The sequence below is a fragment of the Propithecus coquereli genome, unplaced genomic scaffold, assembly GCF_000956105.1.
Source record: "Propithecus coquereli isolate 6110/MARCELLA unplaced genomic scaffold, Pcoq_1.0 Scaffold1, whole genome shotgun sequence".
NCBI classification, from domain to species: Eukaryota; Metazoa; Chordata; class Mammalia; order Primates; family Indriidae; genus Propithecus; species Propithecus coquereli.
In genome coordinates, this window is record NW_012133857.1 from 5,883,954 (window position 1) to 6,027,477 (window position 143,524).

Consider the following 143,524-nt stretch of genomic DNA (forward strand, 5'->3'; position numbering starts at 1 on the left):
ATGAGATATTATCGTCTAAGCTCTCTTGTTGGAGGAGGTACTAGGGTGATGATTAAACATGAAAAACCTTATTCAGAGTATTTCCCTCTGGAAGTTTTATTTTCAGCATGTTTTTGTGTATAATTGAATCATTCATGGCAACGTCCTAGTTACCTCTGCCTCCTATGGCTAGTAGTTGTCTCTGGCTTTTGTCTTTGCCTAAGTCCCTTTTCCTTAAATGTGGACATTTGTCAGTGTTCTGTCTTGGGATCGCCTCTCTCCCACACCTTCTCTGATTTAGCTGTTGCCTCTCTGCAGGTGACGTCTACATTTCTCTCCCCCACCTGGATGTGCTGCCAGAATCTCACATAAACCAAACACATGCTTGTCATCCTCACACCGGCTTTTCTTACTGCCTGCCCGGCTTCTATACGGGCCACATGTGGACCTGCAGCAGGTGCTCAGCAGCAGCCCCTTCCATTCTCAAAGGCGTCTTCCCCCAGCTCCTAAATCCATGGGCACTAAATTTGCACCTCGTCCCTGGCTCTGAAACCTCTTATTGCTGTCACCATGAAGAAGTCATGAAACTTCTATGTACCTCAGTTTCCTTTTTTGTGGGTTTAAAGAAAAGTCTGTGACTTTGTTGGTGATGGCATGGCATTGAGAGGTAGGGTCTGTTTCTGACTTCCAGGTGAGAGAGCAGGCACACTTGTCACTATTTTATAGAATCATGGCACCTACCCCATTCCTCAGCTCTTGATGCCTGGCCTTTTAGTGAACACAAATGGTCTTTAAAGGAAGGTAGACTTTAAAAATAGCAGTTCTTTCTGGTCACAAAGGTATGCTCATTTTACGTAATTTGGAAAATGAAAACAAAAAGATGACTGACCTAGCAACCGCCACTCACTTTTTGTGAGATTTTTCTAGTTGTTTTTTTTCTGCAACGAATGTACTACATATTTAACAACATAATGCTTTTTTTTTTTTTTTTTTTAAGACAGAGTCTCATTCTGTTGCCCTGGGTAGAGTGCGGTGGCGTCATCATAGCTCACGGCAACCTCAAACTCCTGGGCTCAAGCCATCCTCTTGCCTCAGCCTCCCGAGTAGCTGGGACTATAGGCGCATGCCATGACACTTGGCTAATTTTTCAGGCTGGTTTCGAACTCCTGAGATTAAGCAATCCTCCCGCCTTGGCCTTGCAGAGTGCTAGGATTTATAGGCATGAGCCACCACACCCAGACCAACATAATGCTTTTTAAATTAATATTATATGTTGACCATTTCCCCTGACATTAAAATTCTTGAAAAACACCATTTTCACGATTGCTTAATATTCTATCATTTATATTTGACTGTTCATCTATTATTAGGAACCTAGGCTATTTCTGCTTCTTCCCCAAATACTGCATGGGTGAACATCCTCCTACATAAGTATTTATCCACCCAATTCATGGTTTCCTTAAGGTGTATTTCTAGACACTGATTTACTGGGCTTGAAGATGTGACTATTTTTAAGCCTCTTTGAACTGCATTATTACTAACTATTAGGTTAAATAATTCTTTAACTGGCTTACTTTTGGTTAGCTTGTATTGAGTCATGGAGTTAGTAGGAAAACTGGATGAATGAAAGTTGAGTGAGTGAGCACGGCATCATTCTGTGAGGTGGTGAGATTTAATCAACGCCCTGGTATTTTCCTCCCCTGAGAATGTTCAGTGGAGATTTGGATATTGTTGGATGCCTCACTCTTTGGATTCATAATTCTCCTTTTCAGGTTTTATCTCTAATTTCTGCTGGATGGTTTGGTTAGTGATGAGTGAAAGTGGCATCCGTTGAGTGTTTATTATGTTCCAGGTACTTTTAGTCCTTCCAGTAACCCTCAGAGGTGAAGACTGTTCTTATCCCCATTTTAAGAATGAAGCAGCCTGCTTTCAGAGGGATCCTTCGTTGTCTGCCCAGGGTCACACAGGAAGGGTGAGAAACAGGGTTTGAACCCAGTGGGACCAAGCTCATTCTCTTCCACAATATGATATCTCCAAGTGCAGCTCATACCTTTTCTTTCTTATTATCTTGGGGTTTGAAAAGGTCTTACGTGCTTTTGAGTTGCTTAAAATGGACAGAATTTAAACTCCTCTTAGTTTTTGTAGGTTGTTATTACTGAATGTTTGGAAATACCTGTAACTCCAGCACTTTGGGAGGCCAAGACAGGAGGATCACTTGAGGCTAGGAGTTCGAGACCAGCCTGAGCAACATAGTGAGACCCCATCTCTACCAAAAAAAAAAAAAAAAAAAAAGAAAAAAATTAGCCCACTTTGGTGTTGTGTGGTACAGTACCAGCTACTCAGGAGGCTGAGGCAGGAGGATTGCTTGCTTGAGCCCAGGAGTTCAACGTTACAGTGAACTATGCTCGTGCCACTGCACTCCAGCCTGGGGGACAGAGCAAGACTCTATCTCTAAAATAAAATAAAGGTTATGTGAGTGTGGCAAATCATTTCAAGAAATATGTTTTTTGTTTTTTTTTTTTAATTTAAAGTGTCATCAAGGGATCAACTTCTCAAACTTTTTACCAGTGGCAGCTTCATGGGAGAGAACAGTAATGCATGTTATCTGTAGAAGTTTGACTAGAATTGAGAGATGTAGCTAGTCTGTGTAGGGTAGGTGATGTCTCTTTGAGGTTTGGGTAAGTTTTGTTTATAGCGAAGGTTTTCTTCTTCTGAATGGTCCTTAGGGGATAAAAGTGGTTGGAGACCCACCAGTCCTGTGTCCATCAAGAAGGATCTTGTCTCCATCATCTACCAACTAACTGTGTGACCTTGGGCAAATCATTTATAACTGTTTTGGGACTCGGTTTTACTATCTGGAAATTAATCAGCATTAGACATTCTGTGATTCTCTAAAATGTGTGTTTGAGACTTTTTCACTCTCTGGTCAAAAGTATTCCTTTGATAAAACTTTTAAAATTGTTTTTTTGTTTTATGGAAGTTTTTTAATTTGAGTTTTTCTGTATTGTATAATAGGAATTAAGAGAGTTGGGACTTTTCATTTTTGTTTTTTAAAAATTTTTCAAATGAAAGTGCTATTATATTGCTTTCAACTTGTATAATTCCAGGGAAAATCTTAGAGAATTCTCAAACTGAACACCATTGAAATATTTACGTAACTCTCTAAGCATGTTTTAAATTACATAGAACTTTTCTTGTTAAGATTTAGATATGTGCAAGGCTTAAATTCTAAAAGATTGCAAGTTCTTGAAAATAATTATCATATTCAGGGAATAAATTCATGGAGCAGAGCCCATGTCTGCTTGAATGGGCCAACATCCTTAGCCCAGGGCATTGCATTAAATAAGTGCTTAATAAATGCCTCTTAAATAAGAGAAAATGCAAAGACACATGTTTTTAAATTAAAAAAAAAGATTTTCTCCTTCCTCATCTTTTTTTATAAAAACAAAACAAAATTTAAAACCCATACATATGAAATAACAAGATCATTTTGTTTGTTGCCACCTTCTAAAGATTGCCTTCATCTTAATTAAAATGCTGAGTGAAACAAAAATAGACATCACAATATGCACTAAGCCTGTGCAAATTAAATGAGTAAATACCATACAGTGCTGACCTTCTGAAGAGGAAGGCAATAGTTTTATGAGGTGGTGATTTAAGAGGAAGCATAGAGGGGGGATGTGTGTGTGTGTATTTGGGCGAGGGGTGCCTGGTGGGACAATGAGGAGTCTGTTCTCATCCAGGCTCCTGGGTGTGTGTGGGGCAGGGTTGAATGAAAGAAGGGAAGATAAATTACAGGGGTGGGGTGGAGGTTGTGTTGGGGTGGTAAGGGGATCTAAAACTTTATTATCATTTGCTAACAAAAATGATACCAAAATGTATACATTATAATGTATTTATAAATAGTTGCCATACCTGTAATCCCAACACTTTGGGAGGCCAGGAGTTCCGTACCAACCTGGGCAACATAGCAAGACCCTGTCTCTAAAAAAAAAAAAAAATATTTTAAAAATTAGCTAGGCATGGCGATGCATTCCTTCTCTCCTCTCTTGCTCTCTCCTCACACAAGCAGACTCTTCCTTGGGCCATTCTTCCACTTTTAGCTGACACAGATGTCTGCAGGGTCAAAGGTACAAGCAGAGAAACCCTGGCTACACAGTTACTTTTGACATGTTAGCCAAACAAGGGCATGACGCCTCTACCCAGGTGTGGGACTGAGCACCAGGTACTGGGGGGAATTGGGGGCACCCTTCTTGGGCAGAGAATGAAAAGCGGCCCATGCCAGGGCACATGGCACAATGTCTGGTGAGCAGTGCAGCCAGGTACTCATACCGGTGGGCAGTCCTGCCCTCGTGGTCCCTGGGCTTCCCTTGTCACCTGCCACCTGCCAGCTTCCATTCTTTCTTATCAGACCAGATTCCAACATTGAATGTCTTTTTTGTTTTTTTACTTTTTAAGAAGAAAAATTCTCAGCAAGCAATTCTGTGCAGATTGACCATTTTTTCCTTTTCTTGTTAATTCAGCATGTCTAAGACAAAGCTGGAATGGACTCAGGTGGGAAATTGACATGACAGCTCAGCTCACACCCCATCCGCTCTTTCCCAGTGATGGGCTTGGGCTATGGTGGTTCAGCTGAGTTCTGGCAGGAGTGAAACTGGGGCTGTTTGAGCTTCTGGTTTATTTGTGTTTTGAAGCCCGTGGCATCTGTTACATGACCTTCTTGTCATAGGAGTGAGATATCTCTCCCAGGCTGGCGGGAGGCAAACTCAGAACTGTGTGGGTTGTATACTGATGCCCCAACACATCTGAGCTCTTTCTCTTCTCTCTGTCCTCAGATGTAGGGTCGATTTTAATGAGAATTGCATTGAGGCCAGGGTGCACTTCGGCTTGGTGGTGCTCTGCCGAACGCCACCTTCCTGCTTTTGGATGTGTTCTGCAAGAGTCAGGCTTTGTTCCCCCCTTCCTTGGAGGTGGGATGGGAGCCTGCTTCTCCTGTGCCTGAAATGAGGAGGAGATGGTTTGGGAGGGGGTAGTTGACAGCAAGCTGTTCATTAGCAGCCTGCCTTCTGCCGTGGGTGCTCAGTGACTGGCAGTGGCAATGTTTAAAAAAATAAAGATCAGAAAGAGAACTCCGCAGAAGCATCCTGTTCAGTTAATTTTCTGAAGCAAATGAAGGGAAGGCCTGCTTGTGAGGCTGCATTTCACACAAGCCCTGTCGCCCGCTCAAGAGGAAGATTAGGAAGCCCCTTTCGGATGTTGCTCCCTTCTGTGTCAGGCTTCCCAGCTGCCCTGCCATGCAGGTAGAAGGCCAACAGGGAGGAAAGAGCTGGGGACTGGGAGCATGTTCCAGATGGGGGCTGGGTGGCCGGGTTGTCCGCTGGCTAGCAGCAGGGAGGAGCACAGAGGGCGCATTGCAGTATGACCTGCTTGTTCCTTCCAACGGCCACAGAGAGCCTGTGGGGCCTGGAGGAAGGTAGCATGTGGCGAGATTTGTGAGGTCTGAGACACCCCGGGGCAAACTCATAACTGTATCATTGGGATACTTTAATCCTCAGTCGTTAGTGTTCATGCATCTTTTCAATGTATTAAATAAATTTAAATTTTCATATATTTGTACAGCTAATAGACTCTTAGAAATTTCATTAAATTCTTTTAAACACTTACTTTTGATTACACATATTTAATTAATTCTCTTTAACATCACAGACCAACTCTTAGATTCTCTTAAATGTTCGCAAAAGGGAACATGTAGGTCTCACAGCAGTGACAACAAAATTCCTGATGCCCCTATTTAACTTAAGCATTGATACTATAGGTTTAATTAATTTCTCTGTGACTTCTGAACCTATTTTTTATTTTTCCAGGGATCTGGAAAGAAAATACTATCTCAGAGTAGCTGTGTTATTTTCCTAGGCCTGCCATAACAAACTACCACAAACTTGGTGGCTTAAAGCAATAGAAATTTATTCTCTCACAGTTGTGGAGTCCAGAAATCCAAAATCAAGCAGTCAGCCTGGTTGGCTCCTTCTGGACACTCGGAGGGACAATCCATTCCGCACCTCTCTCGAAGTTTCTGGTGGCTGCGGTGACAGTTCTCGGCATCCCTTGGCTTATAGCTACATCACTCCAGTCTCTGCTTCTGTCTTCTCATTGCCTTCTCTGCGTGTCTTCTCCCCTCTGTTCTCTTCTAAGGACCCTTGTCATTGGATTTAGGGCCCGCCTGAATCCAGGATGACGTCATCTCCATACTTTTAACTTAATTATACCTGCAAAGACCCTTTGCCCACATTCACAGCTTCCAGGTGGATATATCTTTGGAGGGACCACCTTCAGTGTGGTGCCATTCCCTGAAACGACAAATTCTTTACATTTGGCTACAGTGACATAACCCATTGTCCCACCCTAACTAACCACACATTCGCCTGGAATGTGTTTGGAAGCACATACAAGGTTTGTTTGTCTTACTATTATAATTAGCAGGGTCATATCGAGCTTTTACCTCCCAGGAATTGGGGGTTCTGGTGTGGGCAGTCAGCTCTCCTCCGGAGCCTCCTGGCTAATCCATCATCTTGCAGCCTAGGTCTGATCCTCCTCCTACCCGGGTGTAGTTTGTGCCCACAGCATCAGGCCTTTCTGTTCTTGGTACCTGCCTCCTCATTCCAGATCCGGTTGGCTTATTCATAGCCATCCTACTTAGAGACATATTTGTACGATGTTTTATAAAAGGTATTAGTGGCAGAAACAGAGCAGCCATACACGCCCACCTCGCCTGCTTTCTGAAATGGATTAAGAATAACTTCCTAATACATTCTTCTTTCCTTTGTATGTCAGTTGCCTTGTTCACTTGGTTAGGTTACTCCTTTCATTTTGATATTCATTGTGGATTCATGGCCTTTACAGACTCAACATGTCCCTTCTAACCATTCATTATTAACTGTATTCTCTTTTTGATGTTCAAATTGTGACACTTGGCCCCTGGCTCCCGTATCTAATCACTTCCACCCCAGACCTTTTGGAGTGGCCTTAGCTTTCTCAAAACCTGGTGTTGCAGGCCCATCTTGTTTTTTCCCTGCCCCAAGACATGGAATCAGCAGCTCTCCAAGGAGCCCTGTTAAGGCCTAACCCAAATCTGGGCACCAGAGTGTTGATGTACTGCTGATGGGTCGGAGGGGAGTCCTTGTTGGGCCACTTGTGTGACAGAGCTGGAAATGGTATTTTTTTTTAATATCATAAAATTACATTGATATTTTAAATTTAACTCTTACTTTGCTGATCATTTTTAAAAAACTTTTTAGGCCAAGCGCGGTGGCTCACGCCTGTAATCCTAGCACTCTGGGATGCTGAGGCGGGTGGATCGCTTGGAGTTTGAGACCAGCCTGAGCAAGAGTGGGACCCCATCTCTACTAAAAATAGAAAGAAATTAATTGGACAACTAAAAATATATAGAAAAAATTAGCCGGGCATGGTGGTGCATGCCTGTAGTCCCAGCTACTCGGGAGGCTGAGGCAGAAGGATCGCTTGAAGCCCAGGAGTCTGAGGTTGCTGTGAGCTAGGCTGACGCCACGGCACTCTAGCCCGGGCAACAGAGCCAGACTCTGTCTTAAAAAAAACCAAAGAAATTTTCAGTTTTTCTCTGAGATGCTAACTCAAGTTTTTATCTTAATTGTTGTTGTTCTTCTTCTCCCTCTTCCTCTGCTTCCCTTCCTCCTCCTCCCTTCTTCTTCAGATTTCATTTGCAAATAATCCTTGGATATTTTCTCAGTTACTTACTGAGAAGTGGAAAAGGCTTAGGATATGGACCATTCTGGTTTATATCCACATGCCCTTGTATTTGCTGTGTGAGCCCAGGCAAATGACTCAAACCAGTGAGCCCCTTTTCCAGGTCTGCACAGAGGGAGCGTCATTAGGTTGCAGGGACTTGAGGATGAAGTGGGATGTGTAGTACCGGATGCCTGGTGTGCAGCCAGTACTTCCTAAATGGTGTAGTTGAAGATGCATGTGACTGAGAGATGGCTGACCAGGTGGCAGTGAGGCTTATTTGAGGCTGCTCCTGATACCTGTCTCTGTTCCTCTCCTGACTTTCTCAGGTGGGCAGTGATGGGAGAGTGTAGGATTGGTTAGGAGGAGGTTGCTTTTTCAGCTGCAATAAGCCTGGGCCGAGGGGGTGCTGGAACTATTAATGTGAAGGAAAGTGGATTTGAAGCCAGATAGACCCGGATTTTGATCTTGGAACTATCTTTGCAGAGCTGTGGACATATTACTTCATCCTTCTGAGCCCACGCTGTAGTTTTCAAGTACATGTTCACTTTGAAACTGCTCGAGGCTCATAAAATTCATCCATAATGACGATATTTTCTTTGTGCTTATTTACACACTGTTTTGTTTCTTTCCCAGTTTCTTAAAAAGTGAATTGGATATGTGCAGTCGTTGGACTTGATGCACATTGTGCTCAGTGATGCATTATCACTGTTTAGAAAGGTCCCTTCCCCTTTCCCCCACCCTGCCTGTCACTTCTGCTCATTACTGTGAACCCAGTGCCTTTGAATTAATTACACTGGGAAAAACTTATAAATGGTGTTTCTACCTCATTTCTCTAATTATAGCTTGTACTCTCTTTTTAATTGCTCATTTCCTGGCTTATTTCATTTGGTAAAGAATTAGAGTGATGAAGGTGCTCACAACTAACATTTGTTGCAAACTCACTTTGTCCCAGGCACCGTGCTAGGCGCTCAGCCATGCATTAATTAATGAAAGCTTTATCCCGTCTTTGGGGCATGTATTGCAGTCACCCCCATTTAGCAAACGAGACTGATGTGTCTAACAAGGTCACCAAGATGGCAAACAAGGAGCCTGAACCAGACTTCAGACCATTTGATTCCAAAAGCCTATGCTCTCAGCTATGAAATTACATTGCCGTCTGTCCATCCGTCCGCCTGTCTGTCCGTCCACGTCCATCTATTATTTTTCATTTGTTCTTATGGGTGACGGGGCATGAATAAAATATTAAACAAATGCATAGCGCTGTAGGGTAAATGTGCCAAGCCTTTGTTTAAGAGGTTGCTGTCCTCATCTGACTTTCATATCATGCTTTGAGGCGTTTGCATTTCCTGTTCCTTTTTTAAATCTTCATTTTGCAAATTCATATTGGACCTCCTCCCCAGACATATTGGATTGAACCTGTTGAAGGGTTGCTGATTTCTGAGGAGTCTGTTAACTGTTGATTTGTGTATTTATGAGATTTATCATTATCTTTTTAGAAATACCTTAAGGAACTTTAACAAAAATTAAACTTCAGAAAACCTGGGGATGCCAGCCTCTGCTCCCTGCTTTGAAGAATGATGTCTGAGAGGGCTGTTTGGTGGTTTGCTGTGGGGCTGTTGTCAGAGAAAGGGATGATAAAGGACCAGAAGGAAAGATGAGATGTGTCAGATAACAGAGGCGGTTACAGGAGGAATTAGAATCATCGTCTGACAACTTTCAATACTCACATGTCCTAGAAAACGTACAATGTGCATTCAAGTCGTGCTTGGGGAGAGGGATTAAAGTAAGTGAGGGAGGCCCAGGGATTTGATCTCTACTTTGACCAGGAAAAATTTGGAGTCAGGTTGGAGATGCCTTGGAGGAAAAGGAAATGACAGAGGGGCACAGGTCCTCCAGAGTACAGGTGACAGCCGGCAGACAGCATGGCCAGGGATGGTGTCATTCCTTTGTCCTCTTCATTTTCTGAAAACCTTGTTAGTAACTTTTAGCCAAGATTCCTCGCCAATGTCTGTGGTTCCTCTGCCCCATGCAGGGATGGTTTCCCTGCCTGCTTGTGGTTGGGTCCCCTGCCTTTAACTTCTCTTTTCCCTTCTGGGATTTGAGGCTCTGCTATTTGATAGTGCTAAAGGGTGGGGACCGCACAGCCCACAAGGGAACAGGCTGGGCTGAATGGGCTCAGCAAGCCACCTGGCGGGTGGGAAGGTCCCGCAGGCTTGGCCCTGCAGTGAGGAGAGGGTGCCCCCAAGCAGGGAGAGGCTTCTGGAACAGAGGCGGGGGATAAGAAGCCAGCTTTGGGGACCTCACAACACAGCAATACAGGCTCTCAGCTCCCAATGGTTTAGGAAGAGTGAGATGAATTTATGTTAATACAAAGTATAGATTCTGCCCAAGATTCTGTATATAAGATGTGTGTGTGTACATAGTTTTCCTCTTAATTTTCTGTTACACACACACAGGCAGGCAGACATACGCATATATACATATATAGATATACACACACAATTATATATATATATGCTGTTGACACCAGCAAATACCTATAATACCCGGCCAGTAGGCCAGTGAAGTAAGTAGTTTTGGTTTAGGGCAGGGTTCTCAACTAGGTGATTTTGTATCCAGGGGACATTTGGTAATGCATGGAGACATGTTGTCATATCTGCGGAGTAGAGGGTGGAGCTACTGGCATTTAGTGGGTGGGGGCCAGGATTGCTGCTAAACATCCTCCAATGCCCAGGACAATCTTTTACAACAAAGAATTATCTAACCCCAGATGTCAGTAGTGCTGAGGTTGACAAACCCTGTTTTAGGAGATGAACTTTAACCTATAGTACGTCTAAAATCTGTCTAATTCTCCACTACCTTATTTTTGTGAAGTATGTCAAACATGTCAAATTCTTAGGACTAATAAATGTTAACTCTGTTTTTTGAAGGAAATAAAACATTATAGGTGCATTTATAAGGAGAGTTAAAGCCCCATTCCCTCACTCCCTCCCCAGAGGCAAGCACCTTCCTGCAGGTGGGCCGAGTCCTTCTGGCGTGTGTTTTGTACTCTGATTGCACATGTGAGCGTTCATGAAACGGTATGTCGCGCTGCCTGAGCCCTTTGTGACGGTCTCTCTCTCCTCTGTTTGTGTGTGGCAGGCTGCTTTCCCAGAAGTTTGAGAAAAGGCATGAGAAGAGAATGGTACTGTATCTAAATGGAAATGTTGCCATTTTCTAAGTAATTTACATTTCCTTTAGGTGGCAGTCAAAAATTTTAAAAGATGTTTAATGTTTTAAATCAGGTTGGGGAAAGAAAACCGTACGGTTTGCAGATTTTAAAAGATGGTGTTTTCCAAATTTAGAATCTTTCTGTGGTGACCCAGAATAGAGCAAATAAGCTTGTCCTCACATTTGTCAGAGGTGGTGATGGTGCCAAGCCGTCCCCCGCCCGCCCGCACCCTCCCTGTGTGGCATCTCGCAGCCTCTGCTCCCAGCATCCTTGGAAGACATTTCCTCCATCTCCACATCATTTTTTAGAGCCGGCCAGTTTCTATGGCAACAGTTAGATTGAAAGATGAGCAGTGAGCAGGAGACGTGGCTCGAGTGAGACGGCCGGTGGTGGTGTGTGTCCCTGACGTCACCCTCCGGGCGTCTGGATAGGACGATCCTGGCTACTCCCATTCAGGGCTGCCGTCCAGTGCCGCTTTATTAGCAGGGCTGCCAGGGTCTTCGATAGCTCTGCAAATTGCCTCCCTTTCTGCTCCTCCTACTCTCCCTCTCCCCCGTAGGATTTTTCTTTTTACTGCCCCCTTTCCTGTTCTGGCTCCAGACTGTCATTAAGAATGCACAGCCTAATTCTGGTGTGTTTCGGGATGCTCTTCTGCCCAGTGTCCTGGAAGGGCAGGGAGGCATGGCAGCGTTTTACTTGACGTTGATGGTGCTGTGAAGTCTGTTCTTTCCTCTGCAAGAGAATACTGACTATGCAGAAATTTATCGAAGCGGATTATTATGAACTAGACTGGTATTATGAAGAATGCTCAGATGGTAATTATGACCCCTACAAAACAGAGTGGGAATATATAGGGGCATTGTCTCGCACTGGGTGGGGAGTTTCCTGAAACCTTCTCGGGAGACGGGCGGGGGCGGGGGGCCCAGAACTAGCACCATCGGCAGACATGCATGGCTCTGACAATTCCAAAGGCATGGTGGAGGAGATGGCAGGTGGGCAGGGCTCTTTACCATGGGGGACTCCTCTGGGGTATGTGTGGTCATTTGCTCAGAAGGGGGAGATGGGTTTTGGTGTGCTAGGCTCGCAGGCATTATACTTCTGTTGGACTGAATTCTCTCTGGTGTGAGACGTGAGTGTGGTGTTGATGCATACGTGTGTGCAGGTGGAAATGTGTTCACTGTGCTCTTGCTGTCGGAGGGGTTAGGAACCTGGAGGCTGGAATAATGTATTCAGGAGGTGGCTTCTTAGACTGTCGGCAGCAGGCCTGGAGATTTCTGCCTTTCCTGAGCCCAGACCCGGAGGCCATGGGGAGGCTGGAGAAAAAGTAGGAGCAGCTTCCCATTGAGCGGGTGATTCAAATAAATTTTGCTTGTTGGATCCAGCAGAGATGGGGGTGGGGAGGTGTTGGGAGGAGCAGGGAGAGAATGTATCCTCCTGTCACTATCCTGGTTTATGCAGGGAGGGTGTGGCACATTCCAGAGGAGAACCGGGTGGAGGCCAGTGTACCGCAGGACAGGTCCCGGAGGTTTCAGGCACACAGAAAGTAGTGCTCTGGTGTGTTCTCAGAGATCACACTGGGAGGGGTCTCAGGTTCCTGTGTCATTGGACGTCAAAATTGTGTATTACATAGTTAATCTGTCTTTTTAAATTTCTTCTTGAAAATGGTCCTTAAATCACATGCCTTTACAAAAAAAAAATAAAAGGACATAGTTAATATATATACTTTGAGGGTCTGTTCCCCACTGATATGTTCCCAGCCCCACATGAGCCATTAATAGGTAAAGTAACTGCTTCTTAATTGAATCGGGAGTTTCAGACTGCTCTAACAGTGACCACACTTGATTAGCCTGAATGATGTAACAGGCTGGGACCTGGCCTAGTTAGTAAGCTGAAGAACTACATAATTGTCTCTTATCTGCTGATTTTTGCCATGACTGTGCACTACGGAAGAGGGACCAAGAGGCTTTCTCAGGGCCTGGTATTTAAATATGCTGGAAAACTTCGCTGGCTGAGCCCCCCTGTCCCCAAGCATTAGGTGAAGACCTTGTCATGTTGGGTCTGTGTGTGTCTTTAAGTATCTGGAGTAACAAGGATTGGAGGCAGCTCCCAGGGTCATGAGGGAAAGGATGAGTGAATTCTTTTTTCCTCTGGATATGTTCACTCTTGAAACGAGTCCCCATCCATTACCTAACCCCAAGAGGCAATTAAAGAGATACTTCTTTTTGTAAACCGTTGTTGACCTCTTCTCATTCCCTTGGCGATTTGTGACTCCATAACTTAAGTAGTTGGTTAAGTACATCCTCAGTGTACCATTGGGTTACGGAGGGTTGGTCACAGCAGAGTGCCTGTCACGAGGCCTGTGGAAGAGTCAGGTGTGGCCATGTCCCCAATGGATGGTATCCTGGAGGTGGGGGAGGGAGATGTCTTAATGTCTTGACCCAGTTGCTACACCATCCAGTTCTCTTTACACCCTGAAATAAAGCCAGTCAGTGGCCCTGGTCAATCTGGAGGGTGAGAGGAGGCCTGTTCTTATCTGGGTGTCCATCAGAAGGATTTTCTTACCCGGCAGTTCCTCAGTTGAGTCTTTTGGCCCTGAGACACCCTGATCTCTCTTCCTCCAAGAGCAAAGGAAAATGGAAGAGGAGACGGCTCATCTGTCGAAGGGTAAATAAATATTGACTGATGTTACTGTCTAAATGTATGTTGAGCAAAATACTTGCCCTGTAACCTCTTGTGCCATTATGGATGAAGGGAAGAAGGTTGTTGGGACAGAATTTACTGGGACAGCTGGCATTTTTGTAGTCCCATCTAAAGAGTCAGCAAAAAAGAGAATAAAAGGAACTGAAGCCCAAAAATGATCTGGTTTAGGAAACGTACAAAAAAGGGGATTTCGGGTATATGCTAATTGTATGGTGACTTGTTTACACGTTTCTAACTAATTGGGTTTGTTCCTGTGTCAGGCAGTTTAGTCTGGAAATGAAATCTTCCCCTGATTATTTGCATCTTTTTGATTGCAAATCAGCAGACGCACAGCATTGCTTTGTCTCTCTTATCATTTGGCACCTGAATCATTAATGAAGGAAACTTCTAGGGAACTTTTGATACCAATAAAAGGTGAGTCAAGTGTTTTGAAAAAGATGCAAAATCATCGTTTATGTCAGAGTTATTGACTCACACTTAAATTGCAGTGTTAGCACTGAAAAATAAATATATGAATGGGAATATAGATTGCAAGCCAACTGGGACCCCTCTCTAACAGTTAGAATTAAGAGATGGCTGCCGTTCCCTCATCTCTGAGGTTTAGGAGAGCTTTATTCAGCGTCGAATAACTGTATCTGTTCCCTTTATCAATTTTAGTTGTGGTGGTCCTAAACCCATCTTATCTCTGCCCCCTCTCTCTTCCCCATACAGTAAGAGGCACGGGGCAGGGGCTTATAATAATAAGAAATTGGTGGTGGTGGTGGGGATTGGTTGTCCAATACCTTATGTTTTAGAGATTTGAAATAGCGAGTGATCAACATAATACAACAGTAATTGCCGTAGAATTTGCATATGTGTACTCAGTGTTTACAGTTTAAACTCTGGTGTCAAATAGAGTCTTAATTACCTCGATTGGATAGGTCTGATCTCTGGTACAGAACTTTTAAATTTGGGAAATCACTGAAAATCATGCTTATTAAAAAAGATGATTCTCAGACTCACTTTAGAGTAGGAGAAGCCCCGAGAAATCTAAATTTTTAGCACATGTTTTGGGGGATTCCTTATATCAGGTGTGTTTGGGAAACTGCTAATGTCAGTGGAGAGCAGCCCCAGGAATGGGGGTCTGAAAAATAATTCTTAGGTCAGTCTCGGAATCTTAGATAGTTTCCTGGCTACACTGGTCACTTTTTGAAAAGTGTCCTTATGAAAGGTTGGGTTCATTATATATCCTTGAGTTAAAGAAACTGCCTTTTTGTAGTTATTCTAAAAAGAGGTAGAATAGCAGAAAGAGTGCAGGCCTGGAGTCTGTGCTTGAGGCCTGTTTCACACTTTGTGTGGCCACGTGGTGTGGACGCGTCCTGGGACTTCTGAGAGCCTCTGGAAACCCGGATTCCCCATCTGGAACGTGGGAGTAACCACAGTGGTTGGAGCTGTGTGAAGAGTGTAAATAAAGGGATAGTTCTTAGTAAGTGGTGAAGAGCCAGGTCAGTGCTTAATTTTATTTTCTCAGAAACAGTACTAGTTATGAAGTTCTTTCAAAATATATCTCTTTGAAAGGCGAATGGTATTTTGAACAAGGTGCAGTGTTGCGACCACCTGTTTCCTGCCGCAGAGTCTTTTGTGATCAGACTTGCTCTCCATCCCGCCCCGCCCACCTTTTACAAATTTGAGCGTCCAGACAGGAGGTGGTCTAGTTCCTACTGATTTGCAAATGAGGAAACTCAGGTAGATTGTTGCAGAAGTTGTTTTTATGACTTCCATAAGGAAAATCCCTGGCAATACACAGGGCCATCACGTGTGTTCTGTTATTCACTTGATTTCAGTGACCTCCAAAATGTCACCCCAGGATGGGGGTGGCTGGCTCCTGAGCAAAGTTCTCTTAGGGTTATTTTAAGCATTAATTGATGAGCTAGGTTTTTGAGATAATTTTTCTAATTCTCCTGCTTTTGGTTTCCCTAAGCGTCAGTGCAAACAGACCCCTGTTTGTTTGTCTGGAGTTTATCATGTGACGCTTCCTTGAAGGTAGAGGTTGACTTTTCTCTTTCCAGGCACAGCATGCTCCTAAAACGTTGTTGAGGTGATTTAAAAAAAAGGAATGAAATGTAAATAATTTTATGATATTAGTGGCATAAGCAAGGTCCTTGGAGCCATGACCTTAATATCGGGCTAGCCCTGCTCTCTGGGGGCAGAGGAGTGAAATGCAAGGGCGGCACATAGAGCATGGATGGGACAGGTGAAGAAGAGACCAGGATGCCTGTGCCCCCTTGAAGGAAAGGGGAGCCACGCTGAACCAGACTTTGGAAGATGGAGGATTTAGGCTTAGAGAGGCGGGGAGGGTTGCAGGTGTAGGGGAGGAAAAACTTTATCCCACTACCCTGCTAGGTTCACTGGCCAGGGCCGCTGCAAATTAAACTGATAAAAGACAGATTAACAAGAGAAAAAATGGATGTGATTATATACATAAACAGGGACAATCACAGAGAGGCAATTAGAATTTGGAGGTATATATACCATCCCTAGGGGTGACAAAGTGTGGAGAAGAGGTGAGACAAAGGAAAAGGGGTTGGGGGCTCTTTTGGGGGAGTAGGTTAAGGGGGGCAGTGACTAGGAAATGTGTGATAAGCAAAGATGGTTTAGTAAGGTGTGTGCAGATTCAAGTGGGTGCCTTATCCATTGATGAGAGATGGTACAGGAGAGGGAGACACCTTTACAAATGTAAATTTCCTATTTTTAGAGCTTTTCTTGCATCTGCGTTTCCTCAATTGCCTTCTGCTCAAAATAATCCTTATGCCAAAGTGGCATATTTTGGGGTGGTAGTCTGGTCCCCTTCACAGGTGAGCTAAGGCAGAGGCATTATGTGGGCAGAAATTAGCAGCTCATTTTGTGTGAATGAGGTGTGGTGGGAGGTCAGGCTGGGAGCAGAGGCCCAGGGGAGATGGAGGGTGTGGGGCCAAGAAAGTCTAAAGCTCACATCTTGAAAATAAGGGGCACCCTTTAGCTCAGTGCTATCCAGTGAAACCTTTTGTGATGGTGCAAATGTTCTAGTCCGTGCTGTCAAATAAATATGCTAGCCATTAGCCACATGTGGCTGTGGAGCACTAGAAATATGGCTAGTGTGATTGCATTTTGAATTTTATTTGAAGCCATTTAAATGTAAATGTAAATAGCCCCAATGGCTTGCGGGCACCCTTTGGACAATGTTGGGTAGATCTTTGGGAAGATGATGTCTATGGTGGTATATCAAGTAGATGTGGAGCAGGGGACACTTACAGAAAGATGTCCCTCTGCCCTACAGGAGGTGGTTGGCACCCTTGCTCCTCTGGCCTCCCTGTCCAGTGTTCCCAGAGATGGGTCAGGAACCCACTCCCTGCTCTAGGTCCCAGTGTCTGGTCTGTGCCTCTGGTACAGCACACACGTCTCTGCTGCCTGTCTCTCACACCCCCGGCTGCAGGCTCCACGCCCAGCCTGGTCTAGCTCTCTCCATCCCTCACGTGGCATAGGGATTCCCAGGCTTTATTGCTGCCCTCTGGGGGTCATGTTTTGCTTTGACTTTTGGAGAAACTGCTGTATATCAGAGAAGATGCTCTTTGGCCCCTCTTTGCTGTTAACCTTGAAGTGAATGCTGATGTGCATGAGTTTTGAGAATCCCTCACATCCCCCATAGTGGGAGGAAAGAAGACATCGGGCGAGGCGGGATCCTGAAGCATGTCTAAACCCTGAGAAATGGAGTAACATAAAGAGTCCACGGTGGTCCTGTGTTCAAAGTGTCATGTCCTACACAGCCCGAAGGGCGGTTTCAACTGGCCTAATGTGGGACCATTTGAAGATCCAAATAAATGGTAATGGCAAAGGATTATAGCTTATGGAATAAAGTAAGACGGCACAAGTCCACACTGATATAAATAAATGGATGATGAAATGGGAGAGAAGAAAAAGTTGTTACTAACAGTAGAAAGTCAATTAATAAGTGCAGGAATGATGGAATTAGAAATTCACCATTTTTTATATATCCTAATAACTGATTAAGGCAAGACTCATCAAAACCTAGTGGTCTCAGAGTACGTCAGTTTTGAATAACAAAGGGGAAAATGGTAACTTTATAGTGAAGAAACCTGGCAGGTATCACCTGAGCCAGATGAACAAAGTTCGCACGGGCAGTAATGATCCACAGCAGGTGCCTCCCGGTAAGCCCACTGACGAGAAGGCAGCACCACTTCTGTGCTGTTCTTGCCTAAAGTTCGTAAACTGAATCTAACCGTAAGAAAACGTCGGCATACCCAAAGTAAGGGACAGCCTACAAAATAATTGGCCTGTGTTGTTCAAAAATATCAACATCTTGAAATACAAAAACTCAGAAACTTGCAGATTAAAGGAGACTAAAGAGATCTGTCATTTGAATGCAGCACACAATTTTGGATTTCTTTTGCCATAAAGGATGTTATTGGAACAACTGAGGAAAAATCTCAGTAAGGTCTGTGGATTAAATAATAGTATTGTCTCGATGTTGAAAGCGAAAATAAATGTAGTAAAATATTAACATTTAAAGAATCTGGATGAAAGATATCCAGGAATTTTTTTGTACTGTTCTTGTAACTTTTCTGTTAATCTCAACGATGTCCCTCCTAAAAAGCAAAATATTCATTGATCAGTTCTGGTGGAGGCATACAGGTGTTCACTGTAGCATTATTATTATTATCTTGAGACAGGGTCTTGCTATGTTGCCCAGGCTGGCCTTGAACTTCTAGGCTTAGCCTCAGCCTCCCAAGTAGTTAGTACTACAGGCATGCACTATCACACCCCACTGTAGTGGTCTTTAAACTATTCAGTGTATTTAAATATTTTCATAATTAAAAGTGGGGGGAAAATTTATAAAAAATATCATGTTCTAAATGTTTATTTAATATATAGAGGCTTGGATATCATTTGTTAAGGGTAGCCTAGATTGAGTTAAAAGATGAGTATAAATGACTTGGTTATGAGTGAAATCACTTGAGAGTGTTTTCAAATCTGTGAAATTAACTTTTGTTTTCATTTATGTACAGTATGGCCCAGCACAGTATCCTGCCCTTATAGTCATTCTGATACTTGCTGAATGAATCAAGCACAAGGTGGAAGTTCTGCCTCCCTTCCCCCCTCCTTCCCAGGGGCTCAGAATACCTGTCTCATTAAGAAGATCTTAAAGATGTGCCCACTGTCATCTGAGTTGAATTAACAAGTCCAATCTGATGTTTATTGAGATTCAAGATTTTTTCTGAGCATGTTTATGTAATATTTAAAGCTTATGCAGTTTTCAAAATGCAATTTTAAACTCCCTGCCTCTGAATTTCTATACCCCCTTTTTACAAAGAATACATCTTTAACATGGTAGAAGGTGGCACTCATTTTCAGGTTCTAAAAAATTAACCAAAGAATACATACATTCCTAGGTTTTATAATAATTTTTTAATAAAATCTTTATTCTGCTTTTGTATTCAGAGGCACTTGTATATGATCTTCTATTAGTCTTTATGGAGGTAGCAGTTAACTTTGGCAGACATTTTTAGCTACCTAAGCAGAATCCTCAGCACTGAAGATTCAAAGATGAATGATACGTATTCCCTGAACTTGTGCAGAGTATCTTTTATGATGACCTTGCCTCTGCTAAAATCTTTTCCCTTGGTTTCTTGGGGGAGGCAACTTGCCAGAGAGGTTGAATAGGTGTCCTGGTGTAGCCTTTAGGAGCAGGGAGATCTGCCACGGCATATCTGGGAGATGGCGGAAGCACCGAGATTGCAGAATGAGCTGCAACTCTCTGAGATGCCAGCACCAGAGGCCACTGTTCACTGGGTTTGATGGAGGAACCTGCCATTCTCAATTTACAGGCAAAATCAAACAGTGCAGAGGAATTGGTATCAAGATGTGCAATTACACTGTGGATTCTTTATTTTCAGGCAGCACTGCAAAGCTATTAGGCTTTAGATTTTTTCTTGCCTTGTTCTAGCAAGTGGAAGAGATCTTTATAAATTTGGCTGTGAAAACACAGATTTAGAGTAACAGTAGGATTTATAAAATGCAGATTCATGAAGAGAAAAGGCAGTGTATTATTACCAAAGAAGGACTAGGATGAATTAAGCTTAACACAGTATTGGTTACTGCAGTTTTTTTCCTTTTGCTAGAATTCAGAATGATCACTCCCTTCCCCTGCTTAGCACTGTCGTCAGGCTGATGTCACAGTTAGATTCGTCTCTGCTTCTCAAGCACGCCACAGGAAATCTGTCATCTGAAGGCGTTGGGCATTGCTTTACCAGGGCACCTCCTCTGCTAGCACCCTACCTTTAGACAGGTGTACCTGCCTAAGGCTTGGTTGGTATCGCCCTGTGCAGTTGCTATGAAACTTCCAGGAAGCTACCATTCCTCATTGCTCCTTGGGGGAGAAAAAGTGGCGAGAATCTGGAGGCGAGAGCTTGCTGAGGTCCTGTACTTGCCTGCCGGGCTCCCCTCCAAATCGACTGCACCTGTCAGACATTCCTGCTCCACCAGGTACTTCTCCCCGCCCCATCCCTCCTCCAGGTTTGTGGGAGCCGCCCCCTTCCGGGTCCTCCCTGTGTGATGCTGGGCTGTGGCTTTATGCACACCCCTGCACTGCAGCTGAGCCAGGGCATGCCTGTGGCCCAGGCCAGGGCCCAGCGTGTGCCCCGTGGGCCCGGGCCCCCATGGCTCCTCCAGGCATGCAGGCCAGAGCTCCCTCGAGGATGGCCCCTTAGGGTGGTGTTTCAGTTTGGGGGTGACTTCAGCAATGTCCCTGAGAGACGTGGAAGGGGAAGAAGAATGTTTTGAATATGACTGCCAGGATGAAGAGAGGAAACCCACCCACGAGCAGTATGACACCTTGGACCTCTTGGAAGAGGGTAAATTCTGTACTTTGCTCAGATTTTATCCTTTTGTCGTTAGCGTCTAAGTAGGCTTTACTATTTTACTGATTTCATAGCATTCTTATTTTTTGATTGAGGTATGATTTAAAATACACAGATCGCATGTGAATGGCCTAAAGCCACCCTTGTAAGATGCCCAGCCAGAAAAGCAGCATTTCTAGCCCCACTGGAAGTACCCGGCCCCTTTCTAGTTTACCTAGGTCCCCAGAAGCCATTGTTCTGACTTCTGTCACCTTAGGTTTGTTTTGTCATTTCCTGATCTTTGTGCACAGAATCAAACAGTGTGTATTATTTTGTGTCTGGCTTCTGTTGCTTAAATAAGGTCTTTGAAATTCATCCATGTTGCTGCAAATATCAGTAATTGTTTTTTTTGTCTTTTTCCTTTGTGGCACTCCAGCATTCTGTTTTAAGAATTTCAGCTGTTTTCTTGAAACTGAATGGGTTTCGGTAAGTTAATGGACAAGAGACTGAGTCGTTATTAAGAAAAGCATGTTTTTGTGCTGGCAGTGTTTATTTTTTAAAAAATGATTAATCACTGATCTGAAATAAGGATTGTTTTTTAAACTTAGAAATATTTCAACGAGAAAAGCCCAAGGGCCGACATTGAAATCACCTGGGAGCCCACTGTTGGGCTCTCTCAGAGGGACGCCCCTTTGTGGGGGGGAAGGAGGATGTTAAGTAAAGATAGGCCCAGATGCCGGTGTGAGTTCCTAGAGGGGCTTCTGGGGCCTTCACCCACAGCCCAGAGAAAGGGACTTTTGAGGGTGATCAGGATGTTTGAACAGTGACTACATGGACGTTCCTTAGTTCTCTTGAGTAAAAGCAATCAGAATACGTTTTCCAAAGTCTGCTTCAGGATGGTCTGTTTTTACATCTTAGAATAACTTTTATTTTCAAAATTATTTATAATCTGAGAAAGAAATTACTTGGACAGCTAAAAATATATAGAAAAAATTAGCCGGGCATAGTGGCACATGCCTATAGTCCCAGCTACTTGGGAGGCTGAGGCAGGAGGATCGCTTGAGCCCAGGAGTTTGAGATTGCTGTGAGCTAGGCTGACGCCACGGCGCTCTAGCCCAGGTAACAGAGTGAGACCCTGTCTCAAAAAAAAAAAAAAAAAAGAAGTTATTTATGATCTGTTATATATTGAAAGTGTTTCTCTTTTGAAGTTACTGTCCTGAAAATGTTAATACTTCACCTCCAGGACAGCTAAAAATATTTTATTGGAGAAAGGGAAGAAACAGTGGGACAAGCTGGAGAGCAAGGGGCCCAGTGCTGAGGCCTGGAGCCTGGCTGGCGCCCTCCTGGCCCTCTCAGGAAGGAGACGGGAGGGAAGAGGAATGACAAGAGAAAGGCATCCATCTGCTCTTGTAGAACTAGGGCCAGCCCAGATTTAGCTGGATTAGCTTCCTGTCCCTTAAAGCAGAGCCGCTGCAAGTGCAGCCGGTGCCCGCATCACCTGGGAGCTTGCTGGAAATGCAGACTCTCAGGCCCCAGCCCAGACCCACTCAGTCAGATCTGCATGGTAGCAAGATCTCCAGATGACATGCGTGCATGTTAAAGTACGAGATGAGCCGCTGCCTTAAAGCATAACAAGATGATTTAAAAAACCAGTCATTGAAACTTATGATTCTAAATTAAAGGCATACAGTATTCGGGAGCAATATTATATATCCTAATCAAGAGAAGAAAAGCATCGTGCACTGTTCATATGTGAAATATATATATATATATATGAAGAGATGTGTGCATGTATACATACACACACACATATATATACTCTCCATATATTTTGTTGACCCAATGAAATAACAGGCACTAGAACTTAGAGAAATCAAGGTTAGATTTATTCTTTTTTTTTTTTTTTTAAGACAGAGTCTTGCTTTGTTGTCCGGGCTAGAGTGCCCTGGCATCAGCCTAGCTCACAGCAACCTCAAACTCCTGGGCTCAAGCGATCCTCCTGCCTCAGCCTCCCAAGTAGCTGGGACTACAGGCATGCACCACCATGCCCGGCTAATTTTTTCTATATATTTTTAGTTGTCCAGCTAATTTGTTTTTAATTTTTTTTTAGTAGAGACGAGGTCTCGCTCTTGCTCAGGCTGGCCTTGAACTCCTGAACTCAAACGATCCGCCCGCGTCGGCCTCCCAGAAGGTTACATTTATTCTGAGCCAAGTTTGAGGACTTAAGCCCGGGGACACAGACGCAGTACAGACTGAGAATATGTCCTAGAGTAGGTTGCATGAGGCACAGTATATATATATTTTCCAACAGGGGTGTGCGTGTGGCACAGAAGGTGGGAGAAGCAGGTAGTGAGGCAACAGCTACATTCTCGTGGTTCTGACTGGTGCTCAGTGGTGCTGAGTGTAAGATAAGGTAAATATGCAGTTGAGTGGGGAGGGAGAAAATTTTGGTGTCTTAGGTCTGGTGGAGGGTGACTGATTCCATCTGTCTTTGTTCTGCATCTGATACACAGGTTTATGACCAGTACCTGTCAGTGAGATATTTAGCAAACTCCAGTTACATAGGCAAGAGGTCAGCTTTGGGGCCCAGGTTTCATTCCCTGTGTGCCTGACAGCAGCCATCATGGGCTACTGTTAAAATTTTCTTGTGAATTTTCCTTTTTCTGATTTTTATGTGTATGTATGTATATATATATATATGAACTTTTTTAAAAACTGAGAGCCAGATGATGGTAGCAAATGTTTATTATGCACTAACTATGTGCCAGGCACCGTTTTATTATTATAATAAGTACTTTATGTGGATTCATGCCTTGAATCCTTATTAAAACACTCATATGAGTTAAAGTACTGTTGTAGTTTCCATTTGATAGGGTTATAGGAGGAAACGTAAGTAACTCATTTAAAGTCGCACAGCTAGTAAGCGGTCCCAACTATTCACAGTGGCTCTAGAGCACTCTGTTCTCACACTGTCAGGCTAGCAGCTCTCAAAGTGGAGTCCCTGACCAGCAGTGTCGCATCACCTGGGAGCTTGTTAGAAATGCACATTCTTCGCCCCACCCCAGACCTGCCGAATCACAAACTCTGGGTTTTAACACGTCTCTGGGTGATTCTGGTGCACATTGTCCCGTGCTGATCACATCTCATAGATAGCAGTGTCTCTGCCTGTGGTAGCACTCGGGAGGGGACCCTGCCCCGTCGTTGCCATCTTATGATAGACAATTACTGTACATTGTCTTCTTTTCTTGTTTGTTCCCATCCAGTTTGCCCCCTTCCTCCAGTAATATGTTTGGCGGCCTTGTAGGTGAAGCGTTAACAATATTTTCAGGACAGTAACCTCAAAACACTTTATTATCAACATGCTTCGTTTTCTTTGTAAAATAAAACCAACTCACTTTCAAGGTTTGCACCTGGCCTGAGCGAAGTTGGTGGTGCAGATCAGGAAGATAACAACTTGGAAGGTTTGGTTTTGTGGCCAGTTTTTCTGGAAACGTGTATCCCAGAGCAGGCTGGGCAGGACTCCGTGTTTCACTGTCACGGTCACACCACCTTGTCTTGAGTTCACAGGATGCAAGTGCCACATGTGGAAGACAAGTGCTCTTTGAGTAGGGGACATATGTGCGGGGACTTGGGTCTAACTGTGTTACCCGGATTCTGAGGTGGTTTTCTACATGGTCTAAAAGAGGTGTTTTTTTGTTGAAAACTGCAGGACACAACTATTATAGTATTTGAGTTGCTTTGATAGTTATGGATATAGGATACATCTGTTGTCCTTTCCTGGTCACCTTGTGGAGTGCTGGGCCCTTTCTAATGTTAGCCATTTAATCTTCAAAACAGCCTTTGAGATGAACATTATGCCCATGTGGCCATCAAAGCACCTGAGGCTCTGATAAGTTGGCTTTGTGCAGAGTCCCCCACCTGGAAGCACAGGGCATGCGTGGGGTCTGCCTTCCTTCCACCACACCCCAGGCCCAAGCTGATAGAGTTCTAGGCCCTTCCCAGGTGTTATCTCATTTAATTCTTTTAACCCCTGAGGTGGGTGCTCCTGGGAGACCAGGCAGCAGGAGAGGCAGCTTTGCTCTCACTGTCTTTCCAGGGAGAGGAAACGTTTGGGCTGTGTGTTTTCTGGCCACTGAAAACTTGCACAGTGCAGGCCGGACATGGTGGCTCACGAGACTAATCCTAGCACTCTGGGAGGCCGAGGCGGGAGGATCGCTTGAGGTCAGGAGTTTGAGAACAGCCTCAGCAAGAGCGAGACCCCATCTCTACTAAAAATAGAAAGAAATTAGCTGGACAACTAAAAATATATAGAAAAAATTAGCTGGGCATGGTGATACATGTCTGTAGTCCCAGCTACTTGGGAGGCTGAGGCAGGAGGATCGCTTGAGCCCAGGAGTTTGAGGTTGCTGTGAGCTAGGCTGACGCCACAGGACTCTAGCCCAGGCAACAGAGCAAGACTCTGTCTCAAAAAAAAAAAAAAAAAAAACTTGCACAGTGCAGAAAACAAAATTGATCTCAGGTGCTGAGTGGAGTTCTTGGAGGAGGGCTCTGTTTGCTTTCCTTTCCTCAAGCCTCTCTCCTCATGATAAGGTCAAGTAATGGGTCATTGTCCCTCTCTGTGCCTGAGCAGCTGCACCGGCATGAGGAAAATACTGGTGAAAAGGGAAGTTTCTGGTCATCAGTTCATTGTGGGTTGTTGCATGGCAGATTCCCATTGTTTTCACAAGGAAGTGCTTTAAGAAGCCTGACTTCCTAATTTCTTCTCACCTGGGCATTTCCAAGGCTATTACCCATTCGCAAGATGAGTCATTAAATTTCTGGCAAGTGTCACTCAGGATTGCTCAGGAGATGGCGGGATTTGGAAAGAGCATGTGGAATGGTCTGGAGTCTGAATGCTTTCATTAGCAGGTGTAGGTTCCCCGAGGTCACAGGCTTACAGGAAAGCGTGCATCCCTCTGTAGGGGTGGCTTTAAGAGTATGTGAGCAGACAGCATCAGTCTTTTGCACAAAGGCAGTTTTCAGGTGTTGAGCACTAACCAGAAATCTGGCAAAACAAAAATGAAAAAAATGCCAGTTGGTGGTAGGAACCCAGAGCCTCCCATGTGTCTGTCCAGTGGCTGCACCTGCTGGCCACCTAAGTTCTCCAGTTGGTTCCCAGGCAATCTGGAGAAGCAGCACAAATAGAGCACATTCCTCCATCTCAAGAGGGCATTCCTGGGCTGCAGGGGATGGGCTGGGCCCAGTGGGAAATGACTGGTCCTGGTGTGCTGAGTCCCCATTTGACTGATGAGCAGTAAAATGAAGCCAGAGCTGTCATGCTTCAGGCCTCTGCAGGCTGCAGAGTGGGAATGTCAGCCCCAGAGAAGGGTCCTGGGTCCTGGTGTCTGTGTTAATACAGTGTGACCAGTGGCACTCAAGGGCACTGTACATGACTGTTCCGCCAGGTCATGGATGAGGGAGGAGATGGCGGCGGCTTATCAGCACCCACTGCAGCACAGTTACAAAGGTCTCTTTGCTCATGGCTTTCCTTGTCCTGGTCTCCACTTGGGGTTTGGTTCTAAGTATGTGTGGCTGCCACACCTGAACCTCCTGTAATGTCATTTGCTGTGGGCGGTTCTCCTAATGGAGCTGGGGTACCAGCATCACCCCAAGGCTGGCCACAGGCAAAGCTCCCTCACATCTGTAACTCGGGCCCTTTTGCTGCTCTCCCCACGTCTGGCATCACCCCCCCTTCTTGTGTCTGAACTTGCCAGCAGCATCTCTCACCTGGCACTTTCTGCTTGCTCCTCTGTATTATGCTAATTTATGCATGCATCTTACCTTCTTAACTAGGTCAACAATTCCTTAAGGGTAGGATTCATTTACTTACCCAACAGAAATTAAGAGTCCAACTTGGGGGTCAAACAGTTGAGGCCCTCCTGTAATAGCTCTGTGACCTTGGGCAGTTTCTTCCTGCCTAATATGGGACAATAGTCATACTTTCCTCATGGATGTAAACATTAAAAGAGTTGATGTACACAAAGCACTTAGAGTGCCAGGCACCTGGTGAGTGCTCAAGAGTGAGCCATTGGTTATCACCTCATTAAATGTCTTGGTGATAAAAGATCGCTGTGGATAAACACTGGGTGTTCCATTCTGGGGTGGGGTGAACGATTACAGCACGCAGCAAACCTGGTTCAAGTCCACGGTTATGTCTCGCCTGACCTTGGCCTGGCCACTTGGCCTCTCCCTCTGGTTTGTTAAATGGGGATCATATTTGTGTTGCAGGGTTGTCCCAGGTTTTAACTGAAATAATATTTGTAAAATGCCATGGGAGAGGTTGGCATGTTTGAGTCTTAAATAACTTGCTTTGGCGCCCTGCTCTCAGCCTACTGAGACAAGGGAAAGGGAGCCAGTAAGAATAGTCACACGACAGCTTCAGTTAATAATGACACTGATGAGCGGCAAAGTGAAGCCGGAGCAGAGACCCTGGGAAGTGACACCTCACTCCCACCCCCCAGGGCAGAGATGGGCACCACGCAGACGTGGGTAATGGCCATATGGACTGCTGATCGTAGTGGGCCTGGCTCTGGGCTGGCCTCTGCCCCTGCTGCTGCCCCAGAGACCTTCATCTGAAAGCTGGGGTACCCAGCGCCTCCCCGGCAGGAGGAGCGGTAGCAGGCTGCCCATTTGCTTCCAGCCTAGGAGCACAGCCGCTTAGTTGATGCCTTCTTGTTAATGCATCTGTCTTAGCAGCTTCTTAGTCCTGTGAGGGCTTTTTTTTGCAGAGCCTTGGGGCCAGAGACAGGACTCACCAGAACACACGCTCACCTTGGGGTCATGAGATATACACCAGGGCTTTTATGTTTTCACCCCTCTCTGGGGTTTTGGTTAGAAATGAGCTGTTCTTTGCAAATAAAACAGATTTTTCCATTTTTTTAAGGATCAACTGTATGTGTGGCCCAAAATGAGTAAGACTCAGCTGCCGTCATGTGACTTAAACAGGCCTGGCAGGAAGAGAGACTTGTAAGCATTTGTTAGGTTTGTTCTGGCTGCCCTGCTGTAGCCATTTTTGACGTGAAGACATTTGGATGAGAATAAAATGAAACTGTGCTGCCTTTTTTGTTTTGTTTTAATTGTAGAGAAGTGAGCATTATTTTTTATTACCAGGTACGGTGGGCCCTCACCCTATCCCAGTGTCCACGTCGAGGTCTGCATCAACATAGTCATGTTTTGTTTTGCTTTGCTTTGTTTTTAAAACCAAGTATTGTGTGTCTTATAGGACTTAGTAGTTAATTCACTAGGACTAGTCAGTGAAGGCCAAGTTATGTTGAAGATAAATCTTGAGGGACAACAGCAAAGTGAGAGACTTGGCTGAGCCTCCAAGGAAGTGGCTGTAACTTGGGAGCACAGAAGAGGAGAGAGTTGGGGAGAGAGTTCAAAGTCAAGCTCTTCTTAAAAATTGGGCAGAGATGGCTCTCAGGTATAGATGTATCGTGAAGTGCTGTCTACCATCTGACTAAATTTTAATGACAATTCTCTAATTAAAAATAGTCTATATGGGACAGGATTAGCACCTTTATGTGCTCTCCATTGGTGCTGATTTCTCAGTGGGCGATTTGCCATTCCTAAACAATTTCGTTGGCTGACTACACCGTCGTAGCCCAAGGAGGCTCAGTCAGGGGTTGAGATAATAAAAGAATGGCTGGAATATGGTGTGCTTCAGGGATGCTTGTTTGCATGTTATTTGGTCACTTAAAATACTGGCATACAATTTACATACTGTAAAATTCACCCATTTGACTGGACAACTCAATGATTTTTAGTAAATTCACTGAGTTGTGCAACCATGACCATAAAAGAGTTCTGGAACTTTACATACCCCCAGGGAGCTCCCTCCTGCCTGTGTACAGTTAACCCCTGTTTACACTTCCACTCCTAGGCAACCCCTAATCTTTTTATCTCCATAGTTTGCCTTCTGTGATTACTTTGTAGGAATAAAAACAGGAAATATGTGGTATTTTTGTGTCTGGTTTTTACTGAGCATAAGGAATTTGAGGCCTATCTCCGCTGTAGCATGTATTAATATTAGTAAGTACTTCATTTTTATGGCTGAATAACATTCCACTGTATGAATATACCACATTTTGTTTATTCATTCACCAATTGATGGGCATTTGTTTCCATTTTTGGGCCATAATGAATAATGCTATAAACACGTATATACAAGTTTATGTGTGGACATACATTTTCATTTCTCTTGGGTAGATACTTGGGAGACTTTAAAAAGTCTTTGTGACCTTAGGCAATTCATCGGACTTCTCGAAGTCTCAGTTTCCCTGTCCTATAGTGTGGGGATAAATGCGTCTAACTCACCAGCGCTGTGTCTGGCAGAGAGGGGCAGGCGTTGCTGCTGTAAGCTGAGTCACAGCAGCCATGTAAAGATGTCCCCCCATCAGAAGCGCTTTGCCACATTGGCCTGGTCTAGGTGTCTGGGCAGACTGTAAAAACTACAGATTTTACAGAAGTGGGCAGAAGAGGCGAGACTTAGATAGGCTGTCAGCCACGTGGATATACCTTCATCTTGCTGGGCCGTGGGAAGAGCAGGAAATTCCCAGATGGAGAAGTGGGAGAAAGTCCCTACAGAAGGAAATAGCAGGCACACAGTGCCAGGCCTGACACCTGAGAGTGGCGTCACTGGGTGTGGGTGAGCTACGGCGAAGAACGGGCTTGGGTGGTAGGTGAGGAGGCGGGAGGGGTGCGCTGGGGCCAGGCAGGGATGGTCCCTGTATGTCCCATGTGTGGAGGCTGCTGCTTGTAGGAAGTGGCAGAGCTGGGAAGATTGTTAAGTAGAGCAGGGGCTGATTAATTCAAAAGCACGTAGACAAAGCTTTAAGGGACATCTGTTCTGTAATAGCTAGAAACTTGGCGTGAGTAGTGACTTATTTAGAATTTTACGGGAAGCTTTTCAGCTGTGGCTCCCAGGTTGCGAACCTCCACTCCCTGCCCCTGTGAACAGGGCAGACAGTAAGTATTTGTTAAGTTTACTTCCTGGAGGATCAGGGGCCAGATGTAGTGATGCTTTTTCTTCCTGGCAGCTGCTGCTGCTGGTCAGAAGTGGGAGAGGGGCAGTCCACTGGTTTGTGGACCATTCTTTTCTCCGACACCCAAGTACCAGCTCTGCGTCAACTGGAAGTATCAGAATTGCTAGGGGTATGTGTCTATTTTGGAAGTTTATTCAGTTTGCTTCTAGATTTTATAATAAAAATTATAGAAAATAAAATCTGACTTCTTAAAAAACTGATGCTAAGATACAGCAGATAGGAGGAAAAATTATTGGGGGGGAGATGGAGCTCAGGTTCTTAAAAAAAAAATTGAAAAACACTGTTTTAATTAAATGACCTATACGTAAGACAGAATGCAAACAGCCCAAAATACAAATGTAATAGGAAGTCCTGAATATCTTCTCTCTATTCGGGGATGTTGGCTACTTGTCTTTGAGTGATAAGGAAACAGTGTCTTCTTGAGGATTTGGGATATTTTTAGTTTTATATACACATACACACATGTATGCGTAAAATATTTATTCACCCTAGAGATATGTAAAGCTGACATTAATGGGGAGAAATGTAATCAGAATTAGATCAAGAAGTGATGAGAGCTGTTTGTTCTAACAACTTTATGGGAATCTTTCCACCAAAATACATGAATGAGAAGCGAGGTCTTGCAGCTGTAGTTCCTTAAAGAAGGATAAGGCCAAAATGTCAAGGAAGCTCTTCAAGCCTGTTAATGTGATATATAGCAAGGAGATACAGGGTTCCTTGTGGAGGACAGGTTGCCGTGATGGAACTGTGGAGGTCCCTGCCACCCACCCCACCAGCCAGGCCCCTGGGTCCTGCCTCCTGGATGGGTCTCAGACCTTACCTGCTCCAGCCCCACCTCAACCTGAACTTTGCGCCTACCCTCCTCTCCCACCCTCGCCACAGGGCTCATTCGCAAGGAAGCCCATGTCCAACCTGTCAAGATCAAAAAACCCCAGCGCCACACCACTGTTGTGTCTTCCTCTGTGGGGTCTCTCTCAGGGCCCTCTCAGTCACAGTCATTCCCAAGCCTCCCACTGGCCGCATCTCCTTGGCATCTCATATTTATGAACGGGAGCTGGAAAATGTATACCAACGTTTATTTTATTTATTTACTTATTTTTGGCTTATCAACAACAGACATTTATTTCTTACAATTCTGGAGGCTGGAAGTCCAAGATGGAGGCACCGGCATGGTTAGGTTCTGGTGAGGGCTGCAGGTGGCTGACTTCTCCTTGTATCCTCACGTGGTGAAAAGAGCAGCATTTATTCTTAAAATTGTTTTGGACATGGTTTAATTTGCATAAGAGTTGCATCACTGATCTCCAGATGCAGGCACCCTACCTCTGTCACCCCAGTTAGCTGTGACAGCCCAGTCACGTGTCTGCCTCTCTCTGGTCAGTTCATTCGAATTTGACTTCATGATTCCTTACTTTACCTACCATCCAAGAGTGAGAACTTGATTCTCCTCTCATCTCAAAGTGGATTCTCCCAAACCAAAATTTCACACCTACAGCTCCTGGGAGGGTGTTTCTGTCAGGTGGGTCTCCTGCCACCTCAGGTTGTGGGCAGACTCTGCCTGGCACGTTATTCCACAGTGATACCAGTGACTGTCCCGATGCCAGAGGTCTCACAGGGCAGCCCCATCTTGCTCCTGACCTTCCGCCTCACATGTCCATCTTGAAGGGGGACATCGCTCTTGTCCCCATTGTCCCAGTGAGAAGCCCAGATCCTATACTTTTTGATTTACCTCCCACTCAGTCTTATCTCTTAAATCTCCAGAAAAGGGTCCCCTTCTTGCCATCCTGCTGCCACCCAGGATCTCCCTGGACTCCAGCAGCCTCGATGCTGGGCACTCCGAGTTGCCTTGCACCCGCCCCCTCCACCGTTTCCCCAAACTCCCCCCTTGAAAGCCTCCAGTGGCTTTCCAGGCCTCAACCCCCTTGGGCACCTCCGCCAGGCTGCCCTGCTTTCTGTGCGCCCCGGGAGGGCAGGTGTCCTGTTTTGTTCAGTACAGAGCCTGGTGCGGGATAATGGTGGTGGTTTAGTGTTAGTTTGATAGTGCCAGAGGTACAGGGTGTGTACTATATTACTTTGCCATAGTAGGTAGACAGGTTACATTTAACGTCTTTTTCTAGGAGTTGGACCATAATTTTCTCATATTGAGTTATTGTAGAGGTTTATGGCTACTCCTTTACTTTTTATTTCCTGACACATTTTTGGGCGGAAGTGATTTATTTGGTAGTGCTCTCTGGGTTGGAAATGGAACTTCTATTTGAAATACTATTCCTGTGGGAGCGAAACTTGACCACAGTTTATTGTAGATTTAGTGTCTAGAAAGTCGGTAATACTTGGCCTTCCTTATCTTATTTTTAAAGGCGTGGTTTGTTACTTTCCCACCCACACTGGTCGCACTCCTGCCCCTCGTTCCTTGGAAGAGGAAAGCCGAGACGCCGCGGTTCATTGACGGCCGTGCGGGGCCTCCTGGCTTGATAGAGTCTCCTTTGAAAAGCTGGGCCTCAGAGCCTGAGGTCAGGGTTCGTGCTTTCCCCACACCACCAGTGCTTCTCGCTGTTTACACGCTTCCTAAACACCGACGGTTTGTGCCAGCCCTCGCCTTGGCCTCGTGTCCTTCGTGGCTGTTGTAGTCCAGGAGCCAGCCTGGCCTAGGTGCAGCCCCTGCGCGGCAGCCTCATTCTCTGAGACCTTAGTGGGGTCCTTAATGTCAGATTCTTAACATCTCAGGGCCTCAGTGTTCTCATCTGTGGAGCAGTCGTTGTAACAGCGCCTGCCCTGCACGGTTGTTGCGATTAAATGAGGAAGCTGATCCAACCTCTTGACAAGTGGGGGCACTGTAAATGCTGGCCGCTGCCTCTGCTGGGAGTCTGTTCTTATTTTGAAATTTGCTACTTGCTAGCTTTGTGACGTTGGGTGAGTTATTTAGCCTTTTTGGGCCTTGATAATGGGTGTTAATGTGAGTGCCTAGCCCCATAGTAGCACTCTGAGGATGACATGAAATAATCCATACAGAGGGCTTGATCGGTGCCTGCACCTGGCCATAGTAAATGTGCTCAGTAAAGGTCTTCTGCTGTTAGCAGTTTCTTTTTTTTTTTTTTTTTTTTTTTTGAGACAGAGTCTCACTTTGTTGCCTGGGCTAGAGTGAGTGCCGTGGCGTCAGCCTAGCTCACAGCAACCTCAAACTCCTGGGCTCAAGCGATCCTCCTGCCTCAGCCTCCCGAGTAGCTGGGACTACAGGCATGTGCCACCATGCCCGGCTAATTTTTTCTATATATTTTTAGCTGTCCAATTAATTTCTTTCTATTTTTGGTAGAGACAGGGTCTCGCTCTTGCCCAGGCTGGTCTTGAACTCCTGAGCTCAAACAATCCGCCCACCTCGGCCTCCCAGAGTGCTAGGATTACAGGCGTGAGCCACCGCGCCCGGCCAGCAGTTTCTTTTAAAGTAAGTCCTGGGAGGATCCCAGGACCCTATTTTGTAATCAACTGCAGATTTTCTGAAAAATATTTTAAGTAATTTTTTCCCCATCAGTGCACGGTCATTATAGAATTTTTTTTTTCAAAGAAGCACAAAAAGTTAAAATTTGTGATCCGATCCAATGTCAATACTTTTGTAGCTATCCTAGTGTTTTTCTGTGTGCTATAAATCTATACATTTCTTTCCCCTGCCCCCAAATTGGGATTATGTGTATTTTTAAAAACATAACTGGAATAATCACTTGCATAGCTTGAGGTAGACAATAGTTTTTCATTTATGCCTCCGACTTGTGTAGTTAGGTTTAGTCAAAGGCCCTGGGATTTATGGGAGGTTCTTGCACCCCTCTGTACCCTGAGCTGCAGCTGTCCTGTCTTGGGGACATGAAAGGGCACACCAGACCTCCTGTCTCTATGTGCATGGTGACGATGTCACTATGCTGGAAAGACCATTGGTCCAGGTGTGCGTTTTATTAGGTTCAATTGTTAAAGTATTTTAAAGCTTTTTAAAATTAGATTTACAAAAGGGCAACACTAGGGATCTTTGTGATGGTGGATACATGAACCTACGTAGGTGATAAAACTGACTAGTAGTTTTAGGAGAGCAGAGCAATGTTAGCAGGCCCTCAAGTCACATCACAGGTTTAAACACAGAGGCCATTTAGCTGAGGTGGTCTGTTTCCTGGTGTATTCAGGGGTATGGATGCTTTCTAGCCATGTACTAGCTGGAGGGCTTCAAGGTCTTTATCTGCACTCTTGCAGAACATCAGAGCTGTGCAGGGGGGAAACTCACTCCTGTCGGTGTCACAGGAATCTTCACTTAAAGACTTGTCATGACCTTGAGCTGATGAATGAACTAAGAGCAACTTGAGCTGGACTCCGTCTGCATCAAATTAGATTCCTGTTTAAACCCACCCTGATAAGTCTCCCTTGCCTTTGCCTCACTGGCAGTTCTGTCTGAGGCAGCACGTTTCCCTCCCTCCTATCGGATCCTGCAAGAAAGGCTGGGTGGAGGGTCTGTCTCCCGGCTCTGATGGCGCCGTGTTGCTAGGGTTTCAGATTTAGAACCAGATTTCAGGTCTCCTCCTTAAGCTAGAAAATCATTCCAGTAGATCCAATTTCTCTGAGCTCACTCACTAGGATGATCTCTACTTGCATTTAATAAAATATTTAAAGACCTATTGAATTCCAGTGCTGTTTGCTGTTAGTAATGCTACTGAGTTTGACTTAGTAATATACTTCAATTCCCAAATGCCTTGCATGGGCTCATCCTGAATGTGGGTCGAAAGCTTCTACTCTTAACAGAATTATTCTCTAGAGTCTTAGTTACAACGAAGTTATAATTTAGCCCCCAGAGTGACAGGTTTCAAACAACTTTATACTTTGGCTCTAAATCCATTTATATTCAGTCTTCTCCCCGTAGAATAAAACTCATGCTACTTTATTGGTGTTTATTGAACTGCAAATCAGTTCCTTGCCATTGATTTAAAATAACTCTGAAGTTTCTATGATTTTTTTTTTTTTTTAAAGCAGATTAAAGCCTTTTGTTGCACACCCCTTTTCTCCAGCGGAAGGAGAACAAAAATCTATAGTCCTAGAGTGGCTTGCATACAACCTCTTAGGACCATGGTAAATTGTACGGGTAATGAAACACCACTGTGCTTGTGTGTGTGTGTGTGTGTGTGTGTGTGTGTGTGTGTGTGTGTGTGTATAGCAGCATTAGTAGTAGTCTTTTTGGTGTAGATTAAAAAAATGTCACCCTAGTTTTCATGGCGTGGAAACTGGTTGCATAGCCTTAGAATTTAGGCCATTTGGAGAGGAGGGGGCTGTGCCGTTATGACATCATCAGCTTAACACTGTTGTTTAATAATTATACCAAAGTCTGCTTTCTGAAGAACCCTGCTCTGTCTATGGGGTTGAGTGTGCGTGGGGGGGGGGGGTCCAGTCTCACAGGCCTGTCTGAGGATTCACACACGGTGGCTGTGCTCCTGACCCCACCCCGTCGCCTCACCCTCAGCACCACGATTAAACACGCATGTGCGAGCACACGCAGACACTCAATGTCAAGGCTTCTCAGGGATTAGAAGTCACTACCCTCTGGAAACTCATCTGGTCACTGGGACTAGAAAATGAAATCTGGTGGTGGTGAGTTGAACCCAGCAAAACCAAGGACCCTGTGTGCGTAATGTGCAGGCACAGCTTTAGCGCCGCTTTTTCAGATGGGTCATTTGTTTGGCAAGTTTGTGGCATCGGTGGTCTCATTGTCCTTTTTATTTCTTACAGTTCTATGTGCTGAAAGAGTTGGCCAGATGACTAAGACATATAATGACATAGATGCTGTTACTCGGCTTCTCGAGGAGGTAAGTGTCTCGGGGGAAGGCAAAAGGATTGTTCATAATTGATTTTAATCTATTTCGATCAAAGCATGCCTTACTGTCTGTTTCAGTGAAGAATCTCAGCAGTTGGGCCCTCTCAGGGTATAATTTAATGGTTTTATTTTTTGGACTACTAGCTGTGTAAGCCTTTGTCACTGTAAATTTTGTGCTGCAGGTATTTTAGGTTTTTAAAGGAATGTGTTAATGACACAAAATATAGTGGTATTTAAATACTTGCTAGAACACACAGTTTAAGATTTTAAAAACACTAAAATACATTTTAACAATATATTTTAAATGTCTCTAAAAAATGTCAGAAAAGTGTATCCTCCATTTCTTCTTCCTCATGTATTTTCAGTTTTTACTTACATCAAGTTGGCGGAATATTATGCAGTATCAGCATGGAAATAAGCAAAATAAGCAAGGCAAGAAAAATTTAGGAAAGTTGCTTAGGATTAGGTGAGCTGATTGCATTTTAGAGACTATGGTTTTCTCAACTTGTCAGCATTCTCTTGGGAGTTGAGAATTAAGGTGCTTTGAAGGCCTCTAGACACATGCGTGTGATGTGTGTATCTACATGCCTAGAGCAGGCCAGAGCACGGCAGGTTCTCAGTTTGTTGAATAAGTGCCCATCCTTGTACACCACCCTCACGACCAAACTGGGCTTTGAATAGACAGGTGCCGACTTCTCGACCCATGTTTCTTCTGCCCTAGAGTCTAGATGAGTTTGGGTCATATGACTGTTCATTACCGTCTTCCCCAGGAAGAGAGTAGAACAGCATGGGAGACACAGAAAACGTTTTTGCTACTGTTTTCGGCCAGTGGGAGGACAAGGTTGAAATACAGGACCTAGGCAGGAGCAGTGGGACCCAGGCTTTTTTGGGGGGCATTTTTTCACCATATTCATGTCTCCCCCTTCCTGTGTTTCTCCTTCTGCACACCCAGCATTCTCACACCTGCCTTGCAGCCCACTCCTGTCCGATCCCCAGAAGGGGAAATCGGGGATTTTGGGTGTGTGACAGGGTGTCAGGGAGGCATTTGGGAGCACAGGCCTTCTGCCTTTGGGTGGTGCTGCAGGCGCAGCCATGTTGATGGCGTCAGCCGCGGGGCAGGCTCGCTTGGCTGGCACCTCTGACTTTTGAAAATGGTTTATTGATGACTCCTTCCTGCTGTGTTCACTTCCCCCAACACTGCCACTGCTCTGCAGATCTTACAGAGTGTGTCCGGCATCCGCTCCTCACCCCACGTCCTCATCATGTCTTCCAAGAGAGGTCCTACATCCACACCTTTATTTTTATTCTGAGACCTCCACTCAAACTCCTGGAGCCTCAGCAGTGGGATTTTAGCTTCTCGCTGCTCTAATCTTCTTTGCAGCTGCCACCATCCCCAGCCCGCTGTGATCACTGTGCTGTCTCCCTGACGCTTGGCTCCTCTGTGTGGCATTTGAGGCCACCCTCTTGTACATGGCCCTGAATCCCCCTCCTACTCCCCACTGTCACCAGGACCTGCCTCCTGCTCTCCCACCCTTGGCCTTGTGTGCTGTTTGAGCACCTCGGTCCTTTCCTGCTGCTGAGTCTTGTCCTTCAGGATCCACCCAGGCAGGACCTTTGAAGCCAGCCTGGCCCGGCCGCAGGTGGTCTGTACCCTCACTGGGTGCAGGAGTCATCCTGAAGTCCTGTTTGTTTTGTTCATCCTGCTGGATTGATTAGAAGCTTTTCCAAAGCAGGGACCCTGTTGGATGTTTTGTTTTGTTTTGTTTTGGAGTCAGGGTCTTGCTCTGTTGCTGGGGCTAGAGTGCAGTGGTGGCATCATAGCTCACTACAGCCTCCAACTCCTAGGCTCAAGCAATCCTCCTGCCTCAGCCTCCCTAGTAGCTAGGACTATAGGCATGTGCCACCATGCTGAGCTAATTTTTTAAATTTTGGTACAGATAGGGTCTTGCTATGTTGCTCAGGCTAGTCTTGAAATCCTGGTCTCAAGCGATCCTCCTCCCTCAGCCTCCCAAAGTGCTGGGATTTCAGGCATGAGCCACCACACTCTGCTGCTGTTGGATGATTTCTTTCTCTTTTTTAACCTTGGAAATAATAGGCCTTTGATAAAATGTCTGCCTTTGTTGTCATGCTTATTATTAGAGGTAAAATTTTACTGAGAGCTGAGTGTTGTCCATGAGTCATCTCATTAATTCTACAGTAGCTCTCAGAAGTAGATACCACTGTTGCCCCTGTTTTACAATGAAGGACGAAAGATGCCCAAGATTACTTGGCAGCTTTCCAACCCAGGCCCTTAAACACAGACTCTGTTGCATTTGGCTGTTGTGTTTACTACTCTGGTTGGTCTTTGTTAATGTGGTTAGTTGCTTGTCAGTGGGACATTTTTACCTTGAAAACATGAACTGGGTAATGTTTTCTGTGGGAAGCTGCCTGCGTGAGTGTGCACTGCCTGCAGTTCCTGGCCGTGGCTGTGTCTGAGTGCGGGGCGACACCCCACAGGCCAAGACCCTTCTCTCTGCTTGTAGTGCAAGGACCCCTTCCAAAGGAGCTGAACTCTCGAGCCCTTTATGCAAATACAGGGTATCAAGAAATTACTTTTTCCCACAGTTAATTTCCTAAATGAGTGTTGCTATGTAAAGAGTATGGCCTCATCTTTTAAAAAAATTGAGTTGCTGGGAAAAAATATCAGTGGGGTGGATGGATTCTTCATGTTCTTTGTTGTGCCTTGTTTGTTTTATCTTTAAAGGGTCATCATGGCAATGGTGTGTTTACATCTCTGTGTCTCTGTGTATAGATTGCCATTCGGTTCCTTGTCCTGATAAGATTCATGCCTGAGTTACTGCCTTTCTTCAGAACTAGGCGTGTTTCCTGGTTGAAGTCTAACTGCCCCGGTCATGTGACAGTCGCACTGTGCTATGCTTTTTCTTGGCTTTGGCTCTGTTTCTTCTGTTCATTCCCTTTGGTTAGCGCGCCTGCCATGCACAGGCAGGCGGGGTGCTGGGAGATTTTGTGTGTCCCAAAGCACAGCCTTGGCCAGCGTGGAGAGTTTGCTTCTGGTTTTAAGTGGAAGAGGATGGTGTTGCTTGCCCTGGCTTGCTGCTGTTCGGAATGCACCTTTGGGCAAAGCTTGCCGCCTCCACAGTTACAGAGAGGGTGATTCCACTGGCCCCTTAGTCATGCTTTTTATCCGGAAATTGGTGAATGAGATGAGTCAGCCGCTAAGTGTAGGAAGTAGGCTGTTCTGATTCTCTAGTGGGTGTGTCGGCCTGTGTTCATTGGTGCGGTCTTTTTAAGCAAAGCATAGCCAGAAGATGGAGCGAGCAATTAGAATGAGCTCCACCTTGCCTCAGTTCCTGGGGAATAAAAGAACTAGTTCTTTTAATAGCTTGTTTCCAAGGCCCTAAATTATTTCTTTATAGTATCACATTCTCATTGCGGTTTAACCCAATGGTCATTGCCTAGCTGTTTTCTTGTTTTTAGAAGTAAATATTTATCCTATGTTGGCCAGTTGTGAGAAATGGGAGATTGTTTTCATTCTTATAATTGTCAGAGAGAAACCCAACCAACCTGTTGCCTTAGTAAAATTAGAAAAAAATTAGAGACACTATAATAACTTTTTTGTTTAATTTTTTAATTTCATCCATAAATATTCTTACCGTGACTTCTTGCTTTTTTTTTCCGGCAGTGTTCTTTATAATTACTTTAAAGATTAGGTTTCCTGTGTAGACCAGGGGAAGCTGGCCCTCAGCGTGGGGCAGGGAGAGGTGGGGAGGCCCTCGGTCTGGGGTTCGAGGTGTGCTAGTGTAGGGCACAAGGCTTCCTTGTTGAGCTCACTGCCCCACTTGTTTCTCTTCCCCTGCCTGTGTCCCATCCCTCTGGGGTTCTGGCCCTCCGTGTGCTGGAAGCCTTTCACATCCCCCAGGGGCTCTGGCAGTGCCTGCCTGACCCATCTTCATTCTACTTTGTGCTTGATTTGTTTGCATTGGAACGTGCGTACAGAATGTGGCTGAGGCATACAAAATGTCTGTGCTCGTTGGAACTTAGCAACTTGGAAGCACGAGGGCAATGCAGAACAGGTAGTCAGTGTTAGCTAAAAAAATCAACGAGGTTTATACTTTGGAAAAAGGAGAGCTTTGTTTCTCATAAAGGGTAGCAGACTATTGGGCAGCCATTCCAACAGATTGGGAAGCAGAGCCCTGGCCAGAGGCCACGCACTCTTGCTTCAAAGGACAGACAAAAGGAACAAGATTTTATACTGAGCAGGTGGTCAAATATACATATTCTGCAAGCTGTAGGAGGAGCCATGAATGTTTGTGAAGGGAAGTCGTGCCCATGTGTGACTGTGCTTTCTCTCTCCCATCCTGTCATGGCTGAGAACTCAGTTTTAAGGTGTTTCTTGGGTTCTCTTGGCTGGGAGGGGTCCATTCATTTAGCACAGGGCTTAGGATTTTAATTTGAATTCACATCAGGTAGTGAGCTGATGAGCATTAATTAAGCACCTGCTGGGTATTCAGTCTGAGAACTTGTTCCAGTAGAGAAATTGAATAGACTTCCGTGAGATTTGTGGCGGCCATACCTCCAGAGAGAAGCAGACCTTGGTAGTGCCGTTTTAACCAAGAGTGAGCCCCTCAAACCGCTTGGACTAGGTGCTAATTGTGAGTTGGGCCCTGGAGACTCAAATTCTGTGCAGGCTCTCGCACAGTTCTTTGAATCCTTTCCTCAAGATACCAAGTAAACACAACTGTTGAGTCTAGGAAGTGACAGAGGGCCAAGAGTAAACATGTCTTGGTAGACGGTGTGGCCAGTGTGGATAAATGCACAAAGATGAGCATCTGGGTTGACTGGGCAGAGTCACTGCATCTGCGTCCCCTTTGCTCTGTTGAGGGCCCTCTCCCGTGTTTCTTGGAGGGAGGGTGTGATGGGCAGGCACAGATTGCGGGAATGAGTTGGGGGGTTTTTACGGCCCACTTGCTGTGATACCCGCTGGCTTCTGGGATGGAAGACCCGGGAGACGATAACACTCGTCGTCCTGCAGGAGGGAAGTAAATTGCTGTGGAATCCAGACTCTTCTCCAAGTGTACTTGGACCTCAAGTGCTGTGCTCATAATTCAGCAAAATGCCTGCAGTTAGCAAAGGGAGGTGTGCTGCTATTGCAGGGAAAAATTTGGTGGATAGGTAAGAAGTTATAAATAAAAGCTGCTTATTCTTTTTATCATACAACTCAGTGAATAATAAAGCTACGAGACTTTCTCAAGGATATCTCAACTAGCCTGCCCTCCCCCCATTTAATGGATGAGGGAACTGGACCCAGGGATGTTGAAACAGAACCTAAACTCTCCCAGTTTAGAGTAGGTTGGTTCACCCAGAGCAGTTAAACTTGTGACCAATACTTACTGTGAGAACTGTACCTTAGGTTGTGTCCCAGTACTCACATAGGTAAATAGGTGACAAAAGTGTAAACATTCCCTTATTATGTGGAATCTACTTTGGTGTTTTCAGTTCTGTGCCGTCATATTTAATTAAAACAAAATGCCAGTTGCCATTACTAAAATGATTTCTCAATCCACCAGTGGCTTGAAAAAACTAATTCTATGGTGTACCAAATCCTTGCGAAGCCGAAGCCATTCACCTAGGGCCATGTGGGTAGTTAATGGCCAGTGTCAGAGCAGAACCTAGGATTCCTCCCCAGCTTTTTCCTACCCCAAAATATATGTTTCCATTCTTCTGCTTTTAAACTAGGTGAACAGAGTAATGAGCACAGACTTCTAAAATGATTTAGTTTTTCAGACTTTTCCTCCCCATCCAGCTCCTTCCCCCAAAGGTGAGTAAGTTGAATCTACCCACAGTTGCAAAATGATAAGTCTGCGTTTGGTGATGGCATCTTTCCACTGTCAGGGGACATATTTCTTCCCACAAAGGCAGCCGTGCCTTCATATGTCACTAAGGATTTTCCTCCGTGGACTGCTCTGTCTTAATTGATGTTATCAGCTGAACTAACAGAACATTCTGTGCCCTTAACATTGTCTTTGCCTCTGAAGTATGGCAATTTTATGCATTCTTTCTCCATCTTGAAAGCTTTTTAAAAAAAAAATAAAGCCTAAGTAGCCTTTTCTAAGTAAAAAACAAAACGAAAAAGGCATGTAATTGTTTTTCAGAGTAACTTTAAACATTTTTGTTTCATGAGTCGAAAACAAGGAACTCAGTAAATTCCACCCTAATGTATGCTAACGAGGCTGCCTCCCCGTGCCAGGGCTTAGCTTTGTTGTAAGAGCATTTTAGAACTTCTGTATTCATTCAACAAATAGATACTGAGTGATTCCATCTGCTGGGCCCCTGGCAAGACAATAGCCCAGCTCTCAGCAGAGACAAGTTACCAAATGATTACACAAATACCAACAGCAGTTGCAAATAAATGTTTCTGGAAGCATTCTTTTCCCCTATAGGAACAAAGGTGTGTTTTCATTAGGTTTTAAGGCTTCCCTTTCATTGCTTGATGTCTGCATAGCTCTTGCACATTACGTGGGCAGAGGTCACCCTTTTAACAGGCATCAAATGCCGATGTGCATGGTGAATTATTAATTCCTTTGTCATTTCTAGATGCCCTTGTTTTTCTCATTCGACACTGAGCACTGTGGGCTCCCTCAGGAAGCATGGGTCTTTCGAATCCGTGTTCTCCCTCTTGCCTTTATAGAAAGAGCGGGATTTAGAATTGGCTGCTCGGATCGGCCAGTCGTTGTTGAAGAAGAACAAGACGCTGACGGAGAGGAACGAGCTGCTGGAGGAGCAAGTGGAACACATCAGGGAGGAGGTAAGGAGCTGGTGGCCAAGACTTCTGGAAGGGTCTGCCCTGGGCTTGGGAGCCACAGGCCTGGCTGAAGGAGATGATATAATGGGGTCCCAGTTAAAATGGAAAGGCTCTCCCGAGGGAACGCCCAAGGCCTGAGCCCAGAGCTGCCTGTTCTGAAGTGGCCCCTTGGAGACCAAGAGCTGCCTTCCTGCAGCTCCTTCTGTTCCCTGTGGACGGGGTCGGACCTGTAGGCACAGTCTTCACTTAGTCGGCAGGCCCACGGTGCCCCGTCATGCGGGCAGGCCAGAGTATGTGGGGCCAGCTTGTCCTCCAGAGCCCAGACTCTAAGCATGCGGCTGATCGAGACGCTCCACGCTTGGCAAAAGCATGCACAGGCTAACATAACGATGAGCAGGGGCTCCTGGGTCAGTCGGGCGTGGGCAGCCGAAGAAGGAGCCCTGTTCGGAGGCTCACACACACAGGAAAGTGGCGATTTGCATTCGTCATTGCAACATAATTTTCTGCATGTAAAACAACCAAAAAAATAGCCTGTTATTTTCATGACAGAAACCCTATTATTTTCATGATACAAATCTTGAGGAAGGGCATGAAACTTTTAGGTTTATCTTAAGGAGGCCTAGGTTCAGGAGGAATGGAATGATCTTCTGGAGGGGGTGTGGTGTGGACGGGGCAGGGAGGCTATGGAGTCAGACAGCGTTGCTAGAACAAGGATTAGAAGCTTAGAGCCAGGCCCTACTTAGTGGCTTCTTTCCTGTCACCTGTTCTTTTACCACTGAATTTTAACTGTGAGGACTCTTCTTGTTTCTTCTCCCTTGTTTTCTATCAGAAACTTTCTTAGTGGGAGGGGATGCTTTTGTTCATGTCCCTAAGATGTATTCAGACTTCTTCCTTGTTAAAGTTATTCCCAGTACATTGTTATCTGGGTTTAATGATAATTTTAATATGAAGTATAGTTGCCGCTACATAAGAAAAGTTTTAATCCTAGGCCTTCTATAAAAGATGATCAGATAGAGCACTGTTGTGTTCTAGGAGAAATAAAGTGATTCCTGCATTCCCTGCCCTCAGCATCATGACGTGAATTCCCCTTCTTCAGGTGACCGATGAGAAAGCATGCCGGCTCAGCCTGGCCCCCTCTCAGCCCCTTTGGAGCAGAGGGACCTGCCACCTAGGAACCAGCAAATGGTCACCTTTCGGCTTCTTCACATTACTGTCCTTGCCTGGGACAAGGTTCATCTTGCACAAAGAGCCTCCTACTCTCTAGGAGTGTAAATACCTCCTTTTTCCTTGGAAAAGCTTTGAATTTGAAAACTGTAATATGTTCCCCTTTGGCATATCATTAAATTGTCAGTCTAAGTATTGAAGCTAAAACATTTATGCACATAAAGTTGGCTTCTCCGTGGAAGACACGATACATTCATTATGTTGTGTAGGAAAGTTGCAATAACCATAGACCCCAAGTCAAATTAGAAACAAGAAGGAATTAAAATGGAATTGTGATTCTCATTTGCCACACTGGGTTCCATATTCATCTATGCTGAATGGTGAAAGGGCAAATGAAAAATTTTACAGCACAGTTTGTTTATTTTAAAACCTTAAATATTAATATAAATCAGTGCAATTTGCAAAACCATGTCAATATGGCCAGTCCCTGATGGTTGCCTCTTTTCTCCATGTATCTGAAATTCTTATCTGGTAATCATTGAGTACAGAACAAGGTCTGGCCAGGCTTGCCCAGGAGCCCTTCGAGGGTGCGTCACAGGGTGGGGCTGTGTGTTAGCCAAGTGTGAGAGCGAGGGTTGATGACCTACTCGTGGTGACCCACCCAGAGCTGGCATCTCCGGGATTCTATTTGGATGTGGAATTTGGTTCTGGCAGAATTGAGGGGCCTCTTCATATGTTAACATGATCCATTGCTCTGACCGTTTTCCCAGCTGGTCCTCTGGCTCCTTCCAAAGCCCATGAGTGGTCTCAGTCCCTCAACTATCATTCTAGAACCTTCTAATCCCCTCTCTGCTCTTCTTCCTACCAAAGTAAAAATTAGGAATTTAGACAGGGAGGATGCTGCCAAAAAGTAATGGATTGTGTTTTTCTTAAATGGGATCAAACTCAGCCCTTGGAAACCCTATTTCTTTGAATAGCATGAAATGAGTTAAATGCCTTCACTTTCAGTGGGAAATTTTAAAAATGTTGTCACTAAGCAGTAAATATTTGAGCACGTGTAGGGACGTTACCACCTTTGGGAAGCAAATGACGGCCCCCGGCTCTGTCTGCAGGTGTCTCAGCTCCGGCATGAGCTGTCCATGAAAGATGAGCTCCTTCAGTTCTATACCAGCGCCGCAGAGGAGAGCGAGCCTGAGTCTGTTTGCTCAACCCCGTAAGTCACCAGAGGGCTGTGTTTCTGGAGGCCAGAGCACAGGCTGGCCACTGTCTCTGTCCTTGGAGTTGCCTAGGCAGGGTCACCTTCACCAGCAGTGCAGGTCAGCTGCTCTCAGCCATCCCCAGACCACACATCTGGGTTCAGATCTTGACTCTGCGACTTACTGGCTGCATGCTGTTGGCCAAGTAAAATACACCAGAAGTACTTAGGTCATAGGGTTATGAGCATTAACCGAGTGAATACATGCAGAGTACTTAAAACAGCTCTTGACACATAGGACTGCATTATGAGTATGAAATAAACTTCCAGACATCCCAGAATTGTGTAGGCTTCAAATAGAGTTGATTCCCCTGAATTCTGAGGTGATGTGACAACTGCAAATTGTGGATAAAGGGTTGGGATGTGGGTCCTAAGCGGTGGTGAGCCTGTGTGTCGAGGGCTGCTGTTTGGGGTTGGGAGAGCAGTCTGATGGGTCATCGTCACACCTGCGGGTCTCATGCCCTTTCTTTGAAGTAGCCCTTCTTTCTATGTCCATGTGGTTTCCAGGTGGTAGGGCGAACTGTCCCTCTCCCTAGATTGTGAGTGTACTTTCTCCCCCAGGTTGAAGAGGAATGAGTCATCCTCCTCAGTCCAGAATTACTTTCATTTGGATTCTCTTCAAAAGAAGCTGAAAGACCTTGAAGAGGAGAACGTGGTACTTCGATCCGAGGTGAAGTTTACTCCCTGCCCTTGCCCTTGCTGGAAGGGTGCTGGCCCCACTTGCCTCATCTGGCTAGAATGGCCACGGTCACAGGGCTGTGCTCAAAGGTGACGATGTGTGGAAGAGCCACATAGTGTGCCCAGGCACTGCCTGCCGGCGCTGCACGTGCCTCCGGGCTGGCGCAGACGGGCCTGGTGAATTATGCAGTGTGTGGACTGGGCGGAAGCTCCCGCGGTGAGGTCTTCCCGTGGTGTTCTCTGGCTCCGGCCACAGCACCTGAGGAGAAACCCAGCCTCGATTCTGTGTCACTGCGGATCAGATATGCTCTTAGGAAATAGTACACAGGAACTTGGAGCCATATTTCTTAAACAATTAATTTGAAAAGGTTGAGCTGAGGCAACTTGGGGACTTGTGCTTCTGAGTATCTTATTGGCTAAGCATTGTGCCAGGTGCTTTACCCACGTTATTTTTTTTAGTCTTCACAACAAGGCTTGAAAGCTGGTTACTCTGATTCTCATCCACAGTGAAAAAAATGGGCCCTGGGAAGTGTATTGATATTCCCAAGGTCATGCGAGTTAATAAATGACAAGGCCAGTATTTATAAGTCTGTGACTCTAAGTGCCACGTTTCTCCCCTTTAGCCACTGCCCCTCCCTAGAAACACTGATGCGTGCAGGATTAGTACTTTTTAATTAGTGGCGTGTTAATGTTCTCCAGCCAGAGGTGGTGTGGCACAGTATGGCCCTGTTTATCAGGTGTGAGCTATGGGCCACCTAAGCTGGCCCTGGGATCCCCAAAGCCCCTCCAGTAGGGCAGACTGTCACCTTGAACTTGTCCGCACATTGGAAAGATCTTCACGTCTGGACTGAACAGGATGCTCTCTTGTGTGTCCTATTCTCTTAGACCTCACCTCTTCCAGCTCCGTGTTTACTGATGGGAAACACAAACCCAGATTGACTAAGAACGTCCCGGTTTCCTCTGCCAGCCAGTGGCTGAGCAACACCACAGCCCAGTGCTCCCTATTCTGAGTCTGGGGCTGCCCCTTCCGGCATCTGCCCCAGGTAGCTCCTCCAGGCCTGGGCACCCCGCAACTTGGACTGTCAGAATCTTCACCCACATCTAGCTGAGTGTATCCGATCCCAGCTGCAGATTCCTGTGACCTCACCTGTGTTCTCAAATGTGCATTATCTCTCTGGGGTCAGGACCCAAGGGCTCAGAGACATCTTCTGTCCAACTGGCGCATTTTCTTTGGGCCTTCAGATCTCCGTTGTCTCACCTTTTTAGTGGGGTGCAAGTCGTCCCGAGTCCTGAGATTTTTTGCATGCTTTCGTGTTGGACCTCGCTGTTACTAAGCTGAACACAACAGGTTTAATTCCAACTCAGAACCTCATAGTTCAGTGCCTGGCAAATAGTAGGTGCATGATAAACGTTAGCCGTTCTTGTGTGGTTATCCTTAGGATGCCGCCGTAGGCAGGGCAGTGTCCTAGGCCCTGTGAGGGTCACAAAGCGTCCATATGTCTGAGTTGGGACAGACACAAATGAATAGACTGACTCGGTGGCTGTGCTTACAGTGTTTCAATCGAGCAGGGTGTGTAGCTCTCCTGCCCATTGCTGTGTGTGGCGCCCTCTAGTGGTACGCATTGTCAGCTTTTCTGCTTTGCGGGTACATATCCATTAACTAAGCAGGGAATTCGGATTTACTTTCTGTATTTGGGGGTGCAGTGGGTGACAGGTGGGGAGATGTGAAGGGTGGCTTCCCAGACCCAGGTTAGTGCTTCTGCATGCCTCAGCCCTTGCCTGCCCCACCAGTCCAGGTGTGACATGGGGCCTCTGACCTGGGTCTTGCCCGCAGGCCTGCCAGCTGAAGACCGAGACCATCACCTATGAGGAGAAGGAGCAGCAGCTGGTCAACGACTGCGTGAAGGAGCTGCGTATGTCCCTGGCCCGGCCTCCCCGCCCCCCACTCCCTCTTTTTACTTTCTCGAGTATGCCGTCATTTTGATTGGATAGTCTCCCTGCCAGCCTGTGGCTCAGTAGCATTTTTCTTAAAACTTGAGGCCTCTCTGACCTTGTGACCTTGTGTGGCACCTCCCTCCCTCCCCATTTATGAATTGGGTGCTAGGTTACCAGCCATACATTATCTCAGTTTCGTACTGAGATGGATGTTGTAATATTGGCTTTCTACTGGAATATTGCCCGGCTACAGAAACCTGTGTTGAAGATGTGGAAAAACTGCTTACTGCTAGTATTAATAATTTGATTTGTAGAAGTTGGGGCCAGGATTGTCAGCTTTGCAAAGACTTACCCCTACCCTCTTTATTGTAAGTTTACAAGTTAAGGCAAACGGGCAAAATGCTAAGTATTTTGCATTTTGGCAAAATGCTAAGTAAATGAAACACACCCCATGTTCAAATCTAGTTAAATGAGTTGTGGCTCTGAATATGGGTTGGAAACCCCAAGGGAATGGAATTGCACTGTACATCATCAGTACCTTTCTAGAACAGGGTGCAGCAGGGGTTTCTGTTAGTGATGTGGATTTGTTCATGGGTGGAACGTGGGAACTTTACTAAACACACCTGTGTTTGGTGTGGCACCTCCTGGCTGACTCCTGGAGCCTGCCTGATTTGCTTTAGGAAGACAGCCTTGGTCAGTGGGGTTGGGATCCCACACTGAGCCCAAGAGCAACCAACAGCTAGGGGACCAGGTTCCTTCTCATGACTGGTTGAGCCTTGAAGAAACCGCTTGGCTTCCCCATGCAGGAAAGTGATTACTGTAAGTTCCTTCCTCCTGCACCCTCTTCCCTCCTCTCCCCATCTTGTAATAAAGATGGTTTTTCCTGTACAAACCTTGAAGAAAACTGCTCTCTCTGGGTCTGTGTGTGTGGTTTCCTGACGTAACTCCTGTGATTATTGTATTTTTGTCAAAGGAGATGCCAACGTCCAAATTGCTAGTATCTCAGAGGAATTGGCCAAGAAGACTGAAGATGCTGCCCGACAGCAAGAGGAGATCACACACCTGCTGTCACAAATCGTTGATTTGCAGAAAAAGGCAAAAGCTGTAAGGCATTTCTCTGGCTGATACAACAGTGGCCATGCTGAGATGGGAAGGGACATTTACTCCAGAAGACAGTGCTCTTTAGTTTCATATCTTAGGATTTGTGCTGCCCCTTTGGAGAAAAAGCTTAGTACATTCAATAGTATAAAACTGGTTGCCCTGAATTGACGAGGAGTCTCATTTGTGACCACTTATCTCCTGAGAAAAATGTGCACATTAACAGAATTCATTAAAAGCATGCTGTTATTATGGAGTTTTATAATTTAACTTATGGATCATCTAGTCTAGTATTTGTTTCTATAAGTGTGCCCAGTGTGTTCTGCAGCAAAACAATATCCCCTTGAGATTTAAGATGAAGTAGCAGAATCAATTTAGTTTCTGGTATTAGACCTTTGCTATTAGTGTGAGGGGAAATGCTTACGGAGAGCTTTGGAGGTGGAGGTGGGTGGCCTACGGAGAATGAATACGGATGTAGGAAAGACTCTGCCTTCAAAATTGCATAAAAGACAGAATTCTACTTCAATGTAAGATAAACATCTCATTGTAGAAAGTGATGAGATCACAGTAGATCAGGAAATAGAGGGGAAAAGAAGGACTTACCTCAGTATCTTAGAAGATGATTTATCTCTGCCACATTTTAGTGCGCGGTGGAAAACGAAGAACTCGTCCAGCACCTGGGGGCCGCTAAGGATGCCCAGCGGCAGCTCACGGCCGAAGTGAGTATCTCTCCCTCATTTCTTCAGGGCCTCTGATCTCAGTGAGGGTAGATCAGCCTCCCTTGACAGCTTCGGTCATGTCCATCTTAACCGTTTTTATATTGAATTTAATTTCGTCTTTACTCATGAGGTAGTTCTCAGTTGCACCTGACTCTGTGCCCACCGGCACTGTTACTGGCTGCGAGCACCTGGGAGGCTGGGCTCTGCACCAGCTGAGCCTGCCACGTGCAGCTGCCCTGTAAATGTTCAAATAAGTGAAACAACCAACATGGAGCCCCATTCACAGATGTGGCTTGATACGAGAGTGGGACAATTTGCCTTTTCTTTTGATTGTAGTTGATTTTTTCACAGCTGCCTGTGGTTAGTATTTTAAAAGATTTCTGAGTCTGTAGGCTTGCCCCAAGTCAAACAAAAAGCAAGTCTTGCAGGCGCTTTGTCATTTAGCCACAGGCCCACAGGGCAGCCAATTCCAGGGGGTGCTGGGGACTCTGGCTGTCAGGTAGGTAGGTCTGTGCGCAGCTGGGTGCTCAGGAGATCCTGACCGTCCTCCTCTTTCCCGGTCTCCCGCAGCTGCGTGAGCTGGAGGACAAATACGCAGAGTGCATGGAGATGCTTCATGAGGCGCAGGAGGAGCTGAAGAACCTCCGGAACAAAACCATGCCCAACACCACCTCCCGGCGCTACCATTCACTGGGCCTGTTTCCCATGGTGAGCTGGTGATTTCTTCCCAACCGGAGGGCAGCAGGGACCCTGGCACTAGGAAGGTGGCGTCTGACAGTCCGACCACTGGAGTTGGGGCTTTACAGTTAGCTTCTCACTCTGCAGCTCGGATCTGGATCTGAGTCAAGGGTGCTTGAGCCCAGCTGATGGCTTCTTAACTACATGAGATGAAATTGCTTCTTTATTTTCCATCCCTCTAAATCTGTCGTCTTTTTCCTCCTGCCATCAAGAGATAAATTTAGTGGGAACCTCAGATATTTGGAAGATGTGACTTATACGGGTTGAGCATCTCCAGTCTGAAATCTGAAATGCTCCAAAATCCAAAACTATTTGAGCATCAACATGATGCTCAAAGGAATCAGTCATTGGAGCATTTTGGATTTCAGACTTCTGGATTAGGGATGCTCAACTGGAATGTATTCTGGAAAAATTCCAAAATCCGAAAAAAATCCATAATCCAAAACACTACTGGTCCCAAGCATTTTAGATAAGGGATGCTCAAGCTGTACCTAATTTTTTCTGACCTCATTAGAGTATGTGCTGTTTTAGCCTCAGAAGTGCATTCTGGAATTCCTAAAATGCCCATACAGTTTTGCTGATTCTTTATATGCTTAGTAATCATTTTCTTGGTGGCTTTAAGTATCTGTGATCTAAAAAAAAAAATTCTCTTTGTGCTTGAACTGGTTATTTTACATTTTTCATATTATTTCCCCACAATCTAATTTTTTAGCCCTGGCCTGATTTGTTTCTTGTTTGGGCTTTGGGGGAACATTGTTGAGAAGGGCATTTTCCAGGAGGTTAATCTCCTTGTAGGAGTTGGGCAACACAGGCTGAATCAAATGTTACAGGGGTATGAGCTCACTCATCTTCTATGAGACTAAAGCCCCTTGAAGGTGGGGACCAGGTCTTATTTGTAATGTTTTCCCTCTTTCAATACTGTGTACCCAGCACAGCGCTTGGTATGTTGTAGAATCGTGGACACTTAATGGATACTACATGCAGATGGATGGATGGTTGGATGGATAGATGGCTTGAAGAGTGAATTCCAAAGAACTCCTTTATATTCAGGTTTCACTTACATGGTTTGATGAAACAGCAAATTCTCTCTGAAGAGAGAAGAGCTTTAGAGAGAAACTCCCCCAAGTGAGATAGGAGCGGATGGCTGTATAAATGTGTGTGAAATTTGGTCCCTTCTGAATTTGGCCTTTCCTTGGAGCTCTCTTTCCCTTCAGCCTCCCATTGCCACCCCCAGCAGATACTGCCCCCACCCTACTCCTTGTCTGGCTCACTTTCCCTAAATCAGGATCTCTTTGCTTTGCTTTTACATGTCAAAATCAGGCTAGATCTTTCTTTCTCTTTCTCTCTTAACTTGGTTGAAATGTAAGAGAAACCAAAAAGAAAGACACAATCAGCTTTTCAAAGGGCAGATGGGTGATCCATTGATTCCAGGAATCCCAGTAAAAGCAGCAAAGAACACTCTGACCCCCACGTTCCCCGATCTAGCACTAACTGCACTCAGCTCACACGCTGGCCTGTGTAGCGCTGCGGGCTCCTTGCCTGGGTTCGCCTGCTTCCTGGCTCCTCATCTTGGTGCAGTGAGTTCCTGGGCACCCACATTCACTCCACTGCCTTACTCACTCTCAAGGACAAACCTTGTCTTTGAAAACTAAACCATTGCATGAGAACAGTTGAATTGAAAATTTGCATTTCAGTTTCTTCTGGAGGGATTTTCAGCTTTCATATTTGCTGAGGTAAAGCTTTTGTTTGCCTTTTTCTGTTGCTGTTGGGATAGCCCCGTTTTTAAAGCTGGCTATTTTAAAAGTGCATTATGCATTGAAGATATTTAAAGCAGTCTAAAGATTGCACCATGCAGAATGCCCAGATCCACCTCTTTTGCTCCCTGCCATTCTAATTGCTGAATAAAACAGTGAGTAGCAGTTTTTGCTCAACTGTGTCCCCAAGTCTCTTGCCTTATGGCAGGATTTCTTAATCTGGAGTCCACAGACTGAATTCAGGAGGCCTGTGAACTTTGAAGGAAAAATATATCTATTATTTTCATTACTTTTTAACTGTATTCAGTACTTCCTTCCTATGTGAAGGTTGACAACAAGCCACAGTGACATTAGCACCGCCCCTGACTCTGTCACAGTAGAAATCACAGGTGTTTTCATAGCACATTTCAGTTGTTACAGATGCCTCAAAATACCACTGATGCTAATCTCCACTTCAAAATGACAGTAATTACCAGTCCTAAAGCCATATATATGTATGTATGTATATCACAAATGTTATTATATTGATATAATTGCCTTCCTTCGTAATCCTAATAATTTTATTCATTTAAAAATATTATTCTGAGAAGAGGTCCACAGGCTTCCCCAGACTGCCAGAGGGGGAGGGTCATGGCCCAGAAAAGTCCGAGAGCCTGCTTATGACTTTATCCCAGCATTGCTTTGAAATTGCTATGTAAACAGTTGTTATTCTGTATTTTTTTATTTGTATATATTTTTTTAATTTTCCATCTGAGGTAGGTAGAATCCAAGGATATGGAACCCATGGATTGGGAGGGCCGACTCTAGAAATTTGATATCTTGTTTTTCTTAAGGCGTATGAAGCTCCCTTCATCTCTGTTTTGCAGGACTCCAAATGTAAATTATATGGTGAATAACAGTATTAAGAAAAATAAGCTGACTTGAAAAGATGTCAGACTCACCTAGGGAAGCCCTTTACCAGACTTACGTTTAGTGGCAATTTGTGGGTAATAATTACTAAATAAAATCGCATATTTGTGAATAAGAATTGAAAACAAGCCCAGCAGCCCTTACTTGATTGGGCTTCCTGCTGGCTCCTGTGGAGTCTCCCCACTTGGTTCCAGCCTCCAGACTGGCACGTCCCTGTGGACTGTGGGGCTGGGAGGTGGATGCCCTGGAGTCCCCATGTACTGTCTGCTGGGAGCCACTGGCCACAAGTGGCTATGTAAATTTTAATCAATTAAAATGAAACACAACTAAGAATTCAGTTGGTCAGTCACACTGGCCACATTTCAAGTGCTCAGTAGCTACCTGTGGTAGTGGCTCTCATATATACATGCCCCAGTGAAGAGAGAGAACATTTCCATCATTGTGGGAAGTTCTGTTGATTAACACGGATTTAGCTCTTCCCTTTAGGTTGTCCTGAGCTCTCCTGGTGCTCAGCAGGTGCTTTTGTGTGCACACTTGGTCCTGTGGGCATCCACCTGCATTGCGTAAGCGATTGTTCAGAAAAGTAGCAAAGACTTAAATGTGTTTGGGTGTCTGCTTGGGAGGAAATGTGAGATTCCTGGTGGAAACAGGAACCTTGCATTTCCTGAGCAGGTTGTTAAAAGGTGACAGGCCATGGATAGTTGGGGAGAGGAACTTCCCTTGTGGGAGGCCAGGGAGGACGAGAGCAGAGGCCTAGAGATGACAGTGCCCATGACTCAGGTCATGCACGTAGAGACCTTCTCTTCAGCACAGAGCCAGAGTGCCCTTTGGAGGTGGGGAGGGCTTGCTTGGGAGCCAAAGCTGGAGGGCCATCTGGGGATAGGGAACCTGTGGCCATAAGGTCACATGTGGCCTTCTAGGTCCTTAAGTGTGGCCTTTTGACTGAATCCAAATTTTACAGAACAAATCCTTTTATTAAAAGGGGTGCAGCAGAGAAAGATGAAGCTTTTCTTGCCTCCTTTGGCACTTAAAAAAGAACACTCTTGAAATCAGAAGGCCACAGGTTCCCCGCCCCTGCATGGTCTGTGCTAGAATCCTGGATGAGCCGAGGGATGCAGCAGACCCTGTAGACAACAGCTTAGCCTGGCATGTGGGCTGTGATGCCATGCATATCCCTGTTTGTAAGCTCGGAGGTATCTGGAAATTCACCTGTCCCCATCATTCTGAACATACTCTTCCCCCTGTAAGTTCTCTGTCCCTCCTTATAGCTGCAGTTGCAGCTTCATGATTTGGCCAAGGGAACACAGGGTCTGCTTTCAGACACTTAGCTGCATGTGAGTTAGGGGCTTAAAACTCAGTGCCTGATGATACGGCTACATTCAGAATCTGCCTTGGCGGTTGCTCAGCCAGGGTCTCCAGCAATGGAGGAAGCTGTTAGCCTTGTGTTGTGGGACCTCTGTGGGCTTCTGGTGGCTCAATTTACTGTACGTGGCTCACCTGGCTGCATACCTCTTTTAGAGACAGAGCATGTGAATTGCTGCTCACTTGGCGTGTGTCTTCTGGCTTTTCCCAGGACTCCTTGGCAGCAGAGATCGAGGGAACAATGCGCAAGGAGCTGCAGCTGGAAGAGCCTGAGTCTCCAGACATCACGTACGGCCAGTTTTTATTGTTCTGAGCCCCTCAGAGACAACTTGTGACCTGTGTTGTTCAAAAACCAGCAATGTTTGGGCCTCAGACACCAACAGTGATGACTGTGGTCCTTTCCGGTCCAGATCAAGGGAAATAATAGGACACAGCTGACAACATCCCTTAGCTCCTCTTATTAGGTTTTAAAGACAAATTATGAACTTCCAGAAAGTTCCAGAAAAGGAGAGATGTATTTCCCATCTCTCTTAACACAAGCTCCATCTTGACATAGCTGCACATTTTTACCTTTCCTTTCAGTGGAGAGCATTACTTTAAAAAATGTTTTAATGTCTGTTAGGAAAAGAAATATAGTGATGTGGTATGAGATACAGAGGGCGCCTCCAGGGGTGGGAGCAAGGCTTCCATCTCCTTTGTGAATATACCCAGGGACGTCGGCTTCTACTATCTCTCTTCCTACTTCAGATCTTGTGCTTGGCCTGTCCCAAGGTGTTTATAAGGAACCTGTGGACCAGGTTTCATCACGATTTCTCTGTACCCAAATTCCACAGACAGAACGTATATGAGATCCTGAGAGTGACAAGTGTCCAAGTGAGCTTCAGTGTATGTGTGTCACCCTCTGCAGCCCCTAAGGAAGTGGCTGTTATAGAAATATGCCTACCCATTTCTCTTTAAAAGAGAACAAATTAGCATCAAAATGTGGGTCTGCTCTTAGAAATAACAGTTTCTTAAAATAGACAAGTCTGGGATTTTTCATCTCACTGTAGAAATTTAAGACTAATTTTAGGTCATGGTTTTTTTTATGCGAATTGTCAAAAAATATCCATTTACAAATATTTATTGAGCCCTACCACATGCTACACTGCCTTCCTGGAGCCTGCATTGTGGTGCATATCATGAAATAAGAAAACTAGCTGAGAGACAGAAATAATACGTAAGTATTTTTATTTATAGGTCAAGCTTTAGGGATGTGAAAAGCAGTATCACTCTTGCTAGCACACAACTGTGCATTAGTGTCCTGGATTCAGTGGGTGTTGAGTGTCTCAAATTTCACGTTGTGGAGGAGGCCGCCAAACACCCTGAGAAACACGTGGCAGGCACAGGATAGCAGGCTGCTGGGGGCCTCGTCGTGGGCCAGGTGCCTTTTTGGCTCCTCAGTTGATAATTTTTGGAGGGTTTAACTCCAAAGTCATTCCTGCATTTGCTTATTCATGGGTGTTGTGCACTCTCTCCAGTCACCAGAAGCGTGTCTTTGAGACAGTGAGAAACATCAACCAGGTGGTCAAGCAGAGGTCTCTGACCCCTTCCCCCATGAACATCCCTGGCTCCAACCAGTCCTCGGCCATGAACTCCCTCCTGTCCAGCTGCGTCAGCACCCCCCGGTCCAGCTTCTATGGCAGTGACGTGGGCAACGTTGTCCTTGACAATAAGACCAACAGCATCATCCTGGAAACAGAGGCAGCAGACCTGGGGTGAGTGAGCTGTGAGTTTTTATGTTTCTGTTTTGGGGAGAAGAGAGGTAGTATGAGCGAATGCAGTTCAGTAATGGTAAGAGGGAGGTTGATGAGAATTGCCTGAAAGATACAAACATTACAGTTCCCCAGATCTGTTCTACCAACCCACTGAGCGTACGCATATCCTTGATACTGATATTTTAACCAGTTTAAAGAGGTATAACAAGATGATACCAGAAAGTCTGCTTTTCTATAAACTGCTAGAAGGAGAGGGATTAATGAATATTTCTTCTGTTAATCTTCACTGTTAGACTACAAAATAGACATTGTTTTGTGACCCCTCTGTACCTTGGATATTGGAAAAGCTGTGGAGGACTCAGGCTCTCTGTCTGCTGATCAGAATCTGGTTTGCTTCAGAAGGTGGGGTGCAGGGAGTCCCACAACTGTCTGTCATGCTGTGCATCTGTAGAGTGGGCCTTCCTCAGCAGCATCAGTTCCTCTTTGTCCTGAAGCCTTGCAGAACTTCCTCCCTCCACCAACATTGTCCACTTTGTGCACCCTTTTCCTTAATAAAATTGATTCTTCTGGACCGATTGGGTCAGACAGAAAACTCCTTGATCATAGCTGGGGTTTTTTGTTTTGTTTTGTTTTGTTTTTTGAGACAGAGTCTTGCTGTGTCACCCTGGCTAGAGTGCAGTGGTGTGATCACAGCTCACTGCAACCTCAAACTCCTGGGCTCAAGCCATCCTTTCGCCTCAGCCTCCCAAAGAGCTGGGACTACAGGTGTGCACCACCACGCCTGGCTAATTTTTTCTATCTTTAGTAGAGATGGGGGTCTCAGGCTGGTCTCGAACTCCTGACCTCAAGCCATCCTCCTGCCTTGACAGCCCAGAGAGCTGGGATTACAGGCGTGAGCCACCGCCTCCAGAGCTGGTTTTGTTCACAGTTGCGTTTTCAGCTCCTTTGCATCAAGGGGAAAGAGAAGCGTCCCTTGAACCAGTTGCCCTTCTGGTGGGCAGGAACTGCAACCTGCAGGTTTCTTCCTAAATGTTCCTGAGGGAGATGTTTAGAGCGACTGGATTTTACTTAGTATGTGCAAATTTTCATTCCATTTTAGTCGTCGACACCTCCCCCCCCCCAAGAAACCCCACAGAACCCTACTGAGGGGAGCAGTTGTTCAGGGCCGGCATTTGTCTCTGGTTGTCGCCTGCACGTCAGCAGCCCGTCTTTGCTTCCCAAGACGTCCCGCCACGCTTCCTCAGCGCCCCCTGCCGGTGGCCCGCTCTCACGCCCGTTTCTCCTTCCAGAAACGACGACCGGAGTAAGAAGCCGGGGACGCCGGGCACCCCGGGCTCCCACGACCTGGAGACGGCGCTGCGGCGGTTGTCCCTCCGCCGGGAGAACTACCTCTCTGAGAGGAGGTTCTTCGAGGAGGAGCAGGAGCGGAAGCTGCGGGAGCTGGCGGAGAAGGGCGAGCTGCGCAGCGGCTCCCTCACGCCCACCGAGAGCATCATGTCCCTGGGCACGCACTCGCGCTTCTCCGAGTTCACCGGCTTCTCCGGCATGTCCTTCAGCAGCCGCTCCTACCTGCCCGAGAAACTGCAGATCGTGAAGCCGCTGGAAGGTGACCGCAGCGGGCCCCGGCCCCTCTCCGCCCTGGTCGGCGACTCCCTGTGGGCCCTGCTGCACCTGCGGCAGGCGGGCCCCGTGTGTAACGCCTACTCCTTCTTCTTCCGCGACAGCCACCCGCGCTGCTGGTTCGAGTTCCTCTAGCCAGCGCAGGCGGACGGCGCCGGAGGACGGGCCGTCTGGTCCCCGCCTGTGCCTTTAGAACCTTAGAAATACAAGCCTTCCGTAGCGCGATGGGCGCTGCTGACTCAAAAATCGACTGGGTCAAGCCTGGGGGGATCTGAGAAGTGCGGAGAATTAAGGCTTTGGCTTGTCAGAAATTTGATGCCAGGGAGGGGTGCCAAGCAAATGCTGTTTTTGTTTTGGTTTTTTTTCCCCCCAATAGCCACCTGAAAATGATTTGTGGTCTCACGTGTTCTGATTTGATCTCACACATTCTGATTTGTAGAGTCCGAAATTCGGCCAGGAAGCGGGTGGCTGTGGAGGGAAGTGAGTTCTGCACCTCCAGCGGCCCTTCGCCAGGGGCAGTTCACGGTTTTAGTATTAGGGGCTCCTCGGATGATTAAATTCATGGAAAAACTGCCTTTCTTCTTTTTTGTTGCTTTAGGCATTATAAAACGTTTTTTCGTTTACCTACTACCACCCCTACCAAAAGCTACCAAGCGTTTGTATTTTTCATTTTGTATTCTTTTAGTTTGGAAACCCATATGAATTTGAGAAGGTGTTTTAGAATTCTCTGTTACATTTCTAATACAAAGCCAAATCAGAATTTCTATGAGGCAATATTTCTCAACTTTCTGAAAATTATTGCCCCCTGTAAGGAGCCTTTTTAGACATTTTTTTCCTAATCTTATCCCCCTCATGAACTTTTAATAACACAGATATATTGTTGTACTATAACGTATATCTGTGCTCTGTGCCTGAAAAGAATACAATTATTTTCACTTCAAAATAACCTGTGTTTGTCCCCTTGGGGGCAATATTGCCCCTGTTGAAATTGCATGCTGTAAGGTGAGGTTGTGCTTGTAAAAGACCCGAGACATGAGCGGGTCCCATATTCTCCTAAGGAAGGAAGAGCGGGCTATTTAGTTTTTATGATTACTTTTAAATTGTATAATTGAGGTGCTTCCTAGAGTTCAGAAAAGGTATGGCTCATTCTTTTTAAATTGTTTATTTGGTTGTAAGCTTGGTGATTGTTTGCTGATCCACATTATATCTGTTTTTCTTTCAATAAAATCTTTCATTTCTGCAATTTTATTTTCCGCCTTACTTTTCTTTTTTTCTTCCTTTGTCTCTCAAAGATCATTGGAATTTATCATCTCTGCCTTGTCTGCTTTCTATATTTGATTCTGCATTTCATTAGATCTTCCAAGAATATGTTTTTGGATTAATTTTCAAAGCACATCACAAGAAGAGATTTTTAAAAATTTGTTTTGACCAATTCATCTTTATTTCTTTTGATCTTGTGACTTAGTGGTATTTTTGTGATCAGTTAATAAAAATAAGAGGAAATCCTATTAGATTGGCAAGATGAATTTTATCTATAGTACTCTGCTCCCCTGGAGGCCAAGTCACTACCATTAAAAAGTCATGACTTACCACTATGGTCTGTAATATATCCTCATGATATAGGTCCATTGGGCTCCATTTTGTAGTTCTGTCTTCTTAGCTGTTTAAAATACATCCAGTATTTTCTTTCTTCCCTCCCCTCCCAGTTATTTTTTGTGTTACTATGTTAAATTTGATAAGGTGGGGTGCTGACATAGAAGTCTGCCTGACTTCAGGTTCAGCACAGCTCTGTGGTGTTGGATAAGTTACCCCACCTTTTGAGCCCTGTTTCCCTTAGTTATCAAATAGGCTCATAGCTATCAAACACGATTGCGGTGAGGAGTGAATGTGATGTGTTTTGTATTGCGCCTGGCACCTAATAGGTGCTTATTAAACTTGGGCTCCCCAAACTTGTCCCTATTCTGGCAGCTCAAGTCTACAGGGCCAAGATACTGGTGTTGAGACCTGGACCAGCATCCTGCTAGGGTCATATTCTTACCTTATCCTTTTCCATTGGCCTGCTGAGAAGCTGATAGGATTCCCATGATCTCCAGCAGCCCAGGGAAAAGTACCCTGGAGAATGTTGGCTGGGATCACAGTAGATAGCCAATCTGTGTCTACCATCTATGTCTCCCTTACCTGTTTAATAATCTTGCCATCTGCTTATTGCGTCAGCCAAAATAGCTGAGCTAGGTGTTTAAGAATGCTAGCACTCTTGTCTCTTCATCTTACCTGATAAGTTTTAAGCAAGTAAACAACAAACATTCAAACTAGAGAAAGAGAGATCTGTGTTAAAAAGACTGAGGCAGGCGGTATTTCTTTTCCTAAATTTTGCTCTTCCTTTCTGATTAATTATAACCATAGTAGTATTTCCAGATAAACACTGTGTAATTAAGAGAAAGTATATACTTCTAAGCTGTGCATTATTCCCCAAGTTTTGTTCTTTTAAGTCCTGGCTGCTCCTCTGACATCAGTGGGTTTGGTTTTCTTCTCCTTTGATGATGTGGAAACTTTTTAGCAGGAACACTGGGATGTAGAGGGAAAGGGGCAGTGGCCATCGTTAGGTTTCCCCTGCTGTCCACACCCTTGTTCCATAGAACTTTATCTTGGTGCCAACCACAAACACGAAGGTTCCTCTCTTTCCTTGTCCTGTTGCCTAATCCCTGCCTCATTTTTATGTGGGTGGGAGGAGTGGGCCAGTGTTATGTTGGGAGTTGGCAATGGGAGGTAATACAGTGATTCTCCAGCTTTGTGTTTGACAAGCAAAGGCAGCCAGGCTGAGGGATGAGCTGGGGAAATGGATAGGGAAGAGGCAACCTGGGCTCTGACTGAGATGCGATTCATATTCAATTTTAATTTCTGTGCCCTCTTGTGTGAAAGGAGGGGCTCGGGCAGCCAGGAGATGGGTAGAATTTCTTGCTGGTGGCTCAGGCAGCAGGGAGGCGAAGTGTGAGATGTCCTGCCCAGGTGCTGGGCTTGGCAAACCCTCTAGGGGCCTTGGGACCAGCCAGGAGTGGAGAGAGTCCATGAGCCCCACAGCATTACATAACTGAAATAGCACAGCAGGGTTTGAGAAAACACCTGCGTGGGGGTTAGAAAAGCATTCAAGGGAGTTATCAATTAGATTTCTGAGACTTGCATATGTGAGGCCTCTTCACTGCTGAGAGCCAGTGCAGAGGGGTTGAGAGTGGATACTGGAGCCAGCCTCAGTTTCAGTCCTGGATTGGCCACTTGCCAGCTGTGCAACCTCTGGCAAGTTACTTTACCACTCTGCACTCAGTTTCTTCATCTGTAAAATGGAGATGGCAGGGTTATTGTGAAGATTTAACAAGTTATAAGTGTAGACCTCTCAGAAGAGTGCCTGGCACGTAGTAAGTGCCCGATAAAGGTTAGCTGTTCTTACGTAAGTAAGGGATGTCCAAAGCATGGGGTAAAAATCCATGTATGATGCATGTTTCCACATCTTTTAGTTGTAGTTAGAGTCCTTGGCTATGCAGTTTTAGGGAATGCACTTCTGTAGCCTCCTTAATGCCACACATCAGACCCTTTGTAGCCTGCTTTCTCTCTCGAGCCCATCCTTGGGAGGTGGAGAGATGAGTCAGTCTGTTGAATAGATGGAGGAACGTGGCCTGTGGGCCTCTTGTTGGGGCCCCGACTTCCAGCCTCCAAGTTCTTTCCCTGTGGACTGTGGACATCTCAAGCCCCTTTCAGAAGGACCAGGAGATGAGGCTTTTCCTTGCCGTGGTCCTTCACTTTCCAGAGTCTGTTGGCTTTCCCTTTCTTCCCCTTCCAACATTTGAGGCGATGTGGCCAACTTGTACCTGTGGATTTCTCATCATCCTTCACAGACCCCAGTGTGTAGAGCTGGACATGACAATGGCTTCCTTAAGACTTCTCCCTTGCTAAGACTTCTCACCGGCCTGTGCAGCCAGTGAGCACATGGACAGGGGCACATTGGGTAATGTGAATGGGGGTCCCCATGGGTGGCAGAGAATTCCCATCGGCAGAAGTGCGTATCTCCTGGCAGGCCCTGGACACCCACCGGGAAGTTTTGCTGCTGACCGTTTATGCAGCTAGGGGCCAGGGCTTCTGGATGGAACACTGAGTCCTCGTTGTTTTCCAACCTGTGGATTTGGGTGAGTGTGGTCAGTGTGAGATTACCGAAAGAACCTGGCCTTTAGCTCTGAAGCCTGGCCGTGCCACCACTAATTAAGTGACTTTGTAAATTTGTCTAACTTTAGACAGCCTCTGCTCCCCCATCTTTAAAGTGTATAATATTACTTAGTTCATAGGGTCATTTTGAGGAGTGAGTTGATGCAATACATGCAGACAAACTGCCACACAGGCATGCTTCAATACATGGTAGCTTAATTAAAAAAAATAAATGTGGTGGCACCTGGGACTCAAAATCCCGTGAGCTGGTCTCAGCAGGTCTGTGAAGTCCTGGCAGTGTTGGACAGTGTTGCTGGCACGCAAGCTCTCTTTCTTTGGGGAACATGTCCTCGCCAAAGGGAGCTCTCGTGCTTCCTTCAGATTCTCAATATATCTGAGAGTTAAGAACCACAGCTCTAGAGCAAGGTTTCTTGATGTTGGTGCTGTTGACATTGGAAGCTAGATCGTTCTTTGTTGTGGGGCCTGTCCTGGGCATCGTAGGATGTTCGGCAGCATCCCTGACCTCTTCCCACCAGATGCCATTAGCATCCCCCTCTTCCTCCACAGTTGTGACAACCAGAATGTTTCCAGACATTGCCAAATGTCCCCTGGGGGTAAAATCATCCCTAGTTGAAACCACTGCTCTAGATATATATTGCCACCTAGTGAGAGAACAGGTATGTGATGCCCTCTTTCATTATATTCACTCTTAACTATCTTACTTCTTTTCTTTTTTGCATTTGGAGTATTTTTTATTTATATTCAATAGATCCAGATTAAGCAGATTGCTATTATACACGTACAGACATGAAACTGGGATAGACCTTGAAGTGGGTGTCTAGGAACTCTTTAAACATGTATTAGCAGTACGTATGGTTTTTTTTTTTCTTTAAAGTGGATTTGAAATTGCCCACTTAGAAAATTTTTTCAACCTTCCTGGCTGAGATTGTTCCTGCCTGAGAAGTTATTTCCCAGTGGTGTCTGGGCACACAAGAAGGTCCTTCCTCATCCCACCACCCTTCTTTTATTTTGGCTTCCGAGCTGCTGGTTCCTAGCATCCCTGGTTCCTTTTCTTCGCTCCCCAGGGCAGCCTGGTAGCCTGAGGGGATTCTCGCCTACCCAATAAGTATACCCTTGGTAAACCCATGGCAACCATCTGGGCGTCCATTTGTGTGGGCATCCATTGTGCTCCTGCCTTCTGATGCCTGAGAACCTTTTCAAAAGTGTCTTTTGAATGTAGAATATTTGTTTGTGTGACTATCTACACTTGGTTGACTTCATCTGTAGAATGGGGCTAGAACTCGGCCTCATAGTCCATCCACCAGTATGACCAGCATCACGTGAGGTGTTTGTAAATATTCCAAGGGGAAAAAAGGGTTGCTTCGTCAAATGGGTTAGGCAGAAACCCAGGGCATTATAGCATGCTAAGGGTTCTGAGATGCCCCTCTGTAAATATACTTCTTAACCCAGGTTTCCTGAGCACACTTGGCCTTGGAATGCTTCTCTTTGGAGAGCACCTGTGACACCTTGAGGTCCTTAGGGACACACTCTGGTGTTATTACAGACCTTGTGCGATGTCATCTGAGTCCTAGGGTCTGGTGTCACCGAGGAGATGGGCTCCTCTGTTTTAGACCTCTTTGTGAACTTAACCATGTTCTTAAATCACACCTCTTTAACCTGACTCCGCTTCCTAAGCCTGCAGCCCCTTGAGGTTGCTGGCAGCATACAGAGAACCTAAGTAAAGGAGGTGATGGTCACACCTATCACTTATCTCTGTGTGCTTCTTTAATTTCTTTTTGCTTTTCTCTCGTTGTGAGTCCTGGGGTTGGTTTGCCATTACCTTATTCTGCCTGAGCTGTGTCCTCCCTGTTAACCAGCAGTCTGTATTTGGCATCAAATTGGTACCCGTGGCACCTTTCTTTTATGTTAATCTTGCCATTTTTTCCTCTTCTATTTGTAAAATGATAATGTATTGAATTTGGGGGTTGACATCAGTTGATTAAAATAAAGACTTCGTAACCAAATCCTCTTGGCACAGAGTATGGCTTTAATTTTACTTTTTTATAAAATTGCTGATTCTTTAAATTGGTTCTCCTTCTGGGCATGGTAGGATCTTAGCTACTGTTGCATGGCAGGAAGGGCCAAGGCAGCTCCACCAATGTTCCCACCATAGTGCGCCTATAAAGGCTCAGGTCTTGCTGGGTTCACACTAAGCACTTTGATTTTGGGAAACAGCCATCATCTTAGACTTCCATCCTAACCCTCTCTTCTCCCTGCCCTCCCTTCTTCTCTTCCCTTTCTCCTGGAAGGTTCTGCCACTCTTCACCACTGGCAGCAGTTGGCCCAGCCTCACCTTGGGGGCATCCTGGACCCCCGGCCTGGGGTGGTCACCAAGGGCTTCCGGACGCTGGATGTTGACCTGGACGAAGTATACTGCCTTAACGATTTTGAAGAAGATGACACAGGTGACCACATTTCTCTCCCGGTCCTAGCTACCTCCACACCAGTTCAGCACCCAGAGACCTCAGGTGAGAGGTCCCGAGCACACGTGACTGTCTCAGGCAGCAGAAGTTACCGAAGCCGGCCTCAGGCTTCCCCAGAGGAGATGCAGGAGCCGCCAGCGGCCGCGGAGGAGGAGGAGGAGGAGGAGGAGGAGGAGGGGTCTGGTGAGGGCACCACGATAAGTCCTGTAAACTTGGCACCTTTCCCGGAGGCAGAGTTCTGGGCCATTCTCACCTCTGTTCCGGGCACCATCCGTAGTGGCTCTCTGTCTGTAGCTTCCGCTCGTCTGTGTGGGTGACGATTAAAGCATTCCCATTGCGCGGTTCTGTTTTTAAATACAGATCTGATGCCTCCTATTTGTAACAAATGGGTGTAGCTCCCTGCCCATTTTGGAGGTGCATGGCCCAGCAGGGCTCTTTAAGTGGGAGCAGGAAAGGCTGCTAAAAAGAAGTGGATTATTGGGTCCCTGGAGAACATCAGCGCCCTTCTCCCTGTGTCTGAGGAGCAGATTCTCAAGTCCCCTGGTGATTTCCAAACTGAGCTAAGCTGGGCAGTTTTAGGGAAATGATGACTGCTGGGTCATTCAGAAGGTGAAAGAGAGATGCTATTACCTGTATGCTGTATTAAAATAGAAAGAAGCCCAGGAAATAATCAGGATTTCAGACCAACATTGATAGATCAGCCTTTTTACTTTCCTAACTTCAATGAAGGTACATATGTTGTTTTCTTTCTAGCTTGTACGTGTATTCAAAGTGGATTTTGAAAAAGCGTTTTAGCAATACTCCTTAACTAAGCCCCAAGAGACTGTCATTAAGCTTTTCTAGACGGAGGACACTAGATGACTCTGGAAAAGAGCTCTGCCTGACCTCCCCCTCCCCCTAGCATTAAAGGTTTGGCCCTGAGTTTGAAGAATCACCAGCTGAGACAAAGCTTTGTACTCAGGGCCCCTGGGAATCTCGGGGTCATGTGGTTACTCTTTACCCCAACCGTATGCTTTGGCCCAACTTCAGGACCTCTCAGTTCCTTGTGCTTGGAGACAGAGCTCTTGTGGGATAAGGTTAGACCCAGAAGAAGATGAATTAACCCAATGTTATCATCCTCATAACATCCATGAGTCACCAAGTTTGAAGAAAGGATATATAGCCTTGCGACTCATGATTTTCACTTGTGAAGGCCACAACACTCCCCCAGAAATACAAGGCAGGAAAGAGCTGAGGCCCTTGGTAATGTCTCGTATCCCCTGGCTAATTTCAGATAGCTGTGGTCAAGGGACTTTATTTGGAACCCACTTTTCTCTTTTTCTTTGACATAAACTTTAGAGGAGTCATCAAATAAAACAGATTTGTTTAGCACATAGGTTTGTTTATGGTTTGGTTGGGTTTTTTTGTTTGTTTTTGTTTTTTAGCAATGATCAGATTAAGCATGCCAGGGAATGAAAATGTTTCTTATTTCGTATCTACACACTCAAGAAAGGGAAGAAAGGGAAACCAGCCGTGGCATCGTACCTCTCTTTGTTATCTGGAAGGCAGGCAATGGTGCAGAAACACAACATCTGGCTGATTTCTGTGGCTGAAGGGGGGTAGGCATCGTGTTAAGTGGGATGTCCTCGCTGCAGTCTGACAGGTAGAATAGAAGTCGAGTCCTAGAAGTTCAAAGAAGCACCATTAGGTGCATCTTTGAGAAGTTGTACAGAAGGAATAAAGCTTATTAAGTCAAAAAAGAACTTCTCTCAGAGGACAGAGGGAGAGAGGGGACCACTTATGAGGACTAAAGTCCTGACTGCTTTCCTCACCATAAACAGAGACATATTTTGTGCTTGTTCCCTCCTTACTCAAACCTGCAGCTCAGTCATCCCAGCAACTTTATTTGAAAAGAGGCATGAACATTTACAATTGAAACTGTAGAAGGGGTAAGGTTGGAGGTGTGTGATCAAAAAAGAATTATCTGGGCTGCTGAAGGTAATTTAGGAAGGATCTGATCATTTAGAGCAAAGTTCTTTCGGGCTTCGTTTCTGGGTAAGACTCAGCTTTAAAAGCTGGGTGCAGAGGGAAACCATAAACAGTGATTTACCTCTTTTTTCTCTATTGGGAATGACAGGACCATTTTGATTCTTAGAACTTGAGATGCACATCAGTCTCTAAATAAATCACCCCGGAGGCTCCGAGTGGCTCTATGCCACAGTCATGGAGTCACAGACAGATGGGCTTCAGGAGGAGGCCAGGGCATCTTCTGTCTTAGGGTTTGTATCCAGCGTGGGCTGGGGCCTGCCTTGGTCTGTCCTCAATGCTTGGGCTTTTCTGTTGCCAAACAGTACTATCCCAGGAGCTGCCATCTGTCTGGGAGGACTCAGTAGGGAGACAAAACTGGTATGATGGGAGGAAATTTGGAAGACTTGTATATTAGGCACTTTTATCTAGCACCTGCTGTCCCATGGAGAAAAAGTTTTGAGCACTGAAAAAAATTATTAATATATTTTAATGTATTATTTGAAGCATCATTTGCTGATTTTTAATATCCCATGTCTTAAAAAGGATGATTCCATGTTATTGTACTATAAATAATTTAGATGATTAAAATGAATTATTTAAAACAATTTTTAGGTTATAGTTTTACTTTATTTCAGTGACATGTTTTATGTTTTAATTCATACAGAAAGTACACTGTATCAGAAATAAGCATTATCCTGTCCTATGAATATTCAATTTTAGGCATTTACGTGTGGAGGAGAGCCCGCTTTGTGGTACCTGATTAAGAGTTACAGTTGCACAGTTAAATCAGTAGTTGGCTAGTGGGATGGACAGTTCAGTTGAATTATCTTGACCCTTAAGAGTGAGAAAGAGGTAGGAATAAAGCCAAGTGACATTGATAGAGTGAAGGTGAGTTAATTTTAATACTCATATACAGGGAGACTATTTCATGTGGGGGAAATATTCTAAAACAAGCTCATGGCGTCTTCTCTGGCAGTGGCCCTGCAGTGGAGCTGTGTCATAACTGGGGCTGAGATCCTACAGTCAGTGTGGAAGGCAAAAATCATACTTGGTCAAAATCACCCTGGAAAAACCCTCTAAATCTCCTGCATCTGGGCATGCAGGGAAAAAGCCAAGAATTAGCCTCTTTTGTCTCTTCCTCGTTGGATACCTGGGTCCAAGCTCTGCTCATGAGCAGCTACTGAGTGAGGGAAGGGAAGAGAACAGCTTGTGTGGAAAGGGGCCAGACAGTAAGGCCAAAGCTGAAAATTCCTGCAGCTTTGCCTGGTGGCAGGGCCAGTTAGAGCAAAGCCAAGCCAGCCTGTATCCTGTCTTGCCTTCACTCCCTCCACAGGCCACAGAAGCAGGGTCCAGATAGGCCTGTGAGGACAAGTTGGCCTGGGGGCTCCATGGATCTGAAAGGAAACATCTGGTACACTCAGTTCACAGACCCTTGGGTGTAGGGAAGTTTCTTTCCGTGGTCTCCACCGAGAGTGGTGGTGACTTCCCACTCTGATGGGAACGCCTGTCGATCCAGGGGAGTTTGGGCGTTATGGAGAGGGTGGATGGTCTGCTCACGCCCACCTGTATTAGGAGATGCAGAGGAAGCCCTTGGGCTCTTGCACAGAATGTGCGTTAAACCAGAGCAAAACAGGCCAACTACAACCCGGAAGTGGAAAAATGAACAAAGAATGAGAGCATTGACTCCTCCAAAACAAATGGCATAGAGGCAACCCTGCTTAAAGTTTCTTGAACAAAGCCCACTTCTTGAAAGCGGTTTCTGTGTGGCTTCCTCACCCCTGAAAACCACAGAGAGCCCTCCAGCGCTCCTAGAGGCACCAGCGTGGGTTTCAGAGCAGCAGGCGTCTGCACCTGCCACTTTTCTGACGTGGTCAGGGAGCGCGCGGTGTCCAGGTCTGGATGAGTTGTACTGCTGCTCTGCCTGGGGAAGCTTGGGAGAAGTGCTCTCGAACTGGCTTTGAAATTGCCAACAAGGAAAGGTCTCAGTGCAGCTCAGCCAGGCCAGCTCCCTGTGCCTGTTGGTGTCTGCCAGAGAAGGAGGGACAAAGGGCATGGGCTCCAGCCTTGTTGTCCTGGGAAGGATCCAAAGAGACTTTTGCATTTGCCCTTTTGACATTTTAACAGCCTTCAAAAAAATCCCCTTTTCTCTAGAGGATACCCCAAGGGCACCCAAGAGAATTTCTGGCCCTCTTTGTGGGATGCTGTGAAATTGTTCATGTCTTAAATCACATACTTTTTAGATGAAACTTGGTGTAGTGGGAAGAGTAGACTTTTAATTTTGCGGAAACCAAAAATAAGTTGTACCGAAACCAGAGAAAGATCTCACGATATGGTTCAAAATCTGTGATAAAAGCCTCCTGAGTTCCTGCGGGCCAGATGTCTGATGGCCAGGGGGGTCACAGGTCTCTACAGAGCTGCAGGACCAGACGAGGGCTCTGTTGAAGAGATACTTAAGCAGAGAGAAATAGTAAACGAGCCAATGTTAAGCCTGGAAATGAGGGATTAAAAAATATCATCCTGTACAAATACTTTATAGTTTAAGATCACTTTTATCCTATTACAAAGAAAGCTGCACTGCCACATCTAAAACTGCTCTTGTTTCCCCAGTCCCCTCCTCTAGAGGAAAGTACTCGTTAAAGCTGCATTAATCCCTGACACAGTATTTATATTAGTGATGAATCATAGGGCGAGCAAAAGCGTTATGGAGCTTTTCCCACATGAACTCATCACAGAACTTTTTTCCCCCCAGAAAATGTCATGGGTAGAGTTATATAATGAAGTGACAGAAAAAAGTCTTCAAAGCATTTTCTGTGCCTTGATATTTTAGTCTTTTAGAAGGAATTCTGAGGCATGGCTTCTTGCCTATTTGTTTAATGAGAAGGGAGTTATTTCTTACATAGCTGACAGGCGAAGAAACATCTTCCTTCCCTCTCTTCACCCCTCAAGCAAAAGGCAACAAAGTCATTAGAAGCGGGGCATTAAAAAAATGCTGATATTCTTAAGGCTTAGTTCAAGCCACGCCTTTAAGCTGGGTGGACAATGGCTTTTATTTTCAGTAGACTTGTTTTTGCTTGGGTAGAAAAGGCTGGCCTGTGGGTACCACTGTTGGGTGGGGGGTGTTGCTTAATGAGTTTATAGAACTTGCAAGGCAGATCCAGAGCATGTGACGGCAGCATCACACACTACATGTTCAAGTGAAGAAAAGGAAAGAAAGGTCAGGGGCATTTGGTTTATTTTACACAAGTGGCCGCTTCCCGTGAGGAGTTTGGCAAAAGAACATGGAAGGCTGTCAGTGCATCGCAAAGACGGGGTCCCATTTTCCAAGATTTTGAGATGTTTTGTAATTTTTTTTTTACATTTTTAGAAGTTATTTATGTGAAATTTTAAAAATATAGCTTGGGAGTGTGGCATGGCCAGTGTTTCTCCGTCCTCAAAGGTCTCCTTGAAGCAGCTACGTATGGGTTGTGTTGTGCTGCCCCATAGAAACACACCAAGCGCAGCTGTATTCTCTGACGTCCCTGTGGGCTCATGTGGGAATTCTTTCAAGGACTAGGTTCTATGATTGCCTTCGGAGAGAAGAAAGCTGCTTTTATCCCAGCACGTTACCAGTCTGCCCTTCCCCGTGGATGGGGGAAGAAAAGCACTACTAGGACTGAATGAAACGCAGGAGCTGGTGTGTACAGAGCGTCTGGGAGCAGCTTCTGTGGCAGAGTTCCAGTCACCCTCCAAGTCCCCATGGAGCCCCTGGGCCCCACCAGTGTCGCACCTTGTCTGTGTTCTTTTCTTCTCTCACGGAAAGCAGTGGGCTTTCCTGCCCCTGGGAGGCCTGAGCATTCCACACAGCAGCAGCCACCCGGTCTATACAGCGCAGGCTGCAGGGCATCCAGGGAGGAGGCCCCGACTCTGTTGGAGACTGGGGGCCACGTCAGGGCCCCTTCATCGCTGGCTGCAGCAGCAGGATCCCAACCACCGGGTTTTCTAGTCAGTCCCAGGCATCACAGGCCCCCGAGGAGCAGGGGGAGTCAGTGCCACTTACGATATGCACCTGCTCCAGCCAGAAAGTGCGCCAGAGTCCACCTGAGGGCAGGTGAGCAGGAGGACTCTCACCCTGTGAAGTCCTCTCACGCACCCACCTGCGGCTGGCTGAAGGCTGTGTGCTTGCGTGTGGTATGTTTTCAGAACAAAACATGTGCATGCTGGTCCACCAACAGAGAAGATCTTGAATAATCGAGGATTGATTAAATTTACAGCTATCAAATTTTGTGCCAGTGTCAGAACCTGGGGGAAGAACAATTAAAAATAATGAAAGACTAGGGTTTCTTATTGGTCAATGCAAATTGATTCCTAAATAACACGGTGAAAGTACTTGTCATTGCCAATACTGTAACCTGTGTAATGTCTGCCCATCTCCTCACAACACTCTGAAGCCAGGTTGAGAGAGAGAATAAGTAGGAAGTTAAAGCGTTACATCCAAAAAAAAACCTGTCCTTGGAACCCCCAAATTGAGCAGCATGAGATGAACACATAATACCTGCAAAGAACTTCTGGTTTAGTTAAAGCTTTGGTGTGTGGTGTGGTCCTGGTGACTTCAGTGGTGAACCCTCAACCACGTGTCCCCGACTCCCTGCCAAGAAGAATGTTTTATGTGCCTCTTGTTTTCCTTTTTCAGAACTTGCTCTCTCCCTGCATCCAGGGCTTTGGGAATCAGCCTGTTGCTTCTCTGTGGCAAGCACGAGGAGCCTCTGGCGAGCCCAGCCTTGGGCGACTCACTGTGTCTATGTTGTGTCCCAAGGAAGGGTGGTGCAGCAGCGGCCCGGCAGTCAGTGGTGACGCGCAGAGAGCTCGCGGGTCCAGGCGTCCCTGTGGTATTTTGGAAGGGCTGAACCTCTGGCTTTGGCACTTGATACTTGGTGATCTTCCTTGGTCTTCTAAAGCTCTTCATTACTTCTGGGGAGCGGTGACTTGTGAATTTTTAGCAGCCTTTTCCTATCCCCAAAACCCATTTGCATAAGATGGGTTTTGCTTCTGCTGATGCAACTATGTCTCTAAAATGTCCATCTTACACTTCCTGTTATGATTGAAGATCTAATACGTGAGGTGGGGGAGGCGGATGTGAACATTTGGGACCTTTTGATTTGATATTCTGGCCATGTGTTTAAATGGTGTACACTTCTGATTTTAAATCCAGCCTTATTTGATTTTTTTTTAATGTTATCTGTCTTTCAACTATTTTGTCTTAATTATTTCTATTTCCTGCTTCTTCCTCCCTTCCTTCCCAAATAACCCCTCATACCTATTATTTGGGATGCTTTTCTCAGGCATTTTGTTGCTTTTGTTTCTAGACCTTATTGCAGTAAGAGAATCGTGATTGTTTGGTTGCCTTTTCTTCATAGCTTATTCCATTTTTGTTTTGCTTGCAGCAATTTCTTAGTTATTGGAGTTCCAAAACCATTACGTTTATTGGTCGGGAGACAAAGATTCGTAAAGGCTATTTTTATGTGTTTTTTCCCCTCCCTTCCCACTTTGCCCAGGGCTCCCTGTGGAGAGTTTGCTCTCGCGGTCCTGTGTTGGCTGTCCTGCCAGGTGCCACAGGGGCCTCCTTTGACACAGAGCTGGGTCAGACCATGATGGGGCAAACCAGCCTTGCCTTGCTCCTCTAGTCACTGTCACCATTTTTGTGCTCTGGATTTGTCCTGCCTGCTTCAATTTGTTTGTCTCCAGCATTTTTTTTGTTTGTTTCACCTGGTTCCCGGTTTTCTTTCAAGACACAGTTAACGGTGTGTGGATCCGTAGGTTTGGGACGCCAACTTACTCTGTTTTGTTTCCCTTTTCCTTTTTGTCAAATCCAAGAGAACACTTACCATAAGGAGCTTGAAGATTCTAGTTCACAGCCTTTTGAATCTTCATGCCCTCTGAATCCTCATGGCCTCTGATATCCTAATCTGTTTTCTCCCAGGAGGTCTCTGGGGGCTGAGCTGCTACAGGGGCAGAGGGGAGGGAAAGGGAGGGGTGCAACAATCATCCCAGTACTTCATTGTGCATGCTATTTGGTGCAGCATCTTTTTTTTTTTTTCTTTTTTTTCCCCTGATGCCTGAGTTATGAATGAGGTTGACCTCTACAATCATGATGTCTCCCATAGCCTCTATTACTCATTCCTTTGCCAGCTTTCTCATGCATGGTCCTAACACTTCTGTGATTTACTCTGCTCCTGAACATAGTCCTCAGCTGCCTCAACAACTTGTTAGAGCATTAAAAGGAAGTAAATTGAGGACAGCGTGTTGCCCTCTCATTTTCATTAGAGTCAGACGTCACAGAGATGACAAGAAAGCAGCAGGGGCCAAGGGGGGACCATGCTGCTTGTACCACTGTGTGTCAGACCAGACTCCATCCTGGAGCTTAGCACCCCAGAGAGCCCCAATCTCTGGAACTCTTGCCACGTCGTCGCTGAGGCAGCTGAGGTCCTCATCTCCCACCATGACGATCACAAATAGGCAGTAGTGGAGCCAGCTTCCCTAAGCCCCTTTTTGTGTGAACAGAAAAGGGAGCCATGAGCCTTGCCCTGTTTCTAGGCACCAAGTGCCTTTCCCTGCCTGCACCTCTCCCCTTCCTCGAAGCAGAGTTTTGGCACCTGTTTACCAATGAAAACAAATACAAAGCAACAAAAGAAGATAGCAGATTTTGACCCGAGGAGGGAAACCAAATTTACACACAAAGGCCCTTTAACGCCCCCTCCCTCCAACTGGATCCACTACTGGCCAAGAATACTGATGAGGAACCTTGTCTGGATTGGGTCGGAAGCTGGAATTCTATGCTCTGCAGACCCCTGCTCAAAATTGTAGTTATTTTTTGAGGAACCACCTTCAGTCCAGAACATGTGTGTTTCACCTTCCCTGCCCAGATCCAGCCAACAAGGTAGCTCATCATTTCTTGCATCGGTTGAGGGTCATGCTGGATTTTTATTTTTAACGTTGTTATACTTAGATGCAAGGAATATGTTTTGTTCCCCCCAATTTAGCGCACCACCCTGGGAAGTGCATGTCACAGACCAACTCCACCTTCACCTTCACCACCTGCCGCATCCTGCATCCTTCAGACGAGCTCACTCGGGTCACACCAAGGTAAGGGGCCTCAGCCCCAGGGTGGGCAGGGCTGGGGTAAGGTTGGGGCACCCCCTTCCCTGCAAGGGTTAATATTGAGGAAAGGCAAGTAGAGAGGGTCATTTAAAAACCAACTGTAGGCCGGGCGCGGTGGCTCACGCCTGTAATCCTAGCTCTCTGGGAGGCCAAGGCAGGTGGATTGTTTGAGCTCAGGAGTTGGAAACCAGCCTGAGCAAGAGCGAGACCCCGTCTCTACTAAAAATAGAAAGAAATTAATTGGACAACTAAAAATATATAGAAAAAATTAGCCGGGCATGGTGGCGCATGCCTGTAGTCCCAGCTACTTGGGAGGCTGAGGCAGGAGGATCGCTTGAGCCCAGGAGTTTGAGGTTGCTGTGAGCTAGGCTGACGCCACGGCACTCACTCTAACCCGGGCAAAAGAGTGAGACTCTGTCTCAAAAAAAAAAAAAACCAACTGTAGCCAGCTTAAGCCTCTCATCAGCATTTGCAACCATCTATTCTGGGTCCCATCTTTCCTTTTGAATCGAGGATCTTATTGATTCCGATCCAGCTCAGATAAAGAGACTTGGACCCATGTTTAGTTGCCCTTTTAGTTGGCCACGGGATGGATTCTTAGGCCCCTCCTTAACAGCTGAAGCTGACACTTCCACAGGCCCTACAGCCAAGTCTCTTGGACGTTTGCCCAAAGTTTCGTCAATAGAGCATTACTGAGCCCTGGGCCTCTGGAACAGATGCCAGGAACCACGCACCGCAGCCAAACTATAGTGACCAAAATGATGAAACTCCAGGACTGAGCCGTGTGCCCAGCTGTCTGGTGTACCATCTGTCGAGAGGACTTGTGTGGTGTGGGGTGGTCTGTTTGGCTTGATTTCAGGCCTTCCACAGCTTCCAGTGAAAGGGAAAACGGTCTCCCGCGACACAGAAGAGTGACCCCCCCACCTGTCCTCTCTGCGATGCAGTCGAGCAAGGTGCTGGGGTGACGGAAGGTGCAGCAGGAAGGGAGGGCGGTAAGAAGGGCTAGCTTGTAGGCAGCAGCCACCCAAGGAGCACCTTAAACTATGAATGATTCTCCACAGGTCATGTGAGGAGGACGACGAAGCAGCCATATGCCCTGTTGAGCTGAGAGGAGATGTAGGGCAGAGAGTCTGAGCCCACAGGCGAGGCGGGGGGTGAGCACACCGCCAGCAGTGCCTGCCCCGGCAGGGTCATGTGGAAGGAGCTGTGTGTGCACGCGTGGCCGCCACTAACCCGGGGACTTAGCCGTGGATGTGTCTCTGTGGTTGTGCCTGGCTAACGCGGCCTTTGACAGTCAATACCCCTAACCTGTCTAAACACTCCCAGTCGAGCCAAGTGCCAGCACTAATAAAGGGCTAACCCTAAGTTCTCACCAGATGGGGATTTGTAAATTCTACCTTTGTCTTCCCCATCGCCCTCCTTGCCCCTGGAGAACCTGGCTTCCTTATCCTGTGGCTTTATGTTTGGAAGAGATTGTTTTTATAAACCACAGCACAAAGCTTCCCCGTGGGAGGCTGGTGCCCTGGGTCACCAGATGTCACTCTTCTGACTGCAGCCATAGGACTCAGCCACACATGTGTCTTCATACAGCCATGTCGGGGGCACAAGTCAGTAGCAAGAGAGGGCTCTTTTGCCTGAGTTTGTAAGAAGGCCACTGGAAACAAAGTTGAAAATCTCCCTACGAATGGCCATGTAAACAAGATTTTAAGTCTAGAACATTTTTGTCCTCTATTGACTGTATATCAACATTTGAAAAATTCCACCTGTGCCTTTTGAAAAATCCACATTTTTAACCTTAGGAATCTGCTTTGATTTCTAACCTCATGTTTCTGTAAGTGTTCCCAACCTGCCAGCATCCCCACTCCTGAGCTTGTGTGAGATGGGCCTGTTCTGTGGCCTCCACCCTGTGCTGCCCGGCCAATGGTGAGGTCACCTGAGTGTGGAGTCAAATGGTGCCTCTGGCTTGTACTTGCTTTTAAACTGTCTTACCCAAAGAAGGGGGCCCTGCTCCAGGATGGGCCCTCTGCTTTCCCGTTCCCCTGTTTGGTGCTTTATCCAAAGCATCTGGACCTCCCACTGCCAGTCTGGAGAGAGAGGTCTCCATCCAGCTCCTGGGGACCACCAGCTGATCTGCTCCAAGGGGTGCTGGCAGCCCCAGCCAAATCCTCAAGCCGGCTCCAGGGAGGTCCTGTGAGACTGTTAGGAGGGATGTTCATCTTTGCCCCTTGGGTGCTCGTTTAGAATCAGTGCAGGGCTTCCCCCGATCCCAGTAGCAGCTGTTAAAGGAGAACCTTTCCTGTTTTTTAAGCAGATGGTAATACATTTCCCTCTTCTGCCTTCTGATAAATTTTTCTGTCCTAATGGCCTTCATGACTGGATCCCAGCTGCTGGAAACTAGTGGTTCCGCCATCAGCATGACCCAGTGAATGAATAAATCTTTCTGCTTTCCTTTGGTAACTCAGGTTTCACACACGTTAGCAGGCCTCTGTTCAGGTAGCGCTGTAGATGTAGATCTACTGATACGTGACGTGGCCTTCTGTGACCCTGTTGCTCCACTGGGCAGAATGGATTTGGACAAGCAGGTGAAGAGGATTCAGGACAACACAGTACAGAGGAAAGAGCGCCGGGCCAGGGAGTTGGGAGCACAGGGACAATGTGTACTACCTGGCCCACACACTGTGGCCATTTTTGCCATTCCTAAAATAAGGAATATCTCATATCCCCTAGACCTGGTTTGTGTCTTGCCTCAGGGAGAAGTAGGTATTAGGAATTTGAGTAAATTTTGTAGGGAAAGAAAGCTTCTTTGCCAAAGGGCTTCCTTCCCTTTTCTCTGATAGCCGTGGGGTCACTCAGACTTGCATTTGAATTGGAGTTGTCCACTTAATAACCAAGTGTGATACTGAGGAAACCACCTAAGCTTTGAGTCTGTTTCTTCATCTGCAAGGGGATAGTTATACCCACCTGCCAGGGATGTGCAAAGGGGATCATGTGTAGCTTCCTGCCTCCATTTAAGGGAATCCAAGGCACGCCTCCCTGGGTGAGATGGAGGAGCAGATGTGAACAGAGGCATCTGGAGGTCCTCAGCTGGGGGAGTCCCCTCATCGTGTCCCAGGCCTGACCTGTACCCCCTGCAGGAGACTGGCCACTGACCCTTTCTGTGGCGCATGTGGGCATTTGTGATGAATAACCCGTTGTGTCTTCCTTTCAGCCTTAACTCAGCCCCAACTCCAGCTTGTGGCAGCGCCAGCCACTTGAAATCCACGCCGGTGGCCACACCATGCACTCCACGGAGACTGAGCCTGGCTGAATCGTTCACTAACATCCGTGAATCCACGACCACCATGAGCACATCCCTGGGGCTTGTGTGGCTGTTGAAGGAGCGGGGCATTTCCGCGGCTGTCTATGACCCGCAGAGCTGGGACAGGGCCGGCCGGGGCTCCCTCCTGCACTCCTACACTCCCAGGATGGCTGTGATCCCCTCCACCCCGCCGAACTCACCTATGCAGACGCCCACGTCCTCCCCGCCCTCCTTTGAGTTCAAGTGCACAAGCCCTCCCTATGACAACTTCCTGGCTTCCAAGCCGGCCAGCTCCATCCTAAGGGAGGTGAGGGAAAAGAAGAACGTGCGCAGCAGTGAGAGCCAGACAGACGTGTCCGTCTCCAACCTCAACCTCGTGGACAAAGTCAGGAGGTTTGGGGTGGCCAAAGTGGTGAACTCAGGGCGAGCCCATGTCCCCACCTTGACTGAGGAGCCGGGACCTCTCCTCTGTGGGCCCCCAGGGCCTGCACAAGCCCTTGTCCCTGGAGGCCTGGTACCCGAGGGCCTGCCTCTCGGATGCCCCACAGTCACCAGTGCCATCGGCGGGCTGCAGCTCAGCAGTGGCATCCGGCGGAATCGCAGCTTCCCCACCATGGTGGGATCCAGCATGCAGATGAAAGCCCCCGTGACTCTCACCTCGGGAATCTTGATGGGTGCTAAGCTCCCCCAACAAACTAGCTTACGGTGAGGACGGGAGGGGCGCCGTTGCCCTGGAGGAGCCCAGCACTCTCCCGTCTTGTGCCCCGCCTCCCTCTCTTCCCCCTGCAGTGCACTCTCTTCCCTCTTCCTTTCTCTGCCCGTCCCCTCCTGAACTACACAAATCAACCTCGTGCCTAATGGAGGAGGAGTGGAAACTCTGTAAAATGTGTACATAGGACTTGGAGACCTCATCTCTGCCCTGCTCTTTCTTCAGATCCCACAGGAAGTGCCCCTGTGCTGTCATGACTCATGAGGACTTCACCCCGGCTAACCTGGGGAAGGTGGTGTCCTTTTCTTCTTTCCTTTCGAGAAGCACTGAAACTCCCAAGTGTGTTCTTATCCCATGGATAGGAAACCAGTGAATTCCGTGGCTGACCACCTGTGTTGCACACTATGAGCTGTCACGGCTCGGGTCGTAATGCATCTGGGTGTCCTTGGACACCTGGCCTCGCTCACCCTGTGACAGCGTAAGGAGCCTCCGTCCTCGGCCACGTGCAGCTGATGTAGCGTTCACAATCGGAGAGCTTTCCTTTCTTTTATGGGTGGCCCCGCTTCTTCAAGACCTTTACTACTCTGCCTCAGCGGACAGTCGTTTCTTTTTTGAGGTGTGACCTTTTCTTTCCATGCCTTCAACTTGAAGTCATCCCGTGTTTTGTAATCAAATGTCAGGCCAAACGTCTGACCCGAAAGAGAATGTATTTACACTCCTGCTGCGTTGTTCAGCAGCCCCTCCGTGTTCTGTGTGATTTGTTTTATTTCTCCGGTTTTTTATATGCAGGGAAGTAATGGTACTGGTAGTGTATGTTCTCTGTGTGGTTCTATGACACCGAAATGCAAATTTCAAACCCACCACGCTGCTAATGAGATAGCAGCTTATTCCTGGGACCCAGTGTCACAACCAAATTGATGTAAGACCAGACCCAAGACAACTGTAACAGTAGGATTAAAGGGAAAGAGGGTAGGGAAAAAGCTTATTAAAGAACTGTGTCAGCACTAAAGGGGAAGAACCACAACCAAGTGTAATACCAGACTGGTTCAAGGGAGAAACGAGACCTTGGCATCCTGCTGGCTCCGGGCCTTACTCGGGAACTCAGAGTGGCCAGGGTGCTTTCACTGGAGCCTTCTGTGGCAGCCAGTCAAGGCCCACGTGTTTTTCCCTCTTGTTTCAGAACAGTGAATGGTCACAACAAAATACTTTCTCCCCACAAAGCCTTTTGTCTTCTTGTGCCACTTTTTATCCTTAGGAAAAGATAGAGGTGCTTGTGAAAAGAACCGTGAACAAACAAGGGAGCCTGGTCCTGTTGCTGTTGCCGGTTAAGTTTCAAACTTTTATTTATTATTTGTGTGTGCCGTATTTTAAACAAACATCCTCTCTCCTTCCTGCTCCAGTCCTAGTGTGTCTGTGGCATTCCAATCCAAGCAGTTTATTTATTTATTCTAATCTGAGGACTGCACTTTACATCACGGTGTTCCATGACCACTTGTTCCAGACATTTATAGAAGGAAAACATCCTGTGTAAATGAAATTGTCATTCTGTGTCCTCCCCCCAGCAGATGTGTCCTTCAGTTAAGTGAGGGTAACCTTATGTCCATGGAGGTTACTTTGAGAAAGTCCCCAAGGAGCAAGCTTCAGTCCCACGATTTCAGACTATTTATTCTCGGAACACAAGAGCGTTGGTTAATTATGATCTCAGTTCTCCTCGCTGTTGTACGTGTGCATTCACTGCAAGTAACTTATATCTTTTTATTTGAATGTATTTTAAAGCAGTAGGTAGAATAACAAAGGAATAGGAAAACTATGGACTGAATGGACCACTTTATGTATTCAGAGAGGAGCCACCCATCACCAGAAATTACTTCATCACCAGAAATACTGTGTAAAAATTGGCAATTCGGAGTTGCAGTATTAGTATAGTAAATAAATGATCAACGTTGTGCAACCACTACCAAAAGTGTGTTGTAATGCATCAAAAATCAACAATAAAATTTTATTCGCTAATGAGTATCAATAAAATAAGTTCAAATGATGGAAACCACACTGGTATTCTGATTTTTATTTTCTTTTTATATTTTCATCAAGAAGATGATTTCTTTACGTAAGATTTGAAGATGTTTAGCTCTTTGGGGAAATTTAATGAAAAGCATATACTTTACATACAATTATATGCCTCTTTCTTTCAATGTAATACCATGCCTTAGACAACTTTTGAACCAGAACCTGAAGATCTCCCTCACTTTTCAGGGCTGTGTACTATTCCACCGTGCCCTCATACCGGCTGTGAATACATACCCCTATGAACCAATCTCCTACAGGTGGTCATTGATTAGTCTTTTGCTATCACAGCTCTGTAATGAAAAAACTTTGCACATGATTTTCCACATGTATGAGCACATCTGTGGAATAAATTCCCAGATGTTGCCAGCCAAATTGCCTTCCATAGAGTTGTGTTAAGAGACTGAAGAACCAAGGACAGCAGAGACCCACTAGCTGGGAAATTGTGAGAATAAAAGGATAAAATAAAACTTAATTGGCTACCTTAATATTTGAAAGCAGTGAAATCATGCAAATAACACACTAGTGGAATATGGCATCATGGATTTTAAAGCAATTGCTACCATTTGGTAGGGGTGTGACCTTGGGCAAGCCACTTACCCTCTTTGGGTTCTCCATGGAAACAGTAATACACTTCAGCATTTATTGGTTGAGTAAATATATTTTAGCACCTACCATGTGCCAGGCATTGCTCTGGGTACTACGGAGACAGTAATGAACAAGCGAGCCAATTTTTGCTCTCATGGAATGGACAATCTATTGAGAGAACAGTGACACCAAGCATAGAATAAGGGCTGTGCAGAGAATTAAAATAGGGTGGTGTGAAGGAGTGGGTGGGTGCTTTGGTTTGGGCAGAGAAAGCCTCTCCTGGGAGCGGACAATTGAGTCAACCATGTGAGGTCTGGAAAAAGAGCATTTGTGCAGAGAGAGCAGCTAGTGCAAAGGTCCGGAGGTAAGAAAGTGCTTTGGTGTGTTTGAGGAACAGAGAGAGGCCCATGTGGCTGTGGGCTGGTAGGATAAGGGGAGTGCAGTGGTGGCAGAGAAGCCACGGTGCTTACAAATGGTCCATCTGATCCCCGTGTTTCCCAGACACTGCCGGTGGGCAGGTCATATGATTAGTTCTGGCCAGGGGCCTGAGAGCAGAGAAAAATCCATGCACGATTCTCCATGTTCCTCTCTTCCTGTGTTACACCCAGAAGCCTCATATTGAAATGGAGTCTCATCATCCTGGATCTCTGAGTGTGTGGACCAGAGCTCCCTGCCAACCTGTATTTGATGTAATCTTAAGGAGAAACAAGCGTTTGTTGTTAAGCCAGTGAGATTTTTGATTAGTGTATTAGAATCCATGGGGGTAGGGCCCAGGTGTCTGTGTTTTAACAAGTCCTCCAGGTGATTCTGGTGGGCATTTCAGTTCGAGAACCACTGCACAAGACCACGTGGAGGTTGGGTGGGAACTCTGCCATGGAAGGGGTGGGTTCCCCTTCCCCAGCCGCTCCTTGTGTCAGGAGCTCTGAGAAGGCCAGGCAGACACTGCAGCCCACCTTGCTTGAAGGGAAGAGAGAGAGTGGGCAGGTTTATCTGCCCAGCTGGGGCAGGGGAGGCTTTGAGGCAAGGTGACTCTGGATCTGGTCTCCAAGGAAGGGTAGGATGTGCCACGTGGGCAAGGATTCCAAACAGAGGGTAAAGATGTGGAGGAGGGGTGGGAAAAGGGTCCTAGAATACATTCCTTTATGCTTTTCCTGATATTAATAGTAGAATGGTGAAATATAGAAGGGACAACAGAATTAGGAAAAAACACCATTTTGCAACCATAACACTAATAATAACTAATTCAGACCATAAGGGACACTAAAACCATAGGGTAAGAATTTGCCAGGTAGCAGAATATTTATACACATTGTGTCTTCCCATAGAATGCTTATTAATTTACAAAGGGAAGGGGGAGGTATCTTTGCGGTAGACAGCCCTGTGGCACACCACTTTAAACAAGTCATGAAATTTACCCAAAATGAGACAAACTGATATCAGGCACCAGATATGTGATGTACTAGGAAGGACACACATGTCCTGTGTTCCTACCACAAACGCAAAGCCTGAATCATGAGGTTGACACATTGAGGGACATTTTATAAAACAATGTAGCTATCCTTTTTAAAAACGTCAACATCATGAAAGACTGAGGAGCTGCTCTAGATTAAAGGAGGATAAAGAGACAATTAATGCAATGCATGATTTGAATTAGATACTGGGGTAGAAAAGATGCTATAAAATATTGGAACAATTAGACAAATTTGAATATAGAGCATATGTTTTTAAAATTGTATCAATATGAAATTTTCTGAATTCACTGGTTGTACTATAGATACGTAAGAGCACATCCTGTTGTTACAGCCTTACCAGGTTCATTGCCTGCCGTTCAAGAGGAAGCCAGTGCACTGAGACAGCAGGGGCTACAGCAGAGGGTTTAATATCGCAGGCACCATGTGAAGAGGTGCAAAGAAATTCTCAAATCTGTCTCCCTGAGAACTTGGGAGAAAGGGTTTTTCAAGATAGTTTGGCGGGCAAAGGGCTAGGCATTTGGGTCTGCTGATTGGCTGGGTTTAGGGGTGGAATCATAGGGGTATAGAAATTGTCTTTTTGTACTGAGTCAGTTCCTGGAGATGGTGGGGGCGGGGGAGGTTGGTGGTCACTGGACCAGTTGAGTCAGTTCCTTGGTATGGGCCACTGGTCTGGGTGGGTCAGCTGGTCCACTAAAACTAGCCTGAGGTTTCTCAAGGGTGATCTTATCTATGGGAGCAGTGAAGAAAGCTAAGAATCTTTATGACCATCAGCTATGTGACTCCCGAGCAGTGAGCAATTATAGGAAAGCAAGCTCGGGAACAATGGCTGCTTATGTATATATTTCCCTACTACAGTTCCCACATTGTGGCCCTTCATTAATTTTATAAAGGGCGGTTTCACTATTTCCTAGGAGATACATGCAACAGGGTTAAGAGAAAGGGGATTGGTGTCTGCAAGTTACTTTCAAAGTTTTCAGAAAAAGCAAAGAATAAGACCTTTTTTAAAAAAGGGGGCAAAAAAAAGTTATTCTCAAAAGGCAGGTAGCACTGTAATGATACACATTTTGTAAACTATTATTAATAATATAAAATGCATTCTTCTGCCTTGCGAGTGTGGCAGGGGAAAGTTCAAGGTTGTTGGGTGCCTCTTTCCTGTTCTGTGCTGAATTTCTCCATGCGTATCCAGAGCCCTGTCCCTAGCCCAGGGAGTTCCACCCGAGGACACCATGGCCTAAGGGGAAAGTTGTCAAAGGGGCAGTTGATGGGACCAGAAAACAAAGATGTCAAATTCTTGGTTTTCAGTTGTGAGGAAAGAAAAAGTTGAGCATAGGTTTTTTTGGCATAAGACCAAAAGATCTGGAACAAAACCTGCCGAGCCAGTTTTTCTTGTTACTACTCACTGTCCCTCTGCTACTTCTACTTGCCAAACACCCACGAACAGGACTGGACAAAGGTTCCCCAAACGGAGGGAGTTGGAGAGGGATTTCAGCATGCAACCAGTGTGGGAGCCTTTCATCTTTCCCTGTCCGTGGGCCAAGTCCAAAGTTACGGGAGGAGCCCCGGGTGAGCCTGGGGATCCAAGGACGGATGAACTCATTTTGCTGGGGGCCTGGGGAAGCAGGGATGTCCCAGAGCCCCTCTTTAGCAACTCGCCCTCATCAAGGGGCAGCACCAGCACGGGGCAGTGAGGAAATAGAAATGGCAGCAGTAGGTCTCAGTGGAGAAGTCCCAGGGAGATCCTGAAGTACCTGGCCCCACACAGGTGTGGGAATCACTTCCACACACTGCCTGGGAGCAGGGAGGCAGGTATGCCCTGGAGCAGGGGGTTGCCAACAGGACAGAGGAGATGGATACTGTTTCCCCGGCAGCCCTGGCCACTGTGGGCACCCAGAACCCAGATGCCACCTGGGGAGAAGCTGATGGAGGGTAAAGTCATTCTGAATTATCTGAATTGTTTGGAAGTTCATAATAGGGATTAAGTTGAGATTTAGGAAAAAAAAATTAATTTTTGTTCATCTAAGTACATTGGACATCACATCCTAGAAGGATGTTTTTCTGTAGCCAGTAGAGGGCACTCAGTGACAGCAGAAGACCTGAAGGACCAGCCCTGGTGATGCAGTCACAAGATCAGGTGGGTTTGCTTCTCTCACGAATGCAATTCAGGGCAGGCAACTGTGCCTCCCAGAGCTCTCCAACAGCGTCACTGTAAATAGAGAGCTGTCCAGGGTGCAAGTCGGGAGAAAATGCCCAGGAGGACGGCCTGGCCCTTCACATTCCAGAGCCCCTCCTCAGGACCAGGAGTCTGGCGTCCTTTCTGGAGCTTCAGTGGATTTGGAGCTGCAGTGGCTGGGGGGTAGTGGTGCAATGCCAGACCCCCAAGGATTCCTTAGGCTGAGCGGTCTTCTCTCCTGAGTTCTTCCCTCTCACTCTTCCTTCCAAGATGTCAGGACTCAGTTCCATGCTGTTCTGGGGATCCACAGAGGACCCAGACACAGTCCCGGCCCCTGAGGGCCTCAGTCTGCAGGGGCAGCAGAAGTGGTCACGGTTACAGTGGAGGGAATCCCTCTGCCGGGGATTGGGAGCCACCAGAGGAGTCACGGGCATGGTCTGCGATCTCCAGGTGAGCTGGAAGGAGGTGTCCAGGAGGGAGGGCAGCGTGCCCACAGGCTTGGGGTGAGAATAAAGAAATTCAGCACGGAATGGGGAGGAAACCACTTTGCATATCCTCCTGCCACACCCAGGAAACACGAAGGCATTAAAAAATAGTTTACCAAGCATAGTCTGCATTATTAGGGTACTTCGCACCTTTTGAAATCAACCCACTCCTTTAAAATATATCTTTTAAAAATATTCTTGTTCTTTGCTTTTTTCTGGCAACATTTGAAAGTGAGTTGCAGACATTATGCCCGTTTTCTCCTTAATGCTTTAGCCTGTATCTCCCAAGCCCTACAAAGCCCCAGCACAGCGATTGAATCCGGGGTTAAAGGAAGTGTTTCTCGGCAGTACTGGGCCGTTCCCTGTGCTAAAGGCCCAAGTTTCAGGTTGATCCTGCACTGAGGTCCCACAAACAAAACTTAAAACCAGGGAGGGAAGTCCTCTCCTTTAGTGTGGACCAGCAGAGTCAGGAAGCAGCAGCCTTGAGGCTCAGCAACGCCTGCAAGTAGATGTGACAGCTCCAGGGAAAGGAAATGAGAGGAACCTGGGCCCACCGCGAGCAGGACGGGGCAGAATTCAGCAGTTTCCAAGCACCAGGCAGCTGGTAGCACTGGGGGACCACTGGTAGAGGAAATTCCCAAGTGGCAGGCAAAGGTTTTGGCACAGCTTTTCAGAAAAGACAGAGAAGAACAATGCTGAGTTCTCCCCTACTCCCCAGTACATAGACCATAGTCCTTCCTGAGGGCCTCTCTTAGTCACCTGTGACACTGAGGCCCAGAGGAGGAGCGGCAGCATTCAACTCAACTCTCCTGGTTGCCTGACTTCCAGCCAATGGTGGCCTTTGCCACCTTTGGGGCACCAGCCTGTGACTGGAAAAGCAATTGTATTGTGTGCTCAGCTTTCCTGGAGTTCTGTGGAAACTGGAACTGATCCATCAGAGGAAGAGAAGTTGCCTGACTCAGGAACTAGGTGTGTAGGTACCGCCACCCCATCAGCTGTAGTCCAGGCTCTGGTCCCTCTGTCACTGTCCTCTCAAGACGGGAGTCCTGACTCGGCCTGTCTGTACACAGGAATGAAAAGGGACGGCTCAGCCAGGTGGCAATGGCCAGCGACGCCTCTGGGACTCTTCAGACACATAGAGCAGTACTTCTCAGCCCTTAGTGGTGAAGGACTGTTTTTGTTTGTTTGGTTTTTTTTTTAACTTTTATCAATCTATCATGGGCCAGTATTTTTGTAAAATACAGTAATAAAGAATTACAGGAAAAATAAAATACAAAACAAAGAAATACGAAATACAAGCCCACTTTTTAAAATATGAGATTCAGAAGACATTAAATTATATTTCAAAAATATAAGAACAAACATAATAAAAAATGAAAGAATTATGAAGACAGTACCTGTTATTCACTGAAAAGTGTGCATAGAGCATTCAATTCAGAGACTTACTATGATAGTTGGTTGCTGTCAATCCGCAGTTGTAACTAAAAAAAAGTTACGGGTGAAGTAGTAATTTTCCATATTAAACACATCCCCTCACTTTGAATGAACACTGTGTATATCAATATTAAAGTTTTTTTTGGTTTTTTTGTGTGTGTGTTTTTTTGTTGGTGAGACAGAATCTCACTCTGTTGTCTGGGCTAGAGTGAGTGCCATGGCATCAGCCTAGCTCACAGCAACCTCAAACTCCCGGGCTCGAGTGACCCTCCTGCCTCAGCCCTACTGCCTGCATCTGTTTGCTGCCCAGGCCACCTGCAACTCGCCAAGAGAGTACAATGACCTTGAACTGATCCACACCACTAGGCACATGCTCAGATGATGTGGCATCTAACCAGTTTGCAGGGGTAGGGTCTGGGGAAGGGGCGGCAGCACCATGTCCAGCCACGAAGGTGGCAAGAAAGAGCCCCCAAAACAGCCCAAGAAGCAGGCCAAGGGGATGGATTAGGAAGACAAGGCGCTCAAGCAGAAACAAAAAGAGGAGCAGAAGAAACTAGAGGAACTGAAAGTGAAGGCAGAGGAAAAGGGCTCCCCTGGCCACAGGTGGGATTAAGAAATCTGGCAAAAAGTAAGCTGTTCCTTGTACCTGAGGCTATGGTGACCCTTGATTCATGTTTAAACATCTGTATTCCCTGTCATAACATCTTTTGCCACCTAGAGCTCAAATGAAGTGTTGTCTTAGAGCCTATTGTACATTTAAGAATAAACTTCTGTTTAAAAAAAAAAGCATCTAACAATTCACTCTCACTTTCTGGGGTTTTTTTTTCTGTTGTTTGCTTGTTTTTTTAAGACAGGATCTTACTCTGTCACCCAGGCTTGAGTGCCGTGTTGTCATCACAGCTCACCAGCTCACTGCAACCTCAAACTCCTGAGCTCAAGTGATCCTCCTGCCTCGGCCTCCCAAGTAGCTGGGACTACAGGTGCGCGCCACCACGCCAGACTAATTTTTCTATTTTTGTAGAGACAGGGTCTTGCTCTTACTCAGGCTGATCTCGAACTCCTGTCCTCAAGCAATCCTCCCACCTTGGCCTCCCAAAGTGCTAGGATCACAGGTGTGAGCTACCGTGCCCGGCCTTCACTTTCCGTTCTTATTCCATGGCAGATAGTTTGTAGACTGGCCTGGGCTCACAGAGCACCCTGTGAGCAGTGCTGGTGTGGAGGACTCCCAAGGTAAAAGGCACCTTTTCACTAACCCTAAAACTGTCTGGTTGTTAAGTGAGGAAGATTTATAAAAATAATTTGTTATTTTTGCTTTTAGCAAATCACCCTCATGGCACAGAGGGGTGGGAAGAAGGCCATGCCTTGGAATGAGACCCTGGGGCTCCCCTCTTCCTCAGAACATTGCCCTCTCGGCCGTTTCCTCCTGGAAGCCCAGTTCTAGGTAGAGAGAATCCCTCACATCCTTGACCCCCACCATCAAGAATCCTCTGCCTCACACCTGACCGAACCTGGCTGGTCCCTAAGAACCCCACCTCCCCCACGGCCTCTCGGGGGAGAGTCTCTCCCCACGTCCCTGAGGACCCTGGTCCTCTTTGCTCTCTGTCGCTGTCTTTGGATTGTTTCTCTTCCATTATCCTCTTTTTATAACCACTGCTCTACTGAAGTCCTACTGGGCAGAGTTCCCATCATCCTCCAAGTCCCTGTGGAACCCCTGGCCCTGCCAGTGTCCCAGTGTCTTGCTCTTTTCTTCTCACGATGAAAGCAGTGGGCTTTCTCGCCCATCTCCCCTGGGAGGCCTGAGTGTCCCACACGGCAGCAGCCACCTGGTCTGCAGGGGCATCCCAGGAGGAGGCATGCTTCCCCGACTCTTCCCCCCCTCAACCTCCCTGCTCTGGTGCCTGTCTTTGCTAACTTCTGGGAGGTTCCCCTAATTCCCTGAGGATGTCAGCACTGAGGTCTTATTAATGGTCCTTTTCTCCATCTTAAGTCTTGCTGTCAGCCTGGGTGACTTAGCCACCCATGAAGACGACCCTTTTGACTCTGAGCTCTCAACCCCTCCACCTCCTCATCTCTACTGGCCTGCACCATGCTCATTTCTGCCGAGCTCCCCAAAGCCACATTCTTGATCTCTGCTCACCTGAAATTCAATCACCCCACCCTTTGATGACAAGCTCTTGGCACATGGCTCTCTTAGTCAGCTGCCCACTTTCCATGTGTTCCTAGACTTCACAGAAACATCTAGTCCCCTGCCTCCTCTGCTTCTTTATCTGCCATCCACCCCCCATCTTCTCACGTTTTTCCTATCCAGGCTATACTGTGCCCTATCATTTTAATACCTCTAGTCCCTAAGTGTTGGGGTCTACCTATTGCACCTATCTGTCAAAACCCCAATTCCGGATCATTCACCAGTTCGTCTTTTTTTTTCATGACCAAATCAGGACTGCTGGTGAAGAAGACAAACTATGAGTATGGGTGACAAATGTATTGTACCCCACCTCAGCCAGGCCTTCAGTGGACCAGGTGATCCTATGTTTCTCTCCTCAGCAGTCTCTCTCCATCTTTGTATTATTATTACCAGGTATTATTTCAAACCTACCTCATTCCTTATTTTCTACTCCATCTCTCCTCACTCTCAACAAAAGACCCTGGCCTTCTCTCACAGAGGAAACAGAAGCAATGCACGAACCCTTCCAACTTTCTGTGGCCAAGCTTGTGAGTTTGCTACCAGTTCACTCATCATTTTCTCTGTCCTGTATGTTACAAAGGAGGATGGGTTCTTCACCCAATTCTGGCCCATTTCTCCAACAATGCCATGGATCTCAGCCCCTCCCTCCTCTCCTGGGGCCTTACTTTGTCCATTATGCCCTCATTCACCTGCATTTTAAAAACATCCTTTATGAAGAATTTCAAACAAATGGAATATTCTTACCATCTGCATCTATTAAAGCTGCTTCGTTACAAACAAGAGAAACCTGCTCTTGTTTAAGGAGAAAAAGAGTTTGTAAAGGGATAATGATTAGATAACAGAATCTCCCTAAAGACAGAGAACAAGGCCCGGAGGCCAGGGAGGTAAGAACGTGCCCAAATCCTACCACGGCCCTCTGTAGGAGAGCGACTGCTGCTGCAGCCCACACCGCTGCCGCGGGGTCTGATCGCTGGAGCAGCTTCCCACGCCTGTGCCCCAGCTGCGAGAGAGGCTCAGGAAAAAAGTTTCTGGTTCCTCCTTTGGGCATGTAGAGAATTCTTAAACAAAGGAAGGGTGTTTAAAGATACTGAACAGACAAAAAGAATGTCCAATGTCCACAACAGTCCACCCCTTGGCTGTTTAACAGTGAATTACACTCTCCTTCCTTACTTAACTTCAAAACATAAACATCATCAACAACCACAAACACTTTCATTTAGCGAAATGCAACTACCCCTCACACAAACAAAAATGAATGCATCATCTTCTCCAAAGGGAAGTTCAGGATCAACAGAAGGTGTTCAGACCTTATTTTGTTCCATCATGACCCTGTCTTGGTGTACTGGAACCTCTGCACGCATTGTAATGTTAAGCATAATAACACATCCTATGTTTAAAAAGTAGGGGAAAATTAATTGTGCTATTTATTAAGTTACTGTCTCTCAGCTCCAGATGAGATTGGGCGCGTTCAGGGTGGTATGGCCGTAGACTGTCTCCCAGGTCCAAATGCACCACTTTACACCCAGCTGGGGCTGGGACTCTGCAATCCACTTCCATGTCAGGTGCTGCTGGTAGGATCACCACTGGGGCTGGAGGAGGGAGGGGAGACTGTTTTCTTCCTGTCTGGATGCTGTTCCCATCAATGTCATCCAAGCAACTTCTTCACCCTGGCAACAGCATTTGGTTCCAGTCTGTAGTTTTCCCCCGCATTTGCAGAACATGCCCCATCACACTCCTCCCCAGTGCTGCTCAGTGACAACAGCCAGGTAACACTCTGTCCTCAGAGCTTTAGGTCGCACCTGTTCAGTACCACTCCTCTAAGCTTCTCAATTAATCTCAACCTATTCCCTTTGTTCCCCCAGCCCTAGAGAGGTGGGGGCTCTGATTCCTGCCATTACGAGCACTATGTTATCTCAATATTCCCTTTTGCTTTTTCAGTCTTCCAACACCTGTTCAAATAATTCTTTATGCCCCCACGTTGAAAAAAAGCCAGTGTGGTAGTCCTTGCTACTGGTTGGTCATTGTGACTTCATTCCTCCACCACCTATTTCATGTTCCCTTTGTCCTCAGCTGGTCGGAATTTTTTACCTAGTGGAAGAAATACAATTTTTCATTTCAGAAAGACTGGAACCATAAGTGGCCATGCGTATGTGGGCTTGCAGGGAACACAGACTATGTGGAGAAGGAAGGAGATCATGACTGCCAACTATGGCCTCATGACTCGTTCCGAAACAAGGACTCCAGTGCACTGCTGTGGTCAGGAACATACAACCATAGGGTAGAAGCGGCAGACAGTTAGGGACTGTTACAACAAGCCAGAGGAGGGACAGTGGTGGCTCAGACCAAGGTATTCTAAATACATTTTGAAGTTAAGCCAAGAACTGATGGACTAGATGAAAGGTGTGAAGGAAAGAGAGGGATCGAAGATCACGCCAAGATTTTGGCCTGAGCCACTGGAAAGATGGACAGCCATCACCTGAGCTGGGGAAGGCATCAGGGGCAGAAAGCTCAAAGGGAAAGTTATGAATTCAAGTTTGGATATATTGAATTTGAGATGTCTATTAGGCATCCAAGTGAAAATGATCCCTAAACTTTGCCTTTGGACCAGATTTGTCACCTCCCACTAGAATGAGAAAGCCCTGAACTAAGAAAGGGATGTTAGTCCCTTCGGCTCTCATTTAGCATCTTTGGTGCTCAGCACAGTGCCTGGACCACGATCATTTCAGTAAATAGCTTTTGAATGCATGAATGAGAAATTAACAACTGTAGGGGGTTCCCATATAGGCCAAAGTTTATCTCACCCAGATTCCAAACCCACAATTCTTGTCCCGACAGAGGAAGAGAAAACCATTTTATTCTGTGTCCTTTGACTAGTGTTCGTCGGAAACCCATCTTGTTAGTTCATTAACTGTAGGTGAAATCGTTCTCCCTTGCAGTGGAGATATCCCCCAGGGAGACAAGGGCCTTCCCATCCTCCAGTTATAAGCATGTCCCAGCCCAGATTCAGCTGGGGACTCACTCAGATAGAAGACAGGGCCTTGACGAGGGTCTCAGCTCCGGGAGAGAGCGAGGGCACTGAGACATGCGCAGTAGATGCCGCGTCCTCTCTGCTCTGTGTGTGGCTGTGTTTTTCGTGTTGTGGCTCCTTCTCACAGGAATCCTAAGGTGGACTCCAGAACAATTCCTCTTGGACCTTCCCCCTCTGCCCAAGCTCAAATCCCAGAAAGTATTAGGTACTTCTGATGGGGACCATAGCCAGGCACATCTGCTCCCCAGTGTCCAGCACAGAACAGGAGTCCGTTTGGGTAGCTTATACTTGCGCCCTAATTCAGCCACAGCTAGGATTTTGGTGTCGGCCTGATTCTGCAGTGAGCTGCCTGTCTTCCCCGATGCTGACCTCTGTTGTCACTTCCGTCAAGGAGATTTTCTTAACTCCCAGGTCTGGTTTGCGAGTCCTTGCTATGCAGGGAGAGACACAGAAGGGGGAGGGGAAGGTGGGGAGAGTTGATTTGCTATTAACAAACTTCTGTATCTTGTTTTTATGTTCGTTACATGCACTTGATGGAACTTAACATTTTTACTTATTTGGAATTGTTTTTCCTTTCAGTTTTTCTTCACTCAAATCTGGAAGGCATAAGGCACTCACTAATTAGAGGTAACCATAGTTACCAAGTTGCCTTCAAAATACCTCTGAGGTTTTATTTTTTATTTTCTCAGTTTTAAATCTATGAAAAGCATTTCACTTGTCAATCTTCCTTGTTCTCACTTCATTTTCATGGGGTGATTTTCCAAACCCAGGAGGCTTTTAGTAGCCATATTAAAAATTCAAGAGTAACATAATAAAATAAACCACCCATTCTTAGAAAATAGCCCCATGGCCTGAATTATCGGGTTTTAAAATTTCCGCTGACTGGGTGGAAAGGAGAAATGGACCCGAATCTTGCAGATTTCAATGTATGGACAGTAGTCCCCCCTTATCTGCCATTTTGCTTTCTGTGTTTTTGGCAACCCACAATCAACCAATTTGAAGACATTAAATAGAAAATTCCAGAAATAAACAATTCATAAGTTTTAAATTGAGCAATGTTTTGAGCAGCATGATGAAATCTTGTGCCCTCCCATTTCATCCTGTCCCAATGTGAATCATCCCTTTGTCCAGCATAGCCGCGCTGTAGACGCTCTCCCCCGACTGGTCACCTAGTAGCCGGCTTAGTTATCAGTTGGAAAAACATATAATAGTATCCATAGGGTTCGCTACTATCCACGGTCTCAGGTATCCACGGGGGGTCTTGGACACGGACCCCTCCCATGGATAAGGGGGACTGCTGTACAGCCAGAGCCTTCAACAGAGGGAAGCTGGCACCTTGAGGAGTGTTTTTTTAAAAAAATTTCCACTCGAGGGTGCTGTTGTCTTCTGTAGGGGGTGGAACAGACTCCATTTCTCTGGTTAGGGAATATGAAAAACTTCACTGACTCCGGGGTTCCTATTTGCTGCCGTGGTGTCAGAGGTTCCTTAGAGACTAGTACCTCCAGGCCGCTGTCCGGCTGACCGCCCAGATCAGTCAGCTCTGCTGTTCTGCATTTTTTCTGCCTCCACATGTTATCTGTCATAGTTCTTGTTGTATTGTCGTATGACTGCCTTTTCTGAATCTCCCACGTGGCTGGGTCTCTGTACCTGCGACATCAACACAGGACCTGGCACACACGTACATTTCAGCGCATTTTGTTGAGCCAGTGAAGGCTTGGAATAGTCCACACAAGTTGATGCAGGAGAGCCGTTGAATGTTTTCTGGAACGGGACTGAGAGGAAGACTGAGCCTGTTGCAGTCATGTGGCTGCAGTCCAGCGGCGCTGGGCACGTATGGCTCGAATGACTGCCCGCTGCACCTGTCGCTCTTTGCCCAGACTGGCATGCGAGCCGTGGGAAGGAAAAGACAAAATATGCTAGTCCTGGAGCGTGATTAAATGTCACTCATTCCACTTGTCAGAAACTCTTCTCCCCTCTGGAGAGTTTCCACATCAGAAGGCTCTCGGGAGTCATATTAAAGATTGCAAATTAAGATAATAAAATTAACCTCCCATTCTCAGAGAAGAGCCTGATACGATGAATTGGGTTTTAAACATTCAGCACATCTTGAGATAACATTTCATGAGGTTTTAGAGTTCCGGCAGAAACTACCAGGCCCTGGCAGGCTGACAGAAGGCAGGGGCAGGCCCTGAAGGCTGTGACTGGGGCCCTTCTCGAGGGTAGGTGGCAGCCAGACAGCCACAGGGGAAGTCCAGGGGTGCAGCTGGGCCCAATTGCTCAGAGTCGGGCTGAGGTCCTGGGTGAACAGCAGGAGGGAGAGAAGCCAGCATGAAAGGAAGAACAGGGGGATTGAGGGAAGATGAAGGTGGGACCCTAAGAGGAGCTTCAGCCAGGCCTTGAAGAGGTGAACCTGGGCCAGGGCTGGGAAGAGAGGAAAGAGCTGGCAACAGAAGATGCAGCGAGCAGAGGGGCAGCTGCGTAGCTGCGTCTGAGTGGTGCCCACACAGCTGCCTTTGGGGAGTAGTTGGCTTCAATCTCCCCTAAAGCCGGGGTTGCAAATGTAACACAAAGGTGTGAGGCTGGCCTGTGAGAGAGCGCACGCCTGTCTAAAGTGGCAGCCAAGCCATGGCCCCCACATTGTCACCATGCAGAAATGCAGACTCATCCTTGCAGATTCTCAGAGGAAGTCGGGATGTTTGCGGGAAATTTCTTTTTTTTTTAACTAATTTTTTTTTATTTCAGCATATTACAGGGGTACAGATGTTTAGGTTACATACATTGCCTTTGCCCAACCCGAGTCAGAGCTTCAAGCATTCCCCAGACAGTGCACACCACTCCCATCAGGTGTGAATATGCCCATCCCCTCCTCCCCGCTCCCATCTGCCTGACACCCGATGAATGGCAATTTCTGCATTTAAAAACTCTGATGCTCTGATTCCAGGTAAGATGGAGTAGGTGCATTTCCCCCATCCTTTCCACTGATGATAACTCCTGGAGAGAATGTATAAAGCAGCTATTTGAGGACAATGAAAAGAAAACAGCAGCGGCAGATTGAGGAAGAACACAAGAATCTGAAGTACATCAAATAGTAGTGAGCTTACCCTTCCCCCGGCCCCCTTACACGCCCTGGCCTGAACTTAACAGAGCTGGAAACTGGAAGAGGGCTCTGGGGCACACAGCTCCAGGGGAAGCCCTTTAGTTCTGGCTCAGAGGGTACAAAAGGAAACTCTTAATGCCCAGAGAGAGCATGACCATTCTCTGGGTTTTTATTTCTTCTTTCTTGTACGTCGGCAGTGGCCACAGTTGGTGTGTGACTGGTGGGAGCTGAAACTCTGAGGAAGGGGAACCCTGCTCTTTGTTTAGAGGAGCTGTGATCCCGAGGGTGGGCCATCCTCCACTGATTTTTTTCCTCTCTCAGTTCTCTTGCCACTTGGACCTGAACACAGGCCCAAACATGGGTGTGTGTAGCATCAAAATAACAAGAACCCCAAAAGTTTCTGGGTGAAGGACCAAAAAGGGGAGCCCAGGGAACCGAAAGTACTGGGGCGATTACAGAGAGGGAGGAGCTCAGGAAAATGACTCCATGGGGTTTATGAATTCCGGGGCTCACCCCAAGCCACACGTGTTTGGATCTGGTCCTAATTAGCCTGCCAGCGGCTTTTGAGAACTCAAGTAATGGGTAGACCGCCACCAAGTCCCCAGTCTGGCCACTGGGTGGCGCACACCTGAAATGGAACCAATGAGCAGCATAAATCTTTGAAAACTGAGCAGACATTGGACCCACAGCCCACAGAAGGTAGGTGGGAACTTGCTGACTGAACCTAACCAGGTCTGTCCCCTGGTAAAACAAAAATGTCAACCTTTTTTCATAAGAGTTAAACAAGATACGTCTCCTCATATAATATTTAAATCGTCCAGGATAAAATCCAAAATTACTGAGCATATGACGCACCAGGAAAATTTTAATTTCCTTTGGAAAAGACAATCAACAGACACGAATGAGGAGATTTCACAGACGTTGGACTTAGTATAAAGTCCGACATCTTTATAAAGCAGCTATTATAAAAGTGCTCAAATGAGCAATTGTAAACATTCTTGAAACAAATGTTAAAATAGAAAATCTTAGCAAAGAAATGGATATAAATAGAGATTTGGGAACTTAGAAATACAAAAACCAAACTAAGAAACTCACTGGTTGGACTCATTAGCAGAATAGAAATGAGAAGTTCACTCTTTGTCAGTGAACTTGAAGATATGTAAACAGAAATTATCCAATGTAAACCACACAGACAAACAAGAAGAATGAAAACAAAATTAACAGAGCCTCTCTGACATGTGGGACAACAACAAAAGGTCTAACATTTGTGTCATCAGGATCCCAGAAAGAGAGAAGAAAAGTGTGATGCTGAAAAATATGTAAAGAAATAAAGGTTGAAAACGTCCCAATTTTGGTGAAAAACATAAACTTATACATTCAAGACATGAGCAAACTCAGAACAGGGTAAACTCAAAGAAATCCACACCCAGACAGAACATAATCAAACTACTGAAAGCTACAGATGAAGCTAACCTTGAAAGCAGCCAGAGAAAACAGACTCATTATCTATGGGGGAACAATGGCTTGGACGGCTGCAAATTTCTCACCGGAAACCACAGAGACCATAAGAAGTGATACAGCGTTTTTAAAATGCTGGAAGAAAAGAACTGTTACCCTAGAATTCTAAATCCAGCAAAAATATCCCTCAAGAATGAAGGTAAAATAAAGACATTCTCAGATGAAGGAAAGCTCAGAGCATTCGTAGGAGCAAACCTGCTGTAGAAGAATGGATGAAGTTCTCCAGAGGCTGTGCCCTGGTTGCATCCCAGCAGCCGGACTAGTGGCACCTCAGCATCATCTCTTCCTTGCTGAGCCCAAAGGTAGCCACCAGGTATAAAGAATGGACTACCCATGTGACTCAGCTATCATTTTCAATTTACAAAGTAAATGTAGAGATTTCAGATGTACAGAAGTGGCCTTCAGAGGCCAATGGTGTTTCTGGAACAGAATAAAGCAGGATAAAGGGCTTGCACACTGAGGGGTTGCAGTATAGTCACCTGGCTGGGGCAGCTGGTGTCTTTGACAGTAACTGCTTATGACAGAGGTTCCATGGCATCCAGGCCCTGCAGAATGCTGCTGAGACCCAGAGAGAATAAATGCCAGCAGTATGGCCCAGGCTCCCATGCTAAGGATGGGAGGCATCAGAAGACTCTAGACTCTGGGCAGAGCCTGCAGGTGGGCGGGAAGAAGGAATACTCTCACTTCTGCCAGCAGAGGTGATGTCTCCTGGGGGCTTCCTGGCTAGTGGGAGGGAGCCGAGGAGGGGAAGAGGGTGGACGTGTGGGTGGCCACACAGGCGACAAAACTCAGCGACTGGTTAAATCATCTGGGGAGAATTGGGGTGTTTCCTCGGTAAAGGAGGTGGTTGAAGAACTAGTTTTGTGGCTGTTCTTATGACTCTACGTCTCTCTGTAGACCGGCATAGCCTGAGAACTGAGCCTTACAACAGCTGATGTAAGGAGGATCTAACAATATTGCAGCTAGTTTGGAGAAGAGAAAGAAGAATACCTGTGATCCTGTGACCCTACCCTGACTATCATCATTTTCACATAATCCCATTAATTGGCCAATAAACTTAAAGAGATCAGAAGACCTTTTCACTTTACATGGCTCACAAGCATTTTCCATATTTCTACATCATCCTCACACTCGTTATTTAAATAGTTGCTTAATTAACTGGATACATATTAACTTAACTAACTGGATGTACATGAATTTGGGTAGTTTGAACTTCTTTAACATTCTGAGTAAATGTAATGAAAATTGTCAGTGCTCTTCTTTTTCCTTCTCTGATATTGCCAACCCTTTCTGGATTTTAACTGCAGCAAAAGAAATAGGGCAGGATGTGTGTGTGTGTGTGTGTTTGGAGTGGGGTATAGTTTAGAGTACACTGCCACTCTCCATGGATGCCGCGCATGCTGTCAGCCATCTTTTTGTGCAGGGGGTCTGCTCTGCAACTTATGCCTATCTTGGAAGGACTTGGCCCTGTCACTGAGCCTGCTTTACCTCTCTAATTTTTAAAACAAATTATCTGATGAAAATGATTCTAAAACCAATCTGTGACCTGAGTAGCAGGGTTCCAGAGAGATTTTTTCCTTACTGATTAATTATGTAGATAAACAAATATTTGTCGAATATCTACTATGTACCTAGTAGGTGTTGGGAATATAGCAATGCATAAAACAGACTAAAATCCCTGTCCTAACAGAGCTGACAGAACATTGCTGTTCCGTATACACTGGTGAGACAGAAACAATGAATAAATACATATACAATTTAATTCCAAGTGATAATAAGCATGAAAGAAAAGGGGAGGGGATAGAGAGCTGGGGGGGGGGATTTTTAAACTTTTTTAAATTAAAAAAAGTTTTTTAGAGGTGAGATCCAGAGGCCCAGGCTGGGCTCGAGCTCTTAGGCTCAAGTGATCCTCCTTCCTCGGCCTCCTGAGTAGCTGGGACTATAGGCGTGTGCCATCACACCTGGCTTGGAGGAGCTTTTTTAGAAAGAATAGTCAGGACAGCCTCTGTGAGCAGGAGATGTTGGAGCTGAATGAGCTGAGAGGTCCAGCCATGCTTTGGGAGGGAGAGTGAACTAGGCAGAGGGAACAGCAGGTGCTAAGGGCCTGAGGTAGGAGTTTAGTGTTTTCAAGGAATGGCCAGGGTGGCAGGGAGGCTGGAGTGGAATGAGTGAGTGGGGGGTGGTGATAAGAGACGAGGTCAGAGAGGTGGGAGTGATGATGAGGCTGTCTCAGGGGAGGTCTGTCCAGCATGGGCCTTGGGGATGTGGGGAGTCAGGGCAGGTGCTCTGTCATCTAGGAACCCCCCCCGCCGCCGCCGTCCTGGTTCTGTGGGAGGATATAGCTCAGAGCAGGAGACAGAAATAAATCATTTTAACGTCTGGTGGTAGATGTTTTCAGAACCCAGAACCCAAGGGAAATTAGCGAGGCAATGATTTTCTCTCTTTTTGTTTGACTTCTGTTTAATTTATCTTCAGGACTAGCATTAATTTGAAGATACTGGAAAAAAAATTCAAAGTACCTGGAAATCTAGTTAAGCAGTCAGGATTCTTTAGCTCTTCAAACCAGAGGCAAGAAAAAAGGGTGGTGTTTTTTGTTGTTGTTTGTTAAAAGAATGAACATAGACTATCTTTCTCCCATTCTCCCCTTTTTTTCACCCGGGATTGTCTGGGCCTGAGAGCGAAGATGCCATTCGAGTTCCACAGGTTAAGGGCGTACATCCCCCTTGTTTACAGGAGAGATGTTTCAGCCAGGTTTTGGTAAAGTAAATCTTGGGAGAGTGAATCCCGTCCACCCTCTGCTGCTGGCCGTGCTGAAACTTGCATAGCCACAGGTCAGGACACGCCAGGTCTCTTAAGCCAAAAATCCAGAAGTATCAGCAAATGCAGGGACCACCAGGCAATCCTTTATGTCTCAGCCTGGCAAGGAGTTCGTTCCAGAAAGATGCCATCACTAACTCATTGTGTGATTTGGGGCAAGTTTCTGATCTGTAAAATGGGAGTGGGGGTAGGGTAGGATGTGTGTTGGGCTAGAATGATAGCCGTTGACATTTTCAGCTTTTAAATTCCAAAGGATAAACATAAGGGAGCCTTTTAAGCAGGCTTAATTGGCAAAGATGAAGGTGGAAACAGCAGGAACAGCTGCAGGGGGACAGGGCCCAGACTGAGTTCCTACAAGCTGAAGGGATTCCAGAAGGACAGACAGCTAGTGGGAAAGAAGAGCGAAGGTGGGGAGGAGGGGCGGGACGTGGAGGAGCGAGTGGAAGCCAGGTGGCAGCGGAGGGATGGGGGCGCAGGGCAGAGGGCATGGCTTTCTGATTGGATGTGAGCTCCTCGGCCTCTTTAAAGTGGAGCTTGAGGAGCAGCTGGCTTCTCTGTGAGAGTCAGTCAGCTTAGCTGTGGGAACCTGACGTGAGCCCCTGAGGAAGGGCTGGGTTGTATATCCTTGTTCCTGGGCCCCTGTGACAGCATGTGGCATAGAGATGAGAGCAGGGACCATGCAGTTAGAAGGTGCCAGCCTGAATCCAGCGGTGGTGCTGGAAGCACTAGGGCACAGGTTTTGGGCTCCCCCAGCCCTGCCCAGTGAGCTCCACCATGTCCCCTCAGAGACTCCGCACATTAACACACACACTAATTCTGCGTCCTCATTGTGTAGATGCAGCTTCCAGACAAGTCTCCGGGATCCTTCCCTGCCAGATGGTGGCTCTAAGGCCTCTCACATAGAAGTTCTAGAACCAGCTGCTTAAATCCTGGCACTGCCGTTTGTGGGCAGTGTGTGCACCTACGAGTCACTTAGCCCCTCCAAACTCTGGTTTCCTCTTGGAGGAGCGGAATCATGGTTACCTTGCAGGATTGGGCCAGTTTCCTGAGCTCATGCTCACGAGGCTCTCTGTCCAGTGTCCTGCACCCAAGAGGAGGCCAGGAAACGTTCTTTCCTTTCCCTGTCCCACATTAGGAAAAGCTGCAAAAGACTTGGATTGCTGGGTGCCCTTTCTATGGAACCTTTCTGGGTATTTATCTGATGCTATTGGGGTCTGTGTCTTTGACTGGGCTACTTACACTATTCCAAACACTGCATTTTACTGACCTGTAGATATGAACCAGTTTTCTGTCTGTTAGCAAATTCATTTCAGCATTCCTGACTGTCCAGATGTGTCTGTCCTTTAGGTTTTCCTTTGAAATGATTGTAACATCTTACTGGTTGCTTTATTAATTGATGAGTTAAATGACATCTTTGACATGTGTTCATTTTGTATTTGTCTGACTCATGACTTCACCTTTGAAATGATATTTTCAGGAACACCCACTTCCCTGATGATGCATAAATCATTAATTCAGATCAGAGTTTCATTATCCAGTCTGCACTGCTGATTTTATATTAAATTCCAAGTTTCTCATTCATCCCCCAACCCCAGTACACACACACACACACACACACACACACACACACACACACATACACACACACAGGGGCACATTCTATCCCCATTCACACCCAATGTCCCCTACACACCCATAAATATAGTGTTTTTTGCAAGGAGGGGGTGCTAAAAACACAGGCATCTGGATATTTTGGATTGAGTGGGCATTGGATACCTATGATATGAGGCAGTCTTGGAGACCACATTGTAGGGAGTGAATGAGGTAGGACTCTCAGGAGGGAATAATATTGTGTGTTATCTATTTGGAGTCTAAGTTTTACACTGAATCCCAACTTCAGCTCAAATGAAGGAATTGCACTGACCCAGTCTTCCTGGGGCTCCCTCTGAGGACTTTCATAGGGTCCTGTCTCCACCACTAAGGGAGATGGCACTGCTTGCCAGCCGTGGGAGATGGCGGGCTGGGTAGAGCCCCTCTGTGACCACCTACAGATTTGCCAGTATTGTTTTCAATGTCTTTCCCTTTGGGGCTGTCATGTTCTGCTGCACTGGGCCACCTAAGGCCTCTACTGGACAAAGATCTGAGGTTCCTGGAGGCCTCAGCAGGGGGCATGGGAAGGCTGCACTGTGGGTGGTGGGTACTGGATCATCTCTGGTTGTCCCCTCTGACGAGTTCCCTTTACTGATCCCTGTAGAGAACCAATGGATGGATTGGCTTCTGCCCTGGGTAACTACCAGTCCTTCCAACACGCCCACTGACTTTAAAATACGTCAGGGCTCCAGGAAAAGCAGTCACAGGGTCTTCTCTCCACCACCAACTACAGTCTGGGACCAGCAGCACTGATGTCACCTGGGAGCTTGCTCAGGCTGCAGCCCAGACTTCTGCATCAGAATGTGCAGTTTAACAAGATTCCCAGCGTGATTTCTACGCACTGAGGGGTTTAAGAAGTGCTAGAGTGATGAAAATCCCACTAACCTAAGAGTGCTAAACCCTCAAGTCTGTGAATCTCGTTAGCTGGGGCATGTGGCCAGTCACCATCACCCCTCAGAGCCTGTTTCCTTATCTGTAAAGGAAGGACAATTACCTCTGTGCCACAGGGCCCCGGAGCAATCAAATGCATGCAAAAGCACTACCCAGTATTGCCCTATAACTTGTTTAAAAGCCAAGAGAACCTCAAGGAAACCTTGGTGTGGGGTGGGGTTGGCTGATGAGAGCAGGGGTCAGGGTGGCCAGGGCTGAGCCCTGGAGCTGGCCACAGAAGGCCCCTTTGCTGGCTGCCTGGCCTGCAGCAAGGAAGTGAGCTCCATGCCTTACCCTCGATTCCCAATGCCTTTCTGGGACATCTCCTACAGGGGTTCATCCTAGGGTGCCGCATATCAGCCTTCCCTCCTTGCATGTTCTCGGGACTAAATGGAGCCTTTTGCCCTCAGTAGATGCAGGGAGTGAGGGGCAGAATGAAATCACTTTAATAGCATAGCAACATTTTAGGACCAGGAGTCACAGATGAAGGAAACATTTTGTCTTCCATTTGCACAATTCTGCTGAGGTGTATGGTTGTACTGGACAATCTTACAGACAGATTTTTCACATTGAGAACTTAATAAATAGATACTTAAAATGTCAAACTTCAGAGACAACGAGTTATGAGTGTGATTGTTTTCTTATTCTGTCTCCTCTGGGTCAGGAGGTTGCTTCCTGGCGGGCTGACGGAGGCCAGGTCCCCTAGGAGGGGTACTCGTACTCCTCGGCACTGCGCCGGCCGAAATCCATCCAGCCCATGTAGTCCCGGTCACTTATCCTGTGGCTGGGGTCCAGGCTCTGCAGGTTCTTAATGATGGACATTCGGCCAGAAGGAGCTGCAAGGAACAGGGAGGAAGGAAACAGGGGCATCACTCGTTCCGTTAGTGAAGGAGAACAGTGGGAAAAGCCAGACAAAAAATAGCATAGACCTTCTTAAAGGTATCAAGGAGCTATCAAGGCAGTGGAATTACTGGACCAAAACCTAAGAGAGGAGAAAGACCCATGTCTGTGTAACTGGAGAGAGGGCAATATTTACTAGTTATGGGAGTGTTTTTTGTTCTAGGAGTATTTAGGAGGATTCATTTCCTCCTGCCTTGCACAGTCTGGGCCCTTCTATAGGTTCTCCTATAGTCTCCCTGCCCCTAAGGGTGCTTTGCTTGTGTAGATGAACCAAGTAATTCCCCAGTACTTGCCCATTTCCAAATTTCACCCCTTAATATCCCTGAGCATCCGTGACGTGTTTGGAGAGCTCTTGTCATTAAGGTAGTGCGATTACCTTATCTTTATGTTGGAATGATTTTTTAAAAAATGGAATCAAGTCCCATTGCTATATAAATAATGTTTAAAAATTATTAATTTGAAAATTACCTTCTTTTAAAAAAAATTATGTTCAGACAAAGACACATTGTCAGATCAAAGTCTTGGCACCTCAGTAACACTCAAAGAAGGGTGGGCGAGAGATGATAATAGAGGTGATTTAAGTCAGCCATTTTGACCAAAATGTAATAACTGAACCTGAAATGGGCCCTTTAGGACGGACGTCAAGTCTTCAGGAACAGGGTGATCCTCCTGTATAATTCACACTACGGGAGCAGGGACATGAGGAGGTAGTTTCTTGGGAGGCATGCAACACATAGTCCTAGCCCACAGGACAGACAGTGGCCTCAGGGGTATGAAATCAGTATAATGCCTTCTCCTGTGCAAACTAAGAGTTAAGAAAGGGGGCTCTTCGGGGGCCTCCATGGACAAAGCCCAGGCCTATTCTGGAGTAGAAGAGTGGAGGCTCACTCAATGGTTCCCACTGTGTTGGGGCTCACCGTGTCCCTACGTCTGCTGATGCTGGCGTACAGCCCTTCCGCATGAGGCTGCCCTTGCCAGCTCCTGCCCATAGGCGGAGTATAGGCAGACTGTGGCTTATTTACTGATGAATGACACTGCAGAGGCAGTTATCCTGTCTTACTAGGTAATGCAATTAAGTAAGCTAAGTTATAAAACAGAAACGACATCCCCATCTTTCTCTCCCCACCCCTGTCCACTCCCAGTTTTGGAACTAAGAATCAACTCTGCACATTCCAGCCCTTTTTGCAGACATCCCAGCCTATGCAGAAGAAAAACAGCCCCTGCTGTTTAATTGTTCAACACCTTTCACCAGCAAAACCTGCAGACCCAATTACCTGTATATAGTTACACGGAAATATGATCCATTCTCCTGCCTGCTCTGATGAAGAATGCCCACTCTAAGGGCTGGGCACAACCTGAATATCCATCTAGTGGAAGCAAAGTGACAGCTTCAATGTGAACAAGCAGCCTCGGTTGTTGGTGGGGGCACCATGTTCAGGCATGCAAGCGGCATTTATTACACGCCTCAATTTCCCCATTCCCTATACAGCTCTGTCCTCGTGTCGTGTTTTTACCAGAGTCCTCACTCATTTTCCCATGCTGACATAGACTAGGGGCTCACAACTGATCTATGGAATTGAATTGAAGGGCCTGGCTCCTTTACACTTTATAAGGCAGGGTGGACAGTACAGCTGGAAAGCCGCACGGCTTCCAGATCCTTTGGGGAGGATGGGACTTGGAAGAAGTCTCAGCCCTCCTGCTGCCTAGATACACAACCACATGTAGATTATTCATGCTTCTAGAGCCCCAGCTTCCACCCTGAAAAAATAGGTATAATAGTACTTACTGTTCAGGACTGTTGTGAGGACTGAGAGAGACAATACAGATATAGCATCAGGGCTTTCCCGGGCATGGGGCAGGTGTACACTAAATGCCACTAGATGCCTCAACCCGACAGCCCTCCAATAGAACCACTTCTTCACAGACCATTGAAGGCTGTGCAGATAATTCCTAATGATAAACTTTTTTTTATTTATTTAAATTTTTTATTCTTAATTATTATGGTTATATAATAGTTGTCCTGACGATAACCTCTTAAGCACTGCTCAGAGAGTGCATTGTCATGTTTAGAACCTTTAAGCATAATATATACTATAGTTGAGTAAAAATATGACATGATCTCAAAATATGCAAAATAGTCGAAGAAACTGTGCAGTATCTAAATGTGTAAGTATTTATTCCTAGTGCACATTTGTCAAATAGAAGAACATAATTGTTTTCTAGCTAGCATTGATCCTGGGTTTTGGCAGCTAAATTTCCAAATGACTGCTATTCCCACCTGGATTTGTTTGGCACAATAGGCTGAAGGCAGAGGAAGAGGGGAGTTGAGAAGAAGGCCTAGGAAGAACTTTCCAGCTGAGATTTGTACTATAAGAGCCATTGTCAAGTGTTGGTTCTAGGAAATAATTCGGTAACTAGCTTTTTTGCTAGAACAGTTTCTCTCGGATCTTCCCTAAAGTTGGGGAGGGGGATTCCAGATTTATGGCTCAATGAAAAGCCTAGGATATATATTTCATACTGGCATGGCTGAAATTCAACCCACAGCTGAAGACAGATACTGAATTACTTTCAGACAGAGAATCAGAAGGAACCTAAAAGCCTTCAGATTTCTCTGTCATTTGACTAGTATTTCCATCTCTTTCAAGCTAACTAGCAGGAAAGCAAAACAGAAGGTGGTAGTTGGAGCAATTTCCCAAAGAGAGGAAGAAATATAACCAATTACCTTGTTCCTTCCTTCTGAATCCCCTGGTCAAGGAATTCCAGTCTCAGCTTTATATGAAACCCCAGGAGACTCAGGGGAGCAGAGCCCTCCATTTTCTCCTTCTCCAGTCAAGCCATGGGTTAGGGTTCAAATTCAGGCCCGGCACACCAGTTGGTTAAGAGCGCTTCATGGCAAAGGGGACCCACCTCCCACATCCCTCCACGGTGTTTGCTGAATGGTGTGTTTGTCCAGTTTAGCACACTGTCCCACAGCCAGGGTTCATCGTCAGTGTCACCATGGCCAAAGTTGGTAGAAAAAACTGCCTCCAATCCAAAACATGATTCCCGTCCGTGTGGCTCCCAGGTGCTGTGCATTTACAGCAGAGGGTATTCGGTACATCTGGGAACCCTTTTCTAGGGGTCAGTTATTATCTTTTAATGTCTTCATAAAATGGTGTTGAACTTAAACAGCACCACTGCTAAAAATTTGTTCAAAGAAAGCTCTTTAAGAAGGTTCCCCTTACTAATAAATTAAGTCCTCCACGCTATCTCTGTTTGCTACACAGGACGTCCAGAAAACTGCAGAGTCCAGTGCAGTGTAACTCAGGAAAGGAAAGTGAAAAATCTATCAGTTTAACGCGTCGTCTATGTTTCCCACCTAGAGGTTACTTCCAACAGGCAGGCGCTAGAGAAGAGGCTCAGGATTGGGAGCCGGGGGCAGGGGCCAAAGTGAGGGATGGGGAGGCAGCATCCTTACCTCTCCGGGCCTGCTGGATGTATCTGGCCAGCAGCGCGCCCAGGTGCGCTCGGGACTCGTCGTCCGTCCTCTGCACTGCCCTCAGCTGCCTCCGGGGCGCCTCCTCTGCCCGGGGCACCCCGGAGCCCGCGGGATCTGCCGGGGACACGGGCTGCGTCAGGGCGCCCGCCGCCAGCACGGCCATCAGCACGCACAGGCACACGCCCCCGTTCATTGCTGTGGAGAGCAAAGGAGGAGGGGGTGTTCACGGAAAGGCTCGGCATCCGAGGCCTCCTGCGAGGGCTCGGGCACCCAGAAGCAGGCTCAGACCAAACGCGGGCGCTCCAGACCTGCCAGGCAGGCGCAAGCCCCAGGACTCGCCAAGTGCAGACCCCAGCCCAGGGCCCCGACGCACCCAATGCCCAGGGGCGGAGAGAGACCCTGTTTTCTGCCGTGTTTAGCAGAAGGAATGTATTCTGCTTTCCTAAAGTTTGAGGAACCTGTTGTAGTGTGCCTGTCTTCTAACGGGAAAAGCATGGGATTAAAGATAACGTGGAAAATACCCCAAAGGGAAGACGCCGTGGGAGGAATGAGACCCTCGAAGAAAGGAAGCCCCTTTCCAGATACCTACGAAACTTTCGATATGGAAATACAGTAAATGGTGGAAAAAGAGAAGCACAGTTTAAAACGTAGGAGCAATAAAAGCCATATTTATAAAGTTTTCTCAAGGTGCACATGGGACGTGGCAATAAACCACTTCGCAAAACACAGGTAGGGTTTTAATAATGAGAAATATGTGCCCAGCCCTCAGTCGCTGCCAAAGCCCCGCTGCATTTTAGATCCGGTAACAGATAAAACACCCGCACGTTTCTCTCCCTCCCCAAAAGCTTTGAAATTTCTTCAGTATTTAGAAAATGAATTTAAGCCTTCAAACCTCTTGGCATTTTATTTGAAAATCCCGATTTGCATGCGAATCCTAGCGAATGGGTACTTCAGCATGGTATGCAAAAGAGAAGAGCGATGCGGGCGTGGGACAGTCTCCAAAGCGGCTCTACCCACCCGGCCCTCATTTTTAGATCCACAGCCCTCATTTCTGACTTTCAGAAATGTCTTCACAGCTGTCGAAGGGAAGACACGGAAAAATAAAAAAATAAAAAAGGCAAAGGGGTACAACACTGAAGACAGCATTCTTCAAAGACACAAGGCAGCTGAATGCCCCGCGGGCGAGCGGAGGGACCTACCTTCGGCTCGGACGCCGCCGGCTGAGCGTTCCCACCGAGCAGCCCCGCCGCGGAGCCGAGTTCAGGGTCGCCGGGCGCGCGGCTGCGTCTTAAATAGCCCCGCCCGGCGCCGCGGGCCAGTCATCTGTCTACCCAGCGCTGACGCAGGCCCGCGGCAACACGTGCTGGGGGGGGGGGCGGCCACTGGCGACAACCGTTTGAAGAGGCTCCTGGGGGAGAAGAAATAGCCCAGTGGAGGGGGTTGGCGGGACGCCCTGTGTCCAGTCCCCCTCCCTGTCCAAGGAGCTTCCGCCCCCAACCCCGTCCCGCTGCCTCCCCGCCGCGCGGTCCCAGCGGTGCTCTCCAGGGTGGGGAACGTCGGTTTCTGGAGTTTCCTCCCGGAGGGATGGAGAAACTGCCCGGGTTTAGTCCGCTTTGGGGCCACAAAGGAAACCGAAGGGACACTAGGCAGGGCTGAGAGCCAGCAAGGCGTAACTCCGAGGGGGAGGGGGCTCTGGCCTTTGGACCCGTGTGGGCTCCCTCGCGGGAGGGAGGAGGCATCTGGGTCTTCGCTTTCTACTCAGCCCCGTTAATAGTCCTTCTCGAAGTTCCCCAAGATTCCGAGGGCGACAGTTCCCGGGCCAGTGAAAGGGCTCCAGCCACCGTGGGCCAGCAGCGTCCTGGGCCTCTTCTTCAGCAGCTGTAAAATGGGATGACCGTCTGGCTTTGCTCAGAGGCAGATGCCTCTGGTTTGGGAAAGGGCTGAGTTTTCTTCCCGGGCTGGGTTATCCCCCTCCCGCGGCGCCCGCGGCTCCTCTTAGGAGTGTCTTAGGGAGCTGGCTCCCCACCGACTCCCAAGCTCGGGTCGGCAACGGCATCCACCGCTCCCAGCCTCCCGGAGTACTCACATCCCTGGGCTCAGTCCCCGCCAGAACCCGGGCTTCTCGGCCTGGAGAGCAGGGCCTGGCCCCTGCCACTCACCCGCCCGGAGGAGGGAAGGGAGGCACCGAGGCTGAGGCTGCCGTGCGCCTTTCCCTGCGCTGTTGCTCACCTGGCTGCGCAGCGGGGCCACCCGAAGTCGTGGTCATCTACACCCGAAGCCCTTGGGGTTGGAGTTTGCTGGCTGGTGCTTCAGCTCACGCGTCCCTGCAAAGGAACTGCCAACCCCATTTCACAGACGGCAAACCGCAGAGCGAGGAAGAACAGCGCCTCGCCAAGCCCCTCCGGGCCTCTGTGCACCGGGGTCTCCCAGCCTGGAACCTGGGGACACCACGGGCCATCCCCGAACCCCAGGGCCTCAGCTCCTCCGCTCTTCCTTCCCTCATCCCTCTCGGATGCAAGGAGGAAGATTTGGAAGCGTTTCCTTTACAACTGGACTCTGTACTCAGCTCTGGAAATCCCAGCTTGGAGGGACTGTGGGTTCGCTTGTGTGTGGGTCGGGTGGGGGCGGGCGGGAGCGGGGGCCGGGAGATGCCTCCGGTTGCTGCCTCCCTTTCTAATCCTGAGACGCAGCTGCGTTTCTGCATCCTACAGGCAACATTTTTGAAACAGCAGCTGATTAAATGCTTTCCAGTGATTTCCCCACAAGGCTGCTAAGGTTTGTGTAGTTGGGGAAACAAGTTTTATTTGTGATCTTGGCAAGACATGTCTGGAACCATAAACTTGTTATAGAGCAGAATCCTTCACCTAAAGGGCTTGTTCAAACATATGCAGAGCTTCTGATGGAGCCCAAGAATCTGCATTTCCAACAAATTCCCTGGCCACGATGAAGCCGCTGGTCTGACCACACCTTGAGAACTCTGAGAACACACTGCCATAGAATTTCCCTACTTTATGCCAGTTATTTAACTGCCTTCCCTCTGTCCATTTAATTACTATTTATTGAACACTACTTTGTACCAGGCCCTGGGGATGCCGTGTGAACAGGAGCTGACAATCAGGGAGCTGGAGGAACAAGCGAACAAATACCTCCCCGTGTGCTGGTGATGTATATGGTAACATCTCGGAGAAATGTTTTGATGAGGGGAGCCAGGGAATGAGGTTAGGGTTTTAGAAAGGTGAATCAGGCGGTGATGCAGAAGGCGTTCCAAGGACAGAGAGACTGGAAGGGCTGAGTGGGAGGGCTCGGGAATAGAGGGCCACAAGGAATCAAGGGAGATTTATATTTAGGATAATAAACCACTATGAAACCTATTAATTATTCAGAAACATAATAAACATTATGCAAGTCAGAAGTGTTCAGAGAACATCCAGAAAATAAATAAAATTACAGAGAAGAAGAAAGATTCTAGCCACCCAGAGAACAACTGCTTATGGTTCAAGAAACCTGTAGGAGCAAGCGGACCTGGCGACTCAGGCTGACCTTAAGTTTCCAAGTTGGACGACAAGGGCGGGTGGCAAAGTGTTACTGGAGATAGAGAATTCAGGAGGAAAAGCAGATTCGTGTGGAGGTGGGGTGGGTCATGAGTCCCATATGGGATTGAGCTTATCGTTTGTGCACGGACAGTCCAAGAGGAGGTTGGGAACCTGTGTCCTGAGCTCAGAAAAGAGGGGCACTGGAGGTGTGGTCCCCGAGTTTGACATGAGGGCTGAGGGCGGTGGCTGCCAGCCTAGGAGTTGTAGCGAGTCAAGAAAGGCAGGTGGCATGGGGGGGGTGCCTCTAGACAGACCCTTGAGGAGTGACAGCATGCAGGAGTGGGTAGAGGAAAGAGCTGGCTCAGAACCAGAGGAGTGGCCAGGAGGCCAGAGTGCAAATGCCACAAGCAGAAGCCAGAGGGGAAAAGGACTACCAGAAGCTGGAAGAGGGGCTGTGCAGTGGGCATTTTCATTTACAATGATGCTGTAGCCACTCTGCCCCCCGCCCCTAGCAATGGGAATTCTGAGCAGGAGTGTGTTATAGAAGATCTGTTAGGAAAATAAAATGTCAAAAGGGGTCTGAATTCCTTGGCAATAGTAACAATTTTTCCTTCTTAATGGGTCAGAGGGCACTAATAATTCTGACCATTGTTCCTAAGCCTGTTGGGCCTGGAGCCTGCACTTTTCCTGCAATGCATATGCATATCTGCATTAAAGAGAATCCATTTGGTCACAAAAAAGATATTTGCCTGATGCCTCCTGAACCAGATGCTTTGGGTGCTCTTCACCAGCTCTGGCTCCAGCTGGGCTGGGCAGTTTTCAGTTCTGACAGCATTTCCACCTCACACTTGCAAACCACCCCTCTCCACTTCTCTCGCTCAGAGCTCAGCCCTGGCAGAGGTTCAGTCTGGAAGTAAGAGTGTTAACTCCCCAGAGGGCAACCTTCAGCCAGTGGGGGATGGGAACCCCAGTCTCTCATCTTCTGTATGGACTGTTCTGGAAGCTTCTGGAAACTTCTCAAAGCTCCTTTGCCAGCGGCAGTGAACTTGATAACATCTATTTAATTGGCTTTTCCTCCTTCCTTGTCTTATATGTCTCATTTCTTTCTCATCTCCCAAATAAACCACCTGCCCCACGTCTCTCTCCTTTCAGTATAATCCTACCAAAGGCAGCAACTGTCTATCATGCAGTGTTGGGATACAATGGTGAGCAAAACAGTCACAATCCCTGTGCTCATGGTGCTTCCATTCTAGTGGGGGAGACAACAATAAACAAGAAAAATACATCTCTCATGCATGGCAGGTCAAGGATGGACACACATCCTTATGAGAAAAGTAGAGCAGGGTGAGGGTCTGGGGAGGGCTGGGCAGGGAATCTGCACAGACACATGCAAACCCCTGCCCGAGGATCCTCTGGTAGGCTCTTTGCTGTGTCCTCGCTATGTACCTTACAGAGGAATAGTTTTGCTGAATGGTTTGGACTGAATGCTTTCAGTCCAAATAAAGAAAAGGGAAGTTGTGATGAGAGTTCACCTCATTGGAGAGTTCACTCTTGCTTGGAGGTTGTTTTGTATTTCATCAAATGTGAGATGATAATTACATTTTATCCTAAGCCCGTCCTCTTGTCTCAGGAAAGGAATAACAAAGGCAGTGGCTGCTCTGGCCGCTCTGTTCTTTCCGTCCCCCACTGCTTCCTATCACGAAGTGAGTGAGATCCACCATCTGGGGCCCTGAGCTCCTCATGGTGTGGATGTGGGAGGTTGTAAAAGACTGAAAGCACAGGGATCATGTCCAGGTCACCATTTGAAAGGGAGTAGTGGTGAGAGGAAACCTGTGACTCTTTACTGGCTTTGGAGTCTAGAAATTTTCATCTGATTGTGTTGAAAAGAATTTAAATGAGGTCTGGTTCAGAGTTGGGGAGGCGTCCCCGAAAAGCAGTCCCTGAAATAGATGTGATGTTTTCAATGTAGGATGTTTTAGTCATGGGAAGTATCTCAAAGTCATATGTCCATTTTGTGTTTGTAGAAAACTTGGAATTTCCAGGGACATGCTCTAGCCTCCTAATTTATTATTCATAGAATTTAAGGTTGTTACAAGTTATTCCCATTTAACAGAGGTCAGAAGACTGTTTGCTGTGATCAGAAATGTGATAAGTTGAAGGCTTCTGTTTTGGGTCTCGAGTTTTTTCTCCTAAACATGTATTAATATTAGAAATGCATTATTTGTCCTGGAACATTTCAAAGGCCCACATAGCCGTTGTCATCTGCCAATATCTAGAATGATGTCACTGAAAAGAAAGAAGTAGCTGTCAATAGAAAAGAACTCAAACTCTGTAAAATAATTTAAAGAGGTCTATTCTGAGCAAAATATGTGTGACCATGGCCTGGAGAGCCACACCCAACAAGCCTTGAGCAAGTGGTCTCACTGTGGCTGGGTCACAGTTTGGTTTTATACATTTTAGGGAGACAGGAATTACACATAAAGTCATAAATCAATACATGGAAGGAGTACATTGGTTTGGCCCCAAAAGGCAGGACATCTTGAATCAGGGGAGTAAAGATTATAGGTGGATTTAAAGATTCTTTGATTTGTAATTGGTTAAAGAAATGAAATTTTGTATAAAGGCTTGGACTGTTTTAAGTTAAGGAAGTTGGTTAATCAGAGACAAGCCACTGGACATATACTGGACATACATGGAGATTCAAGTGATTTACTGAAGTAAATCAATGACCAGTGGGTTTAACCTTTGCCTTACATGGCCTTACATGCCTTAATGATTTTGTATTTTATTGTTACAAAAAATAACTCCAAAAGGGACAGGGCATAACTAGGTGTCTGATCTCCCTTCTGCTCATGGCCGGCAACTCAGCTTTAAGGATTTTTTTGTTTTTTATGGGTCCCCTTGGCCAAGAGTGGGTCCATTCAGTCAGTGGGAGCAGGAGGGGACTTAAGATTTTATTTTAGTTCACATAGCTATGGTCATTATGAACAGCGTTTCCTTTTCCTAATGATAAATGTCTTTGGAATGTCTTGTCTTAGCTTGGATTCCTACAAAAGAGGAGCCTGAGATAAGCACCTGGGTGCGGGGAATTTGTTTGGGAGAGGTCCCAAGGAAGCCGAGTGAGGGAGCAGAGGAGAGAGGGAAGACAACGAAGCGTGAGTAATGCGTGGGTTACTGCTGTGGACCAGTCCCCCACCCCAGGGTCTCCCTGAGATGCTTCTTGGAACACATCTCCTTACCAGCCTACCTGAGGCCAGGAGGCGAGTCTGTGTCATTTACCCACCAACTCCCATTTCCCTGTTGGTTGAGGACCGCTCCAGGGGGTGTTACCTCCCCCTTCACTTCCAAATAGGCCTCCTGCTCCTGCAGAGCCAGAATAAGCCCTCGGGGCAGAGGAGAGAGAAGCATATGGCATATGGCTGAGGTGGGAACAGCTACAGGGGAGACAACAAAAGGACATCAACGGTGACTGTGTCTTAGCCCAGGCTGCTATAAAAAAAATACCATGGACTGGGTGGCTTTAACAACAGACATTTATTTCTTACAGCTCTGAGGGCTGGGACATTCAAGATTAGAGTGCCAACATGGTGAGGTCCTGGGGAGGGCTCTTTTCCTGGCTTACAGGTGGCCATCTTCTTGTTGTGTCCTCACATGGCAGAGAGAAAGAGAGAGAGAGAGAGAGAGAGCGCTAGTTTGTTCTTATAAGGGTACTAAGCCTATCATGGGGGTCCCTGTCCCTCAAGACCTCATCTAAACCTGACCACCTTCCAAAGTCCCCACTTCCTAATATATCACACAGGGGGTGGGGTCGGGGAGAGGGTTAGAGCTTCAACGGGTGAATTTTGGAGGGACACAAACATTCACGTACACTGGGAAATATCTTATTTTTCACTGGCATTTCTATAAGGTTGGTGGAATAAAGTAACTCTGAATTTGGGGGGACCTTTAGGACCCTGTCCGTCAAGAATCATGAATCCGGCCGGGCACGGTGGCTCACGCCTGTAATCCTAGCTCTCTGGGAGGCCGAGGCGGGCGGATTGTTTGAGCTCAGGAGTTGAAACCAGCCTGAGCAAGAGCGAGACCCATCTCTACTAAAATTAGAAAGAAATTAATTGGACAACTAAAAATACATAGAAAAAATTAGCCGGGCATGGTGGCGCATGCCTATAGTCCCAGCTACTCGGGAGGCTGAGGCAGGAGGATCGCTTGAGCCCAGGAGTTTGAGGTTGCTGTGAGCTAGGATGACACCACGGCACTCTAGCCGGGGCAACACAGTGAGACTCTGTCTCAAAAAAGAAAAAAAAAAAAGAATCATGAATCCAAACACCACCCTGTGGAGTGAAGCAGGAAGAGCAAAAGCACAACGATAAAGCCCCAGTGATGCCTGTGGGTGGCATTAACGCCTCACCCCTTGGGCACTCTAGGGCCTTAGAGTCACCTCACCTCGGGGTGTGAGGGAGTAACCTTCAACTCCAGTCAGTCCGCTGGCTGAGGGCACCTCCTGGGGGCATTCATTCATTCCCTGGCACTTCCAGCCTACTGGCGAGTGGGCCGAGGGGTCCCTAGCCCCAGCGGAAGCCCTCAGAGTAAGAGCTGCAGAGGCTGAGACCGGAAACTGGGCCTGCAGTCACCACGATGGTGAGGCCCAAGGGGGCATGAATGGGGCAGCCATGGAGCCACCCCCCTAAGACTCTGGTACTCCGTGTTAGAACGGACCACATTTTATCTTAATTTCCTACAGCATGCTTGGTACCTAGCAGCTGCTCAATGAATATTTGTTAAATGAATTCTTCATCTATATGAGCATCTCATCTGCCCCGGGGCAGGAACTGTGACTTATTCACCCAGTGCAAGGATCGTGCTGGACACATGCAAAGTGGTCTATAAACGTTTACCAAGTTCAGCTGTTAGTCTCGTCAGTTTAGTTGATTGAATTTACAAGGTGCACAGTTGTGAACGAAAAGTCATCACCAACTCTTGATGTGTTCATTGCCTCCCAACTAACCACAGGGATCGGTCTTAGCACCAATTCATTTAGCCAGGGATGTAAGAGCCACCAGAAATGGGAGGTCACCTCATGAATGGATGACAGGAATGAGAGGCCAGCTCCTAGCTGAGTGACCTCCAGCCTTCCTTTTACTTTTCAAAGTAATATTGAAAAGCCAAGAGGAACCATGTAGTTGCTGGAAAAACCAGCCACCAGTGTCCTCAGCCCTGTCCTCTGGCTCACTTTCCTTTGTGGAAGGTTTAGAAGAAGCCTCTGTGGCTCTACCTGAGAACAGTTAGTAAATATGTGACCCAAATTATTTGAGGGGCATGTGGGAGTCTTTATGGTCCTGCTGATCCAGCTTCCCTCTGAAGCCGAGGTCTCCTCGCAGTGGAGGGCAAGTCTGTGTCCCCTGGAATGGTCCCAGCCACCAGCAGAGACATCTCCCACCTTACCAACCTGCCTGCTGCCCGAATGAACGTCATTCCCTCTCCTTGGAGTTAAGGGACACAGCTGTTCCAGGATGACCGTGTGAGGGAAGGCTCACTGTTTTAAAAATTAAAGTAAAAGAAAATGGTTTGAATAGGTAGTAAATGCACATAATTCAAGATGTAAAAGGTACAAAAGAGTATATAGTGAAAGCTAATTCTTCCCGTCATCCCTGTCCCTCTACCACACAGAGGCAAGGAGCACTTCTAGTTTTTAGTTAAGTTCTTCCAGAGAGAGTCCATGTATATACAAGCAAATCAAATAAGTATCAAACACAGATACACAGTCTCCAAAGGAAGCATATAATACTTCCTTTGTATCCTTTGTATCCTTTGTAGAGAACATAAGTTCTCTAGTTTGCTTTTTTCACTTAAAATATGTGTTTGAGATCACTTTATATTGTTAGCATAATTCTACTTCAATGTCTGTAGAATATGTCATGTTATGGACCTTAGTTTACGTAGCCAGTGCCTTATTCATAGAAATTTAAAAGGTTTCCAATATTTTCCAATGATTACCAGTGCTCCTTAAATATACATCATTTTACGCATCCCCAAGTTTACCTAGCAGTGGAACTGCTGAATTAAATTGCAGCTAGTACTGCCCTCGAAGTGATGTTTTGGAAATATATGGTGACTTTTTGAGTGGGCAGAGTCATGGGGGTAGCTACTGGCATTTGGTGGGAGGGGGCCAGGCAACCCGCTGGATGGGTGAGCACATGGTATCGAATGACCCACTGGACATTCACGTAAGTGAAAAGTCTGTCTATAATTATCCAAGCCTAAAATCTAGCTTCATATAACCTATAAAAACTGAAGTATTTTTGCACAGTTTTAACATAACTGAACTTTCCAAGAATGCAAGCACTGTTAAATCAGGTGAAGATAGTATGGTGTTTTGTTTGGGATTTTAATAGGAATGGTCACCATTCTGAAAAATCATAGAACTAGTCCCAACGTTGCCTGTGGTGTTTGAGTTCCTATGTGACACACCGGTATTAGCCCACATATCTAGCTGTCTCATTCACAAATTCTGTGTTTATATTATTTAGCCTTTATTTCAACTCACCAAATATAAAGAAAAAATTCTATAAAATTCAGTTGCAAATTGTATTACTTGTCTTAAATCCAGACTTACTCATTCCTAAGTGGGTACATGTGTCTGACAATTTCCTGTGTCTTCTAGTTAGTTGTACCTGAACATTTACATGTTGAAATAGATATCATTGCATTATAAATTGCTTTGTTTTTAGTATATAATGTATTTTCTATTCATATTATATCTGGGGCATTATATTGATTTTTAAAATATCCTGGGTATAATATAAAAGATAAACAAAGCTGGACACTAGTTAAAGTGATAGGACGGACTTTAATCAGTAATACGCTATTAAGAGTCCAGCGTGAACTAAGCTCAACTTCGATTTGTACAGAGGTGAACAGATGTTTTAAAGGGAGAATGAGGAACAGGGAGGCGGGTGAGCGGAGGCGCAGCAGAGTCAGGGAAGTGAACAATTAAAAAAGTGGGAAGCAGGTGGGGGTGTGCATTGGTCCATGTGAAACCCATCTGGGTTTGTTAATTGGCGCTTTTCGAAGTTAGGCTCCTTCCCTCCCGCAGAGGCTGGAAGTCGGGGAGCCCTATCTTCAGGTGTTGGCTGGAACAAGCAGTGAATTCTTTTGGTAACCTTGAGTTTTCTTGGGTAAACGCTTTAGAGGGGGCCTAGAGTCATCCTAAGGATGTGGCCTTGGGCTATTAGAAACTCTGTTAGTGTTTGTTCAAGCCTTTACAGGCCAAGGTTGAGACAAAGCTCAGAAGAACCTGGCTAGAGTTTGGTCAAGGAGAGAACCTTTGTCAGCAGATACATTGTAATAGTTACAAACGTTATTTCAGGATACTAAAGGGAGAATGGGAAATATGTGTTGTCAAAAGGGGATGTTGAGTCAGACGGGGTTGGGGATCCAGACCTTAAGAGTGTGGACATTTAAGGCCTAATCATGCCCTAATCATGCTCAACCTCTTTCTTTGTTTCCTAACTCAACCTGGGGAAAGCAGGAGAGCAAATGTTGGGAGCAGGGATGGAAAGCCGGGGCTCCAGCAAAATGCAATGGAGTGTGTATGTGTGTGTGTAGGGGACAGGATGTGTCATCAAAAGAGAGAAGTGATGCAAAAAGATCACAGAACACACATTTCTTCTTCCTCCTCCCCCTGCTAATTACTGACCACTGGGCCTGACCGCATCACCCAGTCCGTGCCTGGCTTCTCCTGGACAAGCCTGAGATCCAAAGGTGGAAAGAAAGGTCCCGGATTTCAGCAAGGAGGTGGACAGTGCCAGCCTTAGCAGTTCTCTGGAGGTCCAGGGTTTTAGGAAAAGCAAGTTTGAGGCTACTTCGCATAGGAAGAATGCTGAGGAGTGTTCACAGGGCATGTTGATGGGGAAGGCGGCCAAAAGAAAAAGAGAAAAACATTTCGTTCTAAAACACACTGGTATTTGGACAGCAGGAATTTTACAATGAGCATAAAAGTTCTATTTAGATTTTCACAATGTCCTTTCCTTAAGGAATAGCATCCGGTGCAACAAAATGCGGAAAATTGGCAGCCTGGAAATGAGGGGTCTGTGCATATATTTTCCCAGCACCCAGGATGATGAGCGAAGGAAGGAGATTGTTTACCAGCTTCCTCGACTTCCCCAGAGACGGCTTCTCCAGATGGGCCTCCAGATGAGTGGGGAGCTTCTGGGTGCTGCGCCTGGGGCTACCAAGGACTTGAAGAGGAGCGAGAAAACGATTTTATCTGCCAGATTGCATTTCTTATGTAAATTACTGGAGCTTGGAGTTGGGAGGAAAAATAGACGAGGTCCTCAAACAAGAATCTCAGTTTATATTTTGGATCCTGTCTTGGTTTGTTTATCCCCCACCCCGAAACAGATCCTGAGACAAAGACCTGGATGCAGGGGGTGTAGGAGGGAGGGCATCCCAGAGAGCTGAAGGTCGAGGTCGGGGAGTGAGAGAAGGAGGAGAGAAAAGTCCGTGGAGTGTGGGTTAAGTCACTGCTGGGGACTACTGGGCTCAGTCCTGCTGGGGCCCCTCTGAGAAGCTGCCTGAAAACACCTTAGAATTGTGCCCTTGAAGCATTTATCCACCACTCCTGTCTCCTGCTGTTTGGGGGTTACTGTGGAAGGCAGGGTAGGGGGCAAGTAACACTAAGGCAGGCAGAGGAGAAAGATGCAGGTGCTCGATGTGGGAAGCCAGCAGCCTGCACCAGAACTGTCCCCTGCCGTGGACTCAGAGGGCTGAGGGGCTCTGGGGTGAAGCATCAACAATGTCTCCTGCAGCCCCTAAGTGCGAACCTCAGAAAAGACGCTGTAACATATTCGAACTGCAAAAACACACAAGTCTCCTTCTTTTGTTCTTGGTTGTTGGGGAACATGTGCACCAAGAAGAGAAATGTTCAAGACATGTGTCCTCTTTCTCATGCCAGACACCATTCTCTTTCCTCTCTGACCCCGGGAGTTTCATGGTGAAAATGATATTAGAAGTGAGTCCTGAGTCTCCCACCCACCGTCTAACCCAGAGCAAGCCACCATGGTCTCGTGACCCTGCGTTTGCACAATTCTCAAATGAGGTGGGTAAGAATCACTTCGTTGAACACTGTGAGGTCTCAAGGGATAAACCACAGTGGTATGAGGTGAGGCCTTGGGAACAAGAAAATTTGCATTTTTAGTCCTTTTCTGAATTCAGCTCGTCTGAGAACAAAAAGACTAGTCTCAGAATGAGAAACCATGGAGGAAACAGCCTACGGGAGGACGGAGTAGAGGTGAGAGGCATCTTGGGGTTGTCTCAGTTATACAAATTCATTCAAAGCTTCCTGGGTTCTTCACTCACTTTCTTTTTTGAGAACAGTGGCTTCATTGAGGTAAAAGTAGAGGGCAGATGACACTAAAAGCTCAAGTCCACTAAAGCTGTCAAGTTGCAGGAGGTTTATTCTGGGCTCCCTGTGGATGACCCCTTGTATAACAAGATGCTAATTTTAAAGAGGAATTATGGATGCAGAGAGCAGGAGAGAAAGTGCAGCTATTTCTTGGCAACCCTAATTGCTGCAAGAGGTGCCAGGCTGCTAAAGGCATACGCAAGTACTGTGCACACAGCCGAGAAAATCAGACGCCAGAAGCTGGGTTTGTCAGCAGCCAAAGCCCTGGAACTTACAAAGCAATCTGCTTTCCTTGGATAGACACAGATGGGCCTAAAGGATTCATTTAGAGAAGGTGCCGCTGGTTTCATGGATGTGTTGTGTTTCTTTTTCTTCCACTCATGACTATTTGCTTTCTTGCTTGAAAAAGGATCCTACAATAGGCAGTGTCACGGAGTGTGACGGGGAGAGCTTGCCTTCGCAGAGCAGGCCGGCAGCTATTAATGCAGATGCATTATCAGAACTCGTGGGTGCCCTGCCCGTGTCTTTTCTCTGCAGGTTGGCCTGACTTTCAGCTCCCTCCCAACACTTGACTTTTTGCTCAAGTGTTCTTTCTGTTGAGGGAACCAGGTTTCAAGTCCTGGGGAATGAATGCCCCCTGGGAGCAGCCCTCCACCAGGGACTGAGGGCAAGTGGTGGACAGATGCCCCGACGCTCCCTGTCTGTGGGTGGGCTCGCTCTGAGGCCACGCTCCGCGCTGGCTCCTGGAGTTCTCCAGCAGGGCTCAGCTCCAGTGGCCCTTGGTGGTAACATGCTCAGAAATGCACCCTTTACTGGCCTTCCCTGCCCAGTCTCACTTCCTTATTTCTCTACCTGTGTTTCCTGGGATCACCTGCTAAACAAACCACTTGCCCTCAAAGCCTTTGCTCAGGGTCTTCTTCTGAGAAAAGCCACACTATGATGGTTGAATTCCCAGCTTCCATCAACTTGAGTCATGTCCCAGAGTTAAAAATATTCCTCATGCGTATTGCCCCTGTGCACAGGCAATAAACTCCCCACTGGCCATGTGGCTAAGAGACCTGCACAGTCCTTGATCCTGTGATAAATGGAGTAGTGATGTTTGGCTTTGAAGAGTTTACTTCTTCCAGGGGCTGACATGTGGATGTCAACACTGGGACTTATCTTGGCAGGTTGAGGAGGTTCCTTTTATACAAGTTGACAAGGCACTTGCTTGTCAAACTTGAACGTTCCACAGCCCCCAGTGTTCCCATAGGCGCAGTTTCACCCCAGCATCCGGACCCTCATCCTTTCTTAGGACCATCAAACCACACAATAATCCATAAGCGTACATTTCCTCAAATCTGAGTCACTAATTTTGGACCAATCATTCTCAACATGAAGTCCACCAGCTTCAGAATCATCAAGAATGCTTGTTACCAAGGAAAAGTTGGGGCCTCATCTCAGACCTACTGCATTGGAACCTCTGTAGATAGGGCCGGGGGTGGCTTTTGCACAGGTTGCTGGGATGTCTTAGGCTGGGCTCCCCAGAAGCCTACCTGAGTGATGCATCAGGAAGCATTCCCAGACAGGACTGGTGGGGGCAGCAGGACAGGGACAGGTGTTGCCAAGGAAGGGTGTGATCTCACACAAAGTCCCACAGAGGGTGGCCTCAGCCTGAGCCTGCAGGGGAGCTCCGCAGGAGCTTGTGGGAAGGTGCTGGGCTCTCATACTCCCACACCTGCCAGTCATCGGCAGAGGGCTGCCCTGGGGCAGGTAAACTCACTGGCATTTGTGGTTCTCTGTAGGTGCAGGCAGAGACTATCACAGCCTGTTAACAGCCCTCCAGACAGGACCCAAGTGGAAGCTACTGGAAGCTGGTGGGGTATGAGGGGAGGATAGAAACCACACAGGGGACCCAAGCACATCTGAGCAGAACATAATGTCTGCTACAGCAGACGATTAGACTTCAGGCTACTGGACCCCCATCTCCCATCGCCACCATGGAGTGGGGATGGGGAGAGGGCTTCGTTTAGGCAATTCCAGATGAGCTTGGCCCCAGGCCAGCTCCCGTTGAAATCTCCCCACCACTGAGATGTGCGAACATGCTAGTTGTCTGTGGGTTAGCATGTGCGCGCGCGCACACACACACACACACACACACACGGCATTAGAGTGAGCATGACTGGGTGAAACCTTCAAAGCCTCCCTGTGCTGGAAGGGAAGGAGGAGCCCCAGGGCTTATCGCCAAGTTCCTCCCCTTCCCACAGATGCTACAAAGGACATCCCAGTCCCCACAGTCTTCCGAATGGAGAGGCCCGGTTGTAATTATTTGAATGCTGAGAGAAAGAGAGAGACACTTCACAGGCTGTTATTTCTAAGCAGCTGTCTTGGTGTCAAGCACTAGGACTGTTCTGGGAAAACTGGGCTTATTGTTATTTCTTTTTGGTGGGAGATTTTGTCCACATAAAATAAATGAGTTGCTGAATCATGGTGAAAAGGAAAAAAGAGTGGACACGTTTAGGAAAGGGAAGGAGGGATGCCAGGTGCCACAAGGATGTGACACACCCCTCCCTCACTCACATGTTGATCTGTATCTGCCAGGCAGCCACCCTCGAACACTCCTTTGGAGGACTTGCTGGGGAGGGCAACAAAGTCTCTGGTGGCTGGCACCTGCTCACCCCTGTAAGCCAAAACATGCTTTTTCTCTCAGGGAGAAGTTATGAATAGGCCCTTTGCTGGGGCAGCTATCAAAATATCTGATGGATTATTGTTCAGTTCTGAAGGCTTCGGCAATGGGAATTCTAGCTGTGGGATTATTTGCACGTCTGTTGCGGCTTAGAGGCTCTCAGCTTTCTGAGCCAAATCAAAGGTGAATTTGTTTTTTCTGTCAATTTCTATAGCTTAGGTCCTCGTTTGCTCTTACTGGGGCTCTTATCACAGCCTCCTGAATCCAACCCTTGTTCCCCTCCTTTCTTCCCTCCCTCCCTTGCTTCCTTCCTTTCTTTCTTCTTTTATTTAAATGCCTATTGCTGCATAACCAATCACTCCAACACTAGCCTCTGCAGGAGCTCTTTCTGGTAGTGACCTCCACATTCGCCTGACTCCACAGTTTCCCCACCTGCATCCGCCCTCTCTCTGGGCTGGAGATCTGGGGCCAAGCTAGAGTAAGGACATCTAAGGAAGAATGTTTCTGTACCCAGGTGTCCTGCAGTTCAACCCTGGAGCCTCTCCTTCCCCTACTCACAGCTGAGTTTTCCAATTTCGCCTTTCATGCTTGTCCAGATATGGCCAAGAACACCTGAGAACAGATTCTCACACCCCTCTTAAGGCAAACATTGGTTTAAGGGATCGAGTGGGTACTGGGAAGCTGGCAACCCATGGACTTTGTGTGATGTTGGTGAATCAAGTAAAAACCACCCTTGCTGTGCTTGGAAAATGGGGTGCTCGTTGGGCTTCTCCCTACTGTCTGGGATAGGGCACTTGTAGCCAACTGTGAGCTCACTCTGCACTTCAAGGTGTGAACTTAGCATTTATTTCTCACCTTCTCAGACACTCCCTTGGGCGAAAAACTATTCTTAATTGAAATGGCAGGTTATACTTGAGGGGAATTGGGATGAGGAAGCGTGGGTGTTAGGGGAGAACATTCTTTTAGTCATAAGAGCATGGACTGTGGTATTAGATAAGCCCAACTTTAAATACCTGCTCTGTCCCTCCTGGCTATGCGTCCTTGCCTGTGTTACTGTGTCTCTCTGATCCTCAGTTTTTCATCTGCAAAATTGTTACCAAAAGTTTGGTACTTGTCCCCAAGGCCAAACAAAGAATAAGGACAAGTGGTTTGAGGAAAAGGAAAGAGAAGTTTATTAATTTGCCAGCAAATGAGGAGGATAGCAGACTCTTGTCTTAAAGAACCATTGTCCCCCCTTGAAGCAGAAAAAAAGGATTTTTAAAGGGGGTTTTCAGCTTTGGGTGATTGCTGTTTAACTATAGCATCTCCGGTGAAGACGGTCTTGTGACCTTGTCTGGATAATTCTGTTCAGCCATCTCCTGTGGTTTAAAATACTAGAAAACACAGAACAAGGAACACTCCTTTTCCTCTCTGATTACTGGCCTTTGGCAGGAATGCAGGTTTTAATTCCTAAAAAAGGGCGAGGGGTTTTAAAGAGACAACTTGTAAAACATTTTGCCCCTTTTCAGGCCCTTCCTTCTGTTACAAAATGAGCATGATAATGGCACCTACTTCTCTTGGTAGCTGTCAGGGTTACATCATGCATGTGATATCCTAACACATAACCACACATCATATATACCAACTATTACTATCATCATTGAAAACTGAAGTGTGCTTTTTGCTCACTGGGATTTCCTAATAAATTTCCTAGACACTTGGAAAGTCAAAAACCAACAACAAAAGATGTTGCACTTTTAAGGTTGGCTTAAGGAAATAAACTCTCATCTTGCCTAAATATAATAGTTTCCAACTTTAGAAAAGTTAGATATACTGGAAGCCAGTTGTAAGGAGCCTGGATCATTCACATATGTTTCCAGGGTTGAGGGTCGGGGGAAGGTGTGACATTGTGATCGCCTGCAACATCTCTCCCACAGGACCCAGCCTAGAGCTGGGAACTGCCTTCATTCTGCTTTTAAGAGAGGCTGCAAGTCCTAGAGCAGCATCTTTCCCCCTCATCCCTGGGGCAGAGACATTTACAGTAATCACTGAGTTTGAGAAAGCAACCCTTAGCTAAAATCAGTCCCCACAGGAAAGGACGTATGTTTTGGATGATTTACACTTACCCAGCTGGGTGTGTGTGGTGAATGCAAGGAATGTCCGTTAGAATGCCCACGTTGTAATTATTTTCATTTTGTGAGAAGTGTGCTTAAATTGTAGTCCAGTTTGCAAAATTAGGCCAACTAACAGGTCAATGATGATGTAACTTTGAAGTGTGCTTGAAGTTGTCAAAGTGGGAACTGCAATTAGAAGACCTTTTGTGAGCAAATTATTTCCTTTAGATATGGTTCTATGTCATATAATAAGTGTGTGTGTGTATAAAAAATTTCCGTTTATCATATTTTGTCAATTCTAAGTTGCAGATTTTTTTTTTACATTTAACATTTCTGAAATAAGGACATATGTCTCAGTCTATGGCATCTTACAATTGCTGGATACTAGATGGCCTGTGGTTGTCAGGGCCTGCAGATGCACAGACGTGGCCTTGCTCGTTCATGTTGACATCACTCCAACAAGGTGCATTAATTGGTATTATGTGTGTTAATTTTAAATGCTATTTAAAATGCCTTGGAAATTTACACTACAACTTAGTGAAATGAAGGGTTGTTGTGGGCATAGAAACGCATAGAAACAGAAAGGCAGTGAAATCTGGAGATATTGTTAGTGAAGTAAATATTCATTATTGGAGAAGTGATTGCAACTCTGTATTTTCTCAGAAAACAATAACCAAGTGCTTTATATAGGTCAGAAAAAGGAAGACACCTGCAAGCAGATGAAGCTGTGCTGTGTTTTGCATCAAGATACTTGCAAAAGGATTGCCTAGTACCCACCAAGCCATGTACCTGAAGGCAGGAGAAATTGCCAAATTCCTTAGATTAAATGAAAGAAATGTCAAAGCAACAAGCGGTAGGTGTGACTGATTCATGCACGATGTAGGATGATTATCAAAGAATTATGTTTAATGTGGATCCAAATTCTTCTCTTTTTCCCAGCTTTCAGGGAAGTGGATTTCTTTTTTGTCTGGGAGAATGTTTCAATTTTTACTAACTTCCTTATTTTATAATCCCATGTGACCAGCATGTTCCTTGAAATTAAAGTTGGTCACATTGTTTATGGAATTCATTATCTGAAGATGCTATCTGAGACTCCATTCTGGCTGTGGGGGTTAATAAAGTGATGTTAGGCTGCTTTATCACACCTTAATAAAGTTACTGACTGTTGAGCCGGGCAGGAATATTAGTTAAATGAAAAAATAACTGTGCTACAATATTTTTCAGTTGAGGCAAAAATTTTCCAATGAGAATAAATGAAATAAACCACGGAAGTAGGTGTAAAGGTGCCATTTATTTTCTTAAAACCTCGGTTTAACTTTCATTGACTCAGTGCAGTCTTCCTAATCACCCTAGACCATCATGTGTCTATCCTAGTTTCCTTTTAGTTATCTTTTAATGTATTGTATTCACTTTTTGATCTAGATGCCCTTTGTCCAACTCCTGAGAGCAGGGACCGTGTTTTATTTATTTATTTTTTATTTCAGCATATTATGGGGGTACAAATGTTTAGTTATGTATATTGCCCTTACCCCCTCCCCCCCAAGTCAGAGCTTCAAGCGTGTCCATTCCCCAGACGGTGCGCATCGCACTCATTATGTATGTATATACCCATCCCCTCCTCCCCCCTCCCATCTGCCCGATGCCCGATGAATGTTATTCCTATATGTACACTTAGGTCTTGTTCAGTTAAAACCAATTTGATGGTGAGTACATGTGGTGCTTGTCTTTCCATTCTTGGGATACCTCACTTAGTAGAATGTGTTCCAGCTCTATCCAGGAAAATACAAGAGGTGCTATATCACCATTGTTTCTTATAGCTGAATAGTACTCTATGGTATACATATACCACATTTTATTAATCCATTCATGTATTGATGGGCACTTGGGTTGTTTCCACATCTTTGCGATTGTGAATTGTGCTGCTATAAACATTCGGGTGCAGGTGTCTTTTTTATAGAATGTCTTTTCTTGTTTTGGATAAATGCCCAGTAATGGGATTGCTGGATCAAATGGCAGATCTACTTGTATCTCTTTGAGGTATCTCCATATTGCTTTTCACAGAGGTTGCACTAGTTTGCAATCCCACCAGCAGTATATGAGTGTTCCTATCTCTCTGCATCCACGCCAACATTTATTGTTTTGGGACTTTTTGATAAAGGCCAGTCTCACTGGAGATAAGTGATATCTCACTGTGGTTTTGATTTGCATTTTCCTGATGATTAGAGATGTTGAGCATTTTTTCATATGTTTGTTGGCCATTATTCTGTCTTCTTTTGAAAAGTTTCTGTTCATGACCTTTGCCCACTTTTTGATAGGGTTGTTTGATTTTTTCTTGCTGATTTTCCTGAGTTCTAAATAGATTCTAGTTATCAGCCCTTTATTAAATGTGTAGCATGCAAATATTTTCTCCCATTCTGTAGGTTGTCTGTTTGCTCTCGTGACAGTTTCTTTGGCTGTGCAGAAGCTTTTTAATTTGATCAGGGGGACCATGTTTTATATCTCTTTTTATCTCAGTGCCTACAATATATGACAGTGCCAGGCACACAACTGTTTGGTGCTGTTGATGCATTTTAAAATATATTTATTAATAGTATCAATATTAATTGCAATTAGTGCCATTTATTCAAGTTATTAATGTGATAGGTCATAACCTACAAAAGATACGTATCGTGGCAATTTAGATTCTCAATTGACTGATAGCCTGACTGTTAAATTCATTTAAAATATATAAAACTATCTAAATAAATTTTTAACTTATTAAGAAGTTGAGATCATCTTTGTTTAGGTGGCCATAGAAGAACAACCAGACTCTCCTAACAAAAAAGGAGACACTGTAATGACAGGGATGGAGCATCCACTTTCGAGTCAGATTGGAAGCCAAGATCTGCCTATGCTTCCTGCTGTGCAAGCTTGGGGAAGTTAGTTTCCTCTTTTCTTGTATAAGTTTTTGCTTTAACGGCTTCCTTCTTATCCAAAGAGTGATAGATAAAATGTAAAAAGTACAATTAGGAAGATATAGCTACAATTAAAACCAAAATCTACAGATCCCTGGATTAGAAACATATCGTGGTAACCTGAGGCTAAAGGTACAGGCGTGAGGCCTCCAGGAGCAGAGACAAGCAACAGTAGGGGTTCAACTTATTAAGGGAGTGGAGGCTAAAAGTGCTCCAGACAAGGCAAGGCACAAATCCAGGGTTGTCAAGGGAAGCCACAGGCTGGGCTGGAATTCCCTTGCCCAAGAAAAGAGGTGAGCAAAAAAGTGGCATCCCACCACTTCCAGGAATTATGCTTACTTAATCTACTTCACCAGGGTGGACAAAGTAAGCAGACAGAGCTTCACAGACAGAGCCCAGCCCAAGCCTAGGTAAATGGACGTGTGAAATCTCTAATACCATTACAGGGCTGGGTGTCCTGGGAGGCTGAGTGGAGGCAGTAGCAAACCAGTTAGTAGGCAATCGTGAACTTGAGGGGTGGAGACAGAGGCGGAAAAAAGAGAGAGGAGACAGATCAATTCAAGATAGGCTGAAAAATAAATTTGAAAACACATGAGGAAAAACTAATTCTAAGAAAGACGGTCAATAAAATCGATAATCAAGAGATGAATTTATGCCAAACGAAATTAAAATACAGTTGATCCTTGAACAAAATGGGGGTTAGGGGGACCGAACCCCCATGCAGTCAAGAATCCATGTGTAACTTTTGACTCCCCCAAAACTCAACTACTAATAGCCTACTGTCGACTGGAAGCCTTATCAATCACATAAACAGTCAATGAACACATATTTTATATGTATTATATAATGTATTAGTACAATAAAGCAAGCTAGAGAAAAGAAAATGTTATTAAGAAAATCATAAGGAAGAGAAAATATATTTACTATTCATTAAGTGGAAGAGGGTCATCATAAAGATCTTCATCCTCATCTTCATGTTGAGGAGGAGGAGGAAGAGAAGGAGGAAAGGCTGGTTTTGCTGTCTCAGGGGTGGCAGAGGTGGAAGAAAATCCATGTATAAGAGAGCACATGTGGTTCAAACCTGTGTTGTTCAAGAGTCAACTGTAATAGAGCAATCCGAAAACTACACTAAGTTTGCTAAGACTTCTCAAGAGATGAATGAGTAGCCATAGAATGAGAAATTACTGAACAAACACAAACAGAAATGAAATGAGACCAGGTAAATATGCTAAGAACCAACTAGAAATCTTAGAAATGGAAATATATGGTCATTGAAATAAAAGCTCAATATATCAGACCAACTCTAATATTAAGCAATTGGAAGTTAGTCCTGAAGGGTGAACCCGGAAGGTAGCACAGAAAGAGCACTTTTGTGAGGATAAAACTCACAAAAAGGAGGTTAGTTTGAGAATCTTTATTGAACATCTAAAAGGAGTCCCAGAAATAAATTAGAAAAAGGTAGAAAGTAATATTCTAAGAAAATGCTCAGAATTTTCTAGAATTAAAGAAAGGCATAAGTTCTCAGATTCACAGAAGGCACTAAAGTTAAGCAAGAGAAATAAAAATAAATCCATATATAGTCACATTTGAGGAGAACTGCAGAACATTAAGGATAAGGAGGGAATTTTTTGTAAATTACAGAAGAAGAAAAATAAAAATCACATGCAAAGTAACTATCATTAGACTGACAATTTCTCAATAGTAAAAATATTAATAAATTCCAGGAAACAATAGATTAATATCTTCAAAGTACTAAGGAAAATTAATGCCAATCCATAATTCTATCCCTAGCTGGGCCCCTGATCCTGATGAAGTTCCCCAAAGAAACACCAAGCCACCATTCCTTCCCAAGCCAGCACCAAGCTAACTGTCCAAAGATTCAGCTAGTGGTCTGGGAATCCAGTCATTTAAAATCAAGAAAAGGATGAGAAGAAATCTCCCTCTCCCTAAATCCGGGACAGTGGAGCCATCTTACCCACTCTTGTCTGGCAACCAAGGGGAAGAAATTACTATGATTCTAGGAGCAAACAGACTGAAGGGGAAGAGAGGGCTTCTCAAACTTAGGGATCACCTGAATTCAATTACCCAAAGCTTGGCATCCACCAGTAAAATCAAATTATGGCAATCTTTCTAGAACTTTCTCCACTCCAATTTATTCTCACATAAATTTTCTTCAAACTTCAGCCCCTTCTCTGCCTGATGCATAGGAATAATAATAGGACCAGGGGACACTTAACTTTCCTTAGTTAAACCCTTTGAGATTACCATCTGTTTCCTGGGACCTGACAGATCCTCCCTCAAACCAAGTGTTCCTTGGGAGTATTCCTTGGCTATAGGAATGATTGGAGCTCAAATACTACCAGCAGTTTGTATCTGTCCCTGCCTCTTACATCTCACTGTAGACCTGTTTCTGCCACTTGGCAGGAGACACAGGGACATGAATAATGCACAAGCAGAGCATTTTAGAACTGGGGCCCCTTGACCTGCCTGACTTCAGCACTGATGTGGAGGACAGTTCCCCACTGTGACTGGGGAACCTCACGCTCTCACCTCGGAGGTGGAAGGTCACTTAGGCCAGTGCAGGCAGAGCCCAGAAGTACACCTCCCCATCCTCAACCAATAGGAGTTGATGCGATCATGTCCCTGGTCCTCTTTTGGGGAAAATTGGAGGCACATTCTACACAGTTCTTGAGAGGGCACCCACTGGGATTGAGCTCCAGTTGCCCACAAGCTCACTAACGCCATTTTTCAGAGTCCATTTTATGCTGCTATAACAAAATATGTGAAAATGGGTCATTTATAAAGAACAGAAATTTATTTCTCACACTTCTGGAGGCTGGGAAGTCCAAGGTCAAGGTGCCAGCATATGATGAGGGCCTTCTTGCTGTGTTCTCAGATGGTGGAAGGCAGAGGGCAAGCAGGGAAGAACTCCCTCTGCCCAGCCCCTTTATTAAGGGCACCTGGTCCCATTAATGGGGCAAGAACCCTCATGGGCTACTCACCTCTTAAAGGCTCCAGCTTTTAATACTATCACATTGGCAACACCTGAATTGTGGGGACATATTCAAACCACAGTACCCTTTATTTACTGGCTTCTCTCTTACTTGTCTCACTTTCCATCCTTCCTCACATCTGCCTCCTGGGATCATATCACAAATAAACCTCCTCATATCACAAATCCCTCCTCACTCAGGGTCTGCTTTTGGTGAAATCTATTAATAAAAGAAGGTTTCATCTTTTCAATACAGTCAATGGTGTGTTCATCTTTTGAGAGGAAGGGGAAAAAGAGTTGAGTCTAGGTCTGAAATAGCAGTAGAGTGATTCAAGGGAGGTGGGAAGCATCAGTGGGGTCATTATGGAGGGGTCAGTTGAGATTGGAATTCATCCTCTCAAGGGGAGTCCACCGGTTGCAGTCCTTTGACTGTGTCCACAAGGCTTGGATTAGGAGAGACTGGAGTGGCTCAGGATGGGAATATATGCAACAGGACTTCAGGCTATGGGTCGAGCTTAATTTTCTCCATGTGTCACTTATTTCTGGACCCAGGCTGAATGGGAAGTAGCTTCCTGGGACATGCACTGCTCATGGCAGATGGCAGGAACCCAAGAGGGCAAGACAAACATGCAAATACATTCAGCGCCTCTGGTTGAATGGGCGTATGTTACCTCTACTCACATTCCAACTTACAAGGCCAAACCCAAAACCAGTGGAGCAAGGACATGGCCTCTAGTCAAGCCCTGGCAAGGACAGCAAGGGAAGATGATGAACAAGTAACACCATCTACCTGCCCAGCCTACAGGGGCATGCAGCTGGCTTCTCCTTTTGTGGCTCCATCAGGGCACAGGGACACCAAGGGGTGCCCTCTGGTGACTATACCAGCCACTTCCCAGCCCCAAGAAAGCCACTTAACACCCAGTTCTCCATTAACTGCTCAGAAATGAATTCCTGAAGTGGTTCTCAAATCTGTGTTCTCATGTTCTGCTCTAACCAAACCTAAACTATTTTTTTCTATCTGGCAATCAGGGCAGGGCAGAGGGAAAAAGACCAGAGTGCAGGGTTTCCTTCTATTCTGCTCTTCTGTGAGTGGAATAACTTTGCAGGAGGGCTTGTGCCCTCCTTTAGGTATGAGGTTAGGACTGGTTGAATGCACACTCACACCATGGAGTCACCAGGCTCCCACAGAGCGTCCTTATGGGTGTGGAGTCCAGATGGGAGGCCTTCCAGAATATTTCCTTTATGGGCAGGAATGCACAGGTCGAATAATCACGATATCTACCTCACTAGATTATTGTGTGTGTGCGTATGTGGGGAGACACACACACATACACACTCACACACAATTCTCCCATTATTGCCTCAGTGGTGTTGATGAGTCAGTGGGCTGGCCACGCATCAGAGTCAGGAGAAATGGAATGCAATTGTGAAAGTATTTGAGAAAAACATTTGATAAAACCACAGATCTTAGCATAGCACAGAGAGATATAGAATGCATATAAATTAACATTTTAGGAGGTTTGGATATTGACTTTCACTGGAATAGGGCACACATTTCATAATAATAATGCAGTCTGTTAAAAATAAGTTTCCAAAAACTGCCTCAGGTTTAGGGAAAAAAGAAATTTTAGAAACTTTTTCTGTTGTGTCTTTCTACAAAAATAGGTCTGATTGTTTACACTTGCCCTTGAGAGAGAACAGACTTGGAGAGATTAGAACACTTGCCCAAGGTCACACAGTCAATAAATGGCTGGCTGGGGACCAGGGCAGTGTGAGGCTCCGTGATGAAAGGACAGGCTCGACATGAGCTAGACCTGCTTTTGAGTCACAGGGAGATCAGCTAAAGTGTCCTTTCTCTCAGGTAGAATGGCGCTGAGCAAGGGAGGAGAAAGAATCTCAAGTCGTAGACTTTCTGAGAGCACACACCTCAGGCACATAATAGAAGGTGATTATAGCTGCCCCTCTCTGCCATAAATGTCTGTCATTATATATGTAAGTCTCACGGGTCAATGCAGGAGTGATGATATTTCATTCATCAGTACTTCCTCCATCCTCAGAGTTATTTTCCTCCTGTTAAGGTTGAGTTTCTCTCCGTCCTGAATACATTAAAAGCTGGCATCATGATTTCCCTGTGAATGGGGAGCGCAGGCCATGGCCTTGCGTCCTGCTGCAGAAGCGAGATAGCACAGGCAGAGGCAGGGTGTTGACCTTCCCACCAGAGTTGCAGAGTCTCCTTTTCCCCCAGATGAATGAGAGCCACAGAGGTTCACGGGAGAGAAGACAAACTCTATGACCCTCCAGGTGGCAGCGAGTGGAGAGGGTTTTTTTCTCCAGACAACAGCCTTTTTGCTTAGGGGTAGCAGCTCTTTCTGTTCATCTTTTTAGTGGACTGTGACGACGTCCCAGCATGCTATTCTGTTCCTGTTCTGCTAACAGAACTCATTTTAACTCTGGGGAAAACCAGTCCATGCGGTTTGGATGGACCTATAATTCCCCTCCTCACCCACCCCCTTAGCCTAACCACAGGGCTGGGCAGGGATCTAGGTGTGGCCAATCAGAGCACCCATTCCCCTGGTTGCAGTGATTGGATCACAAATGAGCACTTAATCCAAGCAGAACCAATCAGAGTTCCTCAATAAGATTTTATACATTAACATTGAGGGAGCCACCTCTGTCTTTATTTTGGACAAAGTAGCATGGTAGGGGCCTTTGTAGTCATCATTCCTCTGAACAGTGAGAGTCTGCCTTGAGAATGCAGCCAGCACAGAGGACTGAGAGAGAGGTGGGAGAGAGGGAGACAGAGGCCAGACAGCATCCTTTAACACCTGGATCCACCTGTGCCTGAATGACCCACAACTGGATTTCCTATTTATAGTGGTCAATAAATTCCAATTTTGTATAAGCTTGTCTGGGCCAGGTTTATGTTGCATTCAATTACATTTGAACCCTGACTTCTATAAAGTCTATCCTGCCTTGTTTATCCAGATGAACGGAGGAAGAAATATTTTTTCTTGTACTAAGAAGGATATTTGCGATTAGAATCAAAGATCCGCACTCCTCCTTGGAGAAGCTGGTTCAGATGTGGATATGTGCGTTGATCATCATCTTCTCCAGCTCTCTTCTGCCTTGCCTTGGAGCTAGATGCAATTTGAGCCCTTGCTCTGTAAGTCTCTGGAGTTGTAAGATGCTCAGTGTTCTTCCAGTCTCTCTTCACTGCTCCCCTGCGAAGAAGGGAATGGAGGAAAAGTGCTGGCAGAGCTGACGTGGAGGAGAGTTAGATCTCTTCCCCTCTCATGCAGCCAGGATGGTGCTGGGAAGGAAATACTCAGTGAACCCCAATTCGCCCCAGCAAACATTTAGAATGAGTGAGACTTAGTCATAGCCTTGAGAAGGTCTTAGTGGGGGTGACAGTCTGTATGCACAAAATTGAATGTCCTCTTCAGAATATTCATCTGTGAATGTCCATTGTACTGAGCAAGGTCTACCTCTCCAATGTCACAGGGTGGCCCACACACAGCTGAACTGCGAGCATGGCGCTCTCTGGCAGGAACAAATTGCAATCTACTTAATTTCCCTAAGCCCCATCGACAGTGAAGTGGTTACATGATTACCGAGAACGAAGGCTGATTTACAAAGCAGGGCTTGTGTGAGGATGTCACTGCTGTGGTTTCCAGCTCTGGGGACTGGGGAGAGACAAGCTATCAGCTCTGCAAATTAGTAAGTCAAGGCTTCTGCAATTAGGCCAGATCTGAAAGAAGTTGAACTATAAGCTAATAAGAATTTTTAAAACAACTTCATCGAGGTGTAATTAAAATACAATAAACCACACATACTTAGAGTGTTTGATTTGATCAGTTTTGACATATGTACACACCCACGAAGCTGCCACCACAATCAAGATAACAAACATTTCCATCTCCCCTAAAAGTTTCCTGGTGCTTCTTCCCTCCCTCAGTTACCCCCGACCCAGGCAACCACTGATCTCTTTTCTGTCACTATAGATTAGTTTCCATTTTTCTAGAACTGCTAGTAATAATGTTAAAGTAAGTTAAAAAATGGTGTCTAGATAGGACAGAGCTGCCCCCTCTGAACAGGTGGGGAGGCGCTCTCTGCCCAACTCAACTTCCTAGAAGTTTTTCTCTCACCATCCTTTGAGAAACAAGCCATATGCTAGCCTGGGCGGTGGCATGCGATTTGGGAACTTTGCAATAGGAGCCAGCCAAGAAGAGACAAGCGTGTTAGGGGATGGTGAGAAATGAGGGTGGAGAGGTGCACAGGGACTGATCCTGGGTGCTTCATCTTTGCCAAGCTTAGAACCAAAGAAACTAAGTTTAAACTGAAGCACAAGGAATGTAGGAGGATTGCCTTTAAGTGCTAAACAATGAAGCAAATTAATAGCAGAAATGGTGAAGTTGCTCCTTGTGGCATTTCATTTTTTAAAAAAGATACATTCTTATCTTTATGAATTGCAGTAGCCATCGTCCAGTCTAAAGGCAAAGGAATGGACTAAAGGCATCCTAAAATCTCATCCAAGTCTGACTCTCCTAAAGGAAGGTTTAAAGTGTTTTATATAAACATATTTTAAGAGTAGCTCGTTGGGTGAACATTTATAAGTGCCTGAGCCTAACTTGACAAGGCCCATTTTGAGACTGTGAGCAGTTAGCCTTTGATTTGTCCCACCATTGCCACCAAGTAAACTACCTTTGGGACCTAATTTTAGGCTTGGAGACAGTAAGAAGGCACCATTAAAACTGATATTAGTTACATGTACAAATAAATCATGTTCAGATTTCCCCCATATATTCTCTCCCAGGCAATAAAAAATTGATGAGTACAATTCTATTGTTGAACAAATATCATCTCTCGTATCTTGGGTCTTTTCAGTGTTCAGAGCTACAGGTGGCCAATATTTGCTACCTGAAAAAATCATTTTTTTTATCTCTTATAAAGCCACATTGCAATTACGTTAGAAATTAATGTCAAATGGATTGGTAATCAATTCCTGAGTGCCTCCTCATCTGGGGAGATGGTGGGCCACCGGGAGAAGTACACTGGAATCATTAAAGATGGAAAATCTTCCAGAAGCCACCTCATCTCAGTTAATGGCAACTCCATCTTTCAGGTTGCTCATGCCAAAAACCTTAGAGTAACCCTTGACCAATTTCTTTTCCTAACATACGACATCCAATCCATCAGCAAGTTCTTTTTCTTGTGCTTTAGTTATATGACTACTTCCCAGTACTCCCTGGTGCAAGACACGGGTGTGTCTCAATTGGATTATTGAAGAGCATCCAGAGTAATCCTTTAAAAACTTAAGTTATCAAGCAAATGAGAAGATAAATTACAGTCTGGGAAAAAATATTTGCAAAAGACATGTCTAATAAAGGACTGTTATCTAAAATATACAAAGAACACTTAAAACTCAACAATAAGAAAACAAACAACTGAACTTAAAAGTGAGGAAAGACCTGAACAGATACCTCACCTGAAAAGATATGCAAATGGAAAATAAACATATGAAAAGATGCTGCACATCATATGTCTTCAGGAAAATGCAAATTAAAACAACAATGAGATACCACTATGCAACTATTAATTGGTCAAAATCCAAAACACCGACAACACCAAATGCTGACAAGGATCTGGAGCAACAGAAACTTTCATCATTGCTGGTGGGAATGCAGAATGGTACAGCCACTTTGGAAGACAGTTTGGCAGTTTCTTACAAAACTAAAATATTCTCACCACATAATTCAGCAGTTGTGCTCCTTGGTATCTACCCAAAAGAGTTGAACACATATCCACACAAAAACTTCATATGGAGGTTGATAGGAGCTGTATTTTTAATTGCCAAAACTTAGAAGCAGCCAAGATGTCCTTCAATGGGTGAGTGAATAAACAAATTGTAGGAGATCCAGACAACGAAAATTGTTCAGCACTAAAAAGAAATGAGCTATCAAGGCATGAAAAGATACAGAGTAACCTTAAATTCATATGGCAAAATGAAAGTAGCCAATCTCAAAAGGCGACAAACTATATGATTCCAACTATGTAACAATTTGGAAAAGGCAAACTATGGAGACAGTGAAAAGATGAGTGGTTGTCAGGGGTTAGGGAGAGGAGAGGGATGAATAGGCAAAGCACAGAAAATCGTTAGGGCAGTAAAACTCCTCGGTATGGTACTATAATGGTGGATACATGTCATTACACATTTGTCCAATCCACGGAATGTTCAACATTGAGAGTGAGCCCTGACATAAACTATGACCTTTGGGAAATAACGATGTGTCAATGTGGGTTCATCAATTGTAACAAAGGTACCACCTTTGTGGGTTATCGACAGTGGGGGATGCTGTGCATGTGTGGGGGCGCAGGACACATGGGAATTTCACATGAATATTTGTATGTACTTTCCACTCAATTTCGCTGTGAACCTAAAACTGCTCTAACAAATAAAATTTATTTTAAAAAACTTAAGTCAGATCATACCATTCTCCTATTTTGTCAACCTGGCTAAAAATTCCCTTCTCTGTATAGTTGTGAGTTGGCATGGGCCACAAGAGACATTTGGAAGGCTGAAGTGAAGGAACACCCACGTTCCTTTACACTGGGGAAGCTGATGACACAGGACATGAGGCACTGCGGTGGTTCACATATATTGTCACAAATCTACTGTCTAGGTCAGCAAATTTTTCGTTTTGTATCAGTGTATTTTTTTTTTTTTTTTGAGACAGAGTCTCACTCTGTCACCCTGGGTACAGTGAAGTGGAGTCATGTAGCTCACAGCAACCTCAAACTCCTGGGCTCAAGCAATCCTCCCACCTCAGCCTCCCAGAGTGCTAGATTACAGACGTGAGCCACTGCACTTGGCCTGTATCAGTGTATTTTTAATATCAAAGTTCAATCTTTAGAAAGACTTAAAATTTCCTTTAATTATAGCCAACTTGCCACATAACAAAAATTTTTTTCATAAATTCATCCTTCACATACCTTTCATGACTTACGCAGACCTTCCATGACATGCTTAGACTTTCTGCTTTGTCCTATACTTCCTATTTCTTAAATAACCAGTCAATTTACTTTAGGGCAAAAATTTACCACAGAAGATTCCTTCTCATACAAAATTATTCTTTCTTCTTTTTAATTTTCCTTCCCCAAAATACATCTTCATACTTACAACTTTCTTCACATCTCTCTCTTATTGGCTTCTTTCTATCTTGTTTATATTTCCTTCCTAAATCCATATTTTGAAACAACATTTAATAACCTCTGCACTTAGACAAAATTCAAAATTATTTTTTTCCTCAATAAAGAACACATTTTTATGCCTTTGTTATAATTTTTCTCATCTAAGATGCATTTCTGATACATTTTATACACAGGATTATATATTTTAATTAGGATTTTAACTCTTAGTAACCTTAATTTCTAGTGAAAATCAAGGAAGCAAGAAATTTGGAACTGTCACATATCAGTATTTTATAGACAAGAATCATTTTATAATTTTATAAACATGTTTCCCTATAACATAATTTTTATGTGTATTAATAGACCCAAATATATTTAGTCTTTCTATAAAACTTAAGAAGCCAAGAACAAACTTATATTTATGTTCAGCAATTTATTTTTTAGTATTTTTATCTTACTTGAAAATGACCCAGACATTTAATGAGTATCTATCACTTAACTTTAAGATTTTAAAATTACATGAAAAGTTGATTTATACACATTTATCCCATTTATACCTAATTTATTTTTTATCAGTTATACCCAGATCATTTATGAAAACTGAGATATTTGAGAAATCTAGTAATCGTTTCAAGTTATTTCCCTGCTAACCATTTTTATAGCCTGTGGATATCAGGTGTTCACCTAAGTAAGAACCTTAAAGTTAAATATATGGGTATTCTGCTGATAACTCAGAAGATACCACCTCTTTTATTAAACCAACAATGTTAAATTAGTCTTATTTATCAAAGAGTTATACAAACAAAGGTCATTTTGTTTTTAGGCCAAGTTTATAGCTTTATGATCTTAAAATATTTACCAGAGACAAACAGAATCTTATTTGACCAGTAAACCCAGACAAAATTGTATGCTAACAATTCCGAAGACATTTTTATTTTTATCTTATCAACAAATTTAAAACTAGCTTATTTATTAAAGATTTACTTAAGTCACATACACTAATAGGCATTTAGGTTAATTACTATATATTTTATATGAGAGCTCATCTTATCTTAGCCAACTTAAATAGAATTCCTTGAGGGATTTCTGGCTGACTATGCCAGATTTTACCTTGTAGACACAACATACAACATGCATAAACACACAAACACATATACACATATACAAATAAAGAAGATCTTACAGCTTTCATTTTAGAATTAGTCATGAGACAGTAAAACATAATAATACAAATTCACTGGTTTATAAAAGACAGTTGGATCCAAATTATATTTTTTACAAAATGGAACCTGTTCACATGGCTAAATTTTATTTGCCCTGATAGGTAATCTAATGAGGACTGTGGACCAACGTTTTGGATAAAGCAGATTTTTAATCTTTTACTCTGTTTTCTCCTTTTCTCAGTTTCAAATGAGTTTAGGGTCAAATATTCAAATGTTTATTTTTTTTTTAGCTAGAACTGGCTGAATTGTATAAGAAAATCTCCAAGTAGGCTTGAATTTTTTAGTGGCAAATTGACCTTTTCTTTTTTTTTTTTTTTTTTTTTTTGTCTGTCTGGTGTTCTTGACTAGTCAATACGGTCAAGGAAGCATTTCGGTAAGGTGTTTGTTTGTTTTTGGCTTTTCCTGGCTCTTGCATGGCAGGCAGAGCAATTTTTATGCTAGACAGAGATACCTCATATTACTGCTCTGAGCTCAAGATTTTGAGCTGCTTGATTTGAGAGCCTAACTACTATAAACATTTATCTAGCTCTTTTCTTTTGGAATATCAATCCTCTAATTAACTGCTCTACATCCTAAGCAATTGTTAGGTAAACCTGAACTGACATTTCTAAAAAGTGTCGGGGTTGTTGGTTGCCATGGAGCTGTTGTAATTTGTAAAGCCATTAATTTGAAAGCCCTTTAAGACCATTTTTAAAAAATCCTGAGTGGAATTCCATAAGCAGTAAATTTTCCTCAACACCAGCAGAAAAGTCAGCAGATTCAGGGTAGGCAGAAAAAGACAGAGAGAGAGAGGGAACTCAGAAGGCTCTACATGTTAACTCTATAGTTGCAGTTTTTAATTCAGCTCTACGAAAAATAAGCTTGGGGAATTTGAATGATCCCCACAATGGCCATTGATTTGAAAACATGCATTAAAAACTGCCACGTAACCAATGGGATTCCCCGAAAATCTGGCACACCTTAATGTTTGAGTATCTCATTTTGTTTCTTATTAATCTTTTGAGAGCAAAGAAAATCTTACAATTCTTGTCAAAGAGTTTGGACCAATGTTTTAGATGGTGGTGACTGCCCTAGTGGCTTTTAATTGCCTATCTTGTGCCCATCCTTTAGAATGTTTATTTTTGCTCTGAGAAGATCTTCAGAAACAAGCAAGGGGGAAAAAGAGCCAAATCATTTACAGATACACATAAACAAACCAAAATGAAACCAAAAATAAGAGTGTTCACAAAAATTTTAAGCCAGGCATGCAGACCAAACAAAATATTATACCAGGCAAGCAGACCCAGATGAAACGTAAATTCCGTAGAAATCAGAGTACTCAAGCCAGAAGGCTATTGTTCTTATACCAGAAAGGGCTTGCCAGAAAAGACAAAAAGTCTTTTATCATCTCAGAAGAGATGCAAGGTCCTTTATTAAGATAGCCTTATAAACAAATCAGATCCTACTTCAAGTAAAAAAGAATCCTCCAAAGGGAGCGAGTCCAAGAGTTCCAGAGGAGATTCACCAGGGCAGAAAAGGTGACTCTCAGAAGTGGAGAGTGCAAAGGGCTCAGTTAGTACTGATTCCAGGGGCCACCAGTTCACCCCAGGTGAGCTCACTTCACTCCCACTTCTGAGACACCATTTTGTCAACCTAAATAACAGAAAAAAAGAGACTTTCTAAAAGAAAATGACGTTTATCCAGGAATAGGCATTGCAAGGGGAATGCGTGTGCCGTAGTAACTATGTGTGTACTAAGGGAGGTGAAGAAACATGAAGGTTTTTAAAGGAAAAATGAAGATTACATAATTATTTTGAGATAGTCTTTCTTAGCTACAAAGATAACGAGGGTGGTGCCAGCCCAAGGTTGGACAGGCAGTTGCAGGGCAGATGTCCTCACAGAGTACTTTTTGTGTAAGGCTGCCATGGGCTTTGTGCAAGGTTATTGTTTTTGCATTTGTGATAGTTCTCGTTATCAGGCATTTGTCCATGAGAACCCTCCCTTCACAGACTTCCCTGGCTCTATTTCTCAGGGTTTCTAACACAAGTGGCTCTATTTTTATTCTGACACCTTTCACAGCCCTTACCCAATATGACTGGTATCCTCCTAAGTGGAGAAACAGACACAGACGTGCGCAGTGGGAAGACAATGTGAAGATACACAAGTAGAGGGCCACTTGCTGACAGAGGCAGAGGCTGGAGCGATGCCTACAAGCCAAGGAAGGCCAACAGTTGCCAGCAACACCGGAAGCTAACAGCAAAGGCATGGAACAGACTCTCCCCTAGAGCCTTCAGAGAGAGGAGGGCCCTGCCCACACCTTGATTTCAGACTTCCAGCTTCCTAACCGTGACAGAATAAATTTCTGGTGTTTTAAGTTGTTATGACAGCCTTAGAAAACTAATATAGACTGTATGAAAATAAAAACATTGGCTCTGCAAAAAAAATCATAAACTCAAGTAAATATTAAATGATCGAGTTTCAGCGATGATGGAGTGACAAGGACCCCAAATCCTCTCTTCCAAAAACAACTAAAAACTGGGCAGAAATATTTTTAAAAATGATCATTTCAGGACTTTGGAAGAGACCAAAGGCAAACAATAAAATGAGGAGCATTTGTTTTTTAAAAACTGCTGAACTTTGGGTAAGAATGGTAGGAGTCGAGTTTTGCTTAAAATGGAGTTGTCCATGACAGTAAGGAAAAGACGGAAGGTGCAATCTCATGCAGCTATTATCGTGCTAGAAGTTCTCATTCATTCTCTAAAAAAAATTTAAACACAAAATGAAATGTGAATGTACTCTCATTGCAAAACAGTAAGACAGTACCAAGACAATGAAATACCACATTAATTATCTTATCCTCCTTTTTCATTTCTCTCCTTTGACTCTAATGCAGCTATGAAGATAATCTGACTTGTGTTTGTTCTGATATTAAATAAATAATGTCATAGTGTACTCTAGTACTATAGTACACAGTACTATATAGTATACAGTACTACAGTACTGTTTTTTGACTTGGTTTTTTTCAGTTAACTGTGTTTGGAGAAACTCCTATATTGATAGACATACATTTTCTCCATCTTTATTTAACGGCTGAATGGAATTTCACTTATTGATGTATTATGTCCCTATTGATGAACAGTTACTCTCTTTGTGCAGCTGTCTGCGTAGTTCTCCTACATTTGGAATAACTGAGTCAAAGTGCACACAGGTGTTCAATCCTAAAGGTACAGTCCAATTGTCCTTCAAACAGCCTCTACCCCGGCACCCTTGCTGACATTACATATTATTAATATTTAATATTCTGCCAACTGGCTGGAAAAATAAAGAATTTCATGCAAAAACTTTTATTTATTTCAATTCCTATGAATCTATAATTATTTCAAAATAGAAAGTTTAAAATTATAGACAGGAAAAAAAAATCCTTTTCTTTTACATTTTTTGCCACTTCCACAGCAGTGCTGGTATTTCTTGTTCATTATATAATGTTGTGTTCATCCTTAGAGAGAAGTATTTTAGGCTGTGGGCCTGTGGGTAAGAGGCTTCTTGCACCCACCTACTCACGCTTTCCCAGGCCCAGTGCTATTTTAGTGAGCAAGATGACCTAATTTCTGGGCAAGGAAGTCTGAGGGCTATCTGTTAATTTATAGGTTGGAAAATAAAGAGAAGCCCAAGACAGAGATAAAAACGTGTCCTGCCTTTTATTATTTATTGAATTTTTACCAGGTTACATACCTATGACATTCTCCCGCCACCTCCCACTGTCTCTGGGACAAACTCCGCCACTCACTCTCTCTGCTTGTGTCTTCCAGCCCCTCCTTTCCTCTGACTGCGCATAAACTCCAGTCCCTCCCAGCCTGAAGCGACCTTCCCAGATCTTTTCTTCCCTCTCCGGAGTATAACGTAGCAGAAAAATCAGAGTCAGACAATCCTTGGCGCAGATTCACCCCTTACCAGTCTTGTGACCTTGGACCAGCAAGTTCGCGAACCTGTTTCCTTTTCTCTCCTGCCGGGGTGGTCCCTGTCTCCCAGGATTGTGGAGTGAAGGCGGAGAGGACACACTGCGGGAAGTCCTCGCTGGGTGAACATCAACTCCTTTTCCTCTCCCCCACTTCTTCCCCTCCCTGCCGACACTCTGCAGCTCCTCTGAGAGCGTCTATGGAGGCCGGTCCTACTTGGCCGCCTGTTCTCCCCTCACCCACTGTGGTCTGGCTCACCAGCCCACGTTCCTGCCGCAGCGGAGTTTTCACGGGATTTACAGCTGGCTTCCTAATTGCCCGGCAGGACAGATTCTGTCTCAGTCCTCGTTGTGCCTGACCTCCTCACAGTGTTTGCGCACTCTTCTCTCCTTTGGCTTCTACAGCAGAACACCCCCCTGGTGCTCCCTCTCACTCGAACTGTCCTCTCCCCATCCCTTCTCTTCCTCTGCACCCTCTGTCCTCCTTGGAACCCGAACCCGAGCTCTGACATGAACATTTCTCTGCTCCCTTCCTTAGGTTGGCCACATCTTCACCACGGCTTCCAGGCCTCCTGTGTCCTGACTGTTCTCAAACCCACATTTCCAGCTCCGGTCTCTCTCCTGAGCTCCAGACCTGAACTTCAACAGCTTCTGGACAGATTCTCCATATGAATGAATGTTCTGTGGACTCTTAAACTCTGCCAACTTTCGATTCTCTTGCTTCTCCTAATACGATTTCCTCCCTTGTATGGGACACTAAACTTGTACATCTTGTTGGATTGCTTTGCTGCGTCCCCTCCCCGACTCCCACCTACCCCATCAGTCACCCTTGGAACATGAGATCAGACTTCCTGAATGGTTAACAAGGAACCAGATGACACAGCATAGAAGGACTGGAAGTTGTCTCCTTGTGAGGTAAGATTTGACCAGGGAAAATGGGAGATAGGAGGGATCCTCTCTTCCTGTGGACCACTTCAAGGTGTCGTTCTTATGTGTGAGCTGTCACGCATGCTGGACGAACATCCTGTTGAATGATTTTGCTTTGTTTGTTCTCCCTAAAGCAGGAGCAGCGACAAGACTAGCATGCGGATCATTTACTTGGGAAGTCATCCCAGGGAACAGGAGTGAGAGACAGGGGAGGGAAACAGAGGAGGGAAAGCCAACACAAAGATACGTGATTAAGTAGGCCCCACTATGGCTGGTGACCGGTGCTCGACAATGTGTGGCGACTAAGGAGCCTTGTGAAATGCGTCTCAGAACTGCCTTCTGTGGTGTGAAAGGGGAACACTTCTCCATCAGCTCCTGCTGCCCCATGGATGTAAACTCCTGGGTACTTCCAGGTTGTGCACACATGAGTACTGAGTGGGTCCCCCAGCATCCCAAGCCATGGCATCAGAGTAACCCTGGGGCAGGAGGACAGGGCCAAGGAAAAACACTCTCAGACCGCACCTGTGTAAACTGGTTGGGACCTGTGTAGAACTGCTGCTGCAGAAGTGACTGGAGTAAGACATAGGGCTGAGAAGATTTGAAGCGACAACTGCAGGCCTACCATGTCTCTTTGTGGCCTCATTGTGAAGCAGTGGTGGGTGCATTGCCTCACACATTTTTCTGGTTTTACTTCCCTTTTCCCTCTCCCCTACTCTTCTGGGTTTGCATCTCCCAAATAAAATATGAGCATTTTAATTCTTGCCTCAGACTCTGATTTCTGAAGGACTCATTATAAGGCAACGTCCTCGGAGACTGGATAGTAGCTTCCCCTAATAGCTATGGAAATAATATTAATTAAAATGAATGTGGAACAGTCTGGCTATTTATGACAGCACAAGAAACTTATGAAAAGGGAATGACTGACTCAGGGCAGTCAATCTACTTTTTTTTCCTTTTCTTTTCTTTCTTTTTTTTTTTCTTTTTTGAGATGGGGTCTCACTCTGTTACCCAGGCTGGAGTGCAGTGGTGCAATCACAGCTCACTGTATACTCAAACTTCTGGGCTCAAGCAATCCTCATAACTTAGTCTCCAAATTAGCTGGGATTATAGACTTGAGCCACTGTACCCAGCTAATTTTTTTTTTTTTTGTAGACATGGGATCTCACTATATTGACCAGGTTAGTTTTGAACTCATGGCCTCATGCAATCCTCCTGCCTTGACCTCCCCAAGTGCCTGGAGCCTAAGTCGATATACTTGTAAAGCCAGAGAGCTTCTATGGCAGCTTTTATTTTCACTATTTTAAACCTTTTTTATAAGTAAAACTTTTATCGAAGTGTAACCTGTAGAAAAGTGCACATATCATAACTATAGACCTTGATGGATTTCCACAAAGTGAACACAGACATCTAACCAGTCCCCAGATTAATAAATATAAAATTACCAGCATCTAAAAAGCCCTTTTTATGTTCCCTTCCATGACCACCTCTCTCTTCTCAATGGTGACTACTATCCTGACTTCTAACACCTGCATGGCGGGTTTAAGGAGATCTTATCTGCTGTAGTCAGAGGTCAGATTGTGCCGAAAATCAGACCTCAAATCTGATTACGATAGCAGTGCTGCAAAAAAGACTGTATGAGGTAGCTAATAGTGAAAGAGTGAGACCTTGAGATCTGGGTTGGGAACATTTTGGCAGCTGAATCCAACATTCTTGAACCCCCCACATTCCCTTGAAATCCCCTGGTTGG

The 143,524-nt window shown here is 45.8% G+C and overlaps 2 protein-coding genes across 2 annotated transcripts; one reads left to right on the plus strand and one right to left on the minus strand.

The window, feature by feature from the left end:
* The first annotated feature begins 20,426 nt into the window (after window positions 1-20,426).
* On the plus strand, window positions 20,427-79,096 carry TRAK1 (trafficking protein, kinesin binding 1). Its single transcript, XM_012653808.1, has 15 exons — window positions 20,427-20,538; window positions 35,355-35,431; window positions 42,128-42,244; window positions 44,518-44,618; window positions 45,222-45,330; window positions 47,173-47,251; window positions 48,247-48,377; window positions 49,016-49,090; window positions 49,661-49,798; window positions 54,065-54,141; window positions 55,371-55,607; window positions 56,897-57,213; window positions 63,728-63,946; window positions 72,925-73,027; window positions 76,251-79,096. Exons 1-15 carry the CDS (start codon window positions 20,427-20,429, stop codon window positions 77,047-77,049), a joined length of 2,691 nt encoding a protein of 896 aa, XP_012509262.1. The 3' UTR covers window positions 77,050-79,096.
* A 21,820-nt stretch (window positions 79,097-100,916) lies between these two features.
* CCK (cholecystokinin) lies at window positions 100,917-105,060 on the minus strand. The gene is made up of 2 exons (XM_012648944.1): window positions 104,845-105,060; window positions 100,917-101,323 (listed from the first exon to the last, which is right to left on the minus strand). The coding sequence occupies exons 1-2, from the start codon at window positions 105,056-105,058 to the stop codon at window positions 101,190-101,192; spliced, it is 348 nt and encodes a 115-aa protein (XP_012504398.1). The 5' UTR covers window positions 105,059-105,060; the 3' UTR covers window positions 100,917-101,189.
* Window positions 105,061-143,524: the final 38,464 nt, after the last annotated feature.

Coding starts and splice junctions, on each gene's coding strand:
- TRAK1 (XM_012653808.1), top strand. CDS start 20,427: ATGTCCCTGAGAGACGTGGAAGGGGAAGAAGAATGTTTTGAATATGAC. Junction 47,252..48,246: donor CGACTGCGTGAAGGAGCTGC/GTATGTCCCTGG, acceptor TTTTTGTCAAAG/GAGATGCCAACGTCCAAATT. Junction 57,214..63,727: donor GATCGTGAAGCCGCTGGAAG/GTGACCGCAGCG, acceptor TTCTCCTGGAAG/GTTCTGCCACTCTTCACCAC.
- CCK (XM_012648944.1), bottom strand. CDS start 105,058: ATGAACGGGGGCGTGTGCCTGTGCGTGCTGATGGCCGTGCTGGCGGCG. Junction 101,324..104,844: donor CATCCAGCAGGCCCGGAGAG/GTAAGGATGCTG, acceptor TGTTCCTTGCAG/CTCCTTCTGGCCGAATGTCC.